Genomic DNA, 140,078 nt, shown 5'->3' with positions numbered 1-140,078 from the left:
TCCTGTGTAAGACAATCAGCTAAAAAGCAGAAAGGTAATTGTCTCGGCAGGCTTGCGTTCCTTGCAAAAACTAGTTCATGCATTTTGCAATTAAATGCATGCAAGTTTCAGGGTGAAATTTCATTTTGAAGTCTGAGAATTAAATAGCCGTAAGGCAGGCTCTGCATTTCAGCTGTGCATTGACTTAAGTCTGGGTGCTTCTGCTGGGACTACTGAGCTCTTTTTGCCTCCCCCCCCCCCCACAGTCAGAACAGATAAAACAGAGTTTGAATAAAATAGAGGTTGAGATATAAGATTGTGTATGGGTCTGCCCACACCCACTTTGGGATTTGACCTTCCCCATGGCTGGAATGTCATTGAGCCCATGGATTTGACATTAATGGCTTGCACTTCCTGCTTCCTTTTTGGTCAGCTCACATTCTGGAACCTCCTATTTTGAAAATTAAATCCAGCCTACGGAGTACAGACATGCCTAGTCTGGTTCTCACAAAAAATCAGTGTCATGCTCTCCTACAGCATGTTCAGTAATCTAAATTCACGTCTGTAAAGAATGCTTTTGGTGGTGAGGGATGAATCTTCTCACCTTTCAATTCAGCTTCACACCTCCCTCTATATGCTGTGTTCTTGATGCCATTCACCAAAGCTTTTGGGAAGAATGGCTTGGAAGAATCTCATATGGACTGCAACTTCAAGTGACACTGTCTCGAAACCAAACAAAACCCATCATCAAATATTTGTCATATTTTCTCTTCATACCCCCTCAGCAGATTCTGACAGTCTGCCAGGCTAAATCTCAAAATGTGTCAAATGAAATATAAATTAATACTCCTTGACTATTGCCATTCAGAGAGCAAGGAGAAATTCAGGCAGGTGATGCCAGCTTGTCAGTTATTCCTTCAGAAAGTGTGGAGCTAGAGATACACGCTTGGGGTTTCAGTTTGCCTGTGTATCCTCTTGTCAGTGTGTAGCTGTGTGGAAAAAGCCTTTTGGGTGTTTGGGGGGTGTGGAGGCGGGGGACGCTCCAGCTCTCCTAATGCTAGAAACAAGCTAGGGCTGCACATCATTAAGACTTTCACATGTTCCTTTGGGGAACATATACTGAGGATCTTTTTAAGAAATCTTACTGGCATTCCCCATATAGCTGCTCTTCACACATCCTAGGTATCCAGGCTCTGTTAGTTTGGGAAATGCACATTAAGGTTAGGAAACCGCACTCAAAAGATGCACATGACCCCTTTTTGTTCCCTGCACCTTTTTGCATGCAATACATCACTGCACATTTGGTCATCTGGCTGTGGCCAAAATGCCCTTGATTTCAGCAACTGCCCATAGAATGTTCTAGAACAAAAATTCTCCAATTAATAATCCACAGCGCTGGCCGCCACCATCCCTTACTCCTAACCAACATGGAAAAGCTGAAAGATTCTTCAGATCCCCTTTATCCAGCCTCTGAAGGAGACCTATGACCCATGAGGATGGCAGTAGCGTATTCACAGTCATCCTGAGAGCTTGCTCCCTATGAAATGAAAATGTTTCAAGTGAACAGTAGAGATTGTGGGTCTAATTGGTCCTCAAATACTTCTATCACACAGGGAAATAAAGCCATACAGTGGTACCTTGGGTTACATGCGCTTCAGGTTACATACACTGCAGGTTACAGACTCCGCTAACCCAGAAATAGTACCTCGGGTTAAGAACTTTGCTTCAGGATGAGAACAGAAATCGGGCTCCAGTGGCGCGGCGGCAGCAGGAGGCCCCATTAGCTAAAGTGGTGCTTCAGGTTAAGAACAGTTTCAGGTTAAGAACGGACCTCCGGAACAAATTAAGTACTTAACGCGAGGTACCACTGTAATATGTTTTCCATACAGATGTACTCAATGGTATATTACCAGCCCACTCCAGAACAGCTGCTTACGAATTGTCATTGACACTGAGCTTCTGCTATCCTGGCATCAAAAGGCATCATAGAAAAGCTACAGACATATGGTTCTACCCTTATTTTAGAGAACCTTTTCTAATTTCTACCAACTTAGTTTAGTTTAGGTTTTTTTGGAGGGGGTGTTGATTCCTATTCAACCAGGTGCATAACAATATGAGACATTACATTCAATGTAATTTATTCATGCTCATTCAGGCATTCCGCAGTGTTTTGTTCCTTCATTCAGGTGCAGGTTGGGTTCTTTTCAGGATCACAAAGCATTTTTTATCTTTCTCGTTATACAGCTCAAAATTGGATTACAAATGAAGAGCCATTGACCAATCTCAGCCCTTTATTAATGTTTGTGAATATCTATTTTTTCTGAGCAGCAAGCTGTAAAATGAAAACTTATTCAGTGTGTGAGCCCACCTGCCAGGTCAGGGCCTGTTGGCACCAAATCCCATACCTCTCTCATGCTTACTGTGACTAGATTATGCAAATGAAGCAGTGTTTGCTATTGAATTAAAATCAGATTCATTCAGTTAACAACTCTGTACCTCAGCAAGAGTTGTGGATTTAATGTTTCCAGGCTTTTGAATAGTCTCTGGAACTGTCTCTGCATGTTCAAGCTTAAGAGCTTTCTTCAACTTGGATCTAATGTATTTAATGTCTTCATTTAGAGTTAACAAAAAGCTATGTTCCCTAAATTCCACTACATCTTCTGTCTGGAAAGCTATGTTCCCTAAATTCCACTACATCTTCTGTCTGGCAGACAGAGAGAATAACTTGATTCCTAACCCAAACCTACTGCCTTGTGTTAAAGATATAAGTTTAATTTGCATAAAATGTAATGTTTGTACACACTGAAGTTTGGAAAAAAAACTTTGTAAAGGGTAGCATTTACAAAGGGAGAGAAGTTTGCATTAGGCAGGGAACAGACCTAGCTCAGAGTGTTGGCAGAAAGAACTCCCAGCACGCTGGAGGAGAGACTAGGCTCCATGTTGAGTATCAAGCAAGATGCTTTCATAGGATCTCTCTCTGGGATCAGAGAGAGGAAAGACACTGAACCATTTTAAGGACTTAAATAAGACAGGACTGCATTGCTTTCTTGTTTAAGAGCAATGTGTTAACTTCGTATTTTTGCAGTTTATTTGTAACTAATTTAAAACAGTTTCCTGCAAAGCTTTGAAACTCATTCTTATGATGGAGAGCAAATTCATATCTACTCTGCGCAAGGTCTGGATCAGGGATTCTGCTTGCAGCAACTCTTAACACTTTGTACTAGGGATTAAACACTTGGAAATCTTCCAAGGGCCATATGCCAATGATGGGTGGGACCAGAAGTGAAAGTGGGCAGAGAAATGGATGTGGCCTTTACGTTTGTATAGTAGACTACATTCCAGCTATGCAAAAATCAGAGGTTTCTACATGCACAAACATTTCCCTATCCTACAGCCTTCCAAACAAGCAAGAGAGATTATCACAATTCAAAGACACGTTCCAGTCAGACATAAGCCTTTGAGGGCATGGAGTGGGGTCAGTGAGACATGTGGTCTGGGTAGAGAGCTGTGACCAGGAGAGGGGATGTGAACCAGACAGAGTCTCAAGTACCAGAGAGAGAGAGAGGAGCTTGAGGAGATACATTTGGTCCCTGGAACACCCCCACTGTATAAGATGGCTTCCTATGTTCTCATGTTACCTTCACCTTACAAAGAGCTAACCAAATGGATGCCCAGTTCATTTACCAGCCTAAGTTGCTGTTGGACACTAGTTTCCACCAGCAACATTTCAGCAGCGACTAAGTCCTCTTTGGCACAACATAACTTCCACACTGTACAATAAATGTAACAGCTAAGGATGCACTTCTAATACATTCATGTCCAGCCAATGGAAGGTAATTATTTCATTTAAAATAGATGAGAATCATTAGGATGAAGCTGAATCCAGACAAGACAGAAATGAGTTTTGTGGGGAATCCAACTGTTTTGGGACAAGTGATTTATGGAGTAAATGTGACCCTATTGGATTAGGTGTGCAATCTGGACATGCTTCTTGGTCTGACTATGCTGCTTGAGAAAAAAGGTGTTTGGGGTGGGGTCAATGTTGCCATTGTCCAGCTAAGCAGTTTAATAAAATAATAATAATAATAATAATAATAATAATAATAATAATAATAATAATAATAATAATAATAATTATTATTATTATTATTATTATTATTATTATTATTATTATTAATAATACCCCGCCCATCTAGCTGGGTTTCCCCAATTTGTGCTGAGCCAGTGTGATGTAGGGGACTACCAGATTAGGATCAGGGAAACCACTGTTATTGAAATAAATGACCTTGGGCCTGTCATGATCTTTCAGCCTAACATGGACACCTGGGTTGTTGAGAGGTCAAGAATGGAGAGCATAGTTATTCTACTTTGAGGTCCTTGCACAAATAAAAAGAAATGCAGGTTAGGTGTGCAATAAGACTAAATTTATAAACCATCATAAAAGCAGAGCCCGTAATAAAATCATAGAGCTGGAAGGGTCATCTAGTCCAACTCCCTGCAATGCAGGAATCTTTTGCCCAATGTGCTCAAACCCACAACCCTGAGATTGAGAATCTTGAGCTCTTCCAACTGAGCTAAACCAATGGGATTGATTGATGTGGTCAGTCTTTGATACTTTTCAATACGGCTTGTGAAATTTAGCTGGGCCTGGTTCCTGATTGCTACTTCCTGGTTGGGGCACAGAGATTGAATCATACTCTGCCATTGCAGTGAAAACCACACTGGCTTCACATTAGTTGCCAGCCCAATTAAAGGAGACAGTCTTAAACTCCAGTGGTCCTTATAACAGGCACTTTTCCATATGTTATTGGATTATATCCAGTTTTCCCATTACTCAGGATGCCCTCACTGAAAAAAGTGCTCATTTTTTTCCTGATTCCTCCTACCTGTGCCAAATGAATATCTGCTCTGGATAATTGTGAGCAGAGTGTGCAAGGGGGGCAAAAAAGGCAAAAAAAATTGGCTTCCTCCTTTTGTTTGTACATAGGCAGCTCAGTGCACAACCCAACAGGAAATTTTAGGTTAAAACATTTTGCAAATGTTGTACAGAGTGGGCGATTCCTGTGCAACACATACCCTCACTTGGCAGAAAGAGGGTTCTTTCATATATAATGCAGCCATGATACAGTCAATTATGAAGATATACTAATTTATATGTTAATATATACTGCCATATAATCTGTTCCTACTATTGCAAATGTGACTTTGCCAGAGTTGTTGAATCCTTGGACAGTTAATAATAGACTTTAGCCATACACCATTACAAATCCATCTCCGATGTCAAAAAGAAAATTAAACAATGCAAAATTATAGTAGATAAAAATATATACATAAAACATAACTAGCTTCAGTCCTATCTGTCAAACTGTACAAAAATACACAATAAAAAACATAAACAGTCTCTACATCAGCATCTCAGAAACATTAAAAATTAATTTAGAACAACATTAGCTTCCACAAACTGTTGCCTGCTTCTGCCAGCGGCGCAAGTACTGGATCCTGCAGCCTGAGGAGGAAGCTGGTGTAAGGCTAAGCATGTTTATTCAGTCTACCAAGTTCAGCAGGACTTACCCTCTGGTAAGGAATGCAGCATCAGTATATTTGTCTACTAGCAAATAATTCAATAAGTGGGGATATTTAAAAATAATAGTTCTATGGCTGCCCTAATCTTAGGAAGAGTGTCTTAACATATAAGGCAGGAATTTGATGTTCATCAGCAAACACGGGGTTCAAAGTTCTGTGCTTGCCTCTAATGTGTGGAGCAGAGCAGGAGAACGGGTTGGCCTAGGGCTTCCCAATGTGACACCTACGATTGCCACAGCACCACAGAGGTCTTTCCCTGGCCCACCTGTGACTCCCTCCACTCAGTGCCTCCTTGGTCATCAGTTGGTGAGGGTGGCTATCTCTTGAAAAATGCACCCATGGTTAATGACCCATGGGTTAATCAGTTCCTCCCCCCTAACACACACACACACAAATGGTTTCCCACAATGATCCATGCATTGGGAACATCAAGAGTAAGTTATTTCAATGAGCTCCATGTGGGGCTACACTTGGGCCTCGTCTGGAGGCTCCAGGTGGTTCAAAATGCTGTAGCTAGGTGGTTGGTGGGGACAGCCTATCACCTGCTGGCGCTCAAAAACCTGCACAGGCTACTCATATGCTACTGGGCCACATCCAAGGTTCTTGTATTACTTTACAATGCCCTTCACAATTTGGATCAAGGGTACCTCAAGGACTGCCAAATTCTTTGCAGGGGTTCCAACATGAACAATTGTTGGAGGGGGAGAACAGAAAGGTCCCTCCCACATAATCAATCACATTATGTAGTTCATGCACACCATTTGAATAGCAATGCCCATTATCTGGGGTGTCCCCCTCAAATATTTTATTTGGGGAATGAAGACCCTTCAGCCCCTAGGAGTTGGCTCCTATGATCCTTTAAAGCCCTGCCCTTTAAAGCCCTGCCCTGCGACTTCAGGGGAGTTGCTATTAGTGGTCTCCCATGACTTATGTCCACCAGGTGCCATGCATTTAGTATGGTGGACCTAATTTTGTGGAGTCCCATTCCAATCCGATCCAGCACTTACTATAGACTTTTTTTAAAAATTCCAGCTGGCATTTTAATTGAAGTTTGATTTTATAGTTTTAATTATTATTTTTTAGTTTTTGAACTGTATCTTTATAAACTGCTTAGAGACTATTGCAGTGAAGTGGTATATAAATCATTTAAATAAGAAATATTCTATTTAATTATCACAATAATACCAGAATCATGGGGAACAGTTAGGAAAAAGAGTTGACACTGGCAACTAATGCCAGATTTAAGGCAGGGAGCACCCCAGTTTTTGGCTGCGTTCACAAGTAAATAACCCCCAGGTGCATTTCAAACTGCTGCTGCAGCAGTTCATGGTTCTGTAGAGATCAATTTACTGTGAAACACAAGCCAAAGCACTTCCCACAGCAAAACTAGCAGTGACTATTTGGCAGCAATCTCTCCTAGCTACAAATCAGTTCGGATGCTATTGTGCTGATCACTGTACAATGCCATCCAGAACAGATCTCATACCTCAGGTTCTGGATAGCATCACAAGGCAGACCAGGGCTTTCTTTCACCGCTGAGAGCATGCTATAAATGGGAAATAGCTTTATTCACTTACAAACTCTGCACCAAGCACAAATCTGCTAAAAACATGCTCACAATCCTTCATTGCAGACCTTTCAGCTGAGAGCCGGGAATATACCTGTCCAATTGTTTAGTAGTTGGTTTTCAGAGCCAAACCCCCTATAAAGTAGCATACAAAGAGAAACAGAACTGCAGAATCTCAGGGTATGGGGCACTGAGGCCAATCACAGGCTGAGGCCAAATCTCAAACATCATTGGGTTGACCCAGGATTTGGCTGGAGCAAGTTCAGGCAGCTCTGAGTTGGATCAAGTCCACCCAGCACTATCCAGAACTGTCAAGCAGCAGGGGTGATGGTGACTGTCCATTAGCAAGGAGTGGAGGAGAGAGAAAAAGACACAGGCAACCTGCCTACATCTCCTCCTTTCTCCCTTTCCAAACATATATTTAACTAAGATTTAAAATCCTCATTAAACACTGTGCAAGTCCCTCCATACAGTTTGGGCCACAGATCTGGGCCAGATTCGTCCCCCAAATCCAATTGGGAGCAGGGTGTCAGCTCATTCCTAATGGATATATACTAGGGCTGTGCAAGCAATTTGACAAAGGCCTGAACTGAATTGGATCAAAGAAACTTCAAATCAGTCTGAACCAAATCAGATGGATCCTCATTGCTCTAGGAAGTATAATACCCACACGCTTGTTTCCCTCTTTTCTACTCCATTTCTCTTTCTGTCTCTCTAATTCTCAAGCAAGGTAGGCATGTCGTTGCTTGCCAGAGCTCTTTGTGTTCTATCTCCCCTCTCAAACCTATTTGGAATCAGCGTCTTCTTTTGTCTATGGCCTCCTGACGTTAATTCATTGCTCCTGGTCCGATTTAAATACTGCTTATATTGTTAATAGTTTGCTTTTACAGCGACTTGTCCATTGATAATATTTTCTGGTTTTGTAGGGCATTTTATTCTTAGCTTTGGTTTGCTGCCTAATTCTCCTTGGTACGAGTGCAACTTGTGCACTGTGACTCTGAGCTCCTGACCCCAAAATGCGATGGATCCACGTGTGCATGGACATCTGTGCACATATGGCGAAAATGATATAAAGTGATGCTATGAATGAGAGGCGTGAACAGGTGGAGGGAAGCGTGTGCCCTGACAGATCACTTGTACTTGTCTGCCCTTGTAGCAAAATCATAATGGTATCTTTTAGCAAAAACAGGAGAATGGCCTCCCTCTTGAATGCTACATTCAAGGATGAAAAGAGGCAAATCGCTGGCTCAGATAACGTATTGCTGGCTGGGACCAGCGCTGCGTATTGAAAGGGAATCGAGCTTTGCTGGTGGAAGGCAGCAGGCTATCTTTGGCTTCCAGCTGCTAAGACAGGTTACCACTGTGATCACTCCCTGCATTCTCCTGGGAGGCGCTTCTGTGCTTCAGTTAAATCGCACAAGAGAGAAGAATACCAAAGCTAATCCCCAGAGCTGCCTATCCTGGATGACAACCCTGGCATTCTACCCTTCTCTTTCCACAGTGTGTAAGCATGTCGTGCTTGCCTTTCCCCAAAGGCCAGCACAGGCAGCTGTGAGGAGGGAAGAGTGAAAGCAAGAAGTCCTTCTTTGTTGGCAAGCAGGAATAATTAACTACTAGGTAAAGGTAAAGGAGCCCTGGATGGTTGAGTCCAGTCAAAGGCAACTATGGGGTGCGGAGCTCATCTCGCTTCAGGCCAAGGGATCTGGCATTTGTCTGCAGGCAGCTTTCCAGGTCGTGTGGCCAGCATCACTAAACCGCTTCTGGTGCAACGGGACACCGTGATAAGTGCCAGAGCACATGGAAACACTGTTTGCCTTCCTGCCACAGCGGTACCTATTTATCTACTCTCACAAGTATGCTTTCGAACTGCCACTGCATTGACTTGCAAAACAGTACTGGAGTAAGAATCGACAAGTGTGGCGCTAACGCAGATTTAACTATTGCTAGTGCCCCTGTAACCTTAGAGATGCTAAATGCTGACCCCTTTCCACATATTATCATAAAGCAGGAGGAGGCAGTTGCTTTCCTGTTGCTTCTTTCCAGAGATCTGATTTAGGGATGCACAAGAAATTTGGACTTTGTGAATTCGGATACAAAGAGAACAGCTACAGACTCTTCTTTCCCTGTTGCTGTGCCAGCTTACAATCTGTTTTACATGAAAGGCAAATACATTTATTTAGATAAGCACTCACAAATACAGTATGTTCCACATGGAGTGTACGAATAGTTCATTGGCTATTTAACCATCCATGAACATTGATATTTGTCAGAGTGCCAGGCAGCCAGGCATCTCCAATCCCGGGTAGTGAGAATGGATTTGGTATAACACAGGGCTAATAAATGCCACCATTTGAGAAGCATTAATTATTGTCAGAGGCAATAGAAAGTACAACTGTGTGGAACAAAACAACTTGAAGGAGAAGTAGTAATTGTGGAGAGATACCAATTCAAAAATCACTGGCTTTTTTCCTTTTAAAGTTCTTAACTATCGCCATACATCCAGAAGCAATTTTTCAGAACTGTAGCTTCTCTTTTATTTTGCAGAGGAGATAAATAATTTTTGCAACCACAGCCATGAAATAAAGAGGTGTGACACATTTGTTTAGGTAACACATAGGGACATGTTTATTTAAATTCATGTAAATTAACTGCAGTGTGACTGTGTGGAAACCTGTTAACAAATCGGACAAGACCCACCTTGCCACGTAAAAGGGCATGGCTCAATCTCCACACTCTTCTGTCAGTCCCACCACCTTCCTGACTCACCCCCTGTTGGGGTTCCACAACTGAGCCACAAGTCAGCCCCATAGGTGAGCCTTACTCTGACAACAGGTCCCACAAACCCAAAAGGTACACCTCGGGTGTCACTTTAAAACATGGCCAAATTAACCTGGGAAGCAAAGCCAACCCGACAGACTAGAAACCAAATTAACAATGCCAAATCAACACTGAGTGAAACAGTGCAGAGGAGGCCTAGGGTGTGTGAGTGTGTGAAGCCAACCACCCAAAAAGAATGGGCAAATTCTTTTAGGGCGGAGGTCATTCTTGGCTCCCAGAGGTGGTCAGATGACCCTGCACTGCATGCAAGGTAGAGTGGGCAGGCACCAAGAAGAACTAAAGAGGTCAGCCTGGGAGGTGGAGTGAGCTTAAATAGCCATTGCTTAGCCCCGTCCCTCTGCACTGGTGCGGTATACGTTGGTACAGTGTGCATCAGTACCCTGCATGGTTGAAGCCATGACCATGAAGACCCATTGCCGCCAGATCGCTTTGAGCCCAGCAGCTGATCAGGGACAGGAGAGGGGAGGGGGGTTGGCAGTGCTGTTGTGTGGAATTAGGTTGCAGAAAGGTTCGGCATGTTGTGAAGCTGAAGATATACAAGGCAGATTAATCAAATCTGACCTACTGGTTTTTGCTAAAAAGCTCTGCTAGCTTGCAGTTCCAATTCCTGGTTGATCCCTCGCCCAGTTTCACTCCATCAGGAGATTGTAAAAAGTCACTCCACTGACTGTTAGGGCCATTTTAATATTCATTAGAAAACTCCTTTGTAGATAAAGTTTCTCAGTCAACATATTTGAGTTTTTCTCCCCATCTAACCCGTTTCATTTGGAAGAGTTTTTTCTGCGTAGTCATTGCCTCTTTGAAGTCCTCAGTGATTAATGAGGACAGACCTTCATCAGAAATCTACCATTTGGAGGATAAAGTGCCACAATGTACCTTAAACTCTTCCTACAGTGCACTGTGCAATACTGAGATTATCGTTAAGTGTCTCTGTAAAGCGACTGCAGTGCTTTATTGAACAGTATTAAATGTAGCACTGTTATCAATTCTTGCTACTTTACAGATGAAACTTCAAAAATATAAAGTCAAAATTCAGGATCTTTTCCTGACAAAGTGAGACTAGTACATTCTGGACGAATGGGTAACAGCCATCACATGTCAGTATTCTTATTGTAACATATATATTATTTACTCAGTGCTAAGTAGAGCAATGCTAATTCTGTCAGTGCATTCTGATTTTTTAAAAACTGTAGTCTCCAAACGGTGTTATCGTTATCACAACACTATTCCATTTCAATTTTTCATCCGTTATAGTTTCATACATTCCCAGAGCCAGGCATTCCTCACTTGCGGTCCACCAAGGCAAATAAAATGCTGTCACCCATATTTGTATTTTGGCCTACCAGGTATGTAGCAAAAACAGATTTATCCAGTGCCTGTTAAGCTACCAAATAATATGTCAAATTTAGTTCCTCATTTTTCCAGTTCTCCACATTTTAACATCACTTTGAAATGTCTTTTTTAACAAAGGAACTCCTCAGTCTCCTCATACACCACATTTTTGCATAGCAGTTTTTCCAAATATAATGCATTTCTGGATCTAGCCTATTTTCTCTTATTAAAAATCACAGGTATTTCTCCCTCACAAAAGTAGGCTTCCAGCCCTCATGATGGTAGCGTTAAACCTGAAAACCTGAGATTCAAAATCTAAACAGAGGCAAGAAGTGGAGCAAATTTTATATCCAAGACTTCCTGACTACAAGCTTTTTCAAATCTGGTGCACTAGACAAATACAGTCTGCACAACAAATAGAAGACCCAAATTATATTCAAATGTCACCCACATACAAAAATAAATATTATTGATTACCAGTAAAACACCTGTTTCTCCAAAGGGCATTTTCTCAAGTTCCCAGGATAACTGATAACTTCTAATTCCTTGGTATGTGTGTAGTGGGGTGGTATTCTGAACAGATTCCACCTTGAATTGTAACATTTACTAGCCTTAAGGACGTTACAAATTTTCCAACTTGATTAATCTTTCTTAGGAAAATTACTTCCTATAAAATACACATAATCCCAGCTTTATCACATACTATATGACATTAAAATATCAAAACAAAGTTACTTACACTTATTGGTTTCCAACTGACCTGCAGTGTACTCACAAGAGGCCCAAAATTCTATCTTCCTTGACCAGAGGAGGGGAAAAAACTCAACCTAGGTCACTATTTATATCAGCTGGGTCAACCTTCACCCACTTCCTTAAAGGGGCAGTGATACATTTGAATAACACCAATGGCCATCAAACTATCATATTCAAAGCGGAAATAAATGTTAAAAGAATTAACCTTATTATTACAGAACCACTGTTAAATCAAATCTCTCAGTTAAACCACTGGAAGTAACTGCCTGCAGTGTAGGAATCCAATATGCTTTGTGTTGAGAATAATAAATAATTTATTGATATGTACAATTGCTTACATTGGGGAAGCAGTCCAGCTAACATGCTCATGCAAATGATGCTCAAACTGCATTTACTAAATACAGATAAACATTCAAACTATTTGCAAAGGTTCAGTATATAAATAGGCTGCCCTCCCTGCATTCATTTTTGATCAGTGAGAATTTCACAGCCTAATTATTAGAGCTATTATTAGACTTCATTTTTAAATGAAGTCTTTTAATTCATTTTGAAACTGTAGTCTTCTGAGCTAAATGAAATTATATTAAGCTTTATCTAGATCTGCATTCAAACCCCTATTCATTAATACTGTTGTTTTAATTGCCCCCTTTTCCTATTGAAAGAACATTTTCAGCAAGAATTTACTTTTCTCGGGCATTTCTGAGTCATCAATAATTTTATTCTCATCAACAGAGCTACGTCTTTCTCCCTTTGGCTAATGCTGACTCATTTTGCTTCATGGTTGTTCTGCTTCTGAATGTTGTTCTTTTCTTTTCCATGTAAATATACGCCGTTAAGCTGTCCTGTATAAAGGAACACTATTTTCTTTCTCTTGTACGCTTTCTTTATATGAACAGTATGTGATCTATCTATCTATCTATCTATCTATCTATCTATCTATCTATCTATCTATAGAGATTCAATAAGTTCATATGCTGGGCAGCTTGAATTTACTCATTGCTGAACTTTATGAGTGCGTGGGCACATTCAATTAATTCTTCTGCATCTAGTGGAAATACCTGGTACAGTAGTGATTTGTGGTGGTGCTCATTGCTGATGTACTTACATAAAGCATATGACAAAAATGGTCCCTGATTCACAGGTTTTATATGAGGACAGTGACGTTTTCTGGGTACCATTTCCCTCCAAGAGTCATAGAACAACAAGTCTATCTTTCTCTGAGGTTGGAGGGAGGCTGCTACATAGTACTTAAGGAGGCCTTGGTGGCTGTTTTACCAATTTTAACAATTTAACGAAATGAAGTATCTTTAGATGAACAGAAGAGGCACTGCTGCCCTCAGACTACCTCTCAAGTCCTTTTTTTTTACCTTCATGTTTCCATGCAGATTTTTAACTACCTTTCCTTTAAAATTAGCATGGAAATGGGCCGAGACTGACTTAGCCCTGGCCCCATGCAGAACTGGGATGGACTGGACGTCAATGGACTCATAAATCCCTCCATCCTAAAGCTGCAATCTCAGAGACAGATGTTCCTAGCACTTTTCCAAGTTAAGTATCTGATGGTTTTGCAGCAATGCTCTAACAACAGTTATTGCTCAATTGGCAGGTATCAGGGACACCGTGAGTTGTTTCCATGCTTACGTGAAACCAGGTTACAAGAATCTAGCTATTAATATTCATTCCGGTGGACAAACGATGACACTGAACCTGTATAATCACTGTGCAGCTTATGTTAGATATTTTTAGACATCTCTTTAAAATGCCTGAAGGCACACATCTGGCATGACAGTTATGGCTGGCCCACATTGTGTCAGGCCAACCACAGATCTACCTGGAAACAGTAAAGTGCAGCAGGAGCCAATAGGTTTTATTAATCTATCATTTGATAAGAACCCTATGTGATATGTGAGTATCATTTTCTGTGTCCTGCAGTGACTTGGATCAGCGGAAGTATAGATGCAAGCTTCATCTGCTTCATCATCAAGCTTCCACAAAGATATCCAGTAGCCATTCAGATGCCTCTGGGAAGCCCCCAAGCCATGCTCAAAGGCAATAGCCCGTGCTCTGTTGCTGTTCCCTGACAACTAGAATTCCCTGGCATGCTGCTCTGGAAGCTCCATTTAAGCCAGGGTTGGTGGATAATTTTTTCAACCCAAGGACCAAGGGAAAGGTTCATTGTTGCACTTGTCATCTTGAACCATGTTACCCCCAGCCTACATAATATTTGTCTACATCCAATCATCTCCTTTGCCAGCTGCACAAATAGGCTGCATCAATGCTGCTTCACACACCAAGGAGAATATGACTTTCCCTGGGTCCTCATTTACCCCACTACACTCTCTAGTACAGCTGATTCTTCCTATTAACTGGCTACATCACTGCCCAGCAAATATGACAGTAGCCTAGCCTAACGAACTATATCCAACAAATCTGTTCCACTAGGAAAAAGGAAACACAACTTAGGAAGGAAAAACAAATTTCCCCTTCTTATAACAACATTATGCACTTCAGAACGAAATCTAAAATTGTGAGAACCATTCAAATGTTCTTAAAACAACAAAACCTTTAGCCCATGTTTCTAGGGATTCAAGTTGGCAATGAAAGAAATAATCGTGCTATCATGGAGAATGCTTGCCACCAGGGGGAGTCGAAACCTACAGTCGACAGTTAATAGACAGGAGGGAGCTGTCTATGAAGTCGTGCAGAGAGAGCATGGTGTAACATCTTGATGTCAGGCCACCTGTCTAGACACATAATGAGCCAGCCCTTCTTGACTCGGTTTGGAAGTGATTTGATGGAAAGCTTTCCCAGCAAGCTTTCACACAAACACAAGAACTTGTGTCACTTTTCTGAGAGTTCTCCCCAGATTTGTAATGTTGGCACAAGCATAGAGTTTCGCACCTTTGCACATTATTCACTGCTCCCTGGGAACTGTGGATGTGTTCCAATTGCCTTGCACCAACCCCAAACGCTAGGTATAGAACAGAGCTATCTGTAACTTCAAATCTCCATAAATATGTAAGAGAATATTTTAGTTACGGAGAGATAACAATATTCATGTAAAATGCAGTGGTACATCCAGTTACAAACGGAATCCATTCCGGAGACCCAGCCGCATCCTGAAAACTTCATAACTGGAGGCGTACAGTGTGATTGCATGTTTCTGTGCATGTGTGCGTGGCGAAACCCAGAAGTATACACTTCTGGGTTTGCCATGCTCGCAACCCGAGGTTTATGTATCCAGAGGGATACGTAAGCAGAGGTATGACTGTATATGCAAGAAACAGTCAAGAGAATTGAATGGCCAAATAGACAAAGGCTCACAGATCAAGTGGGTTGATCACAAAGTTCACAGCAATCAAGAGTTTCATCAAGAGTGAAGGGGTAACATTAAAGAGCACACATACCTACAATGTGGCTGGGTTTCAGTGCCAGTTCTGGTCCATAAATGCTCAGCATTGGGGTTAGTAAGGTAGAGAAGTGCTTTTGGATTAAGCGGGGTTTGCGACAAAAAATGGCACTAAACCAGCACACCAGTTTGGCACTAGCTTGGAGACCAGTGCTGGCATTAAATTAAACAGTAAGGGAAAGAGCAGTACCCTTCCCACTTCTTGCTATTAACCAAGTACTTTGCTGTTGGTGCACTTAGCCATGGGCCTGAAGCAGTGCTGCATCTGTTGTGGGACAACCCACTGAAATGTGTGCTGTGCAGCCTGGGAAGCAGCAGGGCTTCTTCTTACTTATTTGTTTGGAATTATAAAACCACAAGGGGTGATAAACTGGCCCTATAGGCATCTCTGATAATTAGTTAAAAACACAATTTAAATAAGCAGAACATAACCAGCAGCATAGTCACAAAGTTAAATACACTGTTGGGAACAAGTAAACAAAATTTAAGCACCACTTCAGAGCAAGAGGTCCCTCTATTAAAAAAGGAACCTGAAAAGCAAGCAGGTAAGTCCAGGGCCTTTTTTTAAGCCAGAACTCACCAGAACTAAGTTCTGTCACCTCTTTTTCTAGAAGAATAGCACAGGGTACATCTACAACCACCATGTTCAATCAAGACTGGAGCAGACTGGTTATGGCTTAAGAAGGACCATATAAACCAGTATTTGCACCAACATGATACAGTTTCCATGTTTCCATCTTTAAACTTCCTGTCAGCTTGTGTTATGCTGTGTTATTGTGTTATTGAGGATTAGATGCATTTTGGACCCTTGTCCTGCCCCCCCCCCATGGCTTTTCCATTTGTGGACATGTGGTTGTGTTTTTCTGGGACATCTCTCAATCCTCAGGAACTGCTTTTCAGGGAACACAGAATATTAAAGGGAGGAAGGAGAAATGTAAAAAAAACAAAACAAAAACCTTGTTCCATCCTTCCTCCAGCACAGCCAAACTCAAAGTTGGTGGTGTTGCTGTTTTTTAAAAATAAATTAATATAGCATAACCTTTAATAGAAGGAAAAAGAGATGCAGCATCAAACACATTTGACAAGCTACATATAATCACTTTTAAATTTTACAGACCTTACAGGAGTGGCTGTATTTCCTAGACCTTAGGAAAACAGAATCCACACAAGGAGTATCCCGACTTCTCCTATTATTATGTTTGTTTGGTTTTTAGGCTCCAAGTGCTGGGCCAAGGTTAGACAGTAGTGGTGATGAGGAAGTAATTCCTGTTTCTTCAGGGAAATAATAATGTGTAAAATCAAGCCTTTGTATCATGTATGAAAACATCCCTCATATAACCTTATAAGTAAATCACTTTCTCCCACATCAGCCTGTTGGTATTTTTTAAAAAAGTTTCACTTGTACATCTTGTCAGGGGTCCCCCCCCCCCTTAATGAAAGGGAATAGCACAAGTCTTCACAAGAAAATCTGCCTGCCTTGTGGTTCTCTCTAATTGGCAAGTGCCTCATTCAGTCATCAGCCTTCTGGCAAAGTAGGACAAAACATTTATGTAAAACACTGTCAAAACTTTTATGAGCAACACCAAACAAAGAGCTTAAGCTTGTGTTCTTGTTAACATGGCTGCACTTCCAATATACAAATCAAAGGCCTCTTTTAGATCTCCTTCTCTGACAGAGAACAGGGTGCCACCTCATGATAGTTTCACAACAATAGCTGTGGCTATAGCTCCAATATAACACTATCACTTTGGTGATTATTAATAGCAGCAGTGGTTGTGGGGTCAGCAAAGGAGGGATGGTGTTGTACACCTGGCTTATGAACAGGCAGCACCACTTCCTGGGTGGTGGCACGGGAGAGCGCAAAGCAGTGCATCGCCATTGCAACACCAGGAGCACTGATCTGATGCCACCACCTATGCTTGCACCACACGGAGCTCCCTGTGTCATCCCTCCCCCCGTAAGTAGCAGCAGTGCTTGCCCCTTTGGTAGCCGGGAGCCCAAAACACCCTGCCTTCACTGCCCCACCAAACATGACTGAATAACAGACCTCTTTGGTGCATGATGGTACAGCGCATCCCTTCAGGACTAAGGAACTGCTTTGTATTCTACTCTTGCTTGTCACACATGTAGCAGTAAGAGGTGTTTATAGGGCCGGCTCAGGGCCGGATTTCGGTTTGATGAGGCCCTAAGCTACTGAAGGTAATGGAGCTCTTTATATGTCCAGCTGTCCTTTCTCAACAACAAATTGTCGCTGTTTTGTGTGTTGAATATATGCTATATGGTAATTTATGGACCTAACAAGTATCTAAAGCCATTTGCACATGTTGCTATGCAACCAGTCCATGCAGAACGTAGGCACCCTAGATATAGAAATGAGCAAACCAGTAATATTTTAGGGAGCAGACTAGCAGGCGGGGCCCATTACTTACATCATAGGAGCCTACACAACACAAAACACTGTTGCTGTATGTAGGTTTTATTTTATTTGTTTTTTATCTTACATTTTGGAAATGTACATCCAGTTTTTTCCCCTTCAATTTTTTTTTGGGGGGGGCACGCCAAGAGAGTGGGGCCATAAGCTATAGCTTGTTTAAAAGGTAAATGGACCCCTGACCATTAGGTCCAGTCGTGACCAACTCTGGGGTTGCGGCGCTCATCTCGCTTTATTGGCCAGCATGACTAAGCCGCTTCTGGTGAACCAGAGCAGTGCACGGAAACGCCATTTACCTTCCCACCAGAGAGATACCTATTTATCTGCTTGCACTTTGACGTGCTTTTGAACTGCTAGGTTGGCAGGAGCAGGGACCAAGCAACAGGAGCTCACCCCGTCAGGGGGATTCGAACCGCCGACCTTCTGATCAGCAAGTCCTAGGCTCTGTGGTTTAACCCACAGCGCCACCCGCGTCCCATAGCTTGTTTAGCTTGTACATAAACCTGGCACTGGGCCAGCTCAATACATTTTGTTGCCTGAGGTAAAGGCCAACATGGCACTCCTTGTCTGCCCCTTCCTGGTTTGGAGACTGAGCGTACTGCCTGTTGAATCTTAGTTCAAAATAGGCAATGCCAAGGCACTTAAAAAACACAAATCTAAAGTAATGGTGAAATCCCTCTCTAGTTAAACCCCAAACTTCCTGACCACTAATGGTACCATTTTCACTTCACTTAGCTTCTTACTTCAGTATGAGGACATGGATCCTTTGTTCCTCTGCTTCTACCAGTAAGCTACCCGAGTGCCTCTCACATTGTCCTCTCCAAAATGTATTGTTCGGCACACCAAAGAGACTAAAACAAATGGCAAGCATGCCCCCTGAAAACAAGGCGACCTTATGACCCAGCTGAAGGCCCAGATGGGAACTGTGAATGCCAGTGGAAATGTTAGGGCTCCAGTAAGGTAAAAGCGGTACTAATTGCTCACTTGAATAACTTTCTGTTTTAGAAAGTGCTAAATTTCTTTGAACAACATTTAGAGTGGAAGACACAGGTATTCCGCTGAAAGGCTTCATTAGGCGAATCCCCCTCTTAACATTAAAATACTTTTCGTGGAGTGGGTGTGTCACTGGAAGCTGCCACTGCCCTCACAGCATGTCCTGCCTGAGGCAGCTACCTCCCTCTGCCTAATGGTGGGTGATCGGGTCTTCCTAGAACAACCTGCAGCGGCTACCAGACAAAAACAAAAACAAACCCCCTTGTTCATTAATGTTTCCATTTAGGATAAAAGCCAGAGTTAATTGAACAGTTTCCAGTAGATGCTCAATTAAATAATGAATGCGTAAGCAATTCTTTTCCTTAATGCAAACAAAGGGCTTATTTGACCCATATCATTACTCTATTTGTAAAACTCGCTTTGATGTTGTATGGTTGTTTGATTTTCAGGAGGTTCTAGCAGAATTGTTCTCCAGTCTGGCAAATCAATTAATCAGATCTTATTACTGGATGATTTTGGCCACTGCAGCTGATGTAATTTTGTATTGTTTGCCTTTTATTTTTGACCTCTCGGAGACTTGCAGTCCCATTTAGCTAGACTTGAGTTGGCCGTGTGCAAATTGTTGATTGGCTTTGGTGCTCTCTTGACTCTGACTTCACAGTAACATCTTTCTGAATGCCCAACTAATTTTTTTTTAATTCTCTGTCTCCTTGTCTAACCCAGTCTGTCTGTCTGTTGGTCTGTCTGTCTGTCTGTCTGCCACTTTCTCTTTCCTCCCATTGCCTACATTCATTTATTCCTGATTTGATGACCTCTGCTGGTTTGTTCTTGGTATTACACTACTTACTATGCACTTCTCTGAATCTTATATCACAAGCAGTTACAGGTTCATTCTCATTCCTTTCTATGACAGATTGCTCCAGCAGGAGGGCTGGTTCTTTTTATATATTATAAACAGTTTTAAAATTGCAAAAGTTTATGCTCAGTCAATTTGTGCATTAAAAATCTATGTGGGTAATTTATTAAGGAGGTATGCAGCAAACATAGCTTTAATAAATAGTTCTGTTTCTACTTTTTTATAGGCAGCTTGGTGAAAAGGCTATTATTAGTATTTGAATTTTTTAGTGTTTTCTTATTGTTGTTTTGATTTGTTTTGTGCTGCATGTGTGCTTTTTATTTTCTACTGTATTTGCAAGCTGCTAAAAGAAGATACTATTGACTTTACTGATGGGGTATTAATGTTAGAAATAAATAATTACAGTCCTACATTACTGTGCCAAATCCACTACTCCCCACCATAGCTTTATAAAGTCAATGTTCATGTGTTAAATGAAGAATGAAATTCATGTCTTGGCAAAGCACAGGTAAGGAAATTTTGTCATCAACACACAGCACAATGTATTATGGTTGCCATATTTCTAAAAGTGAAAATCCAGTGGTTGAGCTTTTTTTGCCAAAAGTTGTTAAGCTATTTTTAAGGAAATTCACCAAAACTCACATGGGTTGCCCAGCAATTTCCAGTATAATACTGTTTCCAGCGGCGAAATCTGTAGCAAAATGTGCTATGGATCAACAGAGAGATAGAGACAGACAGACAGACAGATTATATTTTGAAGAACTACACTATCAAATCCAGAATTATGAACATTTTCATAACATTTCCACTTCTTTTCCCCTTATGTACATGCAGCTAATTATAATACATACAACTCTTGGGTTAACTTACAGCTTTAGAGATGCAAATGTGATTAGAGGTTTTCATTTCTCATCAGTGCAAGGCATAGGTAGTGAGCATACTGTTTTCCAAATGTTGTGGGCTCCAGCTCCCTGCCCATATTCCCCAGACAGAGGTGAAAGAAGTTGTAGTCCACAAAAGTCTTAGCTTCCCAGGGTTTAAGATCCACTGAACCTAATAGGAGAGAAACTCTATTGGCCACAGCCTGGTAAGGAAACTCTTGTGTAAAAAAAAGGGGGGGAGCTTCCCCCTGGCCCACTATGAGAAGGAAAAGCACCACATTGCTGGAAAACTACACCGCAAAATTAAAAGTAGTGCAGTTTTTGAAGGCTGCCATATTGTTTGGGAAAGCGTGAATGTGGTAAGTTTGTGTTCATCATAAACAGTTTGACATACCAGAGGAGTCATTCCATGGGTTGCCTTGACCCTATAGTCTCTGGGCTCTCTCCTCTTATTTCTCTTCAGAAGGAGGGGGAGAAAGGCCTTCTCCTTTGGTGTACTTTGACCCATTTCAGTTTCACGTCTTCCTTTTCGTTACTTCTTAGGAAAGAGTTGTGGGATATGAGTGTAACTGATAAATGAACAAATGCAGTTTATTAATGGATGAACTGCAAGTAATAATATACAAATATATAACCCTCAGCTGCCAATCTGCCATCATAGTATCTAGTTTGACTTTGGCATGTAGCGCCAAGGTTTAACGCACCTGAGAACTGAGAGCAAAAGCAGTCACGTTACCTTCTAAAGACTCTCTGGACACAACAATTTGTTTCTCTGCTTGCCTGAATTGCAATTGCGGAATTTTATATTGAGGTCTCCCATGTACACACATCTGCTGTATGTCTATTAGCATATGGTGTTTCACTAATTAATTGCTAGCTTTCAGCCAGCTTCCTACTGTTCACATCAAATGGGAAATGTTTTCTAGGGTACTCATGGTAATGAGCATTACACAAATTATGCAATATAGGTTGCAGGAAGTGAAAGGCACCTCTCCCTCCCCACCCCACCCCATCATGCAATGGGCTTTTTGCTGGCATTTGGCTCAGGTCTAAGAAAAAAATGGGAAGGTCCAGTGCACATTAACTTCATCTTTCCTTGTAGCCTCTTTGAAGAGCCTGGAAAAAACTAGTTGCGTGTCGAGACCCTGAAACCACCCCCTCGTTGAAGAATAACACACACACAAGGACACATATTAGGTTAATGTTATTGGGCAAATTTTGGCCACAACTTTATTGATTAGAGAATGTAAGCGGTATTGGCTTAGGCATTGAATGGACCCAACTATATCTGGCTCTTGCCCGTTGGGCAGGGAGTCCAATAAGGGGAAACCATCGGAAGGGGGAGCCCCGTTGATGCAGACCAACTCGAGCTCCCCCAGGTGTTCCCCTCGGGGTCGTGTTATGGCCCTGGCCCCGCCCCGGGCTTCGGACAAGATCCACATCCCCAGATTCCTTTAACAGAATACCCTTAAACTTGGAGGGGCAGGTGATGGCTACACCTCCCCTTCCCCCTCATAAGGTCAAACAATGCCTAACCACCAACCTAACAAAGTTGTGACAATTGCTATGAGGTAGGCGAAAACCAAATGGCCTGTGCTAATTTTGCCAAGTGGGAAAATTCCTACCAGGCCCCACAACGGCGACCAACCATGGTCCATAGTAAGACCAATGAAGAAAACCTGCAAAATAGGGAGGGAGGGCGGGAGATTGAGGAAGCAAGCCAAGAAGAAGCCCTCTGGCTCGCGCCTCTGCTTAAATTGTCCCGGCCACGCCCCCACCAGGCAGTGGATTGGCTGGCCAGTCACTGACGTGGCTGGGATCCCCCGGGCAACGTGGGACTTCGCCCCCACCCCCCGGGGGAGAGTGGGTGGCCACGTGGTCCACCGCAACTCCTCCCCACAGTGAAGTGGAGCTGACTTCTGGAAAGACTCGCACAGAAAGTACCTGGAATTCTTGTTGGCTTGAGCAGTATCTAGCTTTGCTTCTGAGATTCTTCCCTCTGCCCAAGAACAAGCAATGTCTTACCCAAAATGGATAACTGAGGTCTCTATGAAGCAGCTACGCCTTTAACTGAGGCAAAAGGGAAAACAAAGCTTCATGCATTTTGTTTCAGCAACTTCGACTGGTGGCCAAGATGCAAAAGTGAGTGGGGGGAGGGGAGAAGAGTCCCAACAGAAAGCAACCAAGGAAAGGCATGTTTGGAAACATGCATTAGCTCAATAAATGCCTCCTTCAGGGAAAACAAGGCTAGCAAAGATGATGACTTTCCTTTCTCAGATGCAGTGGCCCAGTTAGAGTAAATCCTAGTTCCCAACTCTGCATTTTGACAGGGGATGTGAATTCATGTGCCTCTTTGTGTGTGGGAGAGAGACTTTTTAATGCTGCGTTTGTTCTCATTGTTTTTCTTTCTACTTATAAAAATAAAATGTGAAAAGTAGAAATCAGTAATGACGTGAAATAAGAAGCTTTACTTGAGGAGAACACAAGATCTTGAAAGAAGCAAGGGGGCAGGCCCAGGCAGAGACCTGGGGCAGTGGTTCGAATAAAGTTATAGATTCAAACAAAAAAGCAGCTGGTCCCTGCTCACCCCTCAGTCCAGCTCTGTAAAGGGGTGACCCTTGGTGACTTGGAGGCTGTAGTGTGAAGATAGCAGTGGCTCTGCAGGCTGGAAGGCTCCTTGCAGGTTCCTTGAACCAATGAACCATAGAATGGGCAGAAAACTTAAAGACAGGAGTACAGTGGTACCCTGGGTTAAGTACTTAATTCGTTCTGGAGGTCTGTTCTTAACCTGAAACTGTTCTTAACCTGAAGCACCACTTTAGCTAATGGGGCCTGCCGCTGCTGCCGTGCCACCAGAGCACGATTTCTGTTCTCATCCTGAAGCAAAGTTCTTAACCTGAAGCACTATTTCTGGGTTAGCGGAGTCTGTAACCTGACGCGTATGTAACCCAAGATACCACTGTAAACAGTTTTCACTCTCCTGCTCCAAGGAGACATTGCTTGTTGGGTTCTCTCTCTGTGTGTGTTTGGCCCAATACGTGTGCCATACATCATACTTCTAGCCCAAAGTACACAATTTTAGGTTTAGCTGCTCTGCTAAAATGTCTAACAGGGAACCTATGTGGGAAAACATGGTGTAATCATGCTGTAGAGCAGCAGAAGCCAATACAATGCCCTTCAGATGTTTTCAAACTACAACTGCCATCATCCCAGACCACTGGCGATGCTGACTGGGCCTGAAGGGAACTGCAGTCCCACTGTCATTTAGAGGGCACCCTGTTAGTTATCCCTGATACACAATGTGTTTGATAAAGTTCCACCCCTGTTGTAGAAAGTCACGGCATTTCAGCCAAGGAAGAAAGGAAGAAATGACTAAAAACTCATGCCTTGGAAATGGTGCTCTGAGCACCAATTTCTACTTCCCATGTTGCTTAAGCTAAATTACAACCCATCTCAGTCTGGAATGTAAGAGCTAGTTAATGAAACATTAACACTGCTTTAACTGTCCTAGTGCAAATAGCCCAGCTGTAAATTGCAGTTGCATTTCACCACAAGACTTTCCACTGGATAACGAGATATCTGATCTCTCTCTCTCTCTCTCTCTCTCTCTCTCTCTCTCTCTGTGTGTGTGTGTGTGAAATAAATGTACAAGTGACCTTCCCCCAAAGCAAAAGAATTTCCTTTCAATTTGAAATGTAGTTAATGAGTCCGATTAGAAAAACCTCTGCAGTCTCATTACGGCTTTAAAATTCCAGTGTTGTCTTCTAGACAAAATAAATTCTTTGGCATCGACGAAAAAAAAGAGCAGTAGCCTATGAAAGAAAGATACAGGGAATAGTCACCTTGAAAACGAGTCTGAAAATTGAACGGAGGTGTTGCTTAGACTGTAAAGAAGGTAGGTGCACGTTTATTTATTTATTTATTTATTTATTTATTTATTTATTTATTTATTTATTTATTTATTTTCTTCCAAATGAAACATTCGGCTTCAATTGAGCTCCTTTGCTGATAAGGTTAAAAACAACAACAACAACCCCTGCTGCACAGAGGCACAGAGTATGATACCATGGTGGGGGCGGGGGCTTATACACTTGCTTTCTGGATCAGAGACATGCCTCAGTGGTGCCATTAATTGAGATTTTAACAGATTAGAATATGGGACGTTTCAACAGATTTGCTTTGGGTGTGTAGATTCTGAAATCACCCCGAATGAATGCATTTAGTGAAACAGTACCCCTGGATTTATTAGCCTTGATTTCATGGCACAAATCAAGGAATAGTGGCAGGAAGCTGGCATAATCAGTGTTATGGAGGATGCAACAAAGGTTCAGTTTATGGTAGTTTGGCAATATGTCTGCCACCAAACCCCAATTCCATTTGGTCTGGGTTTTGCGTCACAACCATAATGCACCTAAGTCACAACCAAGTAGACCCATGGGATTGCATGGTTAGTTCACATACTAGCGCCACACATCAATAGGCTGTTCCTTGTGGTTGCTTTCACATGCTATGGCTGCAACGAGTCAGAGCTGCAGGATTATTTTTGGCAGCAGTCAAGTCACCACCTGTCAGGAACTGGCTGGATGAGGAAGAGTGGTGGGCACCACCTGCCCAAGAGTCCCCCAGGGAGGACACAAAAGAAGAAGACTTAGACCCCGGATGATGGCACTGTGACACTGGGCAGCAGTCTGAGGAAAGGATGAGCTGGGAGGTGCTAGAAGCAGGAGGTTTGAGTGATCAGTAGGGGGGTCAGAAGAAGGAGACCCGCCCATGACAGGCCTTGAGGCTTAGAGTCTCAGTGTGAGCCCAGACTAAGACAGAGAGGAGTCAGAGGTGGCCCCTCTACCCAGCAGCAGGACAGTCCCAGTCCTGCTGGCTCTTCTCTTCCCCAACACCCCACTTCAGGTGAGTCCTACACGTTGCTGAGCAATGGGCCAGACAGGCCCAGGTAGGCTTGGAAGGGAGTGAGAGGCTAGAGGGGAAAGGCAGAGCCAGTGGTCAGCTTCAGCAATGTCTCCAGCTAGATGGGACAACCTAGAGGACCTCTTGCTGTGTTGTTACTTTCTGTGAATAAAAGCTGTCAGGGAACTGCCATCAGAGGCACGGGAGAAGGAGAGGGTCTCTGATTCTGCAGGGGAAGGTCCAAGCGCTAGAGGGAGACTTAGCCGGGAAGAAGGGGAAGAGAATGAGTGTAACACCATGGATCCAGGAGAGCAACGGGACAGGGAGGTGCAGGGGCTCCAGGACTCTTCGTTGGAAGTTAGCGAGGAGAGCCCAAGCACCCCGCTGCCCACGCCCACCCTGCGCAGGAGACTCCCGCGCAGTGAGAGGCGGAAACGATTGGGTGTCAAACAACTCTTATGTTGGCAACGCTTTAAGAAACTCCCACAGACAGATTCTACGAGTGACTAAGGGCAGCCACGCAAATATGGGCTGCGTAGTCCGGAGGGTTTAACCAGGCAATCCGATGCTCAAACAGAGCAGGATTACGCACGAGTAACTCCCAACCACTACAAAAGTGAATTGCCTCATGGTCTTTCCTGCCCCGTGGATGACCTGTGCTTGCCTAACAGCTCCTTGACACTAACCAACTTCCTTTGTTTTGCTTTCCCTAGAGAGTCCAAGACCTTGCCCAAGATCCCTACGGTGCTATTCAAAGTTCTTCAAACACAAAACCACTTTGATGATGTTTTCCACAAGAGCTGGTGAAAGAACAAATATACCCTCAGGCCCAATTTGTAAGACTAGGCTCAGAAAGAGATCAAATACAACAACACAAATAGTTTGGCTTTGTTACCACTACCATCCATGTACATGGGAACATAAGAAGCTGCCTCAGACTGTGTCCCATCACTTGTCCACCTAATTCAATATTGTCCACACTGACTGACACTGAATCTCCAGGATTTCAGACAAGTCTTCCATACCTCCCTGAAGATGCCAGGCATTAAGCCTGAGACAGTCTGCATGCAAAGCAACTGCTCTACCATTGAGCTATGGCCCTTCCCCATTTATGCTGAGTAACAGAGTGGTACAAGCAAAGCAAACCAAAGAAGTCAGAGACCCTTCTTTTTAAATCCCTTACTTTATCATATTGTGAATCTGCTTTCTACACCTAAGCCCTTGCATGCTGCAAAAACACTTTCCATGAGGAAAGCTATGCAAGAGTTAATCAAGCCTCATAGGATTAGCTCCCCACGAATAGGAGTTATAACGGTGCACTATGACAGGGTTCACAGGCTCTGCGAATATCAATAATGATTTTCTCAAAATATAATTAGAAAACAACAGGTATCCTACCAATGACAACTTAAAGTCACAAGGCAGATTAAATCCATTGATTGAGAAAGGTTGGACACTCAACAGCAGAGACAGAAAAATGTTGAATTCCTCCTTCACAAGACCATTCCTTCAGATGTGACACTCTTCCACGACTCCTGTTCCTCTTGCCAAGCAACTGAGAACTAGTGTACCACTAACTCCCACAACAACCCCTCCAGAACCTTCCATGAACCCACCAGATCACTTTTAGAGATTGTTATTCAGCTCTTGCTCATCATTAGAACAACAAAGCATGTGCCTCCTAGGTCATCTCAGGGTGGCCTGGTCTGCAGAATAAGGCTGCAGAATTCTGAGAACAGAAAAGGCATTGTACCGCTTCTTGTGGAAGGAATGCCATTTTTAATTATCCCTGTGTAAAAAATCTACCTAGCTGGTGGGTTATTGGGTCAATGCCAAAGATCATCTAAAATGTGACACCCCACACTTCTTTAGTCTAAAGTAGTATAGTACATTTGGCACCCCATAATTTCATCACTTGCATCTCACCTCATTCTGCCACATGTGATCAGCCCAGTTTTAATGCTGCCAAAGAGGGGTGGGATGTGAACATGGCATATGTAAACCACACCATCCTTATGATATGGATCCAATCCTTACTATATCACATTATAGTTCCTAAATCTATGGTCTATCCTTTGCCCTGTTTGAGTTCATTCTTTTCATTAGACTCCATTCTTTTTTTCCAATTTCAATATATATTTTATTCAGGATTTTCTTGTTTTACAGAAGTGTAGTGCCTCGTATTCCCCCCCCATGTAACATTTTTACAAATCCATTTCATTTGTTGAGGCATTAGGGGGAGAAGAAAAGAAAAAAGAAAAAAGAAGGGGGTGGAGAGAGGGAAGATGGGTAGGGGTGGGGTCGGGTGGAGGTGTTTCTATTATGTTTAATGTATGTAGAGTTTGGTGTCAGCGTTGCTTGTTCACTTGTGTTCCTTTGGTGGTGAGAGAGGTTGGGGTTGGCCTAGGGTGTGATTGTTTGCTTGGGATTGGCTGTGGTGATCTTTGTTTTCGTGTGTGGGTGAGGTGGGTGGGTGTTTTGGATCAGGTTAGCCATATTGATTTGTATGCTGTTGGTGGATTATTGTCACTGTCCTGTTGGGCTGTGTATGTGATAAAGGGGAGCCATACCGGGGTGAAGGCGTCTTCTTCTGTTTGTCCCCGTGTCAGTTTCAGTTTATTAGTTAATTTTTCTAGTAGGGCTGTTTCCCATACTATTTGGTACCATTGGTCCATGCTTACTCCTGACAGGTCTCTCCAGTGTCTGGTTATGGTGTTTCTGGCTGCTGAGAGCAGGTGGGTTATGAGTTCTTTGTGGTGTAAATGGGCATTGTTGTCTTGGAAGATGTTTAGTAGGGCCAATTCTGGGGTGATGTCTATTACTTGCTTAGTTATTTTACATATTTCTTGTATGGCTGTTGTCCAGAATAGATTCTAATGTGTTCATCTACCATCTAATGCTATAAGTGCGCCTCTAAAATAAAGTAATGAGAAACCTACAGTCTCTAATATAATTCAAGAACTGCGATGAATAATATAGGGAGCAGGGGATTGATGCCTTTCTTGTAAACATGGCTGAATTCAGAGCAAGAAGAGTGATATATTCAAATCTTTTATCTGTAAGGTGACTTTCTGTATTTTATCTCCTTCACCTTCTCTTATTAACTATCTTTCTCTCTCTGTCTTCCTTTTATCTCATAAAATTGCCCATCTTCCTTTATCCTCCAAATATGCTTAGCTGTATTTTGCCTCACTCTCAGGGGGGAAAAAAGACGAAAACTGTGCTCTTGTAACAAATAATATATGAAAGAAAGAGAAGTTCTAAAGCCTTCAGCACCTTTCCTCAGGAAACTACCCTCACCATTAACACCCAGTTTCAGCCAGTGAATTTGGTGCTAGAATATTTGGGACAAAATATACCTGTTCTTGGTGCTAAGCTCATTAGCTCTTGTTGTTGGAAGAGGATTGCAAGTTCCCAAAAGCTATTGCTCTAGAGAATTATATCCTTGTGATAGATACCAGCAACCTCTGAGTACCTAGATAGACACAGTGGATGATAGCCAATGTTTTGCAAGTGAATTTTCGCTTCCTCTCCTCCACCAGCAGACCACTATCCCACACTCCAGATCTCTTTCAGAGAGTCCCCCAACCTTAACAAAACAGATTTGGTGGGCAAGCAGGAGGCTAAAGGGTGAGGTAAGGAAGAAGTCCTATTGCATGAGTGGAAGTCCATTCTGCTAGTGGATGGGCTCAGATGGATATCATTTATTAGTTTCAAATTCATGTATGAAGGGCTGATGCCATTGTCCATGGGATGGGGGGTTTACTTTTATAATGCTATTTGTATTATTAAATGGAACTCAGAGCTGTGCTGAAAATAATAATACAGAACCAGTAGAAACATTTAATAGGGGTGTGGATTAGCTCTGCATGGAGGGCAAATAAAGAGGAGAATCAGGGTGATTTGAGGAATGTTTCTTTTTGAAAAATTCCCTGTTTTAGAGAATGGGGAACACAGACTCTCATTTTATAGACAGTGGCTCAGAACGAGCATGGACTTGACTTAGAAAAAGATGCATTTAAAAATAATAATACACAGATACTAAGCAAATATTGGGTACTGTGCAAGATGCTTATTGTTGGGAATTGAAAAATTAAAAACATAACAACTGTAAAGGAATAACTTTCCAATTATGGAAGGTAATCTTGAAGAGCAATATTGCTGCTTTGGCCAGATATTCATTCCGCAAAAGTTAATGCTGCATGGCACTTTGTGTAAAGATGGCAGCCATTTATTACTGGAAGACAGAAATGCATTGGATGGTATTTGTTTGCCAATATATTTTTTTACTGTTTTTATTTAAATGATAAATCTAATGTTATGGACAGTTTACAAGGGCATAAGCTGAAATGTAATTAGGAGGAAAGGAGCACGGGAAAGAAGAGAGAGAAAAGGGGAAAGGAGGTTGTGCTTTATAACATTATCAAGGATAATATGTGATGATACATTTCTCTATGTCATCCTTATACACAAATTGTGATGTTTTGCAAATTTTAAACTGTTCTAGTTGCATCTTTTTTAATATACAAAAATGCTATAATTGAAAGGGATATACAGGGGGGAAATCTGTTTGGCAACCATGTTATTTCCACATCCAGTTCACTCATATGCAACATATTCCCCACCACCAACACCACTCCTCCTTTTCTTTCTTCATTTTATTTTTCTCTCCTCTTTCACATTTTTCTTTAAGCTATGATGTCCAAGATGGTAGCCATTCTGGGGATTTGGGGCTATATCCAGCATTTTGGTTGTATCCAATGTTAGAGCAGACCCATCATATTGAATGGACACGACTAATTTAGCACCATTCACTTCAATAGAGAGCCAGTGTGGTGTAGTGGTTAAGAGCGGTAGACTCGTAATCTGGTGAACCAGGTTCACTTCCCCACTCCTCCACATGCAGCTGCTGGGTGACCTTGGGCTAGTCACACTTCTTTGAAGTCTCTCAGCCCCACTCACCTCACAGAGTGCTTGTTGTGGGGGAGGGAGGGAAAGGAGATTGTGAGCTGCTTTGAGACTCCTCAGGGTAGTGATAAAGCGGGATATCAAATCCAAACTCCTCCTCCTCCTCCTCTTCTTCTTCTTCAATGAGTCAACTCTGAGCAGAACATAGTTGGTTACAAGCTTTGTTTATTCAGATAATTTGTTGATGCTGTTCTTTTCATTGGATAATTACATTTTAATTGTTATACATTTCCTTTAAAATATGGTGTTAATGCATTAGACGAACAAAGGGTGGGGAAGGGGAATGAAATCTAAGGTTGACTACATTAGCTAACATTACTTATTGGTATGGATTTATATCTAGTACCTAAATGATTCTGCAAATTGATCTGAAAAGGATCTCTATTTGACAGGGAAAAAATGCATGTTTTCAGAATACAAGGTAATCATAACTTGTTTTTGTAAGGATAATGACCTGTTTGTGGAGCACATTTGGGTCATCAGCAGAGGCATGGGATTTATTTTTGATGAAGAAGTAGGTCCATTTTCAATGATGCAGACCTCATGCTTCTAGTCACCAAATTTTCTGTAGTTTAAAAGGCTGTTTTCTGTTTCAGTAAGTATAAATTAAGGAAGACACACTGGAAGTAGGTGAGAGATTAGTCATACTTCTTTATTTAGTGTGAAATGCCAATAAAATTTCACCTTTGCAATCAGAGTTCAAAGAAGTTAAAATTAAACTTTTGTTAGCAGTATTGAAGAACTGCCTGCCTTATGTCATTGTGACCTCTAACTGTCCTTGACTGCTGCTGAATTGCTACGGTCAATTGATTCAGAAACAAGGAGGGCAATAGCCTTTTACCAGACTGTTCCCAGCAGTTATCTTCAGTGTGCTCACTGACATTTAGTGTTGGATTTTGTCTATAAAAGCTGCTGTCAAGTAGGCACTGAAGTAGGGAAGTTACAGGTATGTTAGCAGCTAGATGAAAGCATGTGAAATGAATGTTGCTATCTTAAATATATTTGAATGTAGTATGCAGTTTTGGAAAAGCAGGCAAGAAAAACGTATTGGAGCTGAAGCCATTTAGAAGCCACACTCAGGCTCGGTTCATAAAACTCTGGGAATGTGCAAGCAGCCAGAGAGGATTTCCTAACCACTTTGCTTCTTCCCAGTTGACCTGCATTGACCTAAGCCAAGGTTTGGCTTAGCATGTTGTCTGAGTCAAGGCCTGTGATTAAGTTCTCTTCTCACAAACCACAAGCTGTAACAAGGTTAGACCCAGTGCTTTTTTCTGGCGGTACACAGGGATACACATACCCCTAAACGTTTTGTGAATCTTTGTACTTTTGTCCATTTACTGTATTTATTTTTCCCAATTTGAACTACAAAATGGTGATATTCTTGAGTCAAAATGAGAGTACCCCTAAACATTTTTTTTAGAAAAAAAAGCACTGGTTAGACCAGAGAGAGAGAGAGAGAGAGAGAGAGAGAGAGAGAGAGAGACGGACAGAGAGAGAGAGGGAGTGATGGGTGAGTTTTCCACAGCTGTGTTCAGGTCAGCACAGATATGTCCCTGATAAAATCAGAAAAGTCCAGTGTTGTTGTTTGTCTGAGCTAGTCTAGGCATTCGACCAGCCCTTCCCATCCCCCAAAGCCTTCCTAACCCATGCCCCAATATATTTCCCCCCTTTTCCTCACATGCAAATTGCACAGTGAAGAAACCCTCAAAAGAATTACATAACTATGGTCCCTTATCGTGCCATGTTGCTACCCAGAAAAGGAGAGAAATAGGGGGAAATCCTTCCCCTTTCCCAGCAAATGCTGATTGTGCTTCCACTTACCTCCCTTGCGAGCTACCTGAAGGGAAGAGAGCAAATACGTTGGGTCGGAATAGCTGGGATGGGGACAGTGAAGGCTAGGAGGAATGAATGATGATGGGGAGGAATTGCTTTGATCTTCATTGACTAAGAATTTAGGAGGCTTTAAAAGCTTACTTCTCATTTGAGCTGGGCTTTCACAAGCCCCCAAAGTTCGCATCCAAGCCAGGCTCTGGAGAATTTTGCCGGCGTTTGTACATTTTTAAAATAGAAGCCTGGAAGGAAAAGATGCTAGAAGGAGTTAGGAGATTATTCTGCTTATCAGAAAATATACATTCCTTAACATCCCAGGCCATGTCTTTGGGGGTTGAGTACTAGCATTGAAAATGGGTGCTGGAGCTAAGCTCTTCTGAAGCCTGGCTCAAATTCAGCTTTGCATTAAGGGCTTTTGAAAGAAAGAAAAAAGTCTCATGCATACTCTTTGAGTTTCATCCTTTTGCCTTGCCAGTTATCACTCCTCTTATACTTGTGCATTTCATTTCTCTTTGCTGTGTGTGTAATGCGTGACATTTGTTTGTATCAGGGGTGCCAACTTGAATAAAATATTGGTAAGCCCAAGACACAGCACACACACACCATTCAAATGGCAATACCCATCAACTGGGGGGGTGTGGGACAGCTCCCTAAGTATTTTATTTGGGGGGCGGCTGGAGAGACATCAGCCACTAGGAGTTGGCTGCTATGGTTTGTACTGGAATGTACCTTCTTGTTTTCAGCTCAGTCATCCAATTTAATTAAAAAAGTAAACTGCTTCAATGGGAAGTGTGGGATTGTGTTTTTCTCTGCCAATTGAAAGTTTCAGATTTTTTCCTTTCTATGAAATGCCACAATATTTGGATGTCAAATTACAACCTGGCACAGAACCTAATTACTGCATGTCAGTATTTCTTCCAGAACAAATATCTATCCATTTTTTTAAATAAAAAAAGTCCTAGTACAGTATACTAAAGCCAATGAAAATTTTACAGTTCTCATTTAACAGGGAGATGAATGAATAATCTCCCTCTGACTTTAATAAGCAGTGTTCATATTTAAATATACAGCCTATTTCCCCTTCCCTTTCTTTTTCTGGGCTTCACTTCCTACTCCATTCCCCCACTCCAGTTAGGCCACAATGGGTATCCTAGTTTTATGAATATATATATATATATATTTCAAATTCCCCTGAACTGAGGGTTATTGGGTAGTATTGCTCTCATGTCCTCTCTGCCATTTTCCTCTTATTACCCTAATCATGGTACTAGGGAATTGTTGTTGTTGTTTAGTCGTTTAGTCGTGTCCGACTCTTCGTGACCCCATGGACCAGAGCATGCCAGGCACTCCTGTCTTCCACTGCCTCCCGCAGTTTGATCAAACTCATGCTGGAAGCTTCAAGAACACCATCCAACCATCTCATCCTCTGTCGTCCCTTTCTCCTTGTGCCCTCCATCTTTCCCAGCATCAGGGTCTTTTCCAGGGAGTCTTCTCTTCTCATGAGGTGGCCAAAGCATTGGAGCCTCAGCTTCACAATCTGTCCTTCCAGTGAGCACTCAGGGCTGATTTCCTTAAGAATGGATACATTTGATCTTCTTGCAGTCCATGGGACTCTCAAGAGTCTCCTCCAGCACCATAATTCAGAAGCATCCATTCTTCGGCGATCAGCCTTCTTTATGGTCCAGCTCTCACTTCCATAAATCACTACTGGGAAAACCATTGCTTTAACTATACGGACCTTTGCTGGCAAGGTGATGTCTCTGCTTTTTAAGATGCTGTCTAAGTTTGCCATCGCCTTTCTCCCAAGGAGCAGGCGTCTTTTAATTTCGTGACTGCTGTCACCATCTGCAGTGATCACGGAGCCCAAGAAAGTAAAATCTCTTACTGCCTCCATTTCTTCCCCTTCTATTTGCCAGGAGGTGATGGGTCCAGTGGCCGTGATCTTCGTTTTTTTGATGTTGAGCTTCAGACCATATTTTGCGCTCTCCTCTTTCACCCTCAATAAAAGGTTCTTTAATTCCTCCTCACTTTCTGCCATCAAGGTTGTACTAGGGAATTATTTTCTGTCATAACCTACAAGCTTCATATTTTCTACTTTTCAAACTGGTGGAACTAATAACACAATAATACTATGAATATATATTTATTGGAAGAAGCCTGATGATAACTGAGGAGGAAAAATGCTCCAGGACAGGCCAACCATATAACTTGCTTAAACAGCTTTGACAATGCTGCCATAAAATTCATACCAAGCTTGTTTTTCTTCCATTTCATGCTACTTTATATATAATAACCAAACGCTGCACTTTCTCTAAACCTTTCCTAAGTGCAAACAGAAGTCAAGGTCAGCCAGGCAAAGTCGCTTGTCTGAAGCCCTGTGATAAAAAGTGGCATGATTGTTCTAGGTGACAAGCTGTCAGAGGTTACGCAGATATATGTCCTTGGAATCGAGTAGATTTATGACTGTCAAATGACAGGATATGCACACAAAGATCACAGAGGAAAACAGGATCTGGATTTAGAGGCTAACATATGCTGTGGTTGCTAGGTAAGTAAGTGCTGTCAGTAACTGAATTCCTAGAATCCTTGATCTTCTCCCACCATTTGCCACCATAGCATAAATTTTCAAGGCCAAGAAACCTTGGTTAGTAGCATGTGAGAGTGAAGAGAAGCCAATTGCAAAACGTTTTCTTCTTCAAAACAATAGCCCGATGTGTTGTGTTGATCTGGGTGGGTCATAAGCTGTGAAGGCTTGATGTGCAGAGAAAAACAGCAGTGTGTCATTCCTTGTGAAAGAGTTATTTGTTGAAAACACACCATTTGCTAGGCTCAGCTGTGTGAAGCGTCATCCAAGAATGTGAACCCCAGCTCATAAAGTGGTGGCACTGATCCCATGGAACTTGCCTGCCTGCTGAGAGCATAACATATAATTAAGTTCAGTCTCTCTGATACAGAATTATGGTGCAAGCTGCATCATTTAGAAATTAGTGAAACTCAGCAACTCTGCTCTGGAAAAGGCTTTTTCATTCATTGTATGGACCTCGGCTAAGAATATGGCTCATATAGCAAGGATTGGATCACCTGAGTGCTATTCTCCACCTCTCTGAAGGCATGCTCTATTTGAACAGCAACAGCAAAACTATTGTGCGTAGTCCTTCTTGCAAATACCATGGACTAGAGTAGAGAAAGGGGCATCCATACATTACATTCAGTGGGTGTACATTCCCTGTACTTGTGTACACAAATAGACAAGCTGTATATCCATACTGAAATTCACATGTAATAGTCAAGAAGTGTACAGTCAGTGTACCTGTGTACACAGATGAACAAGTGTGCACTCGTTCACACAAGTTGTACCCATGTCCAGTGTAATGTGTGAACAGCCTTTGTGAACAGCCTTTGAGAAACACTAAAAATATATAGATCTATAGTGTATGGAAAAGTAAGAGTACAGAAAAAGAGTGATATGAGATTTTTCTGAGGGTCCTGATCTAGTTGTGCTCTGCTGGCAGTGTGGTTCAAATCAGGGAGGTGTAAAATCATGCAAATTCACCCTATAATTTGGCCTCAACCAGAACTGTTGCACATTCCAAGACATGCTCAAGACGCTGCTGCAGCTTCTGCTAGGCCCCATTCAGCAGCAAAACATGTCATCCAAAAACTGAAGCTGATTCTGGCAGGGGTGGAACTTGACACCCACCCTAGATGTGAACATACAATAGAGTGTGGTTCTTAATAATTTTTTTATCGTTTTCATGCAAACAAAAAGCGAGAGGTTAGAGCATTAATAAGTAACAGAATCAAAGAAAGGTGTTCACTGTGACACTGTGAGTATGAAAGCATCAGTAGATGAGAGATAAATATTGGCAGGAGTCATCATTATGAATAACCTTAAACAGAGATGGGTCAGCATCCAAAAGTTCTCCTTGGGTTTACTTTGCAATTACCTAAGCTCTTCTTTGAAAAAGTGAAAGAATTTGGGGAATATTTCCAAGCTAGTAAGAGGTTTCAAAAAATTAATGACAGTCTCAGAATCCTTTTTCTATCCCAGATAGCAACTGGTTGAGCCATTAGTGTCCACAGAGGTGAGAAAAATATGCTGCAGGGACCAAATCAGGAGGTAGACGTCAAAGGCCACCCCTGACACGGATGAACCCAAGGGGTCAGCCTTTGGCCTTATCCTCCAACTGAACATCTACAGTATCTTTTTCCTATAGAGAAAATAGTCCTCAGGGGGAAAGCAAGAGAACAGTAGGAACATAGGTAGGATGGGATTCTTCATTATCAAGTAGATCGAAAGGAATTTCACCCGTGCATCCTTTGAAATAGGCCGTGTATAATGTAATGGAGTTACCTAGGCCTATTCTATTCCACAGGGCCAATTTTAAGAGGCTTTGGGGGACTTTGGCAGCCCAAATGATGTGGCTTTAGCTGTCAAAGCCCCATGATCCTGGGCTGACAAAAGTTTTGCTCAGGCCATGGAAACCATTTGTCAGCCGGGGAAACCAGCAATTTCTCTCCCATGTGAACTTCAATCCATGAAGTAGAAGAATATAGAGGATTAAATCCTCACCTTTACTTTAAGGCAGGCTGTTATGAGTTCCTGAAGCTCTTTTCCACATCTGGCACTGGATAGCTTCAGCATCCCTTGTCTCAAAGTGCTGAACAAATTGCGACTACAATGAGTGGTCCTCCTGTTTGTGTGACATGGGAAGGGACACAGTAGACCAAGGATGAATGGGCAACCATTTGGCTACTCTGAGCATATCAGTGTGGCTTTCTTCTGGCACCATTTCTGCTGCCTTTTCCCTAAAATGAGCATTGTGGCATAGCTCTGCTTTGCAAATAGCATATGGGCATTATTCCCAGACTGGAGGAAGATTTTACAAAGGAAATGTAATCAAATGAGATGGCGCTTTTATCATCCAAAGCAAAAACATATTGATCTGCAAAAACAAAGCACACTTTATACTGTTAGCAAGACAAGAAAAGAGACACCAGCCTAGGAGAGGCAAAAATATCAAAAAGGAAAGAAAAGAAAAATATTTTAAAGCAGTGAGTTGAGCAGTGTATGCCTCAAAAACAAAAGAAAAACCAGCAGCAAATACAGGGTGCCAGCAACATTGCCATTTTCTGCAGGGAACCTCCTTAAGTGCCTGCCAGAAGAGGTGATTTCTGCTGAGAGCTGTCAGAATAACTAAACTGAACCATTGGGAGGAGCTGATTCCCTTATCACCAGAAAGAGCTGATTTCTTGAAAAAATGACATATGAAATTCTCAGGAGCCAGTTGGTTCTGCAATTTGTTGCTCTAGTGTCTGAATATGTAGAGAGTGCTTCCCCTTCACATTCATCTCTGGGTGACTACAACCAACTTCCATACATTTGGGATCATAGGAGGAGGGAGGGTTTTATTTATTAGTTTGTTTGTTTGATGTTTATTTATTTAGTTTCTCCTTGGGTGCGCAGGGTGGCTACTTAGGCATTACCGAGATAGAGAAAATACATCACCCAAGAAAGAGGGCACTGATTTGCATACGCTAACACATACTCCCAAGGTAGCTCAGTTGGTGGAGCATGAGACTCTTAATATCAGGGTTCGAGCCCCATGTTAATCAAAAGATTCCTGCATTTCAGGGGGTTGGACTACATGGCCCACATGACTCCTTCCAATTCTATGATTCTATGATATCGTGGGTGAAGAGACAATGACCTGCTCAGCCTGCTTGTGCTCTCAGTTTTTATATTTTAATTGTATTTGAACCAGCCCTCCAAATGAAATAAAGGTGGGGAAATGAATCTCATCAGTGAGTTGGATCTTTATCTGCCTCCACCCACTGAGTTTGAGAGTTGAGGGGGATATGCCAAATAGGGGGCCATTTTTGCTGTGGAAGCAATGGAGGAAGGTAGCAGTTTTTCATTGGCTCTGTTTTATGCCAAGGATGTTACCACATGTGTGTGTGTGGCGGGGGAATTCCCCTGTAGATCTATTGAGCTTTTCACGCAAGCACACTAAATGGCTCTAATGTGGTAATGAGGATAAATACAGAGTCTGCTTCAGAATGAAAGTCCAATGGGATGAGACTTTGGAGTTCTGACCATGAATTACTAGCTTCTGGTCTAATTTGGCCCTGAGAGTAAAATGAGCCATTTTTTATTTTCAAAACCAAACTAGACTAGAATCTAGAAATCTGTCACCAGCTCTTCAGTCTCTGTTTGACCTTTACTTTGAACAAAACCAGGCTTTTCTTTCATCTGCTGGGATTAAACCAGGCTACTGAGGGAAGAAATAATGACTGTTCCAGTTAAAGCAGAACAGCTTGGCCGTTTGCAACAACACTCCAATCGTAACACAGGTGTATCCTTGCCATATCCATTGTCCACTGGCTGCCCATCTGCTACTGGGCCCAGCTGAGGGTTTGGTACTTGTGTGATGGATATCAATGGCTCAGAATCCAAGTACTGAGAGGAGCAGCTTCCCCAGTATCAATCATCTGGAGCTTTAACACCTGGAGACCCAAGTCGGGAGACTGCTTACAACACTAAGCTCAACCAGCAGAGAATGGTTTTGGTCAGAAGTTCAAATAGTAGAAGACAGAAGGATCACCTTGGCTACCCATTGCAGTTCCCATCACCCTCCAAATTCTGGAAGGTGAACTTCTGAAGTAGGGAGCCTTCTGAACTGTGGATGCTCTCCACAAATTTTAGAAGTTTGCAACAATCAGGTTTTTAAAACACATGGGGAGCCTCTATGGGGTCAGAAGTCTCCCACTTCAGAAGCTCACCGTTCACAAGTTGGAAGCAACAACAATGGGGGGCAGAGCTAGCATGTTCACTGCTGCTTCTCCCCATGTGTTTACTCAACACATTGCGGATTGCTGTAGAGAGTCCCCAGCTTTCATGGCAGAAACAGTTTTGCAGCACCTTAAGGACTAAGAAATTTATTATGGTAGTAGCTTCTTGCATCAAAGTCCAATCATCAGAATGGCACAAAAGTACTTTCATGTGAAAATACTAGTCTGTAGAATATTGATGTTCTGTAGAATACCAGTCTGTAGAATATTGATGACTATGACTGCTACTCTCCCTAGCAGCAGTCACAGTCAACAGCATTTTGGAGACTTCGGCTCAAAAACAAAGCAAACCAATGATAGCATAATGCCCTGAAGAAAAAACAATCTCGCTAACCAAATAGAAGGCTTCAAATTTCTCTATAATTAATGACTATTCCCCTTAATTTTGGTACCATGGCCTTGGTTATTTTTAATGCCTCCTGCATGGAGGCATTTTGTGCAATTTATAGCACAATTCTGTGCATGTCAACTCAGAAGTAAGCCCCACTATATTCAGTGGGACTTATTCCCAGGAAAATGGATATAGGCTTGCAGACTTTCAAAGGGTGCGACACTATTCTTTATACTTGACACTACTTTTGCCAAAGGAATGACGATGACAAATGATGCACTTTAAAGATCAATTACTCTAGATTGGGCCAATAGTTGTTTTGCCATCAAAATATAAATCAAACTCATGGTGAGTAATGCAGCCTCAATGTTCGTCCAGATAGTGCCATGATCTTTGAGAAATTGGTAGCACTGACTCTAGTTGAAAGAGACCAGTGAAAATATTTGACAGGTGGCAACTGAGTCTAAGGTCATAAAATATGTGGCACCCTGAGCATGAGATGAGCCAGCTGCTCCACACTCAACTTTCCCTTTTAGTACATCTGTTCTCCTTTTGTGGCCAATGCCTAGGCAATGTGGAGGAAGGCAGTTGGAAGGTGTAGATCTTACAACAGAGGGCTCACCCACAGGGTCTTTGACCAAATAGAATGTAAGCATTTATCAGGTGCATTTTCATAATTGTGGCCTTGGTAATTATTCTCCCAACAACAAAAACATCGCATAACCACGATGTAGTTGTCCCTTATTTGTTCTTTCAACACAGTATTTGCTTCTTTTGTGGAATTAGGTGTGTTTGTGTGTGTCTGTAAGAGAAAAGTCAGTGCATACTGAGCCAGCAAGAGAGATCCATACATGGAATGAAACGAACTTTCATGATTTGCATATCCCTTGATAGTTGAAGAGGTACTTGTGCAAACTCATTCTGCATCCATGATTTGCAGGAACTGCAGTCATTTTGTTCCATCCAAAACACTACCAAACTTTATGTCATATAAATACAAAACTAAACAATGTGACAGGCTGTATGTAACTATATAAATTCTTTTTTAAAAATACGATTCAACATATTATATTAAAATATGTGGTTCTGTAGACCGACTTATCATATAAACAAAACATATTATAAGAAATTAGAGTCTAGCAGATTGACCAGGAGATACAATCTATTTAGTTCTTACGTTAGCAATATCCACGAGGTGGAATTCTTATATCATTCTTGTAATGTTCCACATGAAGATGCTTTTAAGAATTCTGGCGTTCCTTGTATGCAGGTTACAGACGAAAGACTTAGAAGTTTAGTTTTGTTCCACCCAACATCAAGTACTATGCATGTTCACCCTCTGAATGACACTGCTGATTGGGAATGGGGAACAAACAGGGAGAGGGATTGATGCAAAGCCCACCAAGGTCTTGGGTGCTGCTGTGTATGCATCCTGAATACTTGAGCATCCCATGTGGCCATTGGCCTTCCTACGAAACCTAAGCATCTTGGATGTGTGGGATTTGCCAAACGTGTACAGGAGTATCTGAAGTAGGCTGGCCACTTACACTTCAATAAAAAGGGCAAAAGACACATTTGCATGTGGTAATTTTTATGTACTAGAGGTGCAAATTTAGAAATAATTGCTATAATTTACGTATAGCCACAATACATCTCTCTAGCTCAGCCTGGGTGCTTGATCAGTCTGCTAATGTTCAGCAGGAGTTTTAAAGCCCCTGTTCTCCTTTCCAAGGAATCTTTTTCTTCAAATTGGACTTAGACTAGGTAGCCCATCAAACAGAAGACTCATTCAAATAGAGGACTGACAGCCCTTCAAATCAGAAGCCTGGCATCTGTGATATACAGCATGTGGCCATCCTAAACAGACGCCCTTCTTGGCTGGTCCATGTGCAGCAAGGAAGAGGGAGAAGACTTTGTTTGATCTCAGAGGAGTAGAATGCTCAAGGAGATATTTAGGGACCCTTTTCTGGATGTGCAGATTTTACACATAATACAAAAAAGGGGGGAATATAAAAGACCCTCAAATGTGAAGGAAAGATCCAAGTGAATCTGGAATCCTGAAAATCTCCAGAGTTGACACAAATCAGTAGTGTTGAGATGGCTTAAGCACGAATTTGGCAGAGAATGAATTTGCATCTCCCAAGTGGTTTGCAGCATTCTTTCCACAGATATTTATTACACCTTCACTCTACCCTGTTGGCATTCCGATGTGTTAAAAACAAACAAACAAACAAACTACTAAACTTCACCAAAGTATGATATAGCACTCCTCTTACAAATCATTCATGTCATTTATATTTTGAGTTCAATAATATAATAGGCTCAATTTGCTCCTTTTTAATGCTGCAAATCAACATTCTTGATGAATATTTATTTATTCTCTTCACAAACTTTAATAAATCCTGTGATTAATCCATTAGTTTGAGCTGGCCTTTGCCTCACTTTCACACCTCACTAGGCATATTTTCATTTTTCATTTTTCTTTCTCTTGTCTCTTCTGATGTGCCACAAACACACTATGTGACATTCATACTGAGCAAGGGTCTAAATAATATGGACCAACTGGGCAATTCGCTCTTCAGTATATTTTAGAATTTAAATAATGCACAAGTGCACATATTTGTGTGCATCTATGTCTTTTGCAGCGATCCTAGGTTTGTTTGCCATGGATTTACAGTTTTGCTAGGCATTTGTAAAAGATAGTTTTCTCAAGATCAAAGGGAACAGAAAGGAACATAAAAACTTCCAGAAAAAAGATGTATGATTACAAACTGCCCTTTACTATACTTTCAGATCACCTCATCAAGAAAAAAACAGAATCACTTGTGTAGTCCCTGAGTACCTATATGCGTCTAACTTCCTCTGATTAATCATAATCAGGATTATTGATTTCAAAGGAAAAGGAGAAGGGGGGAAATCACAAGATCCAGTAGCATGTTACCGGTCAGCATGTGAGGCCTGCAGCAAAATGTTTCACACCAAACTGTGCCCATGTGCATATGTTGTTAAAGTGAATGATATCTCTAGACCTAAGCTGCACACAAAGAAACATACAGTCAAGTAAGCATGCCTATGATTGGCTGGGTCCATGAACAGGCTCTCTTCTTCTTCTGTTCCTCCTTATTTTGACATTTATTTGCCACCTGCACATAGGCATGGAAATCAGGGGACTCAGGGGCACCCAACCTAGTTATTTACTTAGGGTCACAATATTTAATTTTTTATTTGTGTTAGGACAGGCTTCCTCAGACTCAGCCCTCCAGATGTTTTGAGACTACAGTTCCTATCATCCCTGACCACTGGTCCTGCTAGCTAGGGATCATGGGAGTTGTAGGCCAAAAACATCTGGAGGGCTGAGTTTGAGGAAGCCTGTGTTAGGATAACAAAAAGCAGCAGACCTTTATTTCATTTTTAGGAAATCAACTTTCAATTTCTTTTTATTTTATTCAAAAAAAATGACACACACAGAAACACCATTGCTACAGTAGACTTCAGGATACCTCATATTGGCTGGTGTTGTTGCTGCTGTTGCTGTGTGTTTGTTTCATTTACTCTTGGCCTGGGTGCTTAATGCTGTGACAATCCACAATTCAATGTAATGCGCTGGGTGTGCCATATCATCTGTCAAGACTTATCTTCTCAAGCCACATTTCTACCCATTCTTGTCCAGGACAAGCGCCTTCTTCCTGGAACAAGGGAGGCAGCCTGGCTGCCCATGGTCCTCCTGCAGCTCACATCCATTTGGCCTGTGCATGCAGGGCAGCCAAGTGATGCTCACCTGCTGCCCTGTTGAGATGCCACCATTCTGTTTCTCTCTGGTGTGTTCCCCACAGCAACATTGTGGGGCTGAGAGAAGAGGTTCCCAGAAGAGAATGATCCATGGTCAATGGTAATCCAGCATTGTCAGTACAAAACAGAAAAGCTGCTTTCATCACTTCCCCCTGAAATGCTCTGTATCTCAATATTGCCTCTACCAAGGCTGAATGGAACATAACCACAGCCCTGCCCCACGGGCCCAGATCATGATCCTGCAACAAACTGAGGTCCCACTTCAGGTATTGAAACTGGGGGAGTTTCACTTTGGGAAGCAGAGTGAGGTATCCATTTCATATATACATATACATATATATATATATATATATATATATATATATATATATATATATATACACACACACACACACACACACACATATAAATTATAAAATGTACCACAAAACTTATCACTTATACAATCTTTTTTAGACTTCTATCAGCACCTCTGATGATCCACCGTTTTAACCACTTCTTATGCATTTCTTAACTTTATATTGCCTTTACATCTCTTAACAAATCATCCTTCCCCTTCTCCATTTTTGCAATATTTCCAATAATACTCCTCACAAAACTTCTTGCAAACCTACAAACATTGTCTGATCTTCACAAATACTTTTCAAATAGTCTGTAAATTTACTCCAGTCTTCCGTGCATTTATGGTCCCGCTGGTTTCGAATCCTTCCTGTTAGTTTATCTAGTTCTGCATAGTCCATTAACTTCATTCTCCATTCTTCAATCGTCGGTAATTCTTCTTGCTTCCATTTTTGGGTAGTAATGTTCTTGCTGCTGTTATTGCATATAAAAAGAGCTTATATTCCTTTCTATTTATATCACTCCCCACAATGCCCAGTAAAAATGCTTCTGGTTTCTTTATGAATGTATATGTCAACATTTTTTTCATCTCATTATATATCATCTCCCAGAAGCATTTCAGAGTGAGGTATCCATTTCAGGTGTCCATTATAGGGGAGGCATTCTTGCCGAACTTGGGAGAGGTTTTTAATAATATTTTGAATTCCAGCTGATCTTGATATTCCCCCGAATCTGCTGATACTTCTTTCTTGTTCATGGGCGGTGCTACTTTGGTTACATCAGCAATTCTCTCCCTGCAGATTGAAAACAGGAGGGATTATTTTTACTGCAGAAGTCTGGTTGACAATCACATACAAATACCACAAGCACAGTCTCTGGGAATGTTTTTATTGCTTTTCCACTTGTTAGTTGCTAGGCTCCTTTAGGAAGAAGTGTGGGGCATTAATTAATTAATTAATTAATTAATTAATACTCAGGCTAGAGCCCAGAGTGACAGTAACCTAGAAAGTGTTAGTACAAGCTTGTTCAATCATCTTTTCCAGGAATGGAAGGTTGGGAAGAGAGCAATTGGTAACTAGCTGCTATTGTTTTAAGGCAATCCAGCAACTTGACTTTCCTGAATGAGGAATTAATAACTGAGCAAGCATCCAATTTCTCCTGATCTGCCTACACTATGAGCATGCAACTGTTTCATCCTTCTCCTTACATAACATAACATAAAAATGTATTGATGTTATAGTTTATTAACTTTGTGGGTCGTGCTATGTAAAACAGCTTTTTGGTTGCTTTTAGGCTTTTGAAGGACTTTACAGTTTAGTTCTTCCTTATAATGAGGAATAACACTTATCTTTTAATCATGCTCTGTGTGTTAAAAAGAAACGAAAAAAACCCTTTAAACCAGCTCCTTACACAGTGTTTGTTTGCAGGCTTCACACCCACATCTATGAAACAATGACAGCCGTTTGAAGAAAAAAGCAGCGTACTTTTTTATCTTGTGTAGGAGTCTTCCACAGGTAATTGGAGAATTTCCAAACGTTTCTGTATTGTGACTTGGCAGCAGATCCACCGCTTATTTGTGGGTGCTATACTTCAGAGTCCCTAATCAACAGTTGTTAGGGTGGCCACTTGCATGCTGTCAAAAAAAAAGAGAGAACAAAAGAGGGCACAGAATGACAGCTCGTATGTGCCGATTTATCCAGATGGATGCAAATTTACAAATAACCGCTATAATTTAAAAAGAGAAGAAATACAGTACATCTCACCGTACTGGCAGAGGCTGTAGCCTGGTGACCTGTGAGCCAGTTCAGTCTGCGGTCCAGGTGCTGTTAACAGGAAACTTTAAGGCCCCTGTTCTCCCTCTGTATGGCTCTTACCTTTAACAGACGTGCCAATGGGGTGGCACAGGCAAGGCAGAGTAGCATGTCTCTTTTCCTGTTGGCGAGTGTCACTGCTCTTTATGGAGATGGGAAGGTGGGAGGTGCAGGGAGCTGAGTGGGACAAAGGAGCAGCACATTGTCTCTTTCGTGCCAGCAGCACACTGAACTTTGTATTGGGATTTCAGCTCCGTTCGTCCGAGCTGATAAGGCTCATCTTCCTCCGAGCGCTCCCAGCAGAGCATTAAAACAACAAAGTCCACAACGGAAGGATGAGATAGGTATGGGTTACATTGCTATACTTTATTACTAAGCTATACAGAGAGTGAATAAAAATACATCTTCTCTCTATGAGAAGCAGAGAGCAACTGAACAAAGGAAAAACAGAACAAAGGAAACAGGAAACCAGTAACGTCACATCCCGTCTCCCTTTCCCGTGAGACTCCAACAGTATCTGGACTCTGTGGAATGTAAACAGAGTCCTGTGACTGCAAGCAGCTGCACAGTGAGGAAACAGAAACTAACACTTTGCACCCCTCTGCGTCTTGGTAATGCTCAGTGTTTGGAAGCGAGGTTCGATGATTTGTGATGGTTCCCCCTTCCTTCTGCAGCAACCCTATTCTCCTCCCTCATCTGTTTCCACATAGGAGTTGCAGAGGAAAGGGGGAAATTGGCAAAAGTTGTCCTCTCATCCTGCTGCATTCACAAAAACCTTCACTGGATCAAAGAGCGGTGGAAGGACAGTGCTGGATATAGTCCAATATTACTCTGATCTTTTCTCCTTTGCTGCTGTCGGGGATGACAAGTGACACCAGAACCTTACAACAAAATAACAAGTCACTGTATTCCTGTTCCCCATTCTAAACTGGTGATTCCATCCAGAACATATGGGCCAGTGATTTTGTAGAGGTAAGGATATTTTGCTTGTTAAAATGAACGTAGGCCTCATATTGCTCATATTGGACTTTTATTCTATAACCAGCAAAATTATTGTTGTTCAGATAGGCTGCAGTTACTTTCTGTTAAGAGAGTCAATGGAAATCTGCTGTCCTGGTGTTAAGTGATGAGGGACAACTTTAAGGCTCCTGCTAGTTGGACCAGGCAGCCTGTCAAGTAGACTTTCAAATAGAGGACTGTCTTCATGTACTTTGGCCCTGAATCAAGCCCCAACACGGAAGTGAAATAGGGAAGGAACAATCTCCATGGAGCAGGTTCTTTGCAGAGATGAGTGGAGGAGACAAGGCATCTGTTCTCCTCACAGAGCTGCAATTCTCAGAACGGTTTAACAATAAGTCCCTCTTCCCAGTGAACTCTAGAAATTGTAGGTCTGTGGGGATAATGGGGATCATTTAACAACTTGCAGAAACCTTAACAAACTGCTGCTCCCATGATTCTTTGCAGGAAGCCATGACTGTTTAAAGTGGTATAATACTGCTTCAAGTGTATAGTACAGATGGAGTCTAAGCCAGCAACTATTTTACGTACGTATGATGCTTTGCAACTCGAAAATTCTTTTAAGTTATAAGAAATGTGTGATAATTTTCCAAGTGTGGTCTCTAATCTTTTCGTTTTTGTTTTAGCCTGCTACTATCACAATCACAATCTGAAGCCTGGTGTGATGGCCTGGGAATCCAATTCAGAGGCTGAACCGGAGGGATCCCAGCCTGCACAGGAGTCCCCGCCTCCAGGGCCAGCTGAGCTGGGGCAGGGCCTTGTATCTGAAGCGCCTGCACCTGTGCTGGATCCTCAGGAGCAGGCACCAGGTGAATCCACTCTGGCTCCGGAGGTGATTGAGGACACATTGCCTACAGGTGCACCTCTCCCAGCCCTGTCAGGGGAAGGTGAGTCTCCCCCTGGGTCCAGTAACCCTCCAGCCTCTCCTGAGCTGCAGAGGCTCAGGGCAGAGAGGCGGAGGGAACTGGTTTCTCCTAGGAGGAGTGCTCGCCTTAAGGCCAGGAGAGGCGGGTCACCTGGGGGCCGGGGCCGCCCCTGGCCTCAGAGAAGATAAAGACCAGTCAGCCCGGTCCCAGGTTGCGGGAGCAACGTCGTTGAAGACCTGTTTCGGCCAGCACCCAGACCTGTTCTTCCAGAGTTCCCATCCTTGCCCGGCTCCTCGCTTTGGACCCTGCTTCGCCCTTGGAGGACAGTCTACAGACCCTCGACCCAGGTCCCTGACGGTAATCTCCCCCTGGGACCAGCACACCTTGTTTATATAGCACTATCTTACTTTTACTGGGGTGATGATTATGTGAGAGATACAATTCTATGAGTCTATGACTGCTTCCTGAGTTAAGTATTGTTTCCCGGTCACCCGCTCAGCAAAGTTCCTACCTAGCTTCCTGCTTGTGCGGAATCCCTTTTCCAAATGCTTATCCAGACATAAGCATGTGACAATAAAGACCTGTTCCCTTGGTAACTGTGTCAATTTTGCTCTACCTGCAGCACCTTTTAATTGCCTAACTGGCATGGGTGCTATCATTTTCTCCTTGACTCTGTAAATAGAGAGGGTCTTTAAAAGTGCTTAAAATGGTAGGCTGCTCAGAAAATGTTGTAGCAATGTCGGAAACATTTCTCCAATGTAATTTTTCTGCCACTCAGTCCTCCTGTGGACATAGTCAGGAGTAGCTTAATTCATTGCCGCCACCAATATTTATAAATAGACCAATGCAGCAAGTGCCATCATTATCTAGCAGGTGCACTGCAATTCAGGGAATGTTTAAAAATACTCAAGAGGCACTTTAAAGAGAGACTCTGTGTACATTTCCATTCTGGAGCCATTTTAAACTTCTGGGGTGCAACCATGCAAATTATAATGGAAAAGCGAGAGAAGCTTGGGGGGGTGGGTGTGAGATGATGGTAGATTGATGAAGATAAAGGTGGAAGGGTGGGAATGTGAACAGAGAGGATGGGGAAATATGTACAGAGAAGACAGGAAGGTGATCTCCACACCAAACTCCTGACGCTTATATGATTAACAAATTAATTCACTCCCTACATAGCCCTAATACCACCAGTTTACAGGCAACTCTCCATTTATGTACATTCTATTTGCACATGACCGGGCACATGACCTGGAAATGTTACCCAGAAATGGAGAGCACCTGGTCAGCCAAGTCCCAAGGGAAAGCACAGCTTCCTCAGTTGAGGTGTGGGAAAGCTTCTTCCCACAGGCATCTCCCCATTTTATGTCATTTCACTGATGCCTGTGGGGGTCCATAACGTAACCCCCATGTAAATGGGGAGTTGTCTGTGAAGTGTAGGTGGGTTCAGGCATGACCCAAGACCAAGATTCAGCTCAGAAAGGATTTATTGGAACATCAGGAACAAGAAGAACAAGAAAAACAAACGGGCACTTGGCGCAGTTTATATACCTTAAGCTGGCCCAGGCAAAACACACACACTCTCTGCAATAGGTTGCCTTAATGCTGCAATTAGCGAATCACAACACTGGCCCTATCTCAGCAGGGACTGGCAGCCTGCCAGCTACTAACAATGTCATTGGAAGGTCATAACAGCCCGTATAGTGTAAGCAACCAGCAAGCTAATATACTCAAACTTCAGTAACTTTTATACTTCCTAAAATTTATACACTGAATGATTGTAAAAGGCCTCAGAGCAGTATCTGTGTAAATGAACACCATACATGCAACATGAGCACTGCACAGAATATAAATAAAAAATATCATATTTTATTTCTTCACTGATTTTACTCATAGGACTTGCATATGTGTTATATGTCTAATTTATAACAGTTATAAGAACTGGCAAAAGAGCTTTTTCTGTAATGGTGAAATAAAAAAATTCCACATTGAGGATATGTTTTAAATCTATTTGTAGACTAAAGCTCACACATCTTTCCATGGGTAATATCCCTAGGTTCTCACTTTGCACACTGCAGTGGAAGTGCAAGTCATCCACATATCCTGATATGTGCAGCTTTACAGCAGTAAGGAAATATGAACTCTATGGATGTGTAGAGGTCAGTATATAGCACTAGTGGGATGCGGGTGGTGCTGTGGGTTAAACCACGGAGCCTAGGACTTGCTGATCAGAAGGTCGGCAGTTTAAATCCCCGTGACGGGGTGAGCTCCTGTTGCTCAGTCCCTGCTCCTGCCGACCTAGCAGTTCAAAAGCACGTCAAAGTGCAAGTAGATAAATAGGGACCGCTCCGGTGGGAAGGTAAACGGCATTTCCGTGCACTGCTCTGGTTCACCAGAAGAGGCTTAGTCATGCTGGCCACATGACCCGGAAGCTGTATGCCTGCTCCCTCGGCCAATAAAGCGAGATGAGCGCCGCAACCCCAAAGTCGGCCACGACTGGACCTAATGATCAGGGGTACCTTTAACTTTATATAGCATAGTGGTTCTACTTAGAATGTTTGTTCTGCAGCCTAGTGAATCCAATAGGAAATATTTAAAGAAAACCTGGGAAGTTGCCCATTCATGAGCAGTTCTACCTTTGCCTTTTGGGACTCTTTGGTTGCAATCCTATGCACAGTTAAAGTCACTTCTAGGAGCATAGGATTGCACTGTTTTGAGGAGCAGATGCTCTATTTGCCAAGGGAGCTTCAGTGATAATGTACAACTGCACAAATATAAGGGGGAAAGGTATATACTGTAGATAAAGGTTCACATTTGTTTTTCTTTAACAAGGCAGCTGAACTGCAAAATTTTGAAAGGATCACTGGCTTTTGCCCCTTGGGAAGAGGAGGTGTTCAATTACAATCCACTGTTTTCTAAATGGGCATTACTCTGACCCTTTCCTACCATGGATCAGCAAATTTAACAATTAACTCTAGCATGGCAGCATTCCAATTGGGTTAAATACAAAGGTCACTGCACTGTGGGTTAAAGGTAAATGAAGTTATAATTGGCTCTAATTGGTGTTCCCATAAGCTTCACTTGATAAAATAGAAAATGGCCTTCTGAAACCAGAGAAAACTGAAACAAGATATTTCTTGCAGCCAAAACTGGAGTCAAGAAGAAAAGTATAAAAGAAACACATAAACACACATAGTTATACCCAATTTTACAAACAAACAAAAAATGATTAACACAAATAGCATACGGTAGAAATATCAGCTTGGTATTATACTCTTTGGAAACAGATTAGAACTTGAATTGCAAATGGACTCCTTGAGTCCAACTTTTTGCATGTTTCTACAACTCTTCCAGCATCTTCATGTCATGCTTGCAGACATCTTTATAACACAGAGTTAGTGCGCCAACAGGCCTGGTACCTGAAGTCAGCTCCCTGTAAATCACATCCTTAGGGATCCTGTCATCTTCCATTCTGTGTATGTGAAGAAGCCAGCATAGATGCCACTGAGACAAAGTGTGAACATGCTGGGGATGTGGGCTTGGAAAAGTACATCTTTCTTTGAGACTCTGTCCTGCCGTGTGGTACCCAAAATCTTCCTGAGACAGCGCATATGGAAGGCATTGAGGCATCGCTCCTGACAGTTGTAAGTTGTCCATGACTCACTGCCATAAAGCAGTGTGTTCAACACACAAGCCTGGGGGACCTTCATCTTAGTATTGCCATAGCTGCCCTGCCAATACATTTGTCCAGCTCAGCATCAGAGAGGTTGCTGGTTATGGTGTCCATGTGCAATCACACTGAGATTTGTGTGTATCTATATGAAGGCAAACGGCATCCCAGATGGCAGGACTGATGAGTGAATCATTATTGTATGTCTTTCAACTATGGTGTGAAGATGGGAGAAATGCTAGCTCACCCCATGAGGGAAAAATCTTCTGCATCTCCATCTTGTTTTAGCGTTGTTGCAGTTTTGAAAATAATATTCATTTGTGCTATAAATTTTTATATTCTACATTCTTCTCCCCACCCACTACAAGAACAATGCAATGGGATAAAAAAAATACCTGTACTTACAAAAAAAGACAAGTTATAGTCCTTACATTAGGAGTGGGAAAACTTTTGGAACCTGAGAGCCACATTCTCTTCTAGGTAACCTTCCAGACATCACATGACAGTGGCGGGCAAGGCCAAAGGCCAAAGTAGGCTCCTCAGATACCCTCCTGATAAGTGTAGAAAGTCTCCATTAGATTATTTAAAGACACACACAAAAAAGGCCGATCAAATGGGGTGAACTTATATGAGCCTTAAGTAGGAAGATAAAATTAGGAACTGGCATATTTGTTGGTTAAAATCCACAGATTACTTGCAGCCCAGAAAGGGCTGCCAGTCTGTACTGTTGAAACACTATATTTTTGAAAATGACGGAGTGGAAATTGAAACTCTCTTCTGCCAGATATCAAGCTTTGTGCTGAGCTAGTGTACTGCAGTCCTCCTGAATCGATGAACTTGTATTGGCCTGCAATTATGGAAAGAACAATGTATCTGTAGCTATTGTCTTAGCAATAGTTTGGCAATTCTAAAGTTAGTAAAGGCACAATTGCAAACAATTCCAAGGAGAAAGAAAAATAGGAGACATTTTTAAAAGCCAGTATAACTGCACAACAGGCATAACAAGGAACTACAAACACACACACACACACACACACACACACACACACACACACACACAAACATTTAAGAAAAGGAAGGAAGGAGAACTTGCCAAAGTCCAATATAGATGAGCAGTGCAGACTTCTGGGACTGTGTCAGGAAAGCTAATCAGGATCATGCTGAGAGCAACAAAAGCATCTTTTTCAGATATGTTCAGAAGAAGAGGAAGGAAATGATAGGCTCACTGTTCAGTAATTAATGTGAAATTTAAATGTATGACAAAGAAAGGCAGAACTGCTTAATTCCTGTTTTTGCCCCTTCTCCTGAAAAGGGAACTGTGGTCAAATCCACACTACACAGTTAAAGCAGTTCCTTTGAGGGAAGCCGTGGTATAATAGCGCTTTAAATGCCTGGTGTGGATGTGGCCTGTGTCCCAGCTTTCATATGTCATGTGACTGGTGGTGAGGGGTAGGGATTGGAGTTCAGACTGGTAAGGAATTGGTCAGGAAATAGCTAGCTACCTGGAAAGTCTTTGGGGCCGAAATGAATTCCATGGTACTAAAATAATTTGCTGATGTGCTCTCAGAATCTCATGGAGAATGAATGAGATGTCAGAGAAGTAGAGACTTGGCATTTCAGTATCGGATTGTGCACAGGTTTTCTATCCCCTCAAACTGAGTGTTCAAAGACTGGATCTGCTCTTCTGTTGGTGCATTGGATGAGACTTTGTAGATGGGATCAAGCAAATGTTAAGCTCTTTCAAGTTCCGTCCATTTCAGTAGGGGCATACTGTATATCCCATTGGATTGGATTTACTTCTCAGTACGTATGCATGTGAATGGACTGCACATCTTTTGAAATAATTGGCTGAGAAGATCCGTGTTGCAATTTTCCGGAATCATGTCCCATGAAGGGATCCAAGGGTCACCTGGTCCAACCCCCTTCAATGCAGGAATCTGAACTAAAGCATCCATGACAGATGGCCTTCCAACCTCATACTAGAGATCACTGTGAATGTCCTATAACTCTTACTGCCATGACTATGCTTTCTTGAAGGATACACTGTATCCTTTTGTATTCATTTACTCCAAAAGCCTGTCCTCCACTGATTTAAAAGCCAAGAAGGTGTTCTTTGGGTTAAATGTCTGTTAGGAAAGAAAACATACTACATTATTATCATATCAGTATCAGCTGCCTCAGCTTTAGAGTACGAAATTACAGGTTGTGCAAGTGCATTCACAGGTGCAGTAAAGACAAGTTGTGTGTCTTCGGAGATCTAATTGCTAAAGAGGGGCTGAACTCCCAAGAATGGCAACTCTAGCAACTTACATTTACATTTTCTTTTTAATCAAGCACTTTCCAAAAGGAAAGGAAAGAAATTGGGTGCAAAACGAGGATTTGCCAAACACAAGGTCACTTCCACATACAGTATATGAAAGGCGGTATAGAGTGAGTTGTGAGGCAACATGGGCAGTCCCCACATCATCAGACACCTGCCTGCTCAAAGCACATGGGGTAGAGTTCTCTGCATGTTTCAATGCACATGCATAGAGTTCTTCCACATCAGGAAGGAATTTGATTGGGCCGGGATCCCTCCTCATCTTTGTTCTATGCAAACACAGGTTGAACTCCTCCTTGCTCTCTCAGAACACACAAATGTCAGAGGAGTTTGGCTGCCAGTACAACCCATTTATCCCTTCTTTCATTGCATGGATGGTATTAGGTGAACTACCCTATGAAACAAAGATTGCCCCTTATAAATAGGGTTAGTTGGAACATATGACATGTGACTTCTCTTTGGCCACATACACACCATACATTTAAAACACTATTATTCTTATTTTCCATATAATTTGTATTGAAGTTTTAAAATTACAAGAAAATGGGAAAAAAATGCAGGAGGAAAATAAGAAAGAGAAAAAAGAGATAAGATACCAGGGGTGGGGAAGCACACTGCAGCACCAATGCAGACATGGAACATGAGTACAGCAGAATTTTATTGAGGTTGAACAAATACTTGTAGATATTTGGAAAAGAAAATACCACAGTAATTACCAATACGTTGAATGCAAGGTGAGTCAAACAAAAATGTTAATCTTAATTCCCTTGCTTTCTTATTATGTGAAGACCATATAAATAGAGATATAATAAGAATAAAATATAAGCTATAATAAAAGAGCATGGGTGTGCTGTATCTTCTTGACTGTATTTTCATCTAGCTCATACTTCAGCATAAGCTGGATAAAATATCCATTTTTATTAATAAGTGATATGAAATTGAACCATCTTTTTTTACTAGACCCCCATAGAGACTTTCAGTTTGAGGGAATATGGGTCTCCTAACAACTCTCAGCACCGCTGACAAACTTCACTTCCTATAATTCTTGGGGGGGAACTATGTCTGTTTAAAGAGGTATGATACTGCTTTAAATGAATGGTATGAATGTGATCTTTCTCTTGTCCTATTTCCAACTTAGGCTATTGCTGATGCAGAGCAGATCCTAAAGGAAAGTCCTTTCCTAAGCTTGGTAGAGTGCCACTGAAACATTGGATAAAACTCCATTCCAAATCCTTCATAAATGTATTAAACCCAAGATAAAGCTAATTGGGTACATTGTCTGAAACTCTTGATTCTTGTTCCTAGCCATTCTTCAGGTTCAAAGGCACATATTGATTCTGCCTGATCTCAAAAGTTAACAAAATTAAAAAGCAATGATACCAAGTTAGTGTGATACTAGAATTCAATTTCTTCACTTTATCCTGCCCACTAATCAGCAAAAACTTTATTTTTTGCCTGAATGACTTTTCAAGGCTAAGAATTAAGAACATAAACTTTCTTCCATCATTGCCTATGGCAAAAACATTGCAGGGTTTATGAACTGAAATCTTTGCAAGCAATATATATGGAGCAATGATTGGTATATTGGATCTGCTGTAGCCATTTACTCAAAGCATGGGCCAGAAACCACACAATGTATTTTTCTCATGCTGTGTATGTTTTAGGTGCAACTCATTCTGGTACCCTTCCCCCCTCAAATTCTACAAATCTGTCTACATCTACATCTACATCTATGTAAGACTCAGGAACTAACTTCAGAAGTTCTGTGATTGAGCTCTGCCTGTCATTGGCTCAGGCTTCACCTCCTAATGGCTTCCATTCTTTCATCCTACCAGTCCCAATGGGCATTAGCTACTACTGTGTCTCTGAATACCAGTTTCTGGAGAATGAAAGTGGGTAGAGTGGTTTCACACTCATGTCCAGCTTGTGGGCTTCCCATGGGCATCTGGTTGGCCACTGTGAAAATGGGATGCTGGACGTAGAGTAGATGAGCCTCTGGTCTGATCCAGCAGTGCTCGTTATGCATTCAAAAGCAATGATTCTGTTCTAAAGCAGAACTGGTCCAACTGAAGAAGGTTGAAACAAAAAGTTGCTTGGTTAGATAGTCCCTAGTCAAGGGCAATCAATGAGATTTGTGCAAAACAAGGAGTTAAAAATTAGTTACTTATGGATCACCTGGCTTGCTTGCTCCACTACATCCAACTATTGATTATTTTTTGCAAACGAATGTACCACTTGAGTAAAATAGTGCCTGCACCATCAAGCTCATTTCTATATGATCTGTCACTGAAAATATCCAAGATCATGCCTATTCATAATCTGATTTTCATAATGAGGCAAAGCTCTGAGTAATTTTAGTTTTGCATGGTACCTCCCTGGGGATTCATAATGACTGTCTGTAATCCCCCCCCCTTTATAGAACAGGAAAGTCCCCCCCCAGATGTCTCTGCAGTTTCACAGTCCTCTCCCCCCTCCCCCGGCTTTGCTGACACCAGCATTTTGTGGACTTTTCCTCCCCCACATTTCACACGATGTGACATTCCTGGCTGAAATACAAACTGAACTCAGCAGATCACTTTGGACATGGGCTGGCACCAAGCATATTGGCAACACTGACAACGAGGGGTAGACTTAATAGGGAAAGACTTTCAATGACTTCCCTAAATATGTATCTTTTATACAGACAAAATGAAGAGGAGACAGAAAATAATACTGTGGTGGTGAAACATCCCCAGGCACATAAAAAGCAAGCTCTGTGCTTGTTCAACTTTGTCAGAGTGGAAATGTTTATAAGAAGGGGGGCAATAACAGCCTACATCATGCTCTTGGCATTTTGGACATGCTCTCTAAACCCGGTGGAGGTTGGTGCCCATTGGAACTAGTAGGGAGGGAGGGAGGGAGCCCAACAGTAGGGGGTGCCAAAACCAATGACAGGCAGAGCCAACAAATTCTAGTCTTGCTCCCAACCTCTTCCCTGCTGAGTTCTACAGGGGGCAGTGCTGAGGCTGAGGAGCAGGAAGACGCTGACAGCCAATTCACCCCCTAGACTGGTTGTAAGGTTGGTATCCACCAAGTTTTACTCAAGAGTAGCCCTGGGCTTTTTTCACTCCCTCTGTGTGTGTACTCAAAAGGGCACTTTAACCATGCAAACTGGTGTTGTTAATCTTCATTTTATTTATATAAATAAATAACACATTGAAACGTTTTTTAATAGTAAATTATTTTTATCTTAAAACACCTGTCATTTAACATGTTATTAAAAACGTCCATGACATCCCCCCCCCCCTTTACAAAATTCCAATCAGCATAAATCTCTGCAACAGGCTGGCATTGTCTCGTGTCCCTGTCTAAAAGAATGGGGACAATGGCAGGCCAGGGATCATAATAGGCTGCACCAATCCCATTCAGGGCTATTTTAGTTTAGCTTAGCTTAGTTTAGCTTAAAAAGGTAAAGGTACCCCTGCCCGTACGGACCAGTCGTGGCCGACTCTAGGGTTGCGCGCTCATCTCGCTCAAGAGGCTGGGAGCTGGTGCCATCCAAAGACACTTCCGGGTCACGTGGCCAGCGTGACGAAGCTGCTCTGGCGAGCCAGCACCAGTGCCGCGCACGGAAACGCCGTTTACCTTCCCGCTATAAAGCGGTACCTATTTATCTACTTGCACTTAGAGGTGCTTTCGAACTGCTAGGTGGGCAGGAGCTGGGACCAAACGACGGGAGCTCACCCCACCGCGGGGATTCGAACCACCGACCTTGCGATCAGCAAGTCCTAGGCACTGAGGTTTTACCCACAGCGCCACCCGCGTCCCTCAGCTTAGCTTAGTTTAGTTTAGCTTAGCTTAGTTTAGCTTAGTTTATATTTCTATACCACTTTATATTTTTACCAAAAAAAATCTCCAAGTGGTTTACAACACATTAAAACATCAAATAAAACAATCCAGGACACAATATTATTGAAGGGAATCAAATAAGTATGCATTCAAAGTAACATACTTAACACAAAAATAAAATACTGGTATTATCAAAACCATAGAACATATCTGCTGCTGCTAATCCTGCCAATGGTGGTTCGTGTTGGGCGGTGGCTATGGAAATTCAGGCTCAACAACCTGGACCTGCAGTAAGCGACAGCCAAGATGGCCTCTGGCCTCTTCAGCAGCCTCAGCTTCTGTTGCTGTCCTTCCAGGACAGACAGAAAAAGGCCTTCAAGGCTGTGAGCGGGTCTTCCAGGACTCATAGTCAAGATGGCTTGCATTACCAAGTCACCATGTGTTCTCTGGGACAGAACTTAAGTCCTGCCTTTAGGTGCTCAGATGTTTAGCTGTTTTTAACAGTTTGTGCTGTCGTACTGGTTCATGTGTCACCCACTATAAGTTTATGCAGAGACACAGTTTTTTCAGTTTGCAACCAGTGTGGTGAGAGAACTGCGACTGCTGCCATAAGTTTTTGCACTGTGCCAGAAATTATGAGCAACAGCTGGCGAAGATGCACAGATATTGAACATCCTAAATCACTCCTGTGTGGAAGACGGGGCACTTCAGAAATTATTTACTATCGCTCATATGCTTCCTTCCTTAGTTAGGTTTAAAGGTGCTAACATAAATTTCCAGACCAATGGGAAGATATTGTTCCCCTCCCCCAGCTTGTTGACTTCTACATATTTTTTATAGAATGTGCAATAAGGTGGAGAGCTTTTAAGTGGATTAGGACCCAGGAGACCAGGATTTAATTTGCCATGAAACTCATGGAGAGATCCTGGGTCAATCGCTGTCTCTCAGCCTAAGTAGAGGGTTGATGTAAAGAAAACATGGTGAGAGGAAGAGCCATGAGTGCCACAATGAGCTTCTTGGAAGCAAGGAATTTAATTGAATAGTGAATGCCTAATATATCCAGACTAATTGGTTTTGTCCCTTGGTTTTGCCTACCTCATAGCAATTGTCATAACTTTTGCAGTTTAGGCTTTTGACAAATTTTAGTCTTTGGTGGAGTTTCTGCCTGCCCTTCCAGACTGCAGGAGTATCCCATTAAAGGGATATGGGAGGAGTTTCTCCTGTCCAGACACCCAGCCAGGGGCAAAGGCCATAACATCCCTCAAGGCAGCAGTCCCGTGAAGGCTTTCCTACTTGTCCTAGCACCCTTTTGCCCTGGGCTGACCCCGAAAAGGGATACCCCAGTAGGTGGGCTACCGGTTCAATGGTTATACCCAATGCCTATGTAAAACCTCTACATTTGTAATCAATAAATCTGTGGTCTGATTTGACCCAGAGTAATGTTGTCCTAAACTAAGATCATGGCCACTGGTCCCATCACCTCCTGGCAAATAGAAGGGGAAGAAATGGAGGCACTGAGAGATTTTACTTTCTTGGGCTCCATGATCACTGCAGATGGTGACAGCAGTCACAAAATTAAAAGATGCCTGCTTCTTGGGGGAAAAGCAATGACAAACCTAGACAGCATCTTAAAAAGCAGAGACACCACTTTGCCGACAAAGGTCCGTATAGTTAAAGCTATGGTTTTCCCAGTAGTGATATATGGAATTGAGAGCTGGACCATAAAGAAGGCTGATCGCCAAAGAATGGATGCTTTTGAATTGTGGTGCTGGAGGAGACTCTTGAGAGTCCCATGGACTGCAAGAAGATCAAACCTATCCATTCTGAAGGAAATCAGCCCTGAGTGCTCACTGGAAGGACAGATTCTGAAGCTGAGGCTCCAATACTTTGGCCACCTCATGAGAAGAGAAGACTCCTTGGAAAAGACCCTGATGTTGGGAAAGATGGAGGGCACAAGGAGAAGGGGACGGCAGAGGATGAGATGGTTGGACTATTCTCAAAGCTACTAACATGAGTTTGACCAAACTGCAGGAGGCAGTGTAAGACAGGAGTGCCTGGTGTGCTCTGGTCGACGACTAAATGTTGGACACGACTAAATGACTAAACAACAACAACAAATGTCCTGTCTGGGAGTCAGACATCAGGAGCAGGAGTGCTTGACCCATGGAAGTTCCTATCAGAACAAAATATAATCTAACATTTAAGAGTTGGGTGGGATATGCTGGCTGAGGCCATGTCCCACTGAACTCAGTGTGGCCTGAACTCAGTCTGAGCAGACATACATAGGATTGCATGGCTGAGAATTCATTTTTCAGCTTAAATTGGCTCAGTTTAGATGCTTCCACACTACACCATTTGAATGCTGGTTTTTCCATTAGTGATTGTCTCTGCTGCCAAGGCATCCATCTCATTCATCTGAAGCCAGGAGTTGCTGCAGAAGCCCTGCAGCTCTGGAGGGTAAAGATGAATTTGTCCTAAATGTCATAACTGGGTTTCATGAAATGTGCACTTCTGTGTTAAGGGAATAACGGAATGGCATGACAACGCAATGATGTATGCAGAGAGAGCTCTGTTTCTGCCCAGGGATTTTGAATAAGTGTGCTTGCATCACCCATATATCGTATTAGCAATAAAAAAAGACTACCAATCTACATCTCAAATTGAGACCTTGAGTAATCAAAGCGAGAGGATTTCCTGAGGCTTCATTTGGGAACTTCTTCAGTTAACGTGCTTCTGGGGCGACTGTGTAATTGGTTGACATTTACAAATTGATGTGGGTTTCTGTTGTAAGGCTTGAGTGGCCTGAGATCCTTCAGTACCTGTGTAAGCAAACAGAAACATTAAGATGACCTTGACCTCCCAATTGGAGGGAAGCAGGAGAGACCTTTATTGCTGGCATTTGTGCTCACGCTGGGCAACAGCAACTCCTGATGTGAAAAGATCACACTGAACGTTTGCTGAGGTAAGCATATGTAGAAAGTTTGTGCATCTTAGTTCACAGCTGCCTTCCTTGGCCTTGATCTGGAGCTGATGTTTGATCATTGCAGCAGGGCCGAGCATCACACAGAAGAAGAAGAAGAAAATGATCACAGAGGGGACATCACAGGATTGGGCTTCAGAGCTGCTATATTTGCATTGTGTGTAAAATGGCTGCTGAAGGGACACCAGCAGCTTCTCTTTGAGCAGTGGTTGATGTATGTTCACAGAGGACCAGCCAATCACACCAGAGGTAGCTTCAAAGCTCAAACAAATAAATCCGCCCATGCCCTTTCACAAATGAGCCTCCTAGCTTTTTTTAAAAAAAATGTGTGTTATGTCTCTCCATGGCAATGATATCTGTGATCAACTTGACAGAACGACAAGGAAGGAATAAATGTCACCCAAGAATCATGCCAAATGGGCCTTTGTTTATGTATTACGACAGCTGAAAACATGTGCTGAATATTGGAGCAAGCATGAGCATGGATTTTTGCATCATGAGCTCTGGCCTCAGCCAAAATAACCTGGGGGTGGTGGGAATCACACTGTTGGATGTGGGACTATTCAGCTTTTATTTTATTTTCTTAGTTTACAGCAGGCATAGGCAAACTCGGCCTTCCAGATGTTTTGAAACTACAATTCCCATCATCCCTGACCACTGGTCCTGTTAGCTAGAGATGATGGGAGTTGTAGTCCCAAAACATCTGGAGGGCCGAGTTTGCCTATGCCTGGTTTGCAGAATGAAGCTATGGGCTTCATTGTCTGACTCTGTAGCTGCGCTCATGAGACAATTTGCAACCTGTTGTCATGATTTTTTGTGGGGATAAATGCTCACCCACCATTATTTTTCCATCTCTGTACCATAGCTTTCAGGCTGAACACTAAACCAACTATATTCTACCAAGAGTAGACCCATTGAAGTTAATGGACCTAAGTTAGTTTTGTCCATTAATTTCAGTAGTATGCACAACAGGCATGCCATATGGAAATCCTTGGCACATGCTTATTTTAATGCCGGGTACATATTTCAACCAGCATTAAATTTGGTAATATACAGAGAAGAAGGTGATTAGAAACAACACCAGTAGATGCATGGGAGAAGTTTGAGAAATTCATGGGATGAGCAATGGCTCACCAAATATGACAGATAATGTGATAGGAGGCAGGACTCATTTCATTTCATTTATAGATCACTTCCTATGAAGTATCCCAAAGCAACTTCACAAAATAATAATAATATATATATATAAACAATTCCATATATAACAACAGTTAAAACAACTGCATATATTAAAAATCACGAAAAACCATAACATATATGAAAACAATTTCAAATCCAATAAAGATGCTGAGTGGGATAAAAATCAGGTGCTCCTTGAAAATAGCTGCATTGTACTCAAAGTACAATGCAGCACTCAAAGAGAATCACTCTTAAAATAGTTTAAACCTTCACTTTCAGCACATTAATAACTTACCATCACTGTCAGGGTTGTCTCATTCATCACGCTGAGTTGTGAAAAGATGCCGTTGTCAATGTGTTAAATTTCACAGGGATCTTCCAGATTTTGGGGAGGCAGGGTGAAGAAAAGGGGAGGCTCAAACCTGGTAGTGTTAGAACTCTTCCTGGAACATCAACGCACTCACACAAACACACACAGCAGATCCTTCTAATATATGCAGAGTCCATTGCCCTCCCTTCTCATGAACTCCATTCTATGTCCAAAAACCTGGGATCTGAAGGAATGCCAAAAGGTTTGACTTTTACAGACTTGCAACTTGACATTTCTGATGGTGCCACTGAGGGACTACACAAGCCATGCCCTACCGTTTATAAAAATGAAATGAAATAAATCACAGACAACTTGCAGAATCCATGAAATAGCCTTGCCCAATTTTTGCCACCCACAAGTGGAGCAGCAAAATTCAGAGTCAAAGCACATTTGTACTCTAATGCAGCTGAAAAGACTGAGCCAACGACATAGTCTGAGATGCAATGTTTAAAGGCCTGCCCAGATTAGAATACAAGAAAACAGCAGTCAGTTAAATGAGGTTTTATATTTGTACATTGGTGGGTAAAGTAAAAACGGGAGGAAGACTGCACAAACTTGAGAGGATCAGCACAGGCCAGGTTTTGCAACCCTTCTCACACCCTGCATTTCAATCACAGAGGCTGGGATTTGAACAGGTGAAACCCACCTGTTAATCATGTGACACCATGATTACAACATCAACAGTTATGTAACATTGCAGTTGGCCCATAGGGAGGGACCCAAATAGTTTCTCCATCCCTGGTCTAATGGGTTAGTATGTGGAGGTGAGGTCTAGAAGGTAGCTGGTTGGCTGGTGGGGCAGGTTTTTGGTGAGGTTGGTGAGCAATGCGAGCTTGGGCAGAACCCTGAGTAAATACATAAATGGCATCTCTGAAATGGATGTTTTGCAACATGTAAAAGAGAAATAACTGAGCCAGGAATAATATGTTCTTGCAGGCACGCAGCACGGGAGGAGCTGTTCTACAGTGAAGCAGATGACCTCTGAAGGTGGCAAATTCTCCTTCACTGGAGGTTTTTAAGCAGAGGTTGGATGGCCATCTATCAGGGATTACTTACTGGCAATTCCTACATGGCAAGGGGTTGGACTAGATGGCCCTTCGGATCTCTTCAAACCCTACAAAGCTACATTTCTATGACTTCAGGGAGCATGGCTACCTAACTTCAGCTGATGACTATTCAACCAAAATCGTATGTTTTATATTTATAGCACCTTGCCTGTGAAATGGATACACTGGGATGACCTACTCTGGGACAGGTCCACCAATATGTACTATTGCTTTTCTAGAAGAAAAGGAGGCAGGTTTGGTGTAAGTGTCAAACATGGGTCAGACACACTCTTCCAAATCATCTAGAACTTACACCGTTTCACCGCTTACACCCCAAACTCTCCATGACATAGTTAAAGAGGACAGCTTCAGTGTATGTACTTCCTAGGATATATACTGCTTTTCATCTTAGCCACGCAAGGTAAAAACTAGATCAGTGCCCCCATGTGTCAGTGGTCAAACAGGAGCACGTGCAAAGCTACAGACTCCTGTAGAATATTTGCACATGCTGTTCAAGCTCTGGGCCATCTCTTTGTCAATGCTCTGGTGACAACCCATGCTTTCCTCCTTATATTTTAACAGCGAAGGGCATAATCACTCTGTTTTACCATAGCCAATAAGGTTAGTATTTCAAAGAGAATATTTACATTGTTATCAAGACAATCAATTATGTAAGAAAGGAGAGGGGGGGGGGAGAGATAGGCAGCCATGGCTGAGCCCTTCTTCTGTGCTGCTTCAGTCTTCAAGCTTTAGTGCCTTAAGTTTTCTGTAAAGGGGCCAGCACTTCTGAAAAATGAAGATGGAAAGGATAAGCCTCCATGATTGCTCTAAAGGGCCCAGAGGACAATACCAGACAGTTGTGTTCTCTCATAGCTGGCTGTTTGATTCTGACTCATTCTGCTCTTTTCCCTGTGGAGGCAAGTTTGACAGCTCAGCCGTTCCTATCAGCAGGAGGACAAGGCTCTGGAAAAAGAAATCCATAACTATATACAATTATCTTCTCTTTCATCCTTGCTCATCTCTTGCTTTAGTTTACACAAGTTTTGTTAAACCTCCATCTATTTTCTGAAATTATTTGCTTACTATTTTTTTGTGGGGAACTACTTCAGCTGAATCTTTCCTTCCAACAGATCCGAGAAGATTTGCAATTTAACAATTTATGCATGCTCCATTAGGGTTTTGCCAAATGCAAGAGATCTTTTGGATTCAGCAGCAATGGCATCACCAGTGGAGAGAAGTTCAGTGCTTCTATTAAGTAATACAGAATTCAAAACAGAGATACAGTCATTAAGTAGAATAATATAACATAAACAAGATTTGATTATCAGAGCTCCAGGGAATAGCAACAGAATGACTCTAGCTGACCAGCAGACAGAACTCTGTCAGTCTGGGGCTTCAGTGAACTCTGAAAGTCAGACACCGTCTTGAGAGATTTTTATCTTTCAGACCCTTAGTGACTACTTGCTGTCCTGATACCTAAATTCCTCCCACCTGTTCCACAAATCATTCTCGGGATGGAGTGAGGGATGTTACATAACCTGTCAGGTAGGTCAACATCCTCTCAACACTTATCCCTGAAACACGAACAGTAAATCAAGACAATAAAGCAAACAAAAAACCCTCAACAGTCCTAAAGGGTATAGCCAATAAGCAAGGAGGAATAATGGTACAGACCACTTAAGCTATTTCTCTGAAATACAAAGTTCTTCTGCAATGGGTCTCTCCCATAAAGCGTGTTCTCACTAGCAGAGAGCACGTGTTGCGGTTGGGGAACAGGCCACCATCATGACTAGGCAAATTTGGTGGGAACCCAAGCCTGTAAAGGGTTAAATGGGTTGCTGGGGATTTTTGAGTGTTGCCAATTCGGAGGAGGGGTCAGAGTCTATAAATAGAGGAGATAGACGAGAAGACGTCCTCTTGGCCGTTTTGCATCGGATCACCCGCCCCCTCCCTTTTTATAGGGTGGTTCTTGGGTTCATTTGACCTTGCTATGCCTGTCATGGGGTTGTTCGCCTTTGAGCGGGGGCCTGGTAGGAATTTTGCCATTTGGCTGATTGGCTGTTGCCATTTGGTTTTTGCCTACTGCGTAGCAAATCGTCACAACTTGTAAGGTTGGCGGTTAGGCATTGGTTAAATTGGTGCTTGGAGGGGTAAGGTGCCTATCCCTCCAAATGATGCGAAAGGGAATTCCGTTAAAGGAATCCAGGGGCTTGCCATTCTTTCGTCCTTGTCCGTGGTGCCAGGCTTGGGCCGTGCAAGCCCCACCGGAACATGAGGGTGAGAGGTGTTGGACTGGTTCCCAGCCTCATTTCTCCCCAATACTTGTTTCCCACGCTGGCTTCCGGTGGTGCCCGGAAGTGCCAGCTCTGTCCTTGGGGGGCAAGGACAGATAGTCATAACCAATGCCTAAGCAACCACTCACATTTTCTGTATTTGAATAAAGTTGTGGCCAAAATTATGCCAAAAACCTTAAACAAAAATTAACGTGTGATGTGTGAATTTTTGGGGGGTGGCACTGTGGAACTCAACACGCAATTACCCAAATATTTCATTAGGGTAATATCATATCACTTTGCTTGATAGAAGTACCTCAGTGAAGAGCCACCATATCCTTGGCAGCTGGTGTGGTGGTGCTGTGGGTGGGACTTTGTTGCAAACCTAGCTTCCCAACATGTCGCTACCAGTTACTGATAGGGAGGAGGCAACAGGGAGCTCAGCACAGTGCTGGCACAGCATTAAGAGTGTTGAACTGGCTCCATTGTTGTTGTATCAGTTAGTGTGCAGCGTTTGGAAGCCAGGTCAGCCATGCAGCCATGTACTGCCATGACAGCTGTTCTTGTCCTATAACAAGACATGGCAGCTGTGTTTTTTAAAAAAACCAGTTCTATAACAAATAAATCCCAGTGAGTTAAATGCTAAGGGTGTGCATAAGACTGCAGCATAAGTGTTTAAATGCTGGAAAATATTCATTAAACTCTGCTTTCATTTTTAAAATAATATTCGCTCTGCTCTATTTCTTTCCTCTGAAATGTAGCTGAATAGTATCGAAAGTTGTCTGATTAAGATTCAGGCTGAAATCTCAGCTAGGCCTAATTGCATTGGTTTCAAGGTAAAGGATCATTCATACAGTGTTAGGACTTTTAAAACAGGAAGGGGAAACCTCAGGACAGCAGCCCAAAGCAGCTACCCAGCCCTCTCTGTCTGCTCCTCAGGATACACTTCTGGCTCTAGGTCTTCTGCCTTGCCAGCCCTGTTCCACACCTTCCATGAGAGTGTTTGCCTGGCTGGAATGTGTCCTTGAACTTTTGATTGCCTGGATGGAGGATAGAGAGGTGTGTGTGTATGTGTATACAAACTAACCTGCTATGAAAAGGTAAAATTTACATTAATCACTCCACCCACTTGGCCTCTGGTCCTGTCCACCACTCGCATGTGGCCCCTGAAAGCTTGCACAGAAGGGAATGTGGCCCTCGGGCTGAAAAAAATACCCCCCCCCCAATTCCTTTTTTTAAATCATAATGATGGAGGACTCTTTCTGGCAGACTGCTATCAGGCCATGTCTACCTGGAGTAGATCTGAAGTCAGGACACAAAGAGTAAAGTAAGCCAAGAGTATAAGCGCCTACTGTTACCATGTAGACACAAGTTCTTGAGCGTGATCATTCTTTTCCAGTCGAAACTTACAGCTCTTATATATCATTTGCCTCGTATTTTTAAAAACATTTAAAACCTTCTCTGTGACTAATGTATTTCCATATGCCAAGGATTAAAGAGTCATTTGGTGCAATACAATTGGTCTCTGCTGCATTCCAATTAATCTTTTATAACTAATTCTTCTCTGGGTTTAAAGATTTGCATTAGCTTGGATCATGTTTAAGGTTTTGCAGGTAGCTTGCTCTAATATATAGGCCATCATCTCAATTTGTTTGACTGGATCAACGAGACATATTTCCAGTATGTTTATATGTTGTTTCATTTGGCTTTCCTCTGTAAAAACCACTGCATGAGATTTTGCGGTCACTGATATTGCAGTGTCTTTTTTTTTTTAAGGATGAAGTGTGATTTAGATTGACAAATAATTTCAGGTGGGAAAGCTTGTGTAATTTCTGAGTGGAGCACCACACTTTAAAGCTACAGGGAACCAGGCAGAGGGCCTTCTCGGTAGTGGCGCCCGCCCTGTGGAACGCCCTTCCAGCAGATGTCAAAGCGATAAACAACTACCTGACATTCAGGAGACATCTTAAGACAGCCCTGTTCAGGGAAGTTTTTAACGTGTGATATTTTATTGTATTTTTGGTTTTTATGGAAGCCTCCCAGAGTGGCTGGGGAGGCCCAGCCAGATGGGCGGGGTATAAATAATAAATTATTATTATTATTATTATTATTATTATTATTATTATTATTATTATTATTCTGAAACAGGTGCCAGTATCAAAGACCAAATCTGTAATTGGGTCATCTAAAAAGTATTGCAACAGCAGATATGACTAAGCATCTTGCTCTTCTGTTATTATTTTACCAGGCCAACTATTCTTATTATTTTTCTGTGGCCTTCACATTTGATTGCCTAGTTGAAAACTGAACAGTGAAGACGCAAGTTAAATATTCTGACCTCTCTATTGACTGCTTGGCTGCTCTTTCAAAGTCATTGATTATTTTGACAGGAAAATTAACACTGGGTTGTGGTTTGAGGACCCGACCCCCGCGATGTGAAATAAATACACAAGGACATGTGATATAAGGTTAATGGGCAAGAAAAGGCCACAACTTTATTGATTACAGCAGTGAAAAGGTATTGGCTTAGGCACTGGATGTCTAAAACAAGGGGGTTTATTCACCAGTAGGTGGAGCCTGTTGATGCTAATCCAACTATAGGCTCTCCCCTGATGTCACCGGGGGTCGTGCCATGGTCTCCCGCCAAGCAGGCATCGGACAGAGTACACAACCGCCAGATTCCTTTAACGGAATACCCAAAAATTGAAGGCATAGGCGATGGCCACACCCAGCCCTTCGACACACCACAACACATTATTCCAATGCCTAACCTACCCACCAATACCACAAAAAGTTGTGACGATTGCTACGAGGTAGGCGAAAAAACCAAAAAGCCTAATGCCAAATGGAAAAATTCCTACCAGGCCCCCTAGACAACCAGGGCAACCAACCTAAGGTCCATAGCAAGGCCAAAGAACAAAGACCCTGAGCTAAAAGGAAGTGGAGGGTGGGTGACTCGCGACGAGAGGACGGAGAAGAATGAGGCCGAGGAGAGGCTGGCGCCGCCGCAAAAGGCTGCTGAACACGCCCCCTCGAAGGCACCTGGTTGGATGCCTGCCGAGGGGGCGTGGGCGCCAGCCAGGTGAGAGGAGGAGGCAGGGGGCTAATGCCCCCTGCTAGGGGTGGTGCTTGGGCTCTCGCCCACAACCACTCCCCTCTCTTCCAGGGAGGAGAGTCTTTTCCTTTCATATCTCATAAGTGAGGTACCTTGTAAAAATTACTCTTCTGCTATGAACCAATGGAAAAGTGGTCTTTCTGATACTACGGTTAAGTTTTTAAAGGTACCTAAGACAGCTTGATTTTCAGTGCCCCGACCACCAGCTTTACCTCTGGAATGGATTTTTTAGAAACATAATTTTCTTTCTATTTGCATTAATAATATGTATTCATTTTTGGTAGCAGTTTCAAAAACTATGAAAAGCTAATGAGCATTTGCTTTTCTTGGGGGCATCTCTCTGCTATAATACCCCAACCCTGCCATGTACTTTGTGGGCCTAGAACACAATTGTAAAAATCTTATTCACTCCCATTCTTTTGCACTTAGCTTCTGAATATGTGAATGATTAAACCAGGCCTATGGAACTTGTGCCCCACCATGATGAACATAGCCTGTCAGTCCTGTATCGCAAGCCACCAGAGCTGGACAAGAATCCTGTTTTTGCCACTTGCCTAAAACTGTAAAGATGGGAAGTGAGATTGTCAAGCATAACCAGGATGTGTAGCTGGTGGAGTGTTGCAATTTGTGCAGGCCTGTTATAAAAGTATTTACATTCACCTGTCTATGAAGTTTCTTTTTTTTTTTATAAGAGTTTTTATTGCGTTTCTTTCCATAGGTTAACAGATTTGTTTACATAACAACATGCAAGAAACATTTTTTATATATAAAGAAAAGTAAAGAAAAAGAAGAAAAAGTTAAGAAACTTTCATAACATCCTTCGACAATTCACTTTTGGACCTCCTCGCATCCTCTCGGCATTGCATTCATTGTTCTAGCCAGTTCAGCAATTTGTTATCTTGTTTCCCATCTTATTATACCTTTAAATTTATTATGTTACCAATTTCGAAGATTTGTAATTTAGTTTTAACACTCTTAATAAACATAATATTTTGTTTCTAATTTGTCTCGTTTTTTCCATCAATACTTACTTTATCATTTTCTTAAATAAATTGCAGAAGCATAACGTTTCTTAATCGTGCGCAATCTTAACATTCAAACAACTTATAATATTTTTGCAAATAGTCCTTAAATTTTTTCCAGTCCTCCTCCATTGTTTCTTCGCTCAGATCTCGAATTCTGCCAGTCATTTCTGCCAACTCCATGTAGTCCATCAGCTGCGTCTGCCAGTCCTCCAATGTGGGTAAATCTGGTGTCTTCCAGAACTTTGCGATAAGAATCCTAGCTGCTGTGGTTGCATACATAAACAAGGTTCTGTCCTTCTTTGGCACCTTCCGGTCCACCATGCCCAGGAGAAAGGCCTCTGGTTTCTTAGAAAAGGTATATCTAAATACCTTTTTCAGCTCATTATGTATCATTTCCCAAAAGGCCTTTACTTTCGGGCAGGTCCACCAGAGGTGAAAGAATGTCCCTTCTGCCTCCTTACATTTCCAACACTTATTATCAGAAAGATGATATATTTTAGCCAACTTGACTGGGGTCATGTACCACCGGTATACCATTTTCATAATGTTCTCTTTCAAGGCACTACATGCCGTGAATTTCATACCGGTGTTCCATAACCTTTCCCAGTCCTCAGACATAATGTTGTGTCCTACATCCTGTGCCCATTTTATCATAGCAGATTTAACTGTCTCATCCTGTGTGTTCCATTTAAGCAGCAAGTCATACATCCTCGAAAGTACCTTAGTCTTTGGTTCTAGTAACTCCGTCTCCAGTTTCGATTTCTCCAACTGGAAACCCACTTTTTTATCCATTTTAAATACCTCTTGAATTTGAGCATAATGTAACCAATCTCGCACCTTATTTTTTAGTTTGTCCTGGCTTTGTAGCTTCCAATTATCTCCAACTCTTTCAATCAATTCCCAATATTTTGGCCAATAGGCCTCCATATTGGGCCTTTTTTTAGAGATCTTGGCTTCCACTGGTGATAACCACCTCGGGGTCTTGCTTTCTAATAAGTCCTTATACTTCATCCAGACGGCAAAAATTGATTTTCTGACAATATGGTTTTTAAACAATTTATGGACCTTCGCCTTGTCATACCACAGGTATGCATGCCAACCATAAACATTGTCAAACCCTTCCAGATCTAGGACATCGGTGTTTTCCAACAAAAACCAATCCTTCAACCAGCAGAACGCTGCAGCCTCATAGTACAACCTTAAATCCGGCAGGGCAAACCCCCCTCTTTCTTTTGAGTCAGTTAGTATTTTGAATTTAATTCGGGGCTTTTTGCCCTGCCAGACAAACTTAGATATATCCTTCTGCCATTTTCCAAAACATTCCATTCTGTCCACGACCTGGAGGGTTTGAAATAAAAATAACATTTTTGGCAGAACACACATCTTTATAGCTGCGATTCGGCCTGACAAGGTAAGTTTCAATCTTGACCAAATATCCAAGTCTTTTTTAATTTCCGACCAGCATTTTTCATAATTATCTTTGAATAGATTTAAATTTTTGGTGGACAAAGATACCCCCAGGTATTTCACTTTTTTAACCACACTTAGCTCTGTCTCTTTCTGGTACCCCTCTATCTCTGTAGGCGTCAAGTTTTTGGCCAAAACCTTAGTTTTTTGTTTGTTTAGCTTGAATCCCGCCACCCGACCAAACTCCAAAATAAGTTCGAGAACTCTTTTTGTGCTAGATTCTGGCTCCTGTACTGTGATGACTAGGTCATCTGCAAAAGCTTTCAGTTTGTATTGTTTCGCTCCGACCACTATACCCTGCACCAACTGGTCCTCCCTGATCATATTCAGCAAAACCTCCAGAACAGAAATAAATAACAGAGGGGATAAAGGGCACCCCTGTCGTGTCCCTTTTTCAATTTGGAGTTCCTCCGATACCACATTGTTCACTATCAGTTTAGCTTTTTGTTCTGAGTAGATTGCTTCTAATCCATTTTCAAACCCCCGTCCCACTCCCATCCCTTTCAAGTTTTTCTTCATAAACATCCAAGAAATGTTGTCAAATGCTTTCTCCGCATCAATAAAGATTAAAGCAGCCCTTGTGTTTCTAATTCGCAACAACTCCAGTATATCAATAATGTTCCTGGTATTGTCAGACATATGTCTACCAGGGAGAAAGCCTGCTTGGTCCTTGTGAATTACTTCATTTAGTACATTTTTAAGTCTATTTGCTAAAATGTCTGCAAATATTTTGTAATCCACATTCAGGAGTGAGATGGGACGGTAGTTCTTAAGCTGAGTCTTTTCCCTTTCTGACTTGGGAATCAATGTGATAAATGCTTCTTTCCACGTTTCCGGTGCCTTTCTCCCCTCCATGATCTGGTTACAAACCTCCAACAACGGTTGTATCAAGAAGTCCTTCAAAGTCTTATAATATTTGGAGGTAAGTCCATCCGGGCCTGGAGATTTGCCCAGCTGCATGTTCTGGATGGCACCTTCAATTTCCTGTTGAGTTATCTTGCTGTTAAGAATTGATCTTTTATCTTGACTTATTTTAGGTAGTCCATTTATCCTCAAAAATTGATCTATTTCCGGTTCTTTCTGAGGCCCCTGTGCGTAAAGTTCTTTGAAGTATCTGTGGAAGCACTTTCTTATTTCTTCTGGTTTCTGAACTATTTTTCCTTGAATCTCCAAGTTTGTAACCGTATTTAACTTTTGTCTTTTTTTCACCTGTCTATGAAGTTTCTGGTACACAAAACTCTGCCATTCAACTCTAAGTCTTTCAGCACTAATTCTCTAAACAAGAAGGCAGCAGATAATAAATGTGGTAAACTGTATCCATTTCATCATCAACTAAATGTAGTCTACACAAAAAATGTCTTCAAGCTTAAAAAGACTTTAGCAGCTTTTTACATACCCTCTGAAAACTAAATATGATATAAGGTATATATAAATGCTATTTTGCTATCATAACTCTAGTCCATGTTTAGGTTTATGACTGCAATCCAGAATGTATTAGGTGATTACTGGGATAATTGTCCCCTAGACGCAGCCAGACCCATCTGAGTAAATGGAAATGTTGCCTCTCTTTTGAGAACGGATAGAATATGAAGCCAGTTCATTTTGACAAGACGTGGAAACTGAAAAGTGAAGTTGGTTTTAATTGCATTCTCATGTAGTTTTCAAGTGGGTAATCTTTCATATTCATGATTAAATACCTTTGCACTCAGGTCTACAGACAAGTCAATTAAATATATATAACAAAATACGGTAAGGTCAGGAAGACATGGGAAGCATAAAAAGAAAAATACATTTATGAGATAAATATTTTAAAAGAAGATAGATGCTTTTCTTTCCTCTTTTAGACACAGTGACACTTCAGCAGACAGGATGGATAGAAAGCAATGATTTTTAAAACAACAACAGGTATAAATGTATTTTAAATATTTTATTGGACTTCTTTTGGGGGGCAAATCAGTTATATTACCCATCCCTTTAAAATGACCTGGTTTAAAATCATACATCTTAATACAAACTAACTAGTTAAAGTCTTCCCCTTTGAATTTTATTAAAATCTAATCCATAACTAGCTGGCATAAGGGGAAAAGGAGGCATTTTTTTTGCAGATTCTGGTTTGGTACTCTAGGCTCTCAGGGTCCTCATAAAATCTGGAGGCCTGGAGGAACAACAGGGCAACACAGAAGACAAGTGCATTGATGGGGGGGCAGGGGGACTGTAGTCCCAGGTACACAATTTTAAGGGGGCATGAACCAGGCACCCCCACGTAGGGATCACCATCCTGCCCTGCCTGCTGTTGGGGGGTCCCTAAGTTCCCTTAAACATGCAGGGACAATATAATTATCAAATTTGCATTTTCCCAAACAATATGCAAACTGAAACACAGCTGTCCATCAAAACTCATAATCTGAATTTTGTGACACAGTTCTCCAACTGAACAACAAATGTTTATACTGAACAAAAATGTTTATATTAGAGGGAAAGTGTGCATTAAAATATAAAAAGTAAAGGTAAAGGGATCCCTGACCATTAGGTCCAGTCGTTGCCAACTCTGGGGTTGTGGTGCTCATCTCGCTTTATTGGCCGAGGGAGCCGGCGTACAGCTTCCAGGTCATATGGCCAGCATGACTAAGCCGCTTCTGGCGAACCAGAGCAGCTCACAGAAATGCCGTTTACCTTCCCACCGGAGTGGTACCTATTTATCTACTTGTGCTTTTGAACTGCTAGGTTGGCAGGAGCAGGGACCGGGCAACGGGAGCTCACCCCGTCACGGGGATTCGAACCGCTTGATCTTCTGATCAGCAAGTCCGAGGCTCTGTGGTTTAACCCACAGCACCACCCGTGTCCCCTAAATGTATATATCAGTGAAAATAACAAGCAAAAATGCATTCTATTAGGAGAAACTGCTTGCAAAAATGTGTACAATTTGGCAAAACTGTATAAAAATGCATTTAATAAGAGAAGTTCACAATAAAATGCTGAAGAATTTTCCTGACGGTTCTTTGTTTGTTTGTTTTGCAAATTGCTGCAGAAATGTGGACAACATAATTTAAGTTTGGGAGGGAAATGAGAAACAGAGAACTGACCTAGGCAGATCCTTCCATTTCTAGTTAAGACCGCAGGCTTTTGGGCAGAAGGATGTTTCCATTTCAAGATGTTGTGAAAATTGTCTTTTTAAAAGTTTATCAAATCTGCCACTTGTTCCTTAATTATTAATTAAGTCAGCTAATTGTTCTCAGAGACACTGCTAAGTTAATAACATTAGAAAACAAAATTTCAAAGTCCAGGATTTGATTGATAACTTATTTTTGAAAAAAAATTTATTATTGTAGATTTTTGAGACTATGTTTCACTGACTCTGGGCTTGGATCGATGTTGCTGTTGTTATGTATGGAATATTGATGCACTAAATTTACCCCATAGCAACAAAAGCTCCCATTTGAGGTTCTCAATAACTAGGAGTGTTTAGAAAAACCTATTTGTCATCTCCCATTCTTGTGAAGCAACTTTGCAATAGTTGGTAAATTTCCACAGGAAAGGCCAATTGAAATCACATTAATCCAGATGCTTGGAATTATAAATGGTGAATCCAATTCCTGCAGTGAAAGGGATGTGTATTCACACACACTCCCTATCAGTTCAAGGCTTCATTCTGAGTGATTTCCAATGCAATTCGTTCCAGACCAAAGAGTTTAAGGCCAGAAGCAAATGTCTTTTAAATTTCGTTTGATTAATGTCCCTTGCAAAACTATTTGTCACCTCCACAGGCATCCACATGTTTTTCTTGTAGGCACATTTTCTCTGTAGCGTATTTGGAAAGAGCTGGTGCCAGTCAAGCCATTCCCCACAAATGCTCTTAGGCCGTTATGTGGCTACCATTCAGCAAGTTACTTTGTTTAACCGGAATTAAATGTCAGATTTCTAGATAATGTAGGTTTTCCTTTTATTTTAAAATTTTAACTAACTCTCACATATTACAGCAGGGAGTCCTGATTTAATTGGACTACTTTTCTCCAAAGGAAAGTCAAAAATTAACAAGGTTATATGAGACTTTTCAAAATCAACTCCCTATTTTCCCAATTACCCATTTTCTTCTTGAAGTTTGTCAAAAGATGCTTCCTGTCCAATATATGTTTCATGGAAAGAAACAAGCCAAACTGCAAATCATATTGGATACTAGGGGCTGCACCCTTGCTTATGCTGTTCTCCAACTCCACCTGCTCCCCAGTCCTCCTATAGCAGGCATCCCCAAACTTGGCCCTCCAGCTGTTTTGGGACTACAATTCCCATCATCCCTGACCACTGGTCCTGTTAGCTAGGGATGATGGGAGTTGTAGTCCCAAAACATCTGGAGGGCAGAGTTTCGGGGTGCCTGCCCTATAGTAACATCATAAGCCTTTCCCTTCCCACTACTAAGCCTCCTTTTCGCCTTTCCAACCCCATGTCTGAAACTCCTTCTCGCTTCTATTCTGCAGCCCCCTTACACCCTCGTATTCAGTTTCACCCCAATTTCTATGCATGTTCCTCCCCCATCTTTTTATGCCATCTTCCCATGCACACAGATATCGTAAGTTCCTGGATATTTCTCATCTCACACATTGCAACACCTCAGCTCCCTTTTCACCTTCCCCCAGTTCTGAGGCACCCACTCCTTCTCATTTTGCAGTTCCCTTTCTATTTCTGTTTTTATCTTCAGCCTCACTCCCACCCCTCCTCTTCTTCTCTTCCCGCTGCATCAAGAAAGCCAGCATAATCCTAGCTCACATCACCCCTCCTGCCAGCTCCCTCTGTTAGCACTCTGATAGCCCCACCCCTTCCTTTTCATACAAACATGGAGATCTCTCTGTCCCCCACAGCCCCCTTCAGGAAACCCGCTTTAATCCCACTCCCCACACTTCCACCAGCCGTGTGGTCTGTGCAGAAGCATGTGTGTCCCAAGAGGTAGCCTTCAAGAGAGCTATTCAGCCAAAAGACAGTGGGGTTGCTGATTGCTTGAGCCAATAGAGCTTACTGGACTAGAGTGAAGACCACAGCAGAAGTCCTTCTAGAAGCATGTGAGATTCAACCATGAAGGCTGCATACTGAGTCCTCAGAACCTAGTTGATGAGTGTTCACTGGTAGAAGTGGTTGAGGGAAATTGGCTATAGGGTTTAAACAGACGAGGAACTGAATTTCTCACAACTATCTCCTTAAAAGAAACAGTAACCTTAAAGTGTACAGCAGTACCTCGGGTTACATATGTTTCAGGTTACATACGCTTCAGGTTACAGACTCCGCTAACCCAGAAATATTACCTCGGGTTAAGAACTTTGCTTCAGGATGAGAACAGAAATCATGCAGCGGTGGTGTGGTGGCAGCAGGAGGCCCATTAGCTAAAGTGGTGCTTCAGGTTAAGAACAGTTTCAGGTTAAGAACAGGCCTCCGGAACGAATTAAGTTTTTAACCTGAGGTACCACTGTAACTATTCTCAACAGTCGCCAAGTGAAGTTCAGTTGTAACTAAGTGAAAGTCAACACTCAAACGTAACCATCTGTTTATAAGAACAGTTATTTTAAAATAAAATATAATTAATTTTGTTTTCACTTCAAAGTGGAGTCTGTGCTGTTTTGCCCCATGATTATCCATAGCTCCAAGTAGGTAAATTGAGGTATAAAATTGATCTGGCATTTAGATTCATAGGGGCAGCAGGAAAAGGATTTGAAGGATAAGTGAAAGGTTATAGCTTTAGGAAAGATGCAAACACTGCTTTACAAGACACCCCTCCATAAATAATAGCAAAATAAATAGTTAATGAAGGACAGGTGGGGTCACCAAAACATGGTAGTAATGGGGTGGGATGACCACAAATTTTGGTGGAATCAGATTCTCCACATACTGCAACTCCCATCAGCCAACCTGTGAAATAATCAGGGCTGATTGTAGTTGTAGTCCAACAATATATGAGAGATGACAGATTAGCCACCCCTGCTTTACAGTAGACTGATTTGCATCCTATTGTCACAGTCTTCACTGATTAGTTTCCCCATGCCTGCCTTTTGCCTGTTGTGACTGACCAGCGATGTGGTCAGTATGAAAGTCTGTTTCTGTTACCAGTGGATATGAGACACCCTAAAACAAAGGTACTAACCCCATATGTTGCTCTTTCTTTTCTTCCTTCATTTTCCCAAAAGCAAAATAAGGCACATGGTTGAGCCTCAGAGCCTGAAACCTGGTGGGATAAGTCCCACGATTGGAATGTAATAATGGGGGGATACAATCTATTTCAGAGAAACAGACCAGACAAGAAAGGAGGAGGAGTGGCGTTATATGTCAGGGATGTGTATACCTGTGAAGAGATCCAAGATTTAGAACCTCAAAGCCAATGTGAGAGCATTTGGGTCAAAATTAAGGGAGAGAAGAATAACAGAGACCTCATTGTGGGAGTTTACTATAGATCCCCAAGCCAAACGGAGGACATAGATGATGCCTTCCTGGAACAGATGGCCAAGCATGCAAAAGGAAGGGAGATAGTAGTAATGGGGGACTTCAATTACCCGGATATTTGTTGGACGTCAAACTCAGCCAAGAGCATAAGGTCAAACAGATTCCTCACTGGCCTTGCAGACAACTTCATTGTCCAGAAAGTGGGAGAAGCAACAAGAGGAACAGCCATTTTAGATCTGGTCCTAACCAATGTTGATGACCTGGTTAGTGGGGTAGAAGTGGAAGGATCATTAGGCGCGAGTGATCATGCTCTTCTGAAGTTTACTATACAGCGGAAAGGAGCAGCCAAGCATACTAGGACTCAATTTCTTGACTTTAAGAAAGCCGACTTCATAAAACTTAGGGAAGTGCTGGGTGAGATCCCATGGACAGCAATACTAAAAGGAAAGGGAGTTCATGATGGCTGGGAGTTTGTTAAGAGGGAGATAGTAAAAGCACAACGTCAGGCAATACCAATGAGACGGAAACATGGAAGGTGCCTAAAGAAGCCAGGGTGGCTATCTAAAGAACTTTTAACTGAATTAAGATTAAAAAAGGATGTGTACAAAAAATGGAAAAGGGGGGAAACCACCAAAGAGGAATTCAAACAAATAGCCAGCACGTGTAGACACAAAGTCAGAAAAGCTAAAGCACAGAATGAACTCAGGCTTGCTAGAGAGGTTAAAAGCAACAAAAAAGGCTTTTATGGGTATGTTCGTAGCAAAAGGAAGAACAAAGAAACAGTGGGGTCACTCAGAGGAGAAGATGGTGAAATGCAAACAGGGGACACAGAAAGGGCTGAACTCCTCAATGCCTTCTTTGCCTCAGTCTTCTCCGATAAAGAAACCAATGCCCGACCTGAAGAATTTGGAGCAAATGATTCTGCAAAGGAAACACAGCCCAGAATAACTAAGGAGACAGTACAAGAATATTTGGCTAGTTTAGATGTATTCAAGTCTCCAGGGCCAGATGAACTGCATCCAAGAGTATTAAAAGAACTGGCAGATGTGATCTCAGAACCACTGGCAGTCATCTTCGAGAAATCCTGGAGAACAGGCGAAGTCCCGGCAGACTGGAGGAGGGCAAATGTTGTCCCTATTTTCAAAAAGGGGAAAAGAGAGGACCCAAATAATTACCGCCCAGTCAGTCTGACATCAATAGCAGGGAAGATTCTGGAGCAGATCATTAAGCAAACAGTCTGTGAGCACCTAGAAAGGAATGCTGTGATCACCAATAGTCAGCATGGATTTCTGAAAAATAAGTCATGTCAGACTAACCTGATCTCATTTTTTGACAGAATTACAAGCCTGGTAGATGAAGGGAACTCAGTGGATATAGCCTACCTTGATTTCAGTAAGGCATTTGACAAGGTGCCCCATGATATTCTTGTAAAGAAGCTGGTAAAATGCGGTCTTGACTCTGCTACCACTCAGTGGATTTGTAACTGGCTGACTGACCGAACCCAAAGGGTGCTCATCAATGGTTCCTCTTCATCCTGGAGAAGAGTGACTAGTGGGGTGCCACAGGGTTCTGTCTTGGGCCCGGTCTTATTTAACATCTTTATCAACGACTTGGATGATGGACTCAAGGGCATCCTGATCAAATTTGCAGATGACACCAAACTGGGAGGGGTGGCTAACACCCCAGAGGACAGGATCACACTTCAAAACGACCTTGACAGATTAGAGAACTGGGCAAAAACAAACAAAATGAATTTTAACAGGGAGAAATGTAAAGTATTGCACTTGGGCAAAAAAAATGAGAGGCACAAATACAAGATGGGTGACACCTGGCTTGAGAGCAGTACATGTGAAAAGGATCTAGGAGTCTTGGTTGACCACAAACTTGACATGAGCCAACAGTGTGACGCGGCAGCTAAAAAAGCCAATGCAATTCTGGGCTGCATCAATAGGAGTATAGCATCTAGATCAAGGGAAGTAATAGTGCCACTGTATTCTGCTCTGGTCAGACCACACCTGGAGTACTGTGTCCAGTTCTGGGCACCACAATTCAAGAAGGACACTGACAAACTGGAACGTGTCCAGAGGAGGGCAACCAAAATGGTCAAAGGCCTGGAAACGATGCCTTATGAGGAACGGCTAAGGGAGCTGGGCATGTTTAGCCTGGAGAAGAGGAGGTTAAGGGGTGATATGATAGTCATGTTCAAATATATAAAAGGATGTCACATAGAGGAGGGAGAAAGGTTGTTTTCTGCTGCTCCAGAGAAGCGGACACGGAGCAATGGATCCAAACTACAAGAAAGAAGATTCCACCTAAACATTAGGAAGAACTTCCTGACAGTAAGAGCTGTTCGACAGTGGAATTTGCTGCCAAGGAGTGTGGTGGAGTCTCCTACTTTGGAGGTCTTTAAGCAGAGGCTTGACAACCATATGTCAGGAGTGCTCTGATGGTGTTTCCTGCTTGGCAGGGGGTTGGACTCGATGGCCCTTGTGGTCTCTTCCAACTCTATGATTCTATGATTCTATGAGCCAAGCCAGTACGTGACTGACTCCATTTTGAAATAACCTGAGACAATGTGTTTTTGGAACTTAGGTAACTTTATGGGACTCTGCTAGCAATAGCACCTTAGCCAATCAGTGCAGAAAGTCAATTTTGGCAAAATAAGCTTGCACTTTGTTATTTTTTGTCTGCCTTTTTCTTTCTCTAGAAACTGCTTCTGTACCGATAGGAATTATCTCTCTTTGGGTGTCAGAGTGTTGAAGCCGCATTTGAAGATAAGAGTCTGCCTTAGACTGCACAGTCAGTTAGACTTTTTCTTGAAAGGACTTCATGACCAAAGTGCCAAAGTTGAAGGAAAGGACAACGTAGTCCTAATCCTTAAAGCAGTTTTCCCCCACCCTGTGTGTTTATTTGGGGGCACCAATATTGGCCATAACAAATATGGTGGTGGAAGATCACCATTGTCCCTTTAAATTTATTTTTATTATTGTTATCTTAAGGGGAATGGCTTTGAGAGCAAATGCAGAACATTAGGAAATGCTGCTGTTTGGCTCTGTGCCTAACACATTGGAGGTGGAGGTAGAACATGGCCATTGTGGCCAGTAGTCACTGATAGTCTTATTCTCCATAATTTTCCCCATCCTCTTTTAAAGCTCCTTTCAAAGCCCATTAGCTGTTCCTGACACCTTGCCCATGCAAAGTCTTTGTGCTGCAACTGAGTGGTGGTCCTCCCCAGCAGTCAAATTAAAATATAAGGCAGTGTCATATATGTTCCTTAAGAATAATTACCACAAATTATGCATGTGATTTAAGCACCACTACTCTGTCTCTCTTCTGACCAAATCATCACCATCATCATCAGCTTGGGTTGCCTCTGATAAACAAATGTTGAAATAAAATCCCTGTCCATCTGAAGATTACAGATCAGGAGGAATATCTTGGTAAAACCCTACGGCTCCATTCGCTATTAGCAGAGAACGATGCTCACCCAATATATCTCCGTTATTCATTTCCATGGTAATTGAGGTGTTGTGTATTTGTTTAACGTTTGTTTAGTGGCAATAAAATTAAAACTCACATAACTGCTAACTAATTGGGAAGAAAGTGAAATGGAAATTAAGGTTTTTAAAAAAGGTGTTCCTTTACCTACCCACCAAAGTTTGAATCTTTCTTTCTTTTTTATAAAACCTGCCATGGACTATTTTTTCATGCTCTTGAGCTAATGAATAGGGAGCGCTGAGGAAGATCAAGCTCTGCCATAAAATAATGAGGTTGTTTCATCCAAGAAGGCACTCCCCCCCCCCCGAAGCTGCTGTCTACCTCCTGCTATGTGATGTATGGAGCAAAGCTGGCACTGGTGCTACGATGAGAAGCAGAATAAATGAAATTGTTTTAATCTTGTGGACCATTCCTTTTAATCATCTCCTCATCTCTTTCCCTTTTGTCAGACAGGACTTAAACTGGGGGTAATTTGTTTGGTTGGCTTATCTGCATCGTAAGCTAACCTAGCAAGCACAAGACAAATGTCCCGTAAAACAGGTGGATTCGTCTTTGCTTTGAAAGTCGACACCCCCATTTTATGAAGTAAACGTTCCCTGCTCCTACTGCCAACTTTGTTTGTGGACATTGATCACAAGGCAAGGAGAGCCTTCTTCCGTGGCTTTCCATAGCATTTTTAAAAACAAAAAATGGCAACCTTCGGCCGTATCAGTGGTGCATCATTATGCACAGTGCTAAGAAAGTGTATACAGTGAAGTTTTTCACCTGCTGTCATAATACTAGGGTCATTCAATGAAGCTGAATGGTGGGAGATTTATAATAGATCAGGAATTTCTGCCAGAATTGTGTTGCTTCCCAGTGTGATGTACTGCGGAGGTGGCAAAAAGGATTTGGCCCAAGGGTTTCAATCACTTTCTAGGGGTCACAAGCCAGTGTGATCACCCGCGCTCTTGCAAACACCCACATGCATGCATCACCCCTCCAGACTCCTTGAACAGTATGATAACCAGGGCTTTTTTTCAGCTGGAACCCACCAGAACTCATTTCTGGCACCTCTCAGGTAGGCTCCATTGCCATTCCAAGAGAACAAAGAAGAGTTCTGGCACCTCTTTTCCCAGAAAAATAACACTGTTGATAACTAAGGAAGGGATAATTTGCATCCAAATCAGGGTTCTGGCTGGGCCATCTATAGCACTATGTATAATTTAATGCCCCCCCTTTTGCTATGAAAACCAGTGGGGTCGGGGGGGCAGCCAAATTTGCTTGCGGACATAGCTGTCAACTTTTCCCTTTTTAAAGGGAAATCCCCTTATTCCGAATAAGATTCCTCGTAAGAAAAGGGGAAAGTTTACAGCTATGCTTGGGGATCTGAACTGACCCCTTGGGTCAGGGTTAGCCACCCCTGTTATACAAGAATGGCTGTAAAGACAGCACTAATCACCAGTGAGTAGCACCAATGAAGCTTCATGGCCCATCTCAGCAGAAGATGAAATTGCAAGGTTTCAAAGATTTATGTAAGAATTAGGTGCCATGTGCATTTTGAATGGAGCAATATATCAGTGGCAGAATTTGTACAAATTCTTCTGCAAGTCTAAATTGAAGTGATATTCTGTGGTGAATTTATGATCAGAGAGGCGTTTCGACATCCCGTCAGGCATTTGAAAACATATCCTGATGTTATGGATCATTCAAGTACCTGAGAAATTTCTATAGCTTTCCTCCCATATTTTGAATACAGACATAAAAGCATCTTGAAGAATGAATAGCGTGACATTGAGGAAAGGTCATATAGTGAGCTTCATGGCCTATTGAACCCTGGCTTTTCCAGGTCTTAAGTCTGGCACCTTAACTATGACACCACATTGCCTCTAGACGTTGTTCTTTATATTCATGCCTATACAGTTTTTCATATGGGACACACACAGGTGATGCTTAATTTTGAGAGGGAAAGTATCTTTTTTTGTTTTACAAGTTACAAAGATGTCAGGTTAAAATTCAGGACTGTGCTGCATTTCAACACAGTTGTTTTCGTGGTTTTCAAAATGCACAGAGATACAGAATCATTTCATCTCTTCAAGCAACAATCTCTTGTCCCTTTTTGCCTTGTGTTATCCACACACACACACACACACACACACACACACACACACACACACATTATTCTATACATCCCATCTATACATTATTATTATTATTTCCACCCTATTGGCTATATTTTCCTCTCTCTGGGATGATTCTATTCAAACACCAACACAATGAAGTCTCTTGTACCAAGTGTTATCAGAGTTAGCTTGCTGAGCTGTGTAGATAATCATTTCTCAATAGAACACTCCCAAATAACAAGGGGAAATAGACTTTTGTGTTTAAAACTCAAGCCGGGGGGGGGGGGGGGGCTTGGCTAGTTTTGTCAGTAATTTACAGTGTGATTTTATACGAGGGTTTTCAATCTCAAACGAGCCTCCAGAATATCCTTTCATGAGAACCTGGAAACAAAGTTTTATGTTTTTTTTTGTTAAAGTCAAACTATTCACATTTATTAACTTAATTAGTTAAACTTACCGTAATTAAACTTTTTGTTTGAAATGCTCCTGTTCAGGGTTCTAGCCAGAGAGTCTCTTCCAGACAGTCTACTCTATTCTCCCTCAGCAATCAGTTGCCATTCTGTGTCCAATGAACATGCTCACTCCTCCCAGAGCTGTGTTTGGGCTTCTCTTAGTCCCCCCATCCCCTGCTGTGCTTGGGGTTCCTGCGAGCCTCTAATATTTCCCTTGTGTGTATGGGTGGTGCTGTTAGGGCTCACAGTGTGCCAGATATATTCCCTGGCCACATCTGTATGAACATTCATCCCCTGCAAATGTGTGGTTTCGGTGGTTATTTGATGGCATTTGGGGTGGTGATGGTTGAATTTCAAGAAATCTCACCTTTTTAAATTTGTGGTGATCAAAGGTTCTAAAGAATGAAGGTGGGGAAGCCATGTCCGTACAGCACAGCATCATTTGGGGTGGACGATTGCTGCATTTGTCATGAGCCCTGAGAAGATGTCAGATCAAGATGAGAGGAGCTCAGTGGGTTACTGGCTGGTGATCTAGGAGGTGGGGGAACTCAGTGGATTGGGATAGGAGAAACTGAGAACCATTAGAGCTATCTGAGGGAGATACAGCAGGTGAGGAATCTGATCACATGGAGGGTGTCAGGAGCTTGTCCTACACTCGAGTAGGACCCTGGCAGAGACACATGCCCGACTGGCATGTTCTCTCCCTCCTGGTCAATCGTTTGGGAGCTTCAAAAGCTTTCTTCAGCCCGAACATCGCAGCGACCGATGCCAACAGACACCGGCACACTTAGGGATCTGCAGAGTCTTCGCAGTTCAGGTGACAGACCTCAGCAACTCAGCATTTTGGCTAATCTACTTTATTTACATATAAATACACACGGAGTACTGCAACATGGCTCCCTCTCTCTCTAGCATCAGACAGCAAAGAGAAAAAGAATAAAGGACAATAGTCCCACTTCACGGAACACAGTAACACAAACATCCTGTTTCTGTCACTTCCCAGTTTGTGGAGTCAAAACATACCACGCCATGTGAAAGACAACAATCCAAGGACTGCAATCATGGAGCAGGAATTCTAACATTGGGACCCAGTGGCTTGCCATCCCTTTGTCCCTTGCCAGTCCCACCTGCCATCCCAGCTCCAAGTCACCCCATACCAATCATGTCTCTAGCCTCAGCACTGCCTCCTGCATTGTCAACACCTGTCCTTCCATCAGTTCCTACAGATGAGCCTCTGCCCACACAGGAGACATGATACACTCTGGCTGGATCCGAGCTGCCACCTTCTCCATCGCCTAGGACAAAGAGACACCAACACTGGTGCAAAACACAGCTCAAGCCCCACCCATCTTGGAGGAGTTTGCCCAATGCAAACAAACACCACAGAAACCTAGGAGTCGTGTAACTTATCAGATCCATGTCATAACCCGCTTAGCCACTTGCTGAACATTTGACCCTTTCTTTCCTTATGTACTGCACTAATCTGAGCATTTAAGGTTCTGGCAGAAAACCTAATCAGAGTTCAAGTTTTTCATCAAGTACAGCACCCATTTGTCACATCTACTGCATTTTGGATCTCATTCGAGATGCTCTTCATGCATTTTTAAATCCTTAATGGACTACGCCCTGCATGACTTTGGAAACACTGCTTCCTATATAACACTGTGCATAGGACTGTTATCTTAGGAATGACCCACAGCAAGTATTTGGCAAATATTTATTAAAAATCAGAGGCACAGATAATTTCCCGTGGAACATTACTAAGAGGCCTTGTCAACACACTTCTGTGTGTTCAAAGATATTTCTAGCAGTGAGTTTAAGGAGAAAGTCAGAGGACATCTAAGCCCTTTGTGGCTTAGGGTCCTCATATTTACAGGACTGCCTCTCTTGGTATGCCCCACAGAGGACCTTAAGGTCCGTGAATAACCATAGTTTAGAGGTCCCGGGCCCTAAGGAAGTCAGACTATCCTCCACCAGGGCCAGGGCCTTCTCAGTGTTGGCTCCGACCTGGTGGAATGCTCTGTCCTATGAGACTAGGGCCCTGCAGGATTTAACCTCCTTCCACAGGGCCTGTAAGACAGAGCTATTCCGCCTGGCTTTCAATTTGAACTTAGCCTGATCTTTTATTCCCCTCTCCCCTTTTTATGAAGATTACTCGCTCTGGGACTCCACAGCTAATTCTCCCCTGGCCTCCTCTCTGGCCCAAATAGGACTAATTTAGCCAGCTAGCCCTGCTGACCATCTAATGTTTATTGGATGGATTTTCCCCCAAATTGATTTTTGAACTTTGAATTCATTGTTATTCATGCTTTTATACTGTGTTTTATGCTGTTTTTTGTTGTATCACAATTAAGTGTTTTAAATTTGTTGTTAGGTACCCTGAGCCCGGTTTTCTGAACTGGGAAGGGTGGGGTATAAATAAAAATTTATTATTATTATTATTATTTATAGGGAAGAGGAATGTGGAAAGAGGAAAGGAAGCACACAGACCTGAAGGAAACATGGAAGATTTACATCCTCAATTCTCTTTCATAGTAGAAAAACATAAAATAAAGCTAAACGTTCCCTCAGTTTTCTTAAAATGTGCCTGCCATTTGTATTAAGATACATTTTTAATGAGGCATGAAAATACATCTTGCCTGAGCTGTTTTCCTGTTTATACAAAGGAATGCTTTATCAGCACTTTCCTGGCTATGCATAAAACATTGACTTGAGAGCACACTAGGTATACAGTTTCAAACAACCAAGAAGTGTATTTGGGTCCACTTGGGAAATTTCATTTTGTACAAATAGGGTTGTTGTTTTTTTAAAGAAAAAGAAAAAGAAAGAAAAAGAATAGAAAGAAATGTTGATGCATTAGCCTGGAACAGGCTGTGTGAAACATTATCCATGGTACTGATAGTGAAAAAAGAGAATTTCAAATACTGGAACTGAATGGAAGTACCAATAGTATTGGTTTGAATACGGCATTTTTGAAAAGCAATAATAAGTTTATTTATGGTGCTCTGAGGAGAGAGTCACTCAATTCCTTGGATCAATACAGTCTGGGGAAATAGTTACAAAATGTCAATTTGACACCACAAAGGAAATAGCCAGGAAGCTCCTCTGACTTTCTCCCCCACCTCATGGATGGGCACCTAAGTGATGGATGAGCACTTCGGCGTACTGAAACAAATTGTTTTGATCCTTCCATTTTACTGAAAATATTCTTTGTCCTTCATGGTGTGTCTTGATTCCTTCTGTGCCCCATTTGATTGATTCAGAGACCATCCCCACCACCCACAATTGGCTTTATTTGCTTTTGAAGATGATGTCACAGGACCCAGTTGGACTGGCCTTGTGGACATGTGTAATGGCCTTCTGTTCAGTTTGTGATTTCCTGATAGCCTTAGGTCACCCACAGTTCTAATCCAGAAGAAATGACACAAAATGAGTAGTTGACAGGGAAAACTGGTGGTGTACAGTGGTACCTCGGGTTAAGTACTTAATTCGTTCTGGAGGTCTGTTCTTAACCTGAAACAGTTCTTAACCTGAAGCACCACTTTAGCTAATGGGGCCTCCTGCTATCACTGTGCCACTGGAGCACGATTTCTGGTCTCATCCTGAAGCAAAGTTCTTAACCTGAAGCACTATATCTGGGTTAGCAGAGTCTGTAACCTGAAGCGTTTGTAACCTGAAGCATATGTAACCCGAGGTACCACTGTACTGAAATCTGTATCACAATTTATCAAAAGTTTTCTTCCCCTATAAAAAAATATATAAAAACTGCTTCATCTGCCAGATTAGCCAGCTTCTGTAGATGGAATTGGCAGGGGGAAGGATCTCATCTGCCTCAGGTAGCAAAATCTCCTGGGCCAGCCCTGGTAATGCTCAGGCAAAGAGACAGTGTGCTCCCCTTTTAACCCCAATGGCTTTACGCATTTGGTATCTGATTTCTAAAAAGAACATCCAGTTCAGAAAAAAATACTGTGTTATTCAAAAACTCTCCGCCATCCTTTCAACCACCCACAGTTTGCTAAGCTGTAGCACCCTGCTTGTGGTTAACGCTTAGCTGGAATGAAATATTCAATGCAGCAATAGAGAAATTAAAATAATAATTTATTTGTCAGACAAATAAATGAGAGACACAGTGGTATATGGTTACCAAAGCTCTGCCCACTCCAGCCCTGATGGCCAGCGCTTATATTTCCTCAGCCCAGCCCCCTTGCTCCTCCTTTGGCTGCCTCTGTCCAATCAGCCTGGTTGAAATTCCTATTGGCTGTTTGCTAGAACCAATCATAAAAGATACACCCATTTCCTATTACCTTTTATGGGAGACAAAGAGCTATATTTCCTTCTATCCATAAATGGCAGACAAGTAGCCATATATCTTACATTTGCCTCGACCAGGCACCTTAATTATCAGATCATCTTTGCCCTATTGCCCTATTCACTGCAAAACAGATGGCTAAAACAGATGGTGCATGGTTTTTAATTTTTATCTTAAACAGAGATCTTGGGTTCACCTTCTCACACACCATCAATGAAATAAGAATCTAACATAAGAATCTAACATTTCTTACTTTCTAAATCCTTTGCATAATTACATTTAAGCCAATATATTTCATACATAACATAGATAGATTTTTAGAGGGAAAGGCCTTTTCAAAGAGAAGCCTCTTCAGTTTACACTCCCTTTCCTAGCCAGCTGCTGTTTCTATTAGCTCTTGCCCTTTTTAACCTTATGAAAATATGGCTTGAGTCTTCTGTTAAACAATAAAACTTACTATTTACCAACTCTTAATTTGGGTTTTTGCAGCTTGATTGTATTCTGTAATTTGTATGGTCAGTGTGACCTTTTGCTCCCAGCCTGTAATTTCCTTTTACAACCCTGAGGCACTGCTTATAGATCAGTGGGGCCCTGTTTAGGAAGATAAACATCTGCCAAAGCACCCAGCTGGTTTCTGCCTGGCATGAGAGATACAAAACATTTACAAATATATATTTTTTTAAGCTCATTTTAAAATGCAGGTCTTGATCAGATGCCTCAAAGCTACATCCTCAAGGTCTACCTCAGTAAAAGCATTTTAGGCAAAAAGGATATACAGTTTGCATTTGCTCATATTGAATCATTCTGTTTAATGTGGAATCTGTTGTTCACAGGGGATACCTTAGAAAACATTAATATCACACAAATAGCTTTGAAAAGGCAACATGTAAAAAAAGAGAGGGGTAATATATTCTTGGTTGAATAGCTAACTATTATCTTTTAACTGTAGAAAATAGTATAAAAAGACCACTGATAGAACAAAATTTTGTCATAACTTCTCATAAACAAGCTTTCTGCTCAGGGGTTAAACCAGCATGTTGTTTGTCTATGTACAAGAATGTATATAAGGAGCAAACTACATGTACAATGGCACCCTGTCAGTTTTTTGCTGTTGGGAGCAGCTTTCATTTTGAGCAATGAAGTGATGTTGGTGTATGTACTTGCCCTGTGCCTGCTGTTTGACGTATCTGGATTATCTTCCCAAGTTACTTTTCACCTGTGGTGTTCTGAATGCACAAAAAAATTACTGGTATTCACTTCCTGGTTCTGGTTACCAACATAGTTCATTTAGAAATGGGGGATATTTTAATATCTGTAAATGATATAGTTTAATATAATTTTACATAAACAATATTGTGCCTAGACTTGGTGATGGGACGGATGAGTGTTAATACACTGACTCTGAAACCTAGCAAGATGGAGACACTGTGGATGAGCAGTTCCCAGGTCCAGCTAACTAATCAATTGTCTACTTTGGATTGGGCTATATTCCCACTGAAGGGACAGGTTTGTAGTCCAGCAGTGCTGGATCCATCTATTACCAAAGGCCCAGGTGACCTCATTGGCTGTGAGCACTTTTTACCAGAATCAGCTGGTAAGACAGCTGTAGCCATTTCTGGACCGGGATATTCTGCCTGCTATCATTCATGCACTGGTAACCTCTAAACTGGATTCCTGCAGTGCACTCTGTGTTGGGCTACCCCTGAGATTAACTCAGAAGCTGCAGCTAGTGCAAAATGTGAAGGCTCGACTGCTCCCTGGGCCGGGATATTATCAATGCACTATCGCATTGCTGAATGAGTTGCATTGGCTGCCACTTAGCTGCCTACTTGCACGATGAAACTGCTATTGTGCAATGAGACTTACAGTTTCTAGTCTCCCCTCACTCCAGCCCCTGCACATCCCCTGAGTTGTGAAAGTGAACCGTCAAAGCATATCAAATCCAAATGTTCTTAAAAGAGTATTGGCAAATCGTAATACATAAATCCAACACATCTACCTCCAAAATGATATACAACATGCAAATTTATCTAAAAGAATTGCTGGTTTTTCTAAATATGTAACTGTGATTTTTGGCAACAGTGCAGATGAGGAGCAGCCTCATATTTATGTGCATTTTTAAAGCAGTGAAGAGAGATATTTTGAAAAAGAAAGAAAGAGGTGGCTGGCTAATCTTCAATTAGCCTTTCTTTTCTCGGCAAAGTTGCTTAATAGAGACTGTTCAGCTCAGTTCCAAATATAAAATTGTATATATCTACACACACGCGCGCGCATACACACCCAGAGGATAGTATTTAGTTATCTTCAGTGAGTCCAGAGAACCTAAGAAATGAAGTAGGGCAGCAAATTCTGGCTAGTGTATATTTACAGCAACACAAGGAAATTGAAGACTAGTGTTATTTAAAGGCTCTCAATTTAAAGAACATCCTTTCCAAAGCAATTCTCTAACTCAAAGATGCACAGCTGTAATTTCCATGCCATTCATTGCTACCGCTCTTTGAACCAGATAGGGAGGCAGTTTGTTCATATTATTTAGCCAGCTGGTGCAGGTGTGGTGGCAAAAAAAGTTGGTGGAAGGCATGAATGGCAGATCAGAAGAAAAACCCATGTCTCTAAATGGGATATTCTGAGTTTTAATTATTCCAGTAAGAAGCAGCCATCAGCCAACAAAACAGATGGCAGTCTTACTGCCCACTAGATTTAAAAATATCTCTGGGGATTTGAAACAATGAGCAGGCTTTCTGCAATTAATCTAGCAACTAAGGATTGTATCTGGAGCACTAATTAAAAGCCTAGCTTTGAATAAATGAGTTTTCTAAAAAGGAAGCCTGGGTTCTGAAATTGTGTTAACTTTTTGTCTCCTAATAGAGATTATATTATAAACAATTTGCCAGAGAAAGTGGTGGAGTTCTGTTTCACTTTTTTTAATCATCTTTAATGAGCAATGTAGCAACTTTTGAGCATTCAGTCCTTTGGGATTAAACAAATGGCCCTGACATTGCTTATCAAAAATTTCCAGTTTCCATAACACAATTAATAAATAATCTTAAACCCAGAGTTATGGCATAACTCCAGAGCTATGGGGTTGGACCAGATGACCCTTAGGGTCCCTTGCAACTCTTACAATTCTCTTACAAATAATAGTAATAATAAATCATACTGGAATAGGACACCCTTATTTTCATTGGAGAAATGTTGAAGGGTATGCAATTACTGTTTCAAGAGCATAAGGATTTCTGCATGTGCAGCGGAACTTCTTCTCATGCGCCAATGTGTCACATGTTCTCTCCTAGTTTGCCTCAGAGGATTGTGGGAACACCGAGAACTGATTTAGGGGACAAGCAGGAGGAAGAGAGGGGGAAGAATGTTCTGTTGCTCAAGCAGAGATCCCTGAGCTGACAGAACACTTGTGGGATGCTATGTTGGATACAATTCATGGCAGTCAATATGGTTGCCTCTATATGATTTTGGACTACAACTTCCATCAGCCCCAGTCACCTGTAGTACAGCAATAACTGGAGGCCACCCCCTTGCCTACCTTTGGTCTACACCAGGCATGGCCAAACTTGACCCTCCAGCTGTTTTGGGATTACAATTCCCATCATCCCTGTCCACTGGTCCTGTTAGCTAGGAATGGTGGGAGCTGTAGTCCCAAAACAGCTGGCGGGCCAAGTTTGGCCATGCCTGGTGTACACTAGCAGTGACTCTCAGAGTTTGGGGTAAGGGGCTTTGTCAACCCCACCTGCAGATATGAGGGTTTGTATCAGGGACATTTTACATACAAATCACCTTCTCTTTCATTGACCTGCGACTTTTCCCACTAAAAGAATTTGAAAAGGCAATCTTCATTCAATCTACCAGCCAAAGTGTAATGCAATTAGTATTCTTGGATCAAAGAACACTACAGCAAAGTGCAGACCTTAAGTATAATGAGTAGCAAATCATATAATTGTATAACCTGCTAGCTGTCAATTGCAAGTTCAGGGCAGGTGACAATTCTCTATACCTCCAATCCTCATAGCACTCACTGATATTACAATGTTATGATACAAAAGTGAAACGGAAAGGTGGTGATTGATCACCCAAAGCCATGTTGCGACGGCTGTGTGCAAATCTGAAGCCAAATCTCCAAAGACCTGCTCCGCACTCTACCAGAGGCAGATGTTTTGTGGTAAAATGCCTGCACCATTCTACATAGCAAAAACACAAAAATGCTGGAACTCCTAATTAATTTTGAGGCTGCAAATATTTAGCAAAACATTGAGCTCTGCAGTGGCAGCCTTTTGAATGTTCATCATCACTGTTCGCTGAAATCTGTTATCAGGATTGGGTGACATTTTGCTGAAAATGTTTTGGCAGCCACTATCCTTGCTATATCATTCCCCATCAACAGCAATCTTTGCAGTAACAGAGATGATACTCACAAAAAAGCATCCTTTTCACTGCTGTGTGCTATGTTTCTGACTTACCATTCCCAAACTGTGATAAAGCAAACATTTATGTAACCAGCACACTTTGCCCCTGCGTCTATTGTGCTTTGTACCCATTCTCCTTGACCGCCTAAGGAAGTAAGCACTAGGCAGCCTCCAGTTACAAGCAATGAACTCAGGTCACAACCACACCCAATTCTGAAAGCATCATTAGACCACTGCGGGCCTTTAAAACACATAATGCCTCTGTGCATAGGTGCCAGTTGCGCAGAACATGAACTGAACATTAAAAAACAAACATTATAAAACCATCACAAACAACAACAAAGAACATTGCCATACCACACACTTAAAGCACTACTAATAAAAAGGTAAAGGTAAAGGATCCTTGGATGGTTAAGTCCAGTCAAACTTGACTATGGGGTGCAAACAGTTTTCTGGGTCATGTGGCCAGCATGACTAAACCGCTTCTGGCACAAGAGGACATCATGATGAGTGCCAGCGTGCATGGAAACCTATTTATCTACAGTGGTACCTCAGGTTACATACGCTTACATACGCTTCAGGTTACAGACTCCACTAACCCAGAAATATTACCTCGGGTTAAGAACTTTGCTTCAGGATGAGAACAGAAATTGTGCTCCAGTGGCGCAGCGGCAGCAGGAGGCCCCATTAGCTAAAGTGGTGCTTCAGGTTAAGAACAGTTTCAGGTTAAGAACGGACCTCTGGAACGAATTAAGTACTTAACCCAAGGTACCACTGTACCTCAGCGCGTCCAGGCTTCGCGGACCTCTCCGCAAGCAGCGGGAGCAGTCCCGCTGCTTGCAGAGAGTTGCCTGCATGCTGAAGCCTTCGCGCGCTGAGCTCAGCGCGTCTAGGCTTCGTGGACCTCTCCGCAAGCAGCGGGAGCGCTCCTGCTGCTTGTGGAGAGTTGCCTGCATGCTGAAGCCTGCGCGCACTGAACTCAGTGCATCCAGGCTTCGCGGACCTCTCCGCAAGCAGCAGGAGCCAGCGCTGGGCTCCCACGGCTTGCAGAGAGCTGCCTGTTTGGGGGCTGGGGTCGGGGGAAGCTCGGGCTTCCCCCACCCCAGCCCCGCGCTTGGGGGGGGGAAATAATTTTTCCCCCTTTATTTTCCCCCAAAAAAACTAGGTGCGCCTTATGGGACGGTGCGTCCTATAGGGCGAAAAATACGGTATATAATTGAGTCACTTGATGAGTTCCCCTACCCTCAACACATCTACAAGTACTGTCATTTGTTGTTATTTGTGTTTGTCTGTTAACAGCAGATGCTCAAATCATGTTCTTTGCAACTGTCCCCTGTGAGCGGAGTGACTAGCAGTGTGGCATATGTGCATATTTCTTTCTTTTCTTTTTTCTTTGGTCAAGTCAGTTTCAGAATAGTTAGCATACCAAAATCTTCCACCCTCTACAATGAAAGAGTATTTTTATTATTTTTTTTAAGAAAATAAATCATGTACTATATGAAAGATCTATAAGGTCAAGGGAAATTTTTTTTGATGGAAGCAGCTATTTTTGGGGGGGAATAGTAAAAGAAGTCACTAAAATGTAGGGAAAGAGGAAAATGAAATTAATAATCCATTCTAAAGAAATTATTATTTCAAAACACAGCTGAATAATTCGTTGTTGAGACAAGAATGAAATGCTGAATATATTGACACACACACGTTGAAAATCTGACTTCAGAGATCCTTGTAAAATGAATGGAAATTAAGTGCATAGGGACATTGGCTGTGTTCTCATACAATGCTAAACCATGCTAGCTACATGATATATTAAGCATCACAACCCAATCTATAACTTACTGGGACCATGCAATTATGCTGGTTATTGGGGAGCTGCTAATGGGTGCTCTGCTCCTATTTTTGTTCCTCTGCTGAACAGATCTGAGCCAAGTTTGGTTTAGCATGTCATCAAAAGCCAGGCTCTTAGCTAAGCTGTCTCATCACCAACCACAATCTGTAGCCAGTATGAGAAAGCTCATCTCTCAAAATTACCATAGTTCGACTTACCATACTGCGTGAACCAGGCCTTTGTCAAATGTCTGAAAATAAGCTTTGCTTTCTAAATAAATCTCATTTTAACTGCTGTAATTAAATGGTACTTGTTATGAATAAAATACCCCCCGAAAGGGAAAAGAAAAGGCATGCTTCCTGCCATCATCAAAGGCTTATTATATAAGAACCTACAGTATTAGTCACTTGCAGTCTGAAATAGCAAGCTTAACAAGGAGAGAAAGCCATCTATTTTAAAGTAGTCTCCTGATAAGAGAATATTCTTCCTTATTCAGGGGTTCCTTGTTTGGAAATCATGGTCACTGTGATAAATTTGAATGAAAGCAACCTAAACCTACTGAAAGATAAACTTTCATTATTGAAATATACTTGGAGTCCTGCAGTGATTTCATGCTCTTTATTGAAGCTTGTAAAACAGTGATTGAATTCCCCCCCCAAAAAAACCTCAAGCTTTTATATACATCATTTGCACAATGAGTCCCGTCTGATTGGCTGATTCTGCTTCCCTCCTGGAGCCTGATTGGTCTTCTCCTGCAGGCCAATCAGTTGTTGCATTCTACGATCCTACCAGCCTAATAGGCTGATTAACTTTCTCCTGAAGCGTGATTGGTCTTCTCCTGAAAGCATTCTAAGATCCTACCTGCCTATTGTTCCAGGATCCAAGCTTAGTACATAACAGTTATGAATGATTGTTCCACTGTTCCATAAATAATCAACATTCTGTGTTTTGTACCACAAACATTTGGAAGAGATGGAGGGAGGAGCTAGCTGGTTGTCAAGAATTGCACAAAGGTGCTTGGGACAAGTCCCACCCTTTCAGTCAAGCCCCACCCTTACCTTATGACATCAGGTGTAGGGTGAGTGAACATGGCTTTCCCAAAACTGCTTCATTTGCCAAAGGGGAGAGTCTTGGTGGGCCAAAAATTTCTAACAAACCAGAGGTTCCTCACCCCTAATTTACAGTAGAAATGGGGGGAGGAGGAATCACCTCAGGCTCAGAATAGAGCTGAAGGCTACTTGCCTTATCTCAGCCTCACCCCGCTCACCATGCCCCCCTCCACGTCTTTCCTCCTTTTCTTCCTAATGTAATACTAATGTCTCAGCAAAGGAAATTGATCTGTAGAAAACGTAATTTGAAAAAAGAGACATTGTGCATACTTTTGTAAACCAAGAAATCTTTAATAAAAATATATTTAAAAAATAAGAAAGAACAGGACAGCGTGTAAAAGAAAGATCAAGACAGTTAAAAACAAATACCTTTCACTCTATAAGACACACTTTTTTCCTCCTAAAAGGTAAGGGGAAATATCTGTGCATCTTATGGAGCGAATGCAGCGGACGGCAGAAGGATCCCTCGGCTGCTGCTGCTGCAGTCATGAGCTGAGGGATGCCTCCACAGCCAGAGCCATGGCTCCTGTCCATCGCTCGCTGGCTTTACAGTGACGCGGGAGGAGGGTGGACGGGCTTCCGTCCGTCCCTCCTTCTGGCTCATTGTAAAGCCAGCAAGAGCCACTGCTGCTAAAACTCTCTGCGCAGCTCTCGCTTTAAAGCAACAGCCGTGCAGAGCATGCCTGCGGCTCTTGCTGGCTTTACAATGAGCTGGAAGGAGGGACGGATGGCAGCCCCATTTGAAAGTGACTTTGTGCAGGTAGCTTGCAGCAGGATCAAGCCCCAACACCACCCCCTCCCCAGTGCTGCCACCTCCACCCCACAACACCCACCACACCACACAGGTCCAGGTCCCCACCCTATTCCTGCCCCTGCACTGCTTCCAGCCCCATCACCGCAATAGTACCCATACCTGTGACTGTGCTGGCTGCCACCACAACACAGCAATGAGGCTGTGTGAGGAATGTGGGCGATGCCTCACTGGGGCTGGCAGCAGTACAAAGACAGGGGAGGGGAGAGGCTCAGATCCACTGCCTGAATCAAGTGTCTTCACTTCTGCCCTGGCCTCTGACCCCTGCAATGTATGTTTTAAGACCCACCCTACACTTGTGATTGTAATCCGGCTCATTGTGAAGCCAGCAGAGCAAGAGCTGCTGACACGCTCTGCATAGATCGTGCTTTACACATGTGTAATTCAAGCAAAGGGAGAGCCGCTTACACGGCTCCTGCCCCGGTGTCTCCTCCTCCTCTTTTTGCTCTGGTTCCAGCGTCAACTCGGAGGCGAGGCAAGGCAGCTGCCTGCCACAGGCACACACAAATGTGAGCTCTCCCTCTCTCTTCAGAATATTGTTTTTCTTGTTTTCCTCCTCTAAAAACTAGGTGCGTCTTATGGTCCTGTGCGTCTTATGGAGCGAAAAATACGGTGGTTTAATATAAATTAGAGTTAAGTGATATTAGCTGAAACACAAAATATTATGTAAAGAAGCTGACAAATGTTACATCATTCGCTATAGAATTACCCATTATGTATTTTATCTGCAAACTATTAAGTCCAGTTTTTTTATTTGGCAGAAATTGCGTTATAGCCGCCTTTCAATTTATTTACCAAAATTAGAAACTTTATTCGATATCTGTGTCTTTAAGCATTTAAATAAATTCTGTTGGCTCAACAAAAATGGAGTCTGTTAAATGCTTTGCAGTCTAATACTGTTGCCAGGAATTCAGTCAGATTGAAATATTTGCTGCTATCTTGGTTTGATTATTTAAGAAGAGAACTGGAATTGATTCAAGTTCAATAGAATGACTAGACAGCAGGAACTACAATAATCTAGTAGCAAAACTGGCGGATTGATGTAACTGATCAGATAATAACAGGATTGCAGAGAGAAAAAGCCCTCAAGTGATTAGCCAGCAGGAGATTGGACTAAAAGGGCAATTGAGCTTGCAGCAGTAGGAAGTGGGCAGCTCATTCATTGGAAAATGTGAAACAAAGATATTGAAGGAAGCAGCAGTACCAATATCCAGAAGTGGGGAGGGGGGGGGATTTCTCTGAGGAAGGCTCAGGCAGGATATAGAACAATTAGATACCAAGAACCACTCAATGGAAGAAGGTGGAAGAAGGTTGAAACCGGAGATGTAAAAGTTAAGAAAAGCATCAAAAGCAATAGAAATAAACAGAAAGCAAAGCACATAAAGGCAATTGAAAAGCTGCAATATTTGAGTGGTGAGAGTATTAATCAGACCTGTATGTATGGGAGCTTTTGAATAAAGACTTAAGTTTACCATACATAGGTCTATGCAAATACCTAGGACAAGATCCAACATCACACAGGTGGTCTGTGGGGCAAGTGGGGCACACACCACAACTGAATACCACTCATATAGGACTGCAGTTTATTTTATTCATCCATCCATCCATCCATTCATTCATTCATTCAACTGATGGATTTGTTATTTCTTCAACCAGTTCAACTAAGATTTTAATTAATGAACTGATGGGAGTCAGTCTTAACTTGTGAAGTTTCTAAGTTTCAGAATGGTGTGTGCGTGTTCAGAAAAGTCACTTCCTCCTTATCTGAACCAAAATTCTTTTGAATATTGCCTAAGTGTCAGGTCCTACCAGTGCTTAGTCTCCAGACCTTTTAAGAAGAAGAGGAATAGGGTCCTGCAGTGGCCCTCAGCACAGGAGACCTGATTAACATCCTCTCTGGAACAGCCAAAGGCTGTTCCCTGTCTCCAGTGACTCTCCATTCTGGACTATTGCTTGGCAGTATCCCCACCCTTCTCCCTAAACCTTGGGATTTCAGAAGGTCAGATCTTGCTTGTCAACCCAAGCGCCCTTCTCCAACCAGCCTGCTCAGGAAGAGAAGCCAAGGCCCAGCCACACACTCTGGATCTGGAAGGGAATCCCCACATCTTCAAAGAAAATGGAGACTCTCAAATTCTACCAGTTCACCAGTGAATCCCACGTCCAGTGCTTTTCTTTCTCCCCTGACCTTCCTGATAAAATGTGGGGAGGGGGAGGCAAGAAGGCTTCTGTGGGGAGTAAGGACTGGGAAAATGCTCTTGTACAAATAGAACTCTTCTCGCACTTCTCTGGGCCCAGTTCTGTGTACGTGGAACATCTGCTCAAGGACTTTTCTTTGGACTTAGGTGCAGTTTTAGAGGCTGATGGTTTATTAATATAGAATTATTTAGTAGAATTATCATAAGCCACCTGGTGAATGTATATGTAGTACAGTGCACAGATTCTGAAGATGATGGTGATGATGTGTTTGTGTGTGTGTGTGTGTGTGTGTGAGAGAGAGAGAGAGAGAGAGAGAGAGAGAGAGAGAGAGAGAGAGAATAACAACATTGATGACAAAAGGTGTGTTTTGGTATCAATAAAGAATAATATGACTGCATGAAAAGGTTAACAGGTTAGACAGACAAGACGGGCTACCTTGCTAAATATACTGAGCTTCCCTATTTATTTGTTTTGCTGTCAAGTTAAAAGTTTTTTATTTACAAAGAGCTTTTAACACTCTTGAGTTTCAGATTTAAAATGTGATTGCCAGCCACTGAATTTGGTGTTGTTTTCTGACCTTTTCTTTACTGTATGAAAATATATCCTTTATGAATTGTACATTGTTTTTAATAGATAAGCAACTTACCTCACATACAAAAAAGAGAGCAAAGAAAGAGCAAAAGAACCAAAGAAAGAAGCTTAATTTTTTAGACCTGAGAATAAAGCAGCCAAAGATCGTGATTAGAGTGCAGCAGAGCTAGACTGCAAGAGAGAGGGGGCAAGGTGGCGAGAGAGAATGTACTGTAAGAATAAAGAATGGGAAAGGGCAATCAATTATATTCTGACAGGAGCCAATCAAGGGTGATGGCTGAGCAGTTAGCCTGGTAAAACGGCTGTAAAAAGGACTACTAATTGCACAAACAGCTTATCCAAAAGTGACAAGCACAGAAGGTGGAACAGCTGATTGGACAATGCTAACAATGAATTAATCAGTCAAATGACTGATCAGAGATCAGTTCACTTGGACAGGGCCTGATAAAAGAGTCCAATGGCTGAGGTATGATCTCATATCAAAATAGCTCAAGCATGAGCATGGCTGAGCAGCCAGGTCAATTTGTCACGCCAGAAATAGGATTATTATTATTTTAAAAAATGTAACAGATCAGAAGCAACTCCTCATACAGAGAGCATACAGCCCTGGGCTGGGGAATCTTTTTTAAGAGGGCTGTATTCCCTTTTGGGTGACATTTGAAGGACTGTATGCCAATGATGGGAGAGGCAGATGAGCAGGACTACTGATGTGACTCAGCTTGTGTGTGTGTGTGTGTGTGTGTGTGTGCGCGCACACACACACTCCATCCGCCATCTGGGCAAACAAGAGGCATTGGAAGCATCCTCGCCAGGAAAAACCACTAACAGATGGGGCAGGCCAGGGTGGTGAGAGCTGACCTGGGGAGACTCCTGAGGTCTGGAGCACCATCAAATATGTGAGTCACTGTATGTGCACAGTTGATGGTCAGAAATCACGTAAGCATTGAGAGTAGGTTTTCTTTTAACTGGCCATAAAGACAAACAAACAACAGCAAATCTTTGTAAATGTGTTTATAGTAATTTGTCAAAGGAATAACAATTATGCAAAACACTGCAGGAGTAGAGGATAGAGGGAGAGGGAGAGAGAGGTTTTATTTGGCCGGCAGAATTTGCCACCTATTTTGTAATTAATGGTATCGTTTTCATGCAGCAGGAGCACAATTATGCTAGGAACAGGACAGTGAAGGCTTTCTCTTTTGAAACAAGAATTTCATTCCAATCCTATGCCTGCCTGCACATTCCTCCTTAAGTATGTATCTGATTGCAGCCTTTCTCATTTTGCCCTGCAACGAACGTTTGAGCTCCTGCCCAAAGGATAACAAGACACTCAGTTGGCTCAAATTCACAGATAACAAATAAGCAACTTATCTCACACAGGAAAAAAACAAAACAGAAGCTCATCAGGGCAAAAGAGCCAAAGAAACCAAAACCACTTCCCACTACAGATGCTAAGTCATGTTTCATGAGTAGCTCTGCATACCACAAAAGTTCTTTCTGTACATGCTGTGAAGACATTGTTGCAGATTGAATAGATCAGGGGTTGTCAACCTGGTCCCTACCGCCCACTAGTGGGCATTTCAGGATTCTAGGTGGGCGGTAGGGGGTTCTACGGCACAAGCTGAATCTTCCTTCCATCGATCACTGGTGGGCGGTAAGGAAATTTTACCATCAAGAAAGATGCATTAGTGGGCGGTAGGTATAAAAAGGTTGACTACCCCTGGAATAGATGCCACATCACAAGGCATTTCAGGACTGAGGTTTAAAATCCTAATTCCCACTTCTCTCCCAGCAACAACAACTACTACTGGCAGTTCATTCTTTAGCAAGCACTGGTGCCCAAAGCTTTTAGCCTGAGGCATCTCAATTCATAGTGACTAAGGATAGGGCCAGGCCTGGCTCATCCAGTTGAATAAAGCAGCAATATCCTTACATCTTAATTTGATGATAGACTTGGCAGCAGAAAGCCTTTTCGGCACCAGAGAGCGGTCATATTTTAGCAAAGAAGTATAAACCAGTGAGCGCCATGCAACGCTGTATCATTTGGCCTTATTGTTTCTGAAAGGAACATGGCAAGCAACCTGCTGAAGTCCATACAGGACAGTTTGAGACAGCACCATATGCATGGTGTCACTGTGGTCTAAACCATAGAGCCTAGGGCTTGCCGATCAGAAGGTTGGCGGTTCGAATCCCTGCGATGGGGTGAGCTCCCGTTGTTCGATCCCAGCTCTTGCCAACATAGCAGTTCAAAAGCATGTCAAAGTGCAAGTAGATAAATAGGTACCACTCCGGCAGGATGGTAAACGGTGTTTCCGTGCACTGCTCTGGTTCACCAGAAGCAGCTTAGTCATGCTGGCCACATGACCCAGAAAAACTGTCTGCGGACAAACGCCAGCTCCCTCGGCCACTAAAGCGAGAGTCGCCACAACCCCAGAGTCGTTTGCAACTGGACTTAACAGTCAAGGGCCCCTTTACCTTTTGATGTCCTTGTATATTCTTGGGCCAGTTTGAACAAAATAATGCAGCAGCTGTAGATGGTGACTGCTAGGCCTTGGTCCATAGCAACCTCTGTGTTTCCACCTCCATCATTCAGCTCAGACACTGAGGTCTAGGCCAGAGGGCCTTCTGGTGGTTCCTGCATGCGAGAAGTGAAGTTGCAGGGAATCAGGCAGAGGGTCTTCTTGGTAACGGCGCCCACTCTGTGGAACACCCTCTCATCAGATGCCAAACAGATAAACAACTATATAACTTTTAGAAGACATCTGAAGGCAGCTTTATTCAGGGAAGTTTTTAATGTTTGATGTTTTATTGTGTTTTTATATTTTGCTGGAAGCAGCCCAGAGTGGCTGGGGCAACCCAGTCATATGGGTGGCATATAAATAATAATAATAATAATAATAATAATAATAATAATAATAATAATAATAATAAATTTTATTTATATCCCGCCCTCCCCAGCCAAAGCCGGGCTCAGGGCGGCTAACAAAATCATGTTTATGATTATTACCATGCCAAACCAATTCACCCGTAGCCTCTTAAGTGCAGCATAATGTTGATGTAAGATGGAAGCATTTGTGCTGAAAAGTGTACCACCACCACACCCCAATTTTAATATTCTGCATGACTGTATTTAAATGATAAAAAGTCCCACCCTTAGCTAAAAAGCCATTGCTAAAATGTTGCATCTGTTTCGGTTTCTTCTTTGCTCTAGGTCAGGGGTAGGATCCTCAGTTCTGGCCTCACTATCTGGCCTTCAGGACTTTTCCCAGGCAGTGCTGCATCTCCAGACTGGACCCCTTCTTCTGAGACCCCACCCCTCACTGGTCCATGCTCTGCAGCCTCTTCAGGTGCCTTTGCCTTTCCTTGCGATAGCAACTCTTGCTTCCCTGGATGGAGAGAGATGTGTGTAGGAACCTTTATCATCCATTGCAATGCAGCCTATTATACAAGGGTTACTCCATCCACTTTTGCCTCTGGCCCTGTCCAGCACTTCCATGTGGCTCATGGAAGATTTCCCAAGAGGCAGTGCAGTTCTCAGGCTGAAAAGGGCATCCCACTCCTGCTGTAGGTTTCTCAAGCCAACATGCTGTATTGGGTTATACTTTCATGAGCACAATGACCCTCTCCTCCCATCCAGCACACTCACATGTACCCTCCACACATTGGGATGGGGGGAACATCATCCAGTCCAGTCCAGTGTGTGTCCCAAAGTGTTAAATCTCTGCTTTTGAAATGCTCACCATGGCAGTGAATCCGTCCTATCCGCATAATGTGTTGTGCTTGAGAGCCTTCCTAACTTCTTAGCAAGTTTACATTAGCTCTGCAAAAGGAAACTTTTGACAATGGGTATTAGTTTAATTCAAACTTATCTGACATAGCTGAAGTTTAATTTACTTAAACATAATGTTGGGCTCTCGCACCATTATTTCAGTGCTGGGAATCACAATTTATAGATGAGGCTGAATGAGCAGCACTCAGCTTCAGCTCAGGACGAACTTCTAGGATCCCTAGCAAACGGAAGTCTCTGGCAATTGAGTCAGCTCCCACAGATGTAGCACATCTCAAGAAATGGGAACTTCTCAGCTGGATGCTCATTTACACCCTATGATTAGAAAATGTACTTATCAGTTTCACTTTCATTGAAGCTCTAGCAAGAACAGGGTGATAGCAACATTAACAAAGTACGTTGCGTATTTTTAGTCACTTGTTCTCACACGGCACAAGAACACCCTTGAAAAGTAGCACCTACTTTGCCAGTCTTCTTGGGAATGTAACTGCAGTTGATTTCACATCGTGTCACATGCATGCATGTATTAGTTCCAGCAGTGGATATGTGAGGGATAGTGTTGCACACCACTAAAGACAATTATTCATTGCTTATCACCATGCACTTTCTTTGAAGGAGATTGGATGGCACATGTAGAAACTACCACGTTATGCTAGCACAACAATATGCCAAGAGATACAAGGCATAGCTCATCAACCATTTGGATCCTAGTCTGCTTCATTCAAGCCCAGCACTCCCCCCCCCCCATTCCACATTGGCATGCCCATCCACTAGGAGCTTGTGGTAGTTGTACAGCTATATTCTATGCAACAAATCACAATCAAAATGCATGTGCTAGCTGACTGGGAGGAGACAAATTTATTTCTGAAGCTGCAGTGGTATCTCCCTGTGGAGATGTGGAGCAGCACCTCCAGGCTTGTTCTTTCTGTGACTATGAAGTTTGTAAACAGCCACAGAAGAAGAAAATTAATGACAAGTGAGGCAGGGGAATAGTTTTGTGCTCCATATTTCCCCAATTCACCTCAGAGTACCAACTCAGTGATGGTTCTTTCTGTACATGCTCAAGTCTACTCACAATATCACCGAGTGTGAATAGATTCAGGTAGGTAGCCGTGTTGGTCTGACACAGTCAAAATAAATAAATAAAATTAAAAAATTGTCCAGTAGCACCTTAGTGAACAACTAAGTTTGTTCTGGGTATAAGCTTTCATGTGCATGCACACATCTTCAGATACACTGAAACAGAAGTTACCAGACCCTTCTATATAGTGGGTGGGTGGGGTGGGGTTTTTCTCAGAAGGGTAGTAGGAGATGGGTGATTGGCTCAATGGGTATGGTAAACCTGTTGACAACTGTTAACGACTGCAATTAGTCCTACAGGAAAAAGCAAGGGATAGTATGCAGATGACCAAAAATAGCTTTAGACAATCATCAACAGGTTTACCATACCCATTGAGTGTATCACCCATCTTCTACTACCCTGGACATTTTTAAAAAAAATTAATTTATTTCAACTGAGTGTGAATGAAATCCATCCAGATTGAGAGCAATACTTCCTGAACATACAGCTTCAAAGCAACCACTCACAAACTGTTGGAAGTGTATGCTTTTAGATGGTGCTGGTGGAGAAATGTTTGTGAAACACAGTAATTCTAGTTTAGCACTACTATTATCTCTCACTGGGTGATTATTATTTTTTAAAAAATGAATGGACAGGGCACAATCAATGAGGCTGAAATGAATACTTGATTTTTTTGAAGCACAACTAATCGTCAGAGGATTGCGTTCAGTGTGCCTGCACTGAATTTATATATCCTTTGGAAATATTATGCTTGTGAGCAATGAATTTGGAAGAAAAAATATTTCCATGAAACACTGTTTTCTTAATTCTTCAGATAGGAAATACATTTCATTTTATGTTTTGTCAAACATATGAGGTACGGTTCAATGCTGAACGCATCATTTCCATAATACGAGTGTTTGCAAGTCACTCATCTACATTGTTGTTTGATGAATACATGAAGAAGTGTTGCCTCTTAAGAAATCTAGTAAGCTTCATTATGTCTCTGAGCATTTGGGAACTGAGGCAGGAAAGTTCCCATTTTTAAAAAATTGTTCCCTTAACTCCCTTGAATAGACATTTTCTTGTAGCAAACCTTTCATTTTCTTCCTGGACATTCATCACTGCTTTTTGAAGTAGCGCTTTTTGAAGAACCTGCATCAATCTGCAAGTGATTATTATGATTTCCAGTGCACTTGCTTACAAATCTATCAATTTCTTCTGCACACTTTTCCTGGTCAGATAGCCATAGCCAGGGGAAAAAATAGCAGTCTCAGCTAATAACAAATAAGCAAAAAGCAAACTCAGCTTGAAACGAACAGCAGGATTATCAAACCTGCACACTCAAACATCCCAGCCAGGACGTGCCTGCAATACCCAACTCCTTGAAGCCTCTCTCTTTCCATGCACCACTTCACATCCTCGTGACAGTCCTATAATTGCTTTCCCCAAATATGGAGAATAGGGGCTCAAAACTTTGTACAAGTCATACAAGACTTATGAGATGATAGGGTTGTTCACTAACTGCATTTGGCAGCCTGATGGATTTCATGAAATAACGCGAGTACCAAGGTCACCATTTCAGCTTCCCTGGAGAAACAATGAGCACTGGGTTGGGAAACAGCACCTTCCATTCTCGGTGACATTGCCAAAACTTCTTAAATTTTATGTGGATTTATTTTGTAAAACAAAAATCTGTAGGACTGCTGCAATGTCCTGTTGTCAAGAAAATGCTCCAAATGGAGAATTTGGTTTTGTATTTTTCCTTCCATGGAACCCACCCAAGCTGAAATATGTCTACTTTCATGGGAGTGACATGCATGGAAGAAGCAGGACCTACTACTCGATAAATACTTTGGCTCATTCAGTACTATGCCAAGAGAATTCCTTGCAAGTGAGATTAGGCCTGCAAGATGCATTATCACAGGGAATTCCTATCAAGTGAGGAGTGAAACAAGGCTGTATTTGGGTGCCTTTTCTATTTAGTTTATATATTAATGATTTAATTCCTGTTAAGGCTTCCCCTTACCAGGGGACGTGGGTGGCGCTATGGATTAAACCACAGAGCCTAGGACTTGCTGATCAGAAGGTTGGTGGTTCGAATCCCCATGACGGGGTGAGCTCCCGTTGCTCGGTCCCTGCTCCTGCCAACCTAGCAGTTCAAAAGCACGTCAAAGTGCAAGTAGATAAATAGGTACTGCTCCGGCGGGAAGGTAAACGGCGTTTCCGTGCGCTGCTCTGGTTTGCCAGAAGCGGCTTAGTCATGCTGGCCACATGACCCGGAAGCTGTACGCCGGCTCCATCGGCAAATAAAGCAAGATGAGCGCCGCAACCCCAGAGTCAGCCACGACTGGACGTAATGGTCAGGGGTCCCTTTACCTTTACCTTTAAGGCTTCCCCTTCTTTCCCCCTTCCATTGGAAATCATGAGTTGTCCATATTGCTCAATGCCAATCACCAGGCTTTACTCTCATTTAATAAAATTGACCTTAAAAGAAAGCTAACCAGATTTGGGCAGCTGTGTAAAGAAGAACAGCCCACAGTAAACTATACAAAACATAAGTTTGTTATATTTGGCAAGAGGGCACTTAAGTTATGGTTGTTCATTAGATGGGCATCCCCTTGAACGTTAGTCCAAACTAACATTGCAAAACTTATTTTTCATGCCTCTGGCACTAGCTGCTATAGGCATCAATTGCAGGCTGGGAGGATGATTTTGATGATGACTTACATTTCTAGACCTTTGCACACTTTACAAAATAAATGAAATGAACAAATACAATGCAACCTATAAAACAATTTCAACACAAAGAACACAAATACAAGAAATGCAGATTAGATTAACAGGATGCACACTCAAAACCCAGCAAACAACAGTATATGATTGATTACCTCCACTTTCCACACATCCATTCACAACAGGGATTTCTGTCCTAGGTTCTTATCTTCAAACATCTCAGTGCTTCAGGGAATAAGCACATGTTCTGAAATGGCTGCACGCACAGCTCAAAATTGGTTACCTCCACCCATTTGAAAAGGGTTTCTTGAAGACTGCTTTGACTGTCAGAGGCCTCTCATTATGCTAGCCTACAATGTAGGGGTAAGGAGCGGAAGGCAGTTAAATATTTGTGTTTAGCATCAAGAAGATGACAGTGCTGTTTCATTACATTATTGTAGATTAGCTATATACACTTGGTACAGCTGTTACAAAGTTAATTAATAGCAAGAGGCACACTTTTTTCCCATACATTTCCCTGGATCCAGTGGAAATAACTGTCAAGGAAATGTTTAATCAGATTCGTGCTTTTCATGTGCTGCGGTTTACCATTTAAAAGAATTTCTAGGATACAGTGAATTAACAGACCACTCAAAGGTGACCTGAAATACGGCCATGTTGTATTCCTCCTTTCTTCCTGTGAAATTGTTTAGAGGTGGGTGCAAAAGAAACAAGAAGCATTTCTTCTTGCTTAAAGGCTTCTATCTGAATAGGAGGAGCTCTTCTGCCAAGAGATGCATTAAAACAACATCAGTCGGATCTGTTTAAAGGATGTGCAGAGGGCAGGCTTCCAGGCATCACATCAATGGCTACTTTGTTGTTTTGCCCACTGCAGTTTGCATTTTCATACATTATGTTTACCATTAAATTGGCAACATGGTATTGAGCAAAGATCAGGTTATGCATCTTATTGGAATGCACCCACTTCTGAATTCCCAGTTTTCCTGCAATGGAGTTTTAAGCTATGTTCTAAATAACTTAGGACGTGGGTGGCACTGTGGGTTAAACCACAGAGCCTAGGACTTGCCGATCAGAAGGTTGGCGGTTCGAATCCCTGTGATGGGGTGAGCTCCCATTGCTCAGTCCCTGCTCCTGCCAACCTAGCAGTTCAAAAACACGTCAAAGTGCAAGTAGATAAAGAGGTACCGCTCCGGTGGGAAGGTAAACGGTGTTTCCGTGCGCTGCTCCGGTTCGCCAGAAGCGGCTTAGTCATGCAGGCCACATGACCTGGAAGCTGTACGCCGGCTCCCTCAGCCAATAAAGCGAGATGAACGCTGCAACCCAGAGTCGGTCATGACTGGACCTAATGGTCAGGGGTCCCTTTACCTTTACCTAAATAACTTGTTTTGATATGTTCCAAGAACCTTGCATCTTGATGGGTTTTAAAGAGCCAGGGTTAAGCTGCTTGGTTTGGGCCTTTGCATGTTTAGCTGTTAGATTAATATTCCCCCCCCCCAATATTCTATTGCTACCAGGCTTGAGCCCTTTAGGAGAGGTAGATATTTATTGAATCATATCATAAACATTCTTTGCAAATAGGTGTAATGCCTTTCATAACTTTTGACCATAACAGCTGCCATGCTGGGGCAGAACCACCTTCCTGACACCAGCATTGCCAATCCAGTGCTCCCAGTGGGGCATCCATGCAACCACAACCTCATTGCCCTCCTGTCCTCCTCCCCAGCTCCATGCAAACAAGCTATGGCAATACTAATGCTGAGAGGGAGGCTCTGCAGCACCAGACTGGCCATTCTGAGTAACATATTGGAAGGGAAGTTTCTGATGCAAGACAGGGACTATGAGTAACATCTCAGTAGGAGTATTTCTAGGACTAAGCTGACACCCCCATGTTATTTTTGTTATTGGATGCTGTATGTTGTGATATAATCTTGTTAAATTTATAGAATCAAAATGTACATTTGTGTTTTGCTATGGACTATAAAGAAGGCTGATTGCCGAATTATTGATGCTTTTGAATTATGGTGCTGGAGGAGACCTTGAGAGTCCCATGGACTACAAGAAGATCAAACCTCTCCATTCTGAAGGAAATCAGCCCTGAGTGCTCACTGGAAGGACAGATCGTGAAGCTGAGGCTCCAATACTTTGGCCACCTCATGAGAAGAGAAGACTCCCTGGAAAAGACCCTGATGTTGGGAAAGATGGAGGGCACAAGGAGAAGGGGACGACAGAGGACGAGATGGTTGGATAGTGTTCTCGAAGCTACCAGCATGAGTTTGACTAAACTGCGGGAGGCAGTGGAAGACAGGAGTGCCTGGCATGCTCTGGTCGAAGAGTCGGACACGACTAAACAACTAAACAACACAAATGTTATGAAATTGTGTTATATATATATAATTATTTTCTTTTTTATAAAACATTTCAAACATTACATTAACAAACCAACAATATAGTCTTTGCTCTGCTGAGCGTAAGACTTCCCACCATCCCTTCATCTGGTTTTCTATTATCAAATAAACATACTCGCACTTTAAATTATAGTTTTCTGATCTTAATAAATTTGGCATCATCTCCTTTTCTCTGATCATGAAAAGTTCCTCAGTTTATCGTTGCAGGGTTTATTTCAATCCTGCTAGTGTCTTCACATTTTTGCAATAATTATTCATGTAACAAATAAATTTACTCCAGTCTCTTTGAAATTTTTGGTCGCCTTGGTTCCAGATTCTACCAGTCAGCTTGGCCGACTCCGCATACTCCATCATCTTAATCTGCCACTCCTTGATTGTTGGTAATATGTTATGAAAATGTTACTACGCTGTTGCTTTGCTACATTATGAAATTGTTACTGTGTTGTTATGAAATCGTTACTATGTTAGCACTTTGCTACAATTATGAAATTGTTGCTATGGTATTGCTTTGCTATGTTATGAAATTGTTGCTATGGTATTGCTTTGCTATGTTATGAAATTGTTACTATGTTATTATTTTGCTATGTTATTATGAAATTGGTTTTGTGGTGTTTCTCTGAAATGCATCCTTGTTTCTTTGCAGTAAGCTGCTTTGAGCATGAATTTGTGTGTGGAAAAGTGGCATACTAGTAAAATGAATGAATCATTGAATGCTGTGTTTTGACACTGAGATTGCTAAATGCTAAAGAAAATGAAAGTATCTGATAACTTGCAGCAGTATGGAAGTCTAGCTACCCAAGTATACATTACACTCAATGCATGCCATATAGTTGCTTTATTCTTTTTACTTCTATTAATCACAAAAGGGCATCCTCACCAAATCATGCTGAGGAGAGAATTATGTCTTCCAGCATGAATGGAACTAGCACTATCCTTCTGGTTGTGGCTAGAATATACTGTATGGAGGAATCTTTCTCATCATTGCCGTTGAAGCCACCAGAATTGTAACAGTAGCAGGAACCATACCTAACTTTCTCTGGAATATGCTCATTTACATTATTTTCAGTAGCTCTAACTAGAGCTTGTTTGTACAACAGTATGCTGCTTTCTCTGTTTTGGCATTTCAGGTGTTCAGCACAAAAATAAATATGCAGGAAGCAACATTTGAAGGTATAGGGGGGGGGGTAAGTCGATGCAATATGAAGCATTGCTTCTTTCCTATGTATAATGTGCCACCTATGCTGATCACCCAGCTATTTCCTTGGAGCCACAAACTGAATCAGACTAGAAACTCTGCTAATTTCCTTCCCTCTCATTCAAGAAAAATCACATTTGTGAATTCATAATTCATAGTCACACAGGATTTTCCCAATGGAAGAAACTGCTAACAGGAATCCTAAACTAGAATTAAAACTCAATGACTGGTGGATATGTGCTGATTCTAGGATCCAATCCATACCTAGGGGGACTAAGAGATGTAACTCAACAGTTAGAGCCTCCGCTTTACATGCAGAAGCTTCCAGGTTCAGTCCCTAAATTTAATCTTCATGTGAGGCTGGTTTCCTGGATCAGTTTTTGTCTGGAAAGCCCATGGGACATATATTAATTGCAACACTTTCCACTGGCTGAGATGAAAATTAATCTCAATGAGTTCATTGCCCTGATCCATGACCTTTGCAGAGAGTAGACGGGGCTTGTGTGACCTTGTTCCAAATTCTTGATCTCTAATTGGCTTTTGATGTCATTGATCATCATATCCTCCTGGACAGGCTCCGGAGAATGGGGTGATACACATGAGTAGCACTAGGGGGAAGCAGAGGGGGCAAGTGCCCCCCAAACAAGCAGCTTGCCCCTATTTGCTGGCTTCTGTCATTAACATATAGTGCTATTTTCTTTCAGAGATCTTAATGTGTGCGACACAGCTCACCCACCTAAAAATATACTTTGTCTCTTCAAAGCCCCACCTCGTGTTTTTTTTCTGGTGCCACCACTGATTCTACATGAAACTCCTGCTGGTTTGGTTTCCCTTCCTCTTGTTTTGCCTTCCTTGTTAGCACCAAGATGAGCAGAAACTACTGCAGCACACTCCAGAGTCTTGTGACACAAACTGGCAAATTGTGACTACACAAAGTGTGTGCTCCCTTTCTAACCACTTGACATGAATGGAAAATTCCTGGTGAATTCTTTTCCAAAGCAGCTGTTTCAAAGATTTGCAAATCTCTCCATGAGTTCTGAAACTTTGTTCTGCCCTCTATTGAGTTAAAGCCAGAAATCCCCTATGCATATGCAAACATATATTCAAATGTGTGACTTTCACACTCGGCTAGACATGATTATTTATATTGTTAGTGCTTATCAGTTGTTGACAGTGTGCACAGCAATATATATACATATAGAACACTACAGTGAAGCATTTCTTCAAAGCCCCTCTAAGAAAGAGCTTGTTTTAGGAAATATTTGGATCTCTTTTCTGGTAGTTCCATCCACATATTTTTTTACAATGAATTACTGGTGAAAGTAATATCAGGGAATACTTTAGCTCTCATTGTGAATTCCTCCAAAATGTATAGCGTTTATTCCTTCTACACAGTTATAACTAAGGCAACCAGATGTGAGAGAAGACAGGGCTCTTGAGGAAAAGGATGTAGCAGAATGGTAGCGCATCTGCTTTGCATGAAGAAGCTCTCAGATTCAAATCCCAGCCTCTCCAGGGCTTGAACCATCCTCTGCCAGAAACCTTGGAGAGCCTCTGTAAACCCTACTGAGCTAGTGGGACCAATGGTCTGATGCTGCCTGAGACAGTGCCCTATGTTCCATAATGTACTTAGCTGCATTCCATGACCACTGAGCATACACAGTCCTCATTGGGCTGCTTTGGAAGTCCCCTCTCCCCTAGGATTTTTTTTATGGGAGTATTTCTGCTAGCCTTGGAGTTTTCTCCAAGCCTGATAATACTTGTGGGGTTGGGGGGGGGGGTGATGCAATCATTAGGATCCATGATTGGAAAATTAGTTTTTTAGTATATAGGATGTGCTTACTTTTTTAAAACAACAACAACAGCTACTGTTTGCATTATTTTTAATTTTGTGTTGTTTAATAGAAAATAATTATTAAGCATTATATCATAGAAGCACAAAGCTATATTGGTTTTTACTGCGGATCTAATAAACCCAAGGTCCATTTAGACCTTGCTGGTCTCTACAGTATACCGGTATGTTTCCTTAGTGGACTGGATTCAGCTTTTCTCCAAGGAGAGGGGTGGTGGTGAGTTCTCAGAATCACATAATTAATGCATTTTCTTCCATCTGTGATAACTTTCATAAAACTCTATGGATTGGCTAGTCACCAACTGGGAAATAAACATTAGGTTTCATTTGGTTTGCAGTTTGTTTTTAAAGTGTGGGTGACATATGCAAACCATCCCTTATCCCCAAAGGGGAAAAGTTTGTGCAAATCAGGAGTGACTCTTATATCATGCAGCACCAGCAATGTGATACTTTTTGCTCACAGTGTGGAAGAAGAGAAAAATATGTCTTCTCTCTCATCACACCACAAATGTATGGACTACTGAGATGCTGGAACTTGAAAGAGGAGAGGGAGGAAAGCCACTCACCGTTTGGTCCTATTCATTTAGGCACACCTAAACACACTGATTAATGGTGTTAGACATACCAAATTCTGCACAGACCCAAACTGTTGAAGTGAATATAGCTTTCATGATACATAAGATACATAGCCATGTGCTAGTTACTAACTAATGTCCAAGACAAAGAATGGGGTTATTAGTTCCTAGTCTGTAGACTACTTGATTATTTTGAAAATATGGAAGTTAGCAGAGCTAGGCCCCTGCCATTTAGATTATGACAATATTAATTTTGTTACTGGGCATCTCCTGGAAGAGAAGATGGGTACATTTCTGTTCATTACAGTTTTATCTCAGCCTTCCTACAAGGATCTCAGGATGGCAGGAATTTACCTTTTTATCCTCACAATAATCTTGCTAGGATGAGAGAAAGTGATTGGCCCAAGGTGACCCAATGAGCTTGATGCCTTTGGAACCCCGCCCTCCCTAGTTCTTTAAACATTACATCACACAGCTTCTCTGTTGCTCTCTACTTCCTCTGCCTAAGCCACCTTAAAATGCTAAATTCTGTTTTGTTGTTGAGAAAAACTCATCACATCTATCTCGACAGAATCCCCGCAGACCTGACTGTGTGCAGTGCTACAGAAAGCAAGGAGTGAAGCTTTGCCATGCTTTAGATCCTGCTGATAGGATGCCGCAAGGCACTTGTACGCAGAGAGGAATTCAAAGGAAAAAATAATAATAATCAGACAACTTAGGAGCAGCTCATAACTCATTCTAATCAGTATACCACTGTGTTGGAGATGGCTATTACAAACAAATAAATACTATCAATTATTCTCCCTTTTTGTATTTAGTATGATGCTCTCAGCAGTGATTGCCTGTATTATGGAATTACAATGGTAACCTAAGGGCTGTTAAGAGATGCTGATGCTGTGCAAAAGAGGAAGTGCTGCTGTAACGAGAGGCCTCATGATCAAAACACAGGTGTTGGCACATCTGTATGGGGTAGTGATTCCTAAACAGTAGTCTGGAGAGAATCACCTCTACTGTTTTTAGAGATGGCTGAATCATTTGGTGGTCATCCTGAAAAATCAGTGGTGCTCTTTAACTAATCCTGCTGTACATCTGAAAAACCCTGAGGAATGTTTGAAGCATTCAAAAGGAGTACTTGAATGGTCCCAACTGATGTCCCCCCTCTCCTGGCTGTGACCTCCTACTTGAAGGAAAAATAAATCCCTATCTTGGTTTGGATACAGACAGGCACCTCTCCCTCAGGGGACTGGCATTTACTGTAAAACATATTTTTACATGCCACCCCAATCTCTGAGCAGTGTGGAATTTCAGGTATAGCAGGAGCACTTACCAGGGACTGTGTTCCCTTTTGGACAATGAGGCACTGCAGAATCTGTGATGCCTTTATGATATATGGTATTATTTACACATATACAACCTGTGTCTACTAAAGCAAATAAAACCCACTAATTAAAAAACAGCCCAGGTACACTAAAAGCAGCAGCTAAAATGTTAAAATAAACCACTAACACACATGAAATATCCTGTGAGATCTTTCTCTCATCCTTTTTAGCTCTGCATTTTACAGACTGTTAGTTCTGGGACCAGTATATGTGGCTTCTCTGACAGAATGGGATGAATCTATTTTTAAAAATCAGTTCACGTACGGAAGCCCACTCCACTCTTCTCTCTCTCTCTCTCTCTCTCTCTCTCTCTCTCTCTCTCTCTCTCTCTGTGTGTGTGTGTGTGTGTGTGTGTGAGAGAGAGAGAGAGAGAGAGAGAGAGAGAGAGAGAGAGAGAGAGAACTTTAAGTTAGGAATGTATGCCTGCCTCACTATCTGGCCCACCAAGAGAAACTATCTGTCTGGGCCCATGAACCTTACTTGTGCTAAGCCAGACAGACCATTTCTCCATCTAGCTCAGATGTGGGGGACCGGTAGTCCTTCAGATGCTCTTGGACTCCAGCTCCTTCCAGTGTCAGCTAACATTGTCAGAAATTAGGAGAGTTGTAGCACAACAACATCTGGAGGGCCACATGTTCTCCATTTCTGATCTAGACCACTATCGTCTATTCTGACTAGTACCAGCTCCTGCTACCTGAAATCTTTTTAATTTGCATTGACAGGGATTGAACCTGGGTCTCCCTGTAAACAAAGCATGTATTGCACTGAGCTGCTGTCCTTTCTAGTCACTGTGATCACACTGCTGTTTCTTTCTTCATCCTTTTCAATCCCTCCCTTATACACCTTCACTTTGAGTCCCAAGACCAGCCTTCTCTGACCTGGTGCCATGTTGTTGTTGGACTACAACTCCCATCATCCTTGACCATTGGGGCAGATTAGAGTTGCAGTTCAAGAACATTTGGAGAGCAGCAGCTTAGGGAGGACTACCGTCGGCTAAAGAGCTGGAACCCAGAACTTCCTGTTCTCAGCTGAGTGCCAGGAGAGTTTGCATTTTGTTCCTGCGGTTCTTACTAATTCTTACTACCTATCTTTTCACAAACTTTTTAGATAAGACAAGTTGTAGAAGAACCCTTCCACAGCATTTCTCGGTAAGTTTTCATTAAATGGGGTCATTCATTTGGATGCTAACCCATGCATCAAAAGCTCCAGGTTTCCAACAAGGATTTCTCTTGTCCAAAAATAATTCTAGAGATAAGTCATTTTAAAAAAGAAATCCAAGCAGAGAGAGCCATAAATCAATGTAAAATAGAGCAGAGTGTATCTTTTTCATGAAGAGTAATTTGTGTGCTATGTATAAGGGCAAAGAAAGGGCAATTTCTATTCCCTGGGCAGAACGCATGCATGCCCCTAATCTTGAAACAAAGTGATCTATGAGTTTTATCAAGTAGCTATCTCTAATCTGTTTGTAGTGGCAATTAATACTGTATGGATAAAATGTCCTAAATTAACTTGAGTTGTGTTGATTACTCCCTACAGTGATACTTGATTGGAGGACATGGGAGTATTGAACAGGTGAGTGCTTATAATATAGGAAGTGCTTTGGATAAGATACTCTTGATAGTCTTTGCTTGCTGTTCAGGATTAGATACTATAACTTCATTAACATTTTGAAATGAAACAAGAGTTGCAATTAGTTCATGTTAAAACTTCCCATTTTCTAACCCCTCCAGTACTTTGCCTTTCCAACTCACAGTGAGGGGGTGGCTGGGTGTGTCTACACAAAACCTGTTGAGAAAATTAGAAGCACTTAATAAAGGCCCATGGGGAAGTGCTTCCATTCTTTCTGTGTTGCTGTTGTTGGAAAATAAGTTTTGGTAAAATGAAGATGGCAGACGGATCTGTAAGGCCTCCAGGCCTCACCATGTATCTGGAGCAGGCCTAGGCCTGAAGCTCAGAATGGTGTGAGCTTTGAGGCTAATTCATGAACTGAGTATCCCCAAATAACTCATTTTAGGAGATAGCATTCTGACTGATTCAGGAACCCACTGCTCACTACTGAGAAGTTAGCACATCATGGTGACATGGAGGAGGAAGAGAAGGGGGGAAGTATCCTTCCTCCACTTTCCCTGCTGCTACTTCTTGACAGGTAAGTAAAGGGAAGTGTTTGGGGAGTTAGGGACTGGCAGGGAAGACTTTTAAGCAGACTAGCAGATGTCTGGGGCTAGTAATTTCTCTTCTCACTTGAAGTGAGCTTTTATGAGTCCCTCAAGTTTTCATTCAAACCCATCTCCATCAGCATCTCTGGTCCTTTGGGGATAACATAAAGTCCCCTATGAAAGGTGGAGATGAGTTTGGATATGGAGAAGAAAATAGAGTCACAGATTTGGGGTACCTTGAAATTAAGAGAATGGTTATTAGATCAGCTAAAACTCATATGTGCATAAAAGCATCTCATGCTACTCTTCTCTCCTAGTATCTTATGAAGAATCTTTGCTAATCATATAGTTCAAAACAGAAATATCCCCATGTTTCTGCTTTTCCAACAAAAATTGCCAGTTGCCTTTCAGAATATGAGTTTCCTTTAAGACGTTACGCATAATACGGAATTTAGAAATCACAGGTGGGATATATACTCCACGAAGGTCCCATTAATAGTTACTTCATCATTAATTATTGCTGAAGGCAAGAGTAAATTTTAAATGATTTCTTTCTTGTGCAAAATTAATACATGTCCTAGCACAGTCCTTCAGTCTTGGAAAATATAGGAACATTTTTTTTCCTGGTGTGAAGCCTTTTAGTAACTCTTTAAATGGCTTGGGAGCCGGTGGACTCTGGAGCAAGTCTTTTCATAAGTGCCTGTTGTATAACAGATTGATGCAAGCTTACAGCTTAAATTACACAATGACGTAGATGAATAAGGGCTTCAGTCATCAAAGCTCTTTCTTCTGGTGAAATCTCGCTTCCTTAATCACTGAGATTGTAATGAACGGACTTCTTATGTCTGCCTCTCATCTTATTTGCTTCCACTTAAAATGGTAATTCCATCTGGTCCTTCAGAGATGTGTCCAACTAAAGTTTTAATTTCTGCTGAGGCCCATTGCCCTTTGAACGATAAATTACTAATAATAAAATAAGAAGAAATGAACTCTTGACCTCTTATGTAACCCAACTCCTGATTTTTATTTTTATTTTTAATAGTTTTGTAGAGGTCAAGGAGAAATCTACCACCTACTCAACTAGTTCCTTTTATGACATACAAAGGAGCAGCTGTTTGCTTCTTGGAAGATGCACTTGATGCCACAAGAATTGCTCTGAGGTTATATGGACAAGCACATCTAGTTTTTGTACCTGCTGTGAAAGTCTTACTTACAAGGTTCCTCACTTTGGTGATAAACACTAAAGAAATACTTGATGCTTGTTCTTTGCCTAATTTGACTGAATGTTTATGCTGCAGTATATATCTTGTTCTCTTATACTTTCTGTAGTGCAGAGGTAGCCAGCATGTTGTCCTCCAAAAGTTGTTGGTGCTGCCCAGTGGTCAGGGATGTTGTTGGATTCCAAATCCCATCACCTGGAGGGAAACACATTGTCTGTTCTTGCTGCTTTGCACATGTGTCACAGAAATTACTTTAATTCTGCAAATGGTTTTCAAAAAACCAAGAATGCACCATTGCATAAAATGCAGACAAATTTAAGATCCCTGGATATTGTACAAATTTTGCTTTCTTCACCCAGTCTCTGGAGTATGATTAGCCTTCAGGTATTAATAAAGCAGGTGGCGCTGTGGTCTAAACCACAGAGCCTAGGGCTTGCCGATCAGAAGGTCGGCGGTTTGAATCCCTGCAGCGGGGTGAGCTCCCGTTGCTCGGTCCCAGCTCCTGCCAACCTAGCAGTTCTAAAGCACATCGAAGTGCAAGTATATAAATAGGTAATCGCTTCGGCGGGAAGGTAAACGGTGTTTACGTGCACTGCTCTGGTTCGCCAGAAGTGGCTTAGTCATGCTGGCCACATGACCCAGAAGCTGTCTGCGGACAAACGCCGGCTCCCTCAGCCAGTAAAGCGAGATGAACGCTGCAACCCAAGAGTCGTCCGTGACTGGGCTTAACAGTCAGGGGTCCCTTTACCTTTACTATTAATAAAGAAGATGGAGAAGATCTGCCTTGGGTTTGCAAACTAATCTAGTTAAGCACCCAACCACACATATCTTTGCTTAGAATCTTTATTGATTAATAGTGACATTTTCATGTTGAATCAAATGATCACATCCCTTCAGATAGTGAGAGCATCTGGTTACAATTAAGAATTTTATATAAGAATACATCTGTTTGCTTTGTTAAATAGTTTAAGGCTGGAAATCAGAAATTAATTTGGCAGACCATTCATTGGTTGTGTTTGGACAGAGTTTTATATTTTAGCCTGATGTGCATGAGCAAAGACCCACCAGCATCCTCCAATGTGGACACAAGGAAGAGATGAGAAGCTTTTACATACGTTTTCTTTTGTTTTTAATTAACTGCAGCTTATCATTATGTGAGAAGCTGAGGAAACTGTGGTTAGATTAACCAGGAATGTTGGAGAATATGGATGTAAACAGAAATGGGAACAGAAATTGTTGATGTTCTCTTATTCATCCCATATCCGGAACAAAAATCAATCCAGTGAATTTGATCAATGTTTGATTTTGGTGTGCAAATGTTACATAACTGATTATCCCTCCCACCACCATTTGCATTGTGTCTCCTTTGCATCAAAATGAATGGGGTAGAATAACGTGATGGCAATGTAATTTATGTAATTCCCATAATCTCACCACAGCAGACAGTAAAATGAATACTGTAGTGTTGGGCAGAAGATGTTCTGTAGCAGAGCAGAAGCAGTGCTGCATGTGATGAATACAGGGCAAAATGTAAAACAATGCCTCCTTACATTGCTGCTCTTATCTTAACTATAACGTACTGAAACAAGCCAACAAGGTTTCAGACAAAACATTAAACTGTACTTAACTGAAAGTGACAGTGATACATTCTGATCCACTCCTTACATGCCGGAGAAGGGAAAGTGGGACTGCATCAGCCTGGGGCTTGGTCATGTAATGTGATGTCACAACCAGATCATTGAGACAAGAAGGAGAAAATATGTTTTTCAGACATTTCTTGACAAAGGCTGCAATCCTTTATACATTAACCTGGAGCATGTCAGAATGAACTCAGTGGGGACAAATTCAGACAGCTGCCCACAATTAATATGCTCCACTTAGTCCCTTGTGTATCAGTGGATCAGCTCTAATAGGGAAGAACTGAGCATTGTGGCCTGATAGGAAACACAGGAAATCGTGCTATGGAAAATCCTCTTAGTACTATTATAGGGCAGGGATGTCCAACAGGTTGATCACAATCTACTGGTCGATCATGGGGGGGGGGGGTGTCCCCCCATTGTTGACTGTGGGTTGATCATGGGATGCTGACCTCCCCCCCCCCCCCGAGAAAACTTTTGCTTCCTAAAGAAAAGCTCAACAACTTTGGTAGATCACTGCCAGTTTTCTTTATACTGGAGTAGATCGTAGTCCCTTGAAAGTTGGACTTGCATGTTATAGCTATGATCTGCTAAGCAATGTGCTTTAGTTCTTCATATTGGGGGGGGCAGTGTAAAGGCAGAAGGGTAAGGTAGAGGCGTAAGTGTGATGCATTATTGGCGCTGTGCTTTTATATAAAATGTTAGAAGAGTCTTCTATAACATTATCTTTCCAAGAGTGGTACATCATCTGCTTTGTAGACAAAATATCTCTGGTTCAGTCCCTGACATCTCCAGATATGGCTTGGAATGCCCCTTATCTGAAAATCTGAAACGTGAAGAACCACTGCTAGTCAGAGTATTATTATTAGTATATACAGTTTACAATACAAAACCATAAAAGGAATACCATAGTAGCAAAAAATACCCCCCCAAGTTTAAAAAGCCATAGATTGCTTAATTAGTCAAAGGCCAGGGAGAAGAGGAATGTTTTTGTTTAAAGATATGTAACAAAGGTACTAGGAGAGCATCCCACAAGTGGGGAGTCATGGCAGAAAAGGCCCGTTCTCATATTGCCACTCTCTGGACCTCTCATAGAGGAGACACATGAATAAGGGTCTCAAATTATGATCACTGTGTCCAGGTTGGTTCATATGGGGAAAGGCAGTCCTTGAGGTATTGTGGTTCTGAGCAAAGTAGATAATACTGAGCTAGGATGGACCAATTGTCTAGTTCTGTATAAGGCAGGTTCTTCCTAAAAGATTTAGAATGAATTTATTTTAGAATTCTGTGTTAATTTTATTGTTGTTAGCCGCTCTGAGCCCAGCTTTGGCTGGGGAGGGGAGGATATAAATAAATTATTATTATTATTATTATTAGGTACCTATTATTTGAATATTAGTCTTTTTGTGCGATAACAGACGGTCTTCCTCCTTCCTGACAATCACCTTGGAAACAGTGCACCAGCGCAAACAGTGTAGACTTTGGTGCGCACATATAAACCTATAGCTCACCAAACAGCCTGTTTCGTCCATGAAACTCCAGGTGTATAAGAAATTTCAGTGAGTCCATATGTCATTCTAACTTATTAAAAGATAATACACATTCTGTTCCATTCCACATTGTCTGCCTTTGCAATTGCTTTTCCAAATGCCGCTATAGAAGTCACACTTTTGTATCTGCTCCTCTTTAAATGCTACATCTCCTGTGTGGGGCAAAACAATTTCAGGAAGAATAGTCATTATTGAATTTACCACCTTCTATTGTCACAGGGATAGTTGTAATACCAGTCATGTAAGCCTACAAAATAAAACCTTGACAATATAACAAAGATAAGCAAAGAAATATCTTACTTTATTAACCTTTTTTGTACATATGCGTCTCTGTGTCTCTATTCCTTCAACAGTTCCATACATTTCCTCAATATAACACCTGGGGTGACTTACTGACTTTCAAAAATATCCATTAAGGCTGGAATTAGATGCTTGGTGACAAAACACAGAATTTCCAATGCAAAGTGGAGAGGGTGTTCGTAGTGGAAAAGTAGTAGGTAGGAGGGGTTTAGTTAACTCTTCTCTCATATATTGCTTTTCTTCTGCAAAATACCTTATCCCGGGTTGTTTTTCTCTCAGAAATAGAGAGAAGGGTTTGCCAAGAAAAATAGCACCCAGGGAAATGTTAAGTACCGCATAATGTTTCTATCCTGAAAATGTCCTCTGTATTATAGGCGAACATTACCTTGGGAATCCTACATAATACAGGTCATCTGCAACTCAATCCACTGAGCCAGGAAGTGTCTCAACAATACACTTCAGCACAGGGGCTGGATGATCAGGAAGTGACTGTAGCTATTGGTGGACCATGTGTTCTTCATGCAGGCAGTTCCTGGTTCAATTTCTGGCATCTTCAAGTAGGAATAGCTGCTCACCTGGGGCTCGGGAGGAAGGTGTGTTTGCCACACAGTGCAACCATGGCTGGTTTTGCATGGCTGGGGAAGGGAATGGCCACCTGGTGCCATCCACCTCCAGCCATGTTGGACCCTCCAGTCAGGGCGGGCCTCACCCACAAGTCCAATCAGGGGAGGCCATTCTTTTGGTTCACCCTGCATCAGCTGCAGATGTCATACACCTGTCATGGCAAATTCCTCTCTCTGAAACCCCAAAGAGCCACTGCCAGTGAGCATTTAGAAAATACTGAGCTGGAAGAACCAGTGTCCTATCCCAGTTTAAGGCAGTTTAGATATGTAAGGTCCTGCCAAGTCTCCAGTGATTAGGTAGCAGCAGTGTTTCAATTAGTGGTATCAGTGAGATCAGTGAAGCCGTCTTGCCTGGACTCTCTCTCTCTCTATCTCATGCGGTTGCCTCATAAATCTTGCCAATCTTCATCTCCCACTCTGCTGCAGCTTGGATTTTTAATTGTGGCATTTTCTCTGTCTGTTGTTCCATGCAGCACCCTTGGAGGAAATGATTGCTCCTCCAGTACACCTCCGAGAAGACACACAATCATCACCTTTGCACAAGCCAGAGTGATAGCCACACTTTCAGAAATGGTCAAATGAATTGCCCAATAACTGCCAGGAGGAACTAAAACCTAGCCATTGCTCAATCAAACTAATGGTTGAATCATTACTAAATGCAAACAAAACCTCTTTACCTATACAGATAAATGTAAACTAGAAGGCCTGGTGGATTACAGCAAAATTGCTTAAGAGCACATTTCTAAATGAATGTAACATTAAGAGATATTTAAAAGTCAATAGCTTACCTACAACTATATGGCTCTCTTGGCTGAATCCAATATGTGAATGCTCCACACAGCTTGATTCTTACCTGCTTAGCATTAAGATGCCAATCTCAGATGCACTAAAGCCACAAGCCAAGCCTTGATAATCCTGTGATAAAAGGAAAGTATAGTTTTTGTTCTTTCTCTATCCCTTTCTGTTTTTTGAGATTTTAAAGTACAAAGCTCTCTGGGAAGGGCAAAGGGCCATGGATTTTGATTGTTTACATTTGAGCTCATGGGTTTAGTATTGTATGGGAGCAGGATGAATGTCATAAGAACTTCCAAAAGAGTAGCCATATTAGACAGGAGCGAAACGAAAAAATGTTTGCACATCAAACTAAGGAATTGCTCTATGAACGTCAAAGGATTGTGTCTTCTCATCAACTTGGGACAGAATAATGTGGTTGTTTAGTAAGGAAAGGGGGAGCAAATAAAACAAACAGTTGTTATGGCTGAAATTTGAATTGAGTGACTGGTCTAGGAGGTCTCTAATGGCTTTTCCTCTCATTTTATTGTTGAAAATTTTCCTCTCATTTTATTGTTGAAAATTCCTCCTGCAAGTGCTTTTATAGAGTGGCTGGGAAAACCAAGCCAGATGGATGGGGTATAAATAATAAATAATTATTATAATAATATTATTATTATTTTATCTCAACTAGTGTAAATAGAGCTGGTGGTCGGATTCTTGGTGGGAAATTTGCACTAGGGAAAGATTTAAGTCTTCTCTTCTGTGCCAGCCCAAAAGGGAATCACAACACTACCATAATGGGTTTATCTACACTTACCTTTCCTCTGGAATTTAAAGCTCTGTGTCTGAGTGTGTGTTTCTCTCTCTGGTGCTTTCCCTGTGAAAACCCACTCTTTACTGCTGAATTGGAGCAAACAGAAATGCACAGAAAACCCAATTTCTCATTTGTTGTGCTTCAGCTCTAAAGAGCACTCAGACACAGAGCTTTAAGTTTGGGCCTGTGCCTAGAAACTGCAGGGCAAACAGTAAGAGTGGATAAGCCCAATGTGTGCTTCTGCCTTCACCTTGTCCCAAATCAATCCAGGTTTCATTTAGAACTCACACAGACCCCATTTTACTGTAAATAGCTGCACTTGACTGTCTGTTCATTTCTGTTAATGTTAATGTTTAAAGCCGTAAATGTCTTAAGTCTCAAACATCTGAAGGACCACCTCTAGACTGTCTTAGGTGCTGAGGTCTTGGAGGTTCTGCCACAGTCAGAACACGAGAATGGGATGACCCGAGAGAGGGCATTCCTTAAGGCAGTGATGGCCAAACTTGGCCCTCCAGCTGTTTTTGGACTACAACTCTCATCACCACTAGCTAACAGGACCAGTGGTCAGGGATGGTGGGAATTGTAGTCCCAAAACAGCTGGAGGGCCAAGTTTGGCCATCACTGCCTTAAGGTGTGAAATCCCTCCCTGTAGAGGCATGTCTGGCACCTTCACACACTCTCTCTCTCTCTCTCTCTCTCTCTCTCTCTCTCTCTCTCTCTCTACACACACACACACACACACACACACACACACACAATTCTTCTTATTTGAAATTGTTTTAACTGATTTTAATGTATTTTTATATTGTACTTTTACCTGCCCTGGGACCTTATGGTGGAAGGCAGATAAAAAAATTATTATTCAGTAAATCATCGCCACCATCATCTCAGCCCCCCCAAATAAATATAAGTTTCACAATTCATGCCTGATGTTCACCACTGAGTCTTAAGTATATATTTGTGTGAATGGCTGACACAAAGGTGAATAGGGAAGAAGAAAAGGAGAGGGTATTGTACAGGTGAGGGAGCTGAGCATTTTGGCCAGTATAGGTTTAAAATTTTGATTACACTTCATCATCATCAGCAACCTTTTATTCAATTTTGATTACATACAAGCAGCCCTAGGCCTTGTGGGAATTAAACTCTCATTCCCTTTTACAGAGTTCTGCAGAACAGAGCCCAGGTCATTTGACTCTTTAATTAGTTCCCTTTTCCCTCCTATAAAAACTATGCAAGACAGTAAGTTTAAATAAATAATTTTTGCTCAGTGTGCTTGCACTTTTTTGATTAAATATACAAGCCAGGTGTTACTTATGGTACTAATACATATTACATAGATTTGTATCTAAGACAAAAACTGTTACAGATGGACTAACTCTGAGGCAGGCTGTTAATAACTGCCATGACTGTACCAACTGAAATAACTGCCTCAGGGTTATGACATCACAGAGTACTATGGCCTTGGTGAGCATTAAGCCTTGACTTAGCATTTTGGATGCTTTCATCCCAGAAGCTTCATGTGTTGAAGTGCCTTTACAATACAACTCATGGTGACATTTTGCATTCCCTCGCTTGCTTGGCAAAGAACCTGATGACAGATGTGAATGAATGAAAAAGATGTCGAAGGTGATGAGGCCTTTTCGAGAGGCATTCTTTCGAGAAACCAACAGCTGAGCCACAATACAGGTCCACAATACAATACAATACAATACAAGCCGCCCTTAAACATCTTCATTTCAGTGAGGGGATTCAGCAGCCAATCTTATGTGGTGGTTTAAGGCAAGTCATTGTCTCTCAGCCCAAACCATATCATAGGAGCTGTGAGAATAAAAAAATAAGCATTGTAAAGCATCTTGTACAATAAAAATCAACACAGAAAACATTATCTATCCATCTATCTATCTATCTATCTATCTATCTATCTATCTATCATCTATCATCTATCTATCTATCTATTTCAGATTTGCATCCCATCCTTTCTCCGAAGAGCACAAGGTGACTTACATAGGGGTTATCTGTATTTTATCCTCCTCTTAGGCAGTTTAGAGCTTGTTCACACATTATACTGAACACAGATAACAAGCTGTCTCTACACATGTACAAATACTTGTGTGGAAGAGTGTACACTCTTTGACCTGTTCAGTTGAACTGTTGTGTACACAGGCACAGAGAGTACCACCCATTAAACATTACATGTGAATTACTATATGTGTGTACAACTTAATTGTTTGTGCACATAGTCCATACCATCATCTAATGTAACTTGTGAACATCCCCTTAGACTAAAAGGTGTGTCATAGACACATTTGGTCAAAGTTGCTCTCTCCATCCAACATGGCTACACCATCACGATGGCTTCATGTTAGCCTGATCATGTGCCCTACTTAACAGAGACACTTTGTTTCAAGGGCTGTTTGAACGAAGTCTGGTGTAAAGAGAAAGAAAGGAGAGAAGGGACTTGGAGTTTCACATCAACAGCATCTAGGAAGCAAACTAAGCAAGCACACTGGTCCCATGGCCACAGCCTATTTCATTATGATGAGTTCTGCTGTATACCAGGCATAGGAAAACTCGGCCCTCCAGATGTTTTGGGACTACAATTCCCATCATCCCTGACCACTGGTCTTGTTGGCTAGGGATGGTGGGAGTTATAGTCCCAAAACATCTGGAGGGCCGAGTTTGCCTATGCCTGCTGTATACTCTTTCACCCTCTTTCTTTGGTGATTGATTTCTTCTTTGGAGCAATGTGTAAGTGGCAACTCTGATAACATGAGTAATTATGTTTTCATAATGAGCCCAAAGTGCACAAGCATGATCTGTACCAGGCTAGGGAACCAGCAGCCCTCAATATGTTGCTTTTCTCAAACTCTCATCAGCCCCAGGCAGCATGGCTGATGGTCAGTGATGATAGGAGCTGTAGTTCAACAACATCTCGGCCACAGATTCCCTAGCCTTGATCTATGCATGACAACAGAGGTGGAGAACCTCCAATCCACAGGCCTAATTTAGCCCAGCATTGATCCCAATTTGGCCCACAAGGCCATTTCCCCCAAACCATTCCCAACTGCCACACATTGTGACTTCACATGTGACATTAGCTGTGGGGTAAGTAGAGATGCAGCTAGCTCTTTGACCAAGTTCCCCTGTAGAAAGCAGGATTGAAGTCATCTGGGTTAGAGGACCATGCGCCCAATCCCCTCTCCACAATACTGTTCCTCATCCCTTATCAGAACATTTAATCAAAGGACACCCAGTAAGGACACCCAGTAACCATCATAGCTGAACAAGGACTTGAACCCAGATTTCCTCAGTGGATGCTTTCCATTCCACCCACTACATCATCCAGGCTCTCATAAGCAATGTGTGTGTTTATCTACACAATGTGGATCCTGTTTGGGAAAAGCCAAATTACTAGAGCATAGTAACATTAGAAGCCATTGATGAGATTGCTCAGAATTTGCACCTAAACCTGCAGTGCTGCATTTTAAATTTTTTAGATGTCATGCATGCTGTTTTCTAAAACCTTGTTCTTCATTTAAAAGCAAAGGCATGTTTCATGAAGGATTATCCAAAGTCTTCCCCTGCCCTTTCATAACTCCTTATTGTGTAAGGACATTCTCAATCATAGTTGAATGGAACCAAAACAATAGCCAAGCAGCTTGTTGGGCATAGATTTAGACAAAACAACTTTGCCAAAATCTACTGGGAATCTACTCTAGAGACGGCAACCACCATCCTTCCAGTTCTTGCCAGCACAATTCTGCTGGCACTCATGTTGGCTCTGATTTGAACTCTTTGCACAGGCCTATTGCCATTTGCCTTGAAGTACTTGAAAACAATTGGAACAGATGGGAAGGGAGCAAGATCTTCTCCTGACTGCTGCTCAGCCCTGCAATTCCATGCAACCAGGATTGGGACAGTTTCAAAAACAGAGAAGACATAAACGGCACATGGGGAAGATGCTGTACATAGTGTTGAATAATACAACAATTGCCTCCATTCACAGCTCCTTCACGTGCAAGAGACATTTTGTTGGATGAATGGCCACAGATGAGATGGAATGACAAGTTATCTCTTTATTGGGCATGCCTGGTTCCTTCTCCCCCTCCTGCCGAGAGGAAAATGTCCACTGGAAAGCAGAATGCAAAGGGCAAATGAGGATAAACAGTGAATAACACCCACCCACCCACCCACCCACCCACCCTTGGACATCATGCAGGCACCAGTATTGCCAAACTAGGCTACTTATCCTAGATTATGAGATAGTTTAATTGAAACAAGATTGCAAGACTTGCTTGGTCAAATCAATATATTTCTAGTTCACCATTGTGTCTTAATAACAGCCAGTCTGATGCTTCTGGATGCTCAGAAGCAGAACATGAATGTGATAGTCTTCCTGCTATTTGTCCCTGGGAACCTGGCATATAGAGGTAGACTGCCCCTGTACATGAGAGTTTCATTCAGCCATCGCTGCTCTTGGCTAAAGGAAAACTCCCCCACTAATATGGCTGTGTAAGTGAGAGGGAGAGGGAGAGGGAGAGAGAAACCAAACCAAAAAAGAAACATTGCTTCTCTGTTTTAAAGGTTCTGAGAAAGAACTCCCAATGAATTATTCTAGATTTATGTCTATCTTTCCCTCTATAAAAATAAGCTTATTGGGTTAGCGCCAATAAGGCAGGCTTTTAGTACACTTCAGCGGAGGCAGAGAGAGAAAATACTTCTGTAATGCATTCTGTCACCTATTTAAGAAGGAAAATGGCTTGCCAAATATTCATTGATTCCTGTCTGTATTTATGCTTTTTAGTTCTGTACTATTGCTTTTTATTGGGATCACTTTACTTCCCCTCCCTCCTGCCCTCCTAGTAATCAGCATCAGCCTTCGCTTCAGCACACTTCTCTTGGAATATTATATATCTATGTGGGTGTGAGCAAAACATGGGGATTTATGTGTGTGTGCCCAACAGCCTCGTGGAATGTTTTTTTTTATTATCAGAAACAGCTCATGAACTGTGACGATAACAGAGCCAAAGGGAAATATTTCAACAAAAGTTTCAAACATAAGAAGAGAAGGAGCCATATGTCAGTGGGGAGAGTGGGGGGCAAGAGTTGATTTCAATGCAGGAAGAGATTTCAAAAAGTGATGGCGCTGAAATTAGGAAACATGGAGCCTTCTAATGGTCAATTCTCCCCACCTGGCGGGAAAAGGAACCAATTACAAGCCGTGCCAAATTCCAGATTTGAAGTCTGGCTTGCATCTAATTCACTGACCTTATGTCCAGGGGCACTGCTACCACAAATGTCATCCTGCCTCACTTGCCTTTGGACATTGCTCTCCTGAATGCTATAAATGTCCAAGGAACTAAGGGGGACTCTGGTGAATGTAATTCTCCTGGGTGTCTGAGTCCCCAAGTGTGACCGATGGGTACCCAGGAAATTACACTTCCCAGAGATCTTTGCACCACATGTATGGTGACCCACAGAAAGTCCTCCAGCCACACCTCTTCTCGTTGTCACCCCTACCAAGTAAGTGGGAAGGGGGCAGTGGGAAATGTTTCACTGGGCTTCATGGGCTCATTTATGTCATTGGAGGTGTGACAGGGTCTAAAGTTTGGAACTGAGATTTGAGGGGAAAGAGCCATCTTCTATTAACAGCCTCTTTGATTTTTGCTGAGGGGAATGTGCCCATCCCTTATCGGTTTGCTTGGATTGTGATTGCGTATGGTGAATTTATGTAACACAACTGTGTGGGGCTTTTGTGTGTTAGTTTAGATTGCCCTATCCGGGTAAGGCCAAAACACTCAAGTGTGGAATCATGAGATGTCTGTGGCCACAGTGGTCAGCAAGAGCAAGTCCCAAGCAAAACCCCACAGAACAAACATTCCATATTTTCTCAGGCATTATTCTCTGCAACTTTGGTATAAATAAACCAGCCTTCCTTCCTATCAGAAAAGTTGCATCCTATCAGATATCATAGGGGTGGGTGGAGATTCAGCACTCCAAAGATTCCCTTTGGCTCCCTACAGCCCAGCAACGATTCCACACTGCAACAATTCCATTTATGCTGGGGGGAGGGGAATTAAGCAGCAGGTATTTTCTACTAAGGTCATTACTTTAAGTGAACCCCTAAGCATGTCTGCTCAGAGGTTAAGTCCCACTGAGCTCAATGAGCTTACTTTCAGGTAAGTATGGGATTGCAGGCACAATCTCTCTGCTAAAGTTATGCACATCTTTTGCCAAGTTTGCTTGACATTACTTCTAGAAATCATATACCGCAGAGCTGGATACACCAATCTCCCAAAGCTTAAAATGCCATTTTCATAAGTGCCTCATCCATCTGACGATGTCACATGTGGGAACAGCAGCACAGTCAACATAGCAATTCGCTGCATAAAAATGACTGCCTTTGACACAATATGAAGAGAAAAAAATGTTAATGAAACCAGCTCTATAAACAACATTTCTGAACACTGAATGAAAGCTGTGGGCAAATCACTCTTCCCGCCCTGCCCCCGGTGATCTCTATTTTAGGGAAAATGTTGCAATAATTAATAATTAATGTATGCTACAAAAGAACTGAATATTAGGACACACTTGATTGCATTAAATTTTGACTTTCATTTTGCATATCTATTCAATAACCATTAACCAGAGCGAGGGGAAAAAAATATAATATGTTTATAGTAAATCATTAAAAGTGAAGGGGGGGGGGCTACAGCAAGCCAGAACTGGCCACATCTCTGGAGTTAAAAGCAGATTTAAAAACACGACACCCATAAAAGGTGACTAGCACAGACCACATTCCTTGAGAGCAGGGGTAGGCAACCTAAGGCCCATGGGCTGGATGCGGCCCAATTGCCGTCTCAGTCCGGCCCGCAGATGGTCCAAGAATCAGCGTGTTTTTACATGAGTAGAATGTGTGCTTTTATTTAAAACACATCTCTGGGTTATTTGTGGGGCATAAGAATTCGTTCATTTTTTTTTCTTCAAAATATAGTCTGGCCCACCACATGGTCTGAGTGATGGTCGACCGGCCCACGGCTGAAAAAGGTTGCTGACCCCTGCTTTAGAGAAAGAATGAGCACAGCTGTGTGAGAGACAAAGCTTTAGTTTTGGGCAGAGACAGCAGAAAAAGGCTGACTCCGACCCCTCTCCTATTGGGCTTTGCAGCCCATGTGGCTCTTCACTCCAACCCCTCCCATCAGAGGTGAGTTTCTCCCAGCCCACCTTAGCAAGAAGGCGTGGGATGGAGGCAAATTCCCACCCCAACCTACAAGCAGGAATGGCTTTGTCAGAGATGGCGCCCCAACTACAAACATAATGCATGACTTGGCCCTTGAATACTGAAGGCTTATGCTTTAACAGCTATGAGGAAGCTTAGAGAAGCACAGCCTTCTGTCATATAATATTCACATCTCTTGGACAGTGTGCAGTAGTAATAACCAAGGAGTGCATGTCCTTTAGACTACGAAAAAGTGGAAATATTGAGCTACAAAGAAAACAACAACACTATGCATGCTTATGGCATTGTTTATTCTATTTTAATAATTATTCAACATATAATACGGTCTTTAGGGGCAATGAGTAAGAAAGTTTCCCCACCCACAGCCAGCAATGAGGGAAATCAGGAACATCAGTAAAAGACCATCTCCATGATCATATTTAATGCAGACTACCTTGCTTTATTTTACAGAGTGTAATGATGATTTCTATTACAGAAAAGTAGTGCTGTAACAAAAGCAATTACATAGCTTAACTGGTTAGGATTTTGTAATTTGTTTTTCTTTAGCCTCCCAGTTCCCTTAATTTTTTATTGTTCTACATTCAGACATAATTCTGAAACTGATTTATTGCAATTTCTTCTTTATTTTTTTATTTTTTTGCCATGGGAGAAGATTCATTATTCATCCACTTTACCCATTCAGGAAACTCTCCCACATACTCATTAATTTGATAAGTAGATGACTTTCCTGTGCCAAGAAACTAGCCTCGCAAACACTCCGCAGCCACTGCCTGCTTTAATCCTGCGGGAAAAGCAAATGACGCGCAAGAAACCATTTTTGTATAATCAAATATTGATTAAGTTAATGAAAAATTTGACAAGTCTGTTTTTGATGGCATTAGAATTATTAGCACCTGTTTCACTGGGCTGAGGTTTGGGTCCCCCCCCCTTGTTGTTAAAATTAAGTTTTATTTTTCCAAAACATTTGAAAATGGAGGGAGAACTGAATTCATCTAAGCCAGGGCTGGGGGGAACGGACACTTTTCAGACCAAGGGCCACATTGTCTGTGGGTAACCCCATCTGGGGGCCACATGCCAGAGTCAAGAGTGAGCAGAGCAGCACATGCAAATTTTACCTTGGTATAGTAGGCCAGTTTCTATACAAACTCACATGTCCCTCTCTATTCCCCCCCCCCCCATCTAGGCAAGCAAGAAGCATTTTCAGAATTCAAGGACACATTTTAGCCAAGTAAAAACACTCCAGTAGAGTGTGAAGTAGCAGCTGAAGAGGGAATGTAACCCGAGGGAGAGTCTCGGGAGCCAGATGAAGAGGCCTGGAGGGCTAAATTGGGCTTCTGATCCTGAAGTTCCCTGCCCCAATCTAAACTTTAAAATGTTCATTTTATTCAAGTGCGTATACTTATAAAAGTCTATTCAGGAAAAAAAATCCCAATGAGTTCCGTGGGGCTTACTCTCAGGTACATGGGTAGAAGACTGTAGCCTGTACAATGCTTTCTAAGATGCTTTCTAAGGTTTGGATGCTCAAAGAACCACCAGAGGAGGAGACAGGAGCAGCTCATTTATTTACTGTGTAATCAGCATCTACCTTATGAAGAGATTATATACCAGGGTCTATTTTAGGACATGTTTCAGATGATGGGAGATCTACGTGGCAGTGCCATTGGGTGGTAGACCCACTGAGCTGAAAATATCTACCTTTGTTATGGTTGTTAATTTCACTGGGTTTGCTCTGTGTAAAACCTAGTTGAATGTTGTTGTTTAGTCATTTAGTCGTGTCCGACTCTTTGTGACCCCATGGACCAGAGCATGTCAGGCACTCCTGTCTTCCACTGCCTCCCGCAGTTTGGTCAAACTCATGCTGGTAGCTTCAAGAACACTGTTCAACCATCTCGTCCTCTGTCGTCCCCTTCTCCTTGTGCCCTCCATCTTTCCCAACATCAGGGAGTCTTCTCATGAGGTGGCCAAAGTACTGTATCGGAGCTTCAGCTTCAGGATCTGTCCTTCCAGTGAGCACTCAGGGCTTATTTCTTTAAGAATGGATAGGTTTGATCTTCTTGCAGTCCATGTGACCCTCAAGAATCTCCTCCAGCACCATAATGCAAAAGCATCAATTCTTCGGCAATCAGTCTTCTTCAGTCAACCTAGTTGAATACCACCCATAATATCTATACAGGAGCAGCCCAGTAAAGGACCCCTGGACGGTTAAGTCCAGTCAAAGGTGACTATGGGGTTGCGGCGCTCATCTTGCTTTTCAGGACAAGGGAGCTGGCATTTGTCCACAGACAACTTTCTGGGTTACGTGGCCAGCATGACTAAACTACTTCTGGCGCAACGGGACACTGTGATGGAAACCAGAGTGCACGGAAACTCCATTTACCTTCCCACCACAGCTGTACCTATTTATCTACTTGCACTGGTATGCTTTTGAACTGCTAGGTTGGCAGAAGCTGGGACAGAGCAACGGGAGCTCACCCCGTCGTGGGGATTTGAACCACTGATCTTTTGATTGGCAAGCCCAAGAGGCTCAGTTATTTAGACCATAGTGCCATCCTTCCCGGTACAAGAAGTACCAGCGGAACCTGCAGCAACATTTGGAGTGCTCCTGGTCAGGATTCCAATCACTTACTCCATTCCCGTCCTCAGTTTTCCATGGCCTTCCCCACCCCTCCATCCCCAATTTGACCACAGTCAGACAGCTTTCCATGACCACTGAGCATGCTCTGTCCCCACTGAGCTACACTGGGTTTTTCCTAATATTATTATTTATTTGAAATAAGAGAAGACATAGGAATAATCTCATGGGTGAATCCAATTGAAATGAACAGGAGCTGTGAAAGAAAGGAATCTGGTAGGGCTCTTGTGCAGCAACCATTCATATTCACAAATAAGCCTTGCAGGGGAGGATCCCCTTCCCACTGCTTTTTATTTTTGAGTTGAAGTGGGAGTGAACTAAACCTTAAAAGAAGTAGAAAATGTACAAGCGCTATTCTGGAATTTCCAAAGACAGCAATTTTTCAATGTGATCTCTAGGTGGCTGCTTAGTGTGGGGTTTCATTGAGTACCTACATTCAACATCTGGGGTTTCATTGAGTACCTACACCACACAAAGGCACTGCCCCCAAACTGAGTTATCTGTAATGCAGCACTCCCCAAAGCTCATTACATTCCTCTCCTGATATTGCTGTCCTTATCATTGAGTCACTGATAAATTGTATCAAGGTAAATTGAGTTTTTATCATATTTAATTTTATTTTGAGATAATTCCTTTTACAGCAAACTTTATCTTGATAGAACACTTCTTTATCAAGTGGAGCAGAACAATTAGAGCCTATCTCCTTAGCTCATCGGGCAACCAGGAACTTCAGAAGGGCTAAGCTAGTTTAAAATCCTTGGCTCCGTGATGGGGGTGCTCTTACCATAATGGGACATTGATTTTAGCCCCAGCTGGATATACTGCTGCTGAAAAGAGCGCTGGAATGGTAAAGACTGGGAAGTTTTGGTTAGCAGAGATATATAAGCAGGTTTGAGCAACCTGTGGCCTTCCAGATGTTGTTGAATTCTAATTCCCACCAGCCTCAGCCAACATAACCAATGGTCAATGAAGAACGACATTTGGAAGGACCCAACCTGTCAATCTCCCAATAAAGTTATTGCTGCTAGTATTCCACATTCATTTTGTGCCAATGTTAGCCCATTTCAGTCATTTGAGTACATGTACGAGTGCTTAAGCTGGAAAGGGGGTGCACATGCAAGCCCCACCCGCAATATCACACTCATGTCTGGCTCTACCTCAGACCAAGACTTCTAGCTACATTTGGCTGTACACACTTAGAAGCCTTCCTGTGGGTGGGATCCCTGATCTTCATGCTCCTGGAACCTCTACATTTGGTAGAAATGTGAAATGGTTTCCACACACTTCCTATGAATGCACACCTGAAGGAGTGGGGGTGTGGCTTGTAGGTGTATGCAACTTGGATCTCCAGCAGAGAGTCTCTGGTGGTTTACCTCACACAACACCAGCCTCACTGTCACCTTGTCCCTCCCTCTCTATCTCCCAGTAAGGAGCAGTGACAAGATCAGCTGGAGATCAGATGAGCACTGCTGCCCAAACTACACCATCTGCTACTGTGTCTTTTAGGGCCTAGGGTTGCCATGTGCCTTCTTTTTCCAGGACACATCCTCTTTTTCAGGGGTAACTTTTCTGTGGATTTTTTAAAATTTGCCAAAATTTGCTATATTTTCTGGATGAGACATACCTGCCGACATAACTGGTGGTTGAAGACTTGCTTTCCTCTTCTCTTCTCTTCTCTTCTCTTCTCTTCTCTTCTCTTCTCTTCTCTTCTCTTCTCTTCTCCTGTCTCCCTCAGCAATAAATCACAGCTTCTATAGCCTTCATATAGTAGGGGTATTTAAAATAAGAGTTATTATAGCACCCTCTTTTTTGCTCTTCAAAATGTGGCAACCCTCTTTTAGGCCGTCACCCTGCGTCTTGCTTTTCGTTATGGTTATTCTACATAGGGAACTTTGGGAGTCTTTGTTGACTGAAGGGCAAGGTATTCCGCCCCCGCCCCCCAACAAACCAACAAATGAACAAAACCCTAGAGGTCCTTGATCAAGCAAAAAGGAAAAAGCAAAAAAGCAAAGAAAAGAATAAATAAAAACAAAAAATTGGGAGGGAAATAAAAAAAATCAATATTTTAGGATATACCGTACTATACCATTACATCCAGTTTTCTTTCATAAAGGAGTAAATAATTTGTCTTTTACATATTCAATAGCTGGAATAATATATGCAAAAAAGTGGAGGCAGTGTCTTCCATAGCTTTGAATAGAGAATGATATGAAAAATGCACAACAATGGCAAAACTATCTTGCTATTTGAGGCGCAAACAAGGAGAACAAAAGCAAAATATGTTTAAGAAAAACCTGAACTTTGTTGAAACTAGCAGATCCAGAAAACACATACCCAGTACAAGTTATGAATTTACATTATTTTGAGATATTAAAATCTAGGATTAATGTGGGGTTAAGAACATTGTAAAATCACTCCCTGGTCCTAAATGGGGTAACTGTGCCCCTGAAAGACCAGGTACACAGCCTGGGAGTCATTATACTCACAGCTGTCCATGGAGGCGCAGGTCAATTCTGTGTCCAGAGCAGTTACCAGCTCCATCTGGTACATGGGCTAGACCGTACCTGCCCACAGGCTGTCTCACCAGAGAGGTGCATGCTCTGATTATCTCCTGTGTGGACTATTACAATGCACTCTACGTGTGGCTACCTTTGAAGGGGACCCAAAAACTACAACTAATCAGAATGCAGCAGCTAGACTGGTGACTGGGAGTGGCCACCAGGACCATATAAAACCAGTCTTAAAGGATTCAAGGTGTTGGTGCTGTCCTTTAAAGCCCTAAATGGCCTCAGCCCAGTATACCTGAAGGAGCGTCTCGCCTTCATCGCTCATTGCTCAGCTAAGGTCCCCCTCCTTGGGTCTTCTGCTGGTTCCAGCACTGCAAGAAGCAAAGTTACAGGGAACCAGGCAGAGGGTCTTCTTGGTAGTGGCACCTTCACTGTGGAATGCCCTCCCTTCAGACTTCAAGGAAATAAACAAGGAAATAAAATCTGACTTTTAGAAGACATCTGAAGGCAGCCCTGTCATCCTCAATGCTTGTGACAGAAGCACTTTTCCCCAGCTGTGGTCTGCCCAGGTACAAAGCCTAACAGTGTGATCTTCCTCCTTACCCCTCATGCATTTGGTAAACACACAGGAAGGTAGGTGTTTGTGTGTGTGTGTGTGTGTGAGAGAGAGAGAGAGAGAGAGAGAGAGAGAGAGAGAGAGAAAGAAAGAAAGAAAGAAAGAAAGAAAGAAAGAAAGAAAGAAAGAAAGAAAGAAAGAAAGAAAAGAGTACAGTATCATTTAACATCTCCATTCCAAGCTGAATAACCTCTCAGGGCAATGACACTTTCTCTTTGTAATTCAGCCCAGCTTTACAAGACAATCAAATTTCCATACCATAAATCACTGAATGTTGTTGCTGTTTAGTTGTTTAGTCGTGTCCGACTCTTCATGACCCCATGGACCAGAGCACGCCAGGCACTTCTGTCTTCCACTGCCTCCCGCAGTTTGGTCAAACTCATGCTGATAGCTTCGAGAATGACCGCTCCCCGCTTAAAATGGGGGGCGCCCTTTGCGTGGACGCGTGCAGCCCCTAGATCTGGAGCGGCTCCAACAGCATAGGCTTGGCTTTGCCTTCCCTCAGGTGGGATACCTGGAGGTCTCCACCTACCTCAGTCAGTTGTCCAATCCCACCTGGGGGAAGCGTTGCCAAGGAGACCAGGCCAGGTAGGGGAGGGATTACCTGCCCACACAATAGAGGGAGGATCTTACCTAGGAATCCACACTTGGCTCCAGAGCTTCTCCCACCCTACCCACCCTCAGTTAAGGTCTTATTTTGAAGGTTAACTTTTCTTCACAGGTTTTGCAGGTTAACTTTTCTTCACAGGTATGCGGGCGCTGCTACGTTAAGGTCGCTGTTAAAGGGCCGGAAAGGAATTTCCCTGCATTGGCAGGTTTCGCCTTTCCCGTAGCAAAACGTCACAACTTTGGCGGTATCAGGCCTTGGGCGGAATCCTTTTGTCCATCTTCCTCTTGCGGCGGCGATACCAGGGTTCCCCGTTAAAGGGGTTTTCTGAAGGGAGGCTTTGGCCGTACACTGAAAGGTCGTCATTGCTCCCTCCTGCGGCGGCGGCGTTACAGGGGCGGCCATCTCTGCTTGAACATATGTTCTCCAGAGCCGGCCCATCCCCCCCCCCACACTGGATAACCCTGATGCTCCCTAGGTCCCCGGCTGGGGACCGGGGAGGGAGAACGCCCAATGCCTGAGCCAAGGTCTACCCACATTTGAAATTTAATAAAGTTGTGGCCAATTTAATCCCATAGCACGTTGTCTTGAGTCGTTATTCACATGACGGGGGGACCGTGCAGGATCTGGGGACTCCGCCTGTCCACGCAACACTATCCAACCATCTCGTTCTCTGTCGTCCCCTTCTCCTTGTGCCCTCAGTCTTCCCCAACATCAGGGTCTTTTCCAGGGAGTCTTCTCTTCTCATGAGGTGGCCAAAGTATTGGAGCCTCAGCTTCACGACCAGTGAGCACTCAGGGCTGATTTCCTTCAGAATGAGTTGTGCCTAAATTGTGTAACATACCACCCACAGGGATTGTGTTTCTTTGCCATGGTTTCCTTGCTCACTGTCCACATCCCTCTCTCTTCCCTTCTTCCCAATTTAATCTTACACTCTCAAACGGTATAGTTGGATTCCATCTTTTTTTAAAAAAGACACACAACAAAAACAAAACAGTATTTGGTTACGAGCAAGCAACCATTTCAGCAGAAAGTTCTGCCTCACCCCCTCCCAGCACACTTAGTCCCCCAAACTCTCAATTCAGAAGGTTCTCAAGAGTTAGATTTGTTGCTGACATTGCAGTGCCCTAAGATTTAGTACCTGAGCTGTTTCAAACTCCTGTATGATGGTTTTTATTGAGTGCCTCGGTGTTTCAAATTTCTACTGCTCAGCTCATACTAAAAGCCAAAATAAACATTCAGGCCATGTACGCTGTGTACCTTTAAAGCACTTTTGAATCACATTCTTTTACTCAAAGAATTCTGGGCACTGTAGTTTATCCCACACTGAGTTACAAATCCCAGCAATCCTTAAACTACAGCACCCAGATTTGATTGACTAAATTTGCTTTAACAGTTTATCCTTAAAGTACCAGCTTTGTGAATATGGAAAAAGCATTTAAATGAAAGTAGGTTGGTGCTTGAACATATGCAACACAAATTAAACTGCTGAGGATCAATTCTGAATCTTTCACCAATGTCAATTTTGTGTGTGAAGAAAAAGCATTTCAAAGCACATTTTCCTGGAATATTAGCTAAATAATCATACTGTAAAGCAGCATGCCAAAAAATCAGCAACTATACCACAAAAAAATGGTAAGTGTAGAAAGATCCTTAAACAGATAGCTGTTGGACATCATTGTAAAGCAACCATGGGGGGGTAAATAAAGTTTGTTTTAGAAACAGCAGCAACCACCACTTTAAAATTTTTATGAGCCTCTTGTGTTACCTATTTTTGAAGAGGCTATTATCACTGATGGGTCTTTTGCAAATAAACGCAATACAGACACAAAACCCTAATATTTTTAAAATGATACTATTACTATACTCAGAAATAGGATGTTCCAGCATAAGCAATTGTTAGAACAATATGTTTATAGAAATAATTACTTATACTGTACTGGATTATTATGTTTTTGAGTATCATATCACACCATTGTGCTTGTGTTGGGTTGGTTGAAGAGAAGACCTTTGTTGTGCAGAATTTAGATTTTGCAAGGAAGCCATATACACTGCATTCTTTCGAAGGAAAATGAATAAAAGGTCTGCTCAGTGATGACTGCAAGCCTACACACAAGAATTTGAGAGTAAGTACCATGAATTTAAATGGAATTTAAGTACAAATAAATATGCATAGAATCAGGGTGTAGAGGACCAAAACCACCAAGTAGATGGAATAAAAATATTTTCCCCATGACTGTTCCTGCAGAGACATCTTTAAGATATAATGACTGAAATAACCCCTGCGGTCTTGCTGTTTAGGGCATTTTCATATGTATGAGGTGGGTCTGAAACAAAGTAAATCACCATGTTGTCATTGACTTTCTGAGAAAAACTAATAGCACAATACTAGACATGTAAGTCTCACTATGTTCAGTCACAAGACTTACTTCCTAACATGTGTGTTTAGAACCGGAACCTTTAAAAAACCAAACATATCCCTTTATTCATATGCAAATTATACTTTTGTTTCTTTCTACAGTTATTTCTCTGGAAGAGAAAGGAACACATATGTAGAGATGAGTTGCATGCATATTTGTTTCATAACTCCCCTCCTTTGTTACTAAACTAAATTAAATCACGTAATTCTTCTTATCTCTCAATATAAATTAGGATTAAACCAAAGGAATGACACCATGCCCTAATCAATGCAAATTAGAGCCAATCTCCACCTTGGTTCCAAAAATCAATTTTAAAAGAGCATGATTTATATTTTAAAAGATCTAAATAAAATATTGATCTGACCCTTTGCAAACTGAGGAGACAGTGAGAGCTATATTAATAATTGACTTAAAGGATTACTTTTCAGATCAGTATACCATATCACTCATTAAGGAATCTTCTAACAACAGTATAAGACTTGACAGATTGATTGAATTTTTAAATACCAATCTTCCCTGAATAAATTGCTAAGTGCATATTGAAAATTATGAGCTGTGTGGCCAATAAAGTGCCTTTTGCAAAGTTAGAAAAAGGAACACTGCAAGAATTTTGGAAGAGGACAGAAAGGATGGAACTTACTATCATCAGGTATGAGTGTCCAAGGAACTGCTTTGCCATGTATAAACAGTAAGGTAAAAAGGTAAAGGACCCCTGGACGGTTAAGTCCAGTCAAAGACAACTATGGGGTTGTGGCGCTCATCTCCACTTTCAGGCTGTGGGAGCCAGTGTTTGTCCACAGACAGCTTTCTGGGTCATGTGGCCAGCAAGACTAAACTGCTTCTGGCACAATGGAACACTGTGATGGAAACCAGAGGACACGAAAACAGTGAGCAGAACTAGAGTCAACTGGTCCAGTTTCCCTGCAAATAAAGTGAATGAGCTGACGCTCCGCTCTCAGGCTTCACAGCAGCCAGAAACCATCAGTGGAGGAAGTGAGCTGTAAACCTGGCCTACCTCCAGAATTCCTCCTTTTCTTGAGAAAGCCAGCCTTTTTGCACCTTTGGTTGGCACCCTGCTGACTGAGAGCCCACCTAGGCTCAATGTACCAGGGAAGGGGGGTGGGCTACCTCAAGACTTGGGCTGATGGGGGTGGCAGCATCCCTGAAGGGGATGACTGGCTTCAGGAGGAGGCAAGGGCCATCCCATAACATCATTTCTCCAAATTGTTTAAAATGTTCAAAATTGTTTTAATTGCCTTTTAACTTTTTTTTAAAGTTGGGGTTCTTCTTCTCATTGTTGTTTTAATTAAGATTGTTAGACCACACCCCTCACAAAAATGTGAATTCACAGGGTTGCCTGGGATTAGAGAACTGAACCAGTTTTAAATTTGTGGTACAGTGAGAGCAAAGGATTTTGTCTCTGCCCATTCTGTTTTTATTGCAAGGCAATGGAAATATTTTTAGGTTGAACAGATGCAACCAAAGTACAAAGTCCCTTGAATGGTTCTGCAGAATGAATGGTGAAGGAAGTAAATCTCAGCACCACATTTCCGCAAGAATAAATGCTACTAATCATGATCGCAGGAAGCAATATTCTTTTGTACATAAGGCATGGAAGGCTGCAGTGGTTAGATCACTGGACAGGAGGTGTTTCACATCTTGTTT

At 42.2% G+C, this 140,078-nt stretch overlaps 7 long non-coding RNA genes across 14 annotated transcripts; 3 read left to right on the top strand and 4 right to left on the bottom strand.

Moving 5' to 3' along the window:
• Positions 1-18,441: 18,441 nt before the first annotated feature.
• On the top strand, positions 18,442-27,634 carry LOC308577962. The gene is made up of 3 exons (XR_014003789.1): positions 18,442-18,852; positions 24,391-24,517; positions 26,238-27,634. It is a non-coding gene; the product is annotated as an uncharacterized lncRNA (long non-coding RNA).
• Positions 27,635-46,080: 18,446 nt separating this feature from the next.
• LOC308581963 lies at positions 46,081-116,581 on the top strand. Its single transcript, XR_014005414.1, has 4 exons — positions 46,081-46,416; positions 114,425-114,465; positions 114,854-114,889; positions 116,516-116,581. It is a non-coding gene; the product is annotated as an uncharacterized lncRNA (long non-coding RNA).
• Positions 59,372-63,932, bottom strand: LOC308581968. The gene is made up of 3 exons (XR_014005419.1): positions 63,804-63,932; positions 61,600-61,858; positions 59,372-59,964 (listed from the first exon to the last, which is right to left on the bottom strand). It is a non-coding gene; the product is annotated as an uncharacterized lncRNA (long non-coding RNA).
• On the bottom strand, positions 99,328-100,932 carry LOC308581964. The gene is made up of 2 exons (XR_014005415.1): positions 100,804-100,932; positions 99,328-99,635 (listed from the first exon to the last, which is right to left on the bottom strand). It is a non-coding gene; the product is annotated as an uncharacterized lncRNA (long non-coding RNA).
• LOC308581974 lies at positions 106,038-108,837 on the bottom strand. The gene is made up of 2 exons (XR_014005425.1): positions 108,619-108,837; positions 106,038-106,261 (listed from the first exon to the last, which is right to left on the bottom strand). It is a non-coding gene; the product is annotated as an uncharacterized lncRNA (long non-coding RNA).
• LOC308581961 lies at positions 111,230-113,719 on the top strand. The gene is made up of 2 exons (XR_014005411.1): positions 111,230-112,108; positions 112,159-113,719. It is a non-coding gene; the product is annotated as an uncharacterized lncRNA (long non-coding RNA).
• On the bottom strand, positions 113,850-126,188 carry LOC308581955. 8 transcript variants are annotated; one of them, XR_014005402.1, is made up of 5 exons: positions 122,395-122,885; positions 121,592-121,718; positions 119,712-120,032; positions 118,322-119,156; positions 113,850-116,952 (listed from the first exon to the last, which is right to left on the bottom strand). It is a non-coding gene; the product is annotated as an uncharacterized lncRNA (long non-coding RNA). The 8 variants fall into 8 exon arrangements; XR_014005395.1 differs by lacking the exons at positions 113,850-116,952; positions 122,395-122,885 and adding an exon at positions 124,396-126,188 and having other exon boundaries at positions 117,523-119,156; XR_014005396.1 differs by lacking the exons at positions 113,850-116,952; positions 122,395-122,885 and adding an exon at positions 123,768-123,809 and having other exon boundaries at positions 117,523-119,156.
• Positions 126,189-140,078: the final 13,890 nt, after the last annotated feature.

Source organism: Podarcis bocagei (assembly GCF_964188305.1).
Source record: "Podarcis bocagei genome assembly, chromosome: 2".
NCBI lineage: Eukaryota > Metazoa > Chordata > Lepidosauria > Squamata > Lacertidae > Podarcis > Podarcis bocagei.
This window is presented reverse-complemented; position numbering and strand designations above follow the sequence as displayed.